We start from the raw sequence: 121,896 nt of genomic DNA on the forward strand, positions 1-121,896 counted from the left end.
TCTGGTCACGACCGTAATTCGTTCCAAAACTCTGGACGCGATCCGATTTGGCCGTGACCTGAACGTTATTTCTTTATAAGATTGTATGTAAATACAATTAATCCATTCCAGACCGTATGAACTGTAATGTAAATATATATTTTTTAAGCACAAAAATAGTTAATTATACCATAGAATGCACAGTGTAATAGTAAACTGAATGTAAAAACTTGAACAACAGAGAAAACTATCATTGTAAGAGTTTGCGCTAGACGCTTACGAACCGCTCACTGTAAACACTTTTTTTATGAGTTTTAAGCACAGGGAAAAAAAATTAAAAGCCACTTCTCTTGCGAAACTTTTCAAATCATCTTTTACTGGCTTTAAATTTCTCACCTTTGCCACTCGAAGAATGATTTTTTTTCAGCAAATCTCCATGAATCTTCCTGGCTTTCTCACACATGATCGCCTCACTTATGCTATCCCCTGCACGGTGCTTCTCATTCAGACACACTAGCAACGGTTTTTCCACCTCTTCCAGCACTTGAGGCCTCTGCTTGGTTAACACTGTAACTCCTTTTGCAACATCAGGTGCTTTGTTAAGCCCTGTATACGCAAACAAAAGAGAATGGGAAATCCTTGGCGGGTACGAACACGCGTAGGGGAACTGGCCGCCAGTGTTTTTATCCGTCACCAGAGCGTGTGGTCATGAACAGATGCAAAATTTTGGCAAACGTTTTGGTTGTGACCCGATTTGTATGTGTTCAGAAACGTTTGTGACCAGAGGTTCTACTGTATTGTGCTGCTGCCACAATTAGCTGATTAGACAATCATATGAATAAATAGATGTGTGTGTTTATATATGTATATACAGGAAGCAGAAACTCACTTAGCCGCTAATAACACAAGCGAGGCGAGCACGTCGGCAAAACGAAACCTCAGAAGACAAAGTCGCTTATCTGCTAATACAGAAGCAAAGCGAGCGCATTGGCAAAATGTTAGCCCTTTTACTTTTCCTCCTGCTGCTAATACACAAACGAGGCAAGCACGTCAGCAAAACAAAACCTCCTAGGAGAGAGATGCCCAGAGTAGCTCCATTCAATTACCTGACATCTCTACATTCCAGTTTTTTCTCTGACCATTTAAATAGCTTCTAAGACCCCGGGCTTTTTACAGCACAGGCTTACTTACACAGCTAGTGTCTATATACTGTATGTATATATAAATATACGCACACATTATACAGTTGTGCTTGAAAGTTTGTGAACCCTTTCTAGATTTCTGCATAAATATGACCTAAAACATCATCAGATTTTCACTCAAGTCCTAAAAGTAGATAAAGAGAAACCAGTTAAACAAGTGAGACACAAATATATTATACTTAGTCATTCATTTATTGAGGAAAATGATTGAATATTACATGTTTGTGAGTGGCAAAAGTATGTGAACCTCACGGATTAGCAGTTAGTTTGAAGGTGAGGTGTCAGGTGTTTTCAATCAATGGGATGCCAATCAGGTGTGAGTGGGCACCCTGTGTTATTTAAAGAACAGGATCTATCAAAGTCTGCTCTTCACAACACATGTTTGTGGAAGTGTATCATGGCACAAACAAAGGAGATTTCTGAGGACCTCACAAAAAGAGTTGTTGATGCTCATCAGGCTGGAAAAGGTTACAAGACCATCTCTAAAGAGTTTGGACTCCACCAATCCACAGTCAGACAGATTGTGTACAAATGGAGGAAATTCAAGACCATTGTGAACCTCCCCAGTAGTGGTCGGCCAACAATGATCACTCCAAGAGCAAGGCACACGTGTAATAGTCGGTGAGGTCACAAAGGACCCCAGGGTAACTTCTAAGCACCTGATGGCCTCTCTCACATTGGCTAATGTTCATGTTCATGAGTCCACCATCAGGAGAACACTGAACAACAATGGTGTGCATGGCAGGGTTGCAAGGAGAAAGCCACTGCTCTCCAAAAAAAAACATTACTGCTCGTCTGCAGTTTGCTTAAGATCACGTGGACAAACCAGAAGGCTATTGGAAGAATGTTTTGTGGATGGATGAGACCAAAATAGAACTTTTGGTTTAAATGAAAAGCGTTATGTTTGGAGAAAGGAAAACACTGCATTCCAGCATAAGAACCTTATCCCATCTGTGAAACATGGTGGTGGTGGTATCATGGTTTGGGCCTGTTGTGCTGCATCTGGGCCAGGACGACTTGCCTTCATTAATGGAACAATGAATTCTGAATCATATCAGAAATTCTAAAGGAAAATGTCAGGACATCTGTCCATGAACTGAATCTCAAGAGAAGGTGGGTCATGCAGCAAGACAACGACCCTAAGCACACAAGTCGTTCTACCAAAGAATGGTTAAAGAAGAATAAAGTGAATGTTTTGGAATAGCCAAGTCAAAGTCCCGACCTTAATCCAATCGAAATGTTGTGGAAGGACCTGAAGTGAGCAGTTCATGTGAGGAAACCCACCAACATCCCAGAGTTGAACCTGTTCTGTATGGAGGAATGGGCTCAAATTCCTCCAAGCCGGTGTGCAGGAATGATCAGAAGTTACCAGAAATGTTTAGTTGCAGTTATTGGGGGGGGTCACAGCAAATACTGAAAGCAAAGGTTCACATACTTTTGCCACTCTCAAATATGTAATATTAGATAATTTTCCTTAATAAATAAATGACCAAGTATAATATTTGTGTCATTTGTTTAACTGGTTTCTCTTTATGTACTTTTAGGACTTGAGTGAAAATCTGATGATGTTTTAGGTCATATTTATGCAGAAATATAGAAAATTCTAAAGGGTTCACAAACTTTCAAGCACAACTGTATGTATGAGTATATATAATGCATATGTGTATATATACATATTCACATAGAAACAAAGGTCTGTAATATGGTTAGCATATATGTAGCTAGAAATCCACAAAGGGAGAAGATGAGTCACTTATCTTAAAATAGTGTTTTTATTCCTATGCTTTCAAGCCCTACCAGTAGTCATCATCAGAGGAAAATGATTAGACATACAGGAATCAAAGGCAAAATATAGCAAATGATGAAGGGGTAGGGGATAATAAGGTGGGGTTTGGAGGGTGTTGGTCTATATTATATAGTTATAAATTAAATATTAGCCAGTTATACATTTATTAAGTATTGGTCAGTTATTTAATATGTGAATGATGTTCTTTTTAAGCCTGTATAGCGGGTTGGATAATGGATAGATTTATATAAGTATATGTGCTTTATTTTAATTCTTACAACTGATTGTTCAGTTCTGCAGAACCTGTCCCTGAATCCGCTAGTACAGGTGGCAGTGGTCCTGTATGGAGGAGTGAAAAATGATTGTATTCAATTAGTAGGTTTTATTTTTGAAGTCCGCAAACATCTCTAATCCCAGCATATTGTTGCAATAATAGCTTCCTGACTTTACTCCCTTACTGATGTTTAGGTAGTTTTTTCTGATTTCATATCTGCATTTCTTGTACATTTTGCATATTTATGTTTTATGGGTGGGGGCTCCAGATTGGCCTGGTAAAGCAATGATTGACTTTTTTTTTATTTCTTTCTTATTTGCAGATTCTCAGGTGGCCTCTGCATCAGAAGCCCCTGCCAAGGTGCAGAGTGTAGATGATTTTGTGCCAGATGATGGACTGGACAATAGTTTTCTGGAGGAATCCAGCACTTCTCAAAAGGCCGCTGAAATACGCCCTGCAAAGGCTGCTCATGACAGTGACAGGTGAGGACATTTTTCTGCCATAAATTGTAAACACAAGTCAGAAATTGCAGTGATAAAGTAAGTGGTAAAATGATCGTACTGTTGACAACACTTAGTCCACATTGGCTGTTAAGACGCTGCTGTAATCTGTAACATCGGAGTACAACAAATGGTTTTGTGAACAGGCAGTAGACTGAACTTTATTTGTCCCAAGTGAGAAACTTTTGATTATTACAGAAACTTGGTAAATATACACACACTATAGTCTGAACCCAACCAGAATAATTAAAAAGGAAGGAAATTAAAAAAAGAAAGTTAAGGAAACTTCTGGCTTGACATTCACATTGAAGCGCTATACAGGTATATTGCCCTGTGGTATTAAAAGAGCCCCCCATTGTGTGTGTTGACACACTTCAGCTGAATGATTCATTGGCCGAACGTTTTCAGTGCTGGTGTGTCACAGAGAGGATGTGCAGCATTGTTCATAATGGCACTCAGTTTTGCTTTCATTCTCTCCTGTGCTACAAGCTTCAGGGGGTCCAGAGTGCATTGCATAACTGAGCCTGTCCTTTTAATTAGCTTGTTGATTGGGTGGGCCTCTTTTGAAGTGATGCTAACAGCATAGCACACTACAATGTAGAATATTGCACTGGCTATCACAGAATTGTAGAAGACTAATCACAGTAAAGGAATGAGATCTCTCAAGAACCTTCTTATTTAGCTCCTCTGTGCCACAAGCCTCGTCTAACCTGTCACTGATGTGGACCCCCCACCCAAGTTATAGGATTGCACTACCTCTACATCCACTCATTGAATAGTAACCAAAAATAAAAGCTCTTTTGTCTGGTAAAAGTCAATAACCAGCCCTTCCATGTGGTAGCTCTGCATTTCTTAACACTGTTGTTTTCCAGTGTGGCTGCAGGTACAGTGCATCCGGAAAAGTATTCACAGCGCATCACTTTTTCCACATTTTCTTTTGTTACAGCCTTATTCCAAAATGGATTAAATTCATTTTTTTCCTCAGAATTCTACACACAACACCCCATAATGACAACGTGAAAAAAGTTTACTTGAGGTTTTGCAAATTTATTAAAAATAAAAAAACTGAGAAATCACATGTCCATAAGTATTCACAGCCTTTGTTCAATACTTTGTCGATGCACCTTTGGCAGGAATTACAGCCTCAAGTCTTTTTGAATATGATGCCACAAGCTTGGCACACCTATCCTTGGCCAGTTTCGCCCATTCCTCTTTGCAGCACCTCTCAAGCTCAATCAGGTTGGATGGGAAGCGTCGGTGCACAGCCATTTTAAGATCTCTCCAGAGATGTTCAATCAGATTCAAGTCTGGCTCTGCTCTGGCTGGGCCACTCAAGGACATTCACAGAGTTGTCCTGAAGCCACTCCTTTGCTATCTTGGCTTTGTGCTTAGGGTCGTTGTCCTGCTGAAAGATGAACAGTCGCCCCAGTCTGAGGTCAAGAGCTCTGGAGCAGGTTTTCATCCAGGATGTCTCTGTACATTGCTGCAGTCATCTTTCCCTTTATTCTGACTAGTCTCCCAGTTCCTGCCCCCCACAGCATGATGCTGCCACCACCATGCTTCACTGTAGGGATGGTATTGGCCTGGTGATGAGCGGTGCCTGGTTTCCTCCAAACGTGACGCCTGCCAGTCACACCAAAGAGTTCAATCTTTGTCTTATCATACCAGAGAATTTTGTTTCTCATGGTCTGAGAGTCCTTCAGGTGCCTTTTGGCAAACTCCAGGTGGGCTGCCATGTGCCTTTTACTAAGTAGTGGCCTTCGTCTGGCCACTCTACCATACAGGCCCGATTGGTGGATTGCTGTAGAGATGGTTGTCCTTCTGGAAGGTTCTCCTCTCTTCACAGAGGACCTCTGGAGCTCTGACAGAGTGACCATCGGGTTCTTGGTCACCTCCGTGACTAAGGCCCTTCTCCCCCGATCGCTCAGTTTAGATGGCCGGCCAGCTCTAGGAAGAGTCCTGGTGGTTTTGAACTTCTTCCACTTACGGATGATGGAGGCCACTTTGCTCATTTGGACCTTCAAAGCAGCAGAAATTTTTCTGTAACCTTCTCCAGATTTTTGCCTCGAGACAATCCTGTCTCGGAGGTCTACAGACAATTCCTTTGACTTCATGCTTGGTTTGTGCTCTGACATGAACTGTCAACTGTGGGACCTTCTATAGACAGGTGCGTGCCTTTCAAATCATGTCCAATCAACTGAATTGACCACAGGTGGACTCCAATGAAGCTGCAGAAACATCTCAAGGATGATCAGGGGAAACAGGATGAGCTTCATGGCAAAGGCTGTGAATACTTATGTACATGTGCTTTCTCAATTTTTTAATTTTTAATAAATTTGCAAAAATCTCAAGTAAACTTTTTTCACATTATCATAATAGGGTGTTGCGTGTAGAATTCTGAGGAAAAAAATGAATTTAATCCATTTTGGAATAAGGCAGTAACATAAAATGTGGAAAAAGTGATGCACTGTGAATTGTAACAGGCGCTATAGAGGCGCCTGACCCGACGCAGATAGACAAGGAGGCACGTATAAAAACACAAAGACTTTTATTGTTTCTTCAGCTGCGGGACACGTCTTCCCCGTGCCACACAGCCCAAACACAGTCCCAAAGCACAATAAACACTACCAACAATCCTTCTTCTCTTCCACCACTCCTCCTCAAGCTTAGTCCTCCTCCTCCCAACCCTGGCTCCTCGAGTGGTGGTGGCTGGCCCTTTTTATAACCCACCCGGAAGTGTTCCAGGTGCTTGACCACCTAATTGCACCTCCGGGTGGGGCTGAAGATTCATCCAGCCAGGCTGCTGTCCATGCAGCTCCCCCTAGCAGCCATCCGAGCCCCCAACCTGGCTGTGGAGGACTTCATCTCCCATGGAGCCCTGCGGGTGGTTGGGGAATCACCGTCAGCCATGGAGGCTGCCACCAAGCATCCCGGTGGAGGTACTGGAGTGCCCATGGTGGATCCTCCGGAACATAAGCCGCAGGGGCGTCCCTGCCGGGCATGGGACCCGGCTGTCCTTCACAGTTCCCCTCCCTCAGATGAGGCTTGTGGGGCTCATCGGCCTGCCCGGCGGGGGCCGGTTCTCTCCAGGACAGGGAGTCGGCATCCTTGGCTCCGCGGCTGTGCCCTATAAAAACATAACGAACAGGTCTGGGGGCGTTGCCCCGACGTCCCTGCCACTTGGACGTCCTCTCTGGACAACACCTCCAGAGGTGGCCAACGCGGCCACAGTTAAAGCACAACCAACCCCTTCCAGCTCGACCCTTGCGGAAGCACTGTCACACCTCTCCAACCCTCAGGTACGACTCCAGACACTGGATAAAAGTCCAAGACTTTTTTATTAATTAACAGTAATGTGCACAAAGCACCCTGCACACTACTCATAGATTAAATAAACAACACAATAATATTCTCTCTCCTCCTCGCCCAGACACTTCACCCCTCTACCTCCCAGCTCAGCTCAGTGTCAGGGCTTCCCCACAATCCTTTTATACACCCTGACCCGGAGGTGTTCCTGCCCAATCAGTCCACAGATCCTTATTCCTTCCGGGTCAGGGTAAACAGTCCTTTTCTTCAACCCGGTAGCACGTCGTTCCTTCCTGTCACGTGACCGTGACATACTCCCGGGTTATAGGGCGCATAAGAGCCCACGAGCCCCCCTATAGCGACTCCCAGTGGCCCCAAGGTATCCAGCAGGGCTGTGTATAAACACTACATAGTCCATGAGGCCCTGCTGGAACTCGGGGCATGATCCTGCTGTCGGGAGAGCTCCTCCTGGCGGCCTGGGGGTGAGGGCCGGAGCACGAAGCCGGCAGTCCTCCACAGAATACTTTCCGGATGCACTGTATTTCTTTATAGTGTCCCTATTGTCACATTTATAGAGATCAGTGAAATCCTTCTTTGCTTGGGCTAATCGGCACTCCACACATCACCACTCTCCGGTGCCTTGATTAGTGGGCTTTACTGCCTTTGGAATTTCTGTCTGAAATGTAGAGTTATATTTAAATGTATTTTCTTATCGGACTCTTTTATTCAAGGTGAGTTACAGAAGAGGTCAACATAACCGAGTAATAAACATCAGTCTGGGGACTGTTTATCAACAAGGGTTACAGAACAGATTACAAACTGATCATCACAAGTGAAGAGCTCTGAACAAAAAGCATCCTGGTTACACTTGTTGGTTACAAAACCATACCACCTGCTGTCAGTTAGGCAGATTCATCAAACAAGAGAGGCTATCAAACGCTTCTTAAACACACTGAGGGAGTCCGAATTTTGAATAGAGGTGGGCACTTCACACAAAAACAAAAGGTCTGGACTGAAATTTGGTGCCACGCAGAGATGACATCAGCAGACCATAGTGGGTGAGAAGGGGCTTACGACCTTAGGATTGTCTCAATACTTGATATCTAAGGTGTTGACCCACTGACAACTGGAGAGGATCAAGGATTTGAACTTAGTACAGGCTGCTACAGGGAACCAATGTGGTGATCTGAAGAGTGGAGTGACATTTGCCCTCCTCGGCTTGTTGAGCATCAGACGTGCTGCTGCATTTTGAATTATCTGCAGTGGCTTGGTCACACGTGCCAGTTCTCCTGCCAGCAGGGATTTACAGTAGTCGAGATGTGACAAGACCAAAGCCTAGACTATAATGCTCGGTCAGATACGGTCAGATCTTGTGGATAACGAGTAAAGTGATTTTATTCAAGATGCAAAGACCACTGCAGCTTGGTCAGGGTGGGACAGCTTATCATTGATTACCACTCCAATGCTGCATACAGACTTGGCAGGCATTTGCAATAATGAATCAAGCTCAACAGAGATGAAGTACTGAGTAGAGAAGAAGGTCCATTTTTACCAGACTCGACTGGAGATGGTGCTCCTTTATCTGTTGAAATATCGGTGAGGCATCCAAAGATTCTGGCTGACACCATGTGGCCCTCTGGGGGGAGAAACACTAACAGTTGCGTATCATCTGCATAGCACTGATACAAGAAACTATGGGGCAGCATGAAGGGGTCTTGTAATTTTCTTTTCCTATGACAGTGCCATGTTCAAAGTCACTGAGCTCTTCAGTATGACCCAGTGTTTATCAATGGAGATTATTGTACATGGCTGTGTGCTTAGCATTTATGCTTCTGTTAACAATGAAACACCGGAACTCAATAATTTGAAGGGGTGTCCACATACCTTTGGGTATAGCATGTATATATATGCATAAGTTGTTGTTAGTGCTGGGCGGTATGACCAAAATTCTATATCACTGTATTTTTCAAAATTATACCAGTTTCACAGTGAGTGGAAGTTAACCGCATTTTCCACTGCAATTAATGCAATAGACTGGCTAAGAATAACCTATTCCACTGTCATGAGAATTGTACATGGTACAAAAAAACAATTTAATGTGCACACAAGTATTAATACGTGTTTGCATGGCCCCATAAAGTGATAGTTTTCAAGGGGGTGGCACTAATGAAGATAATGAGTCACATTGCATGACAGTTTCAGTCACAATATAGAACCTTTTTATTGAACAAATTTTGCAGACAACTTAAATGATAATTTTGACAACATATTTTCAACCATCCAAAGAGCCATTTAGACTTAGTAAAATATCCAGAGGTGCTTGTCAAAAGTTGCATTCCACTGAACATAACTAGTAAATATTTTTTGGAAACCAACTACACTTTGCTAATGTTAACAATCTCCATCCACTGACATGTTAGCTATATGGATTGTAATGGCGTTGGTTATCTCGATCCACCGCTTGCTCTTTTTGTCGTAGGCAGTACCCCCAGCAAACACGTCTACAAATGATGTCAGTTTCGAGTGTCCTCTAGCTTTTTCAGTTTTACCTGAGGACGTGGAGGGTGCCAGTCTTAGTTCCATGTATTCATGGTACACCAAAGCATGTTTGCGGCTAAGGTGGTGCAGCAAATTGGTTGTTTGGTCCACATCCGACCTTTTAAAGCCAAAGTAACTCCAGACATGACACAGCTCCTTTTTCCGCAAAAGTTCTTCTATGTCATCATGTTCAACTTTATCATCTGCTACAGTTTCAGTTTCTGAATGTTCTCTTTCCATTTTCACTGCTCAATACCTCCGCCAACGCATGTACTCCGTTGCATGCGTGTGTAGCAGTGAAAAAGGTCCCCCCCTTAAACAGTTTCCCACTGCTCCACATTCCACACTTTGTTTAGGCTATTTAAACCGGTATTGCGGTATAAGAAAAATCCCTATCATAACAAAAATAAAAAACAGTTTTCAGTATGAACCCCGGTACAGTAATCCCTCCTCGATCGCGGGGGTTGCGTTCCAGACCCCCCCGCGATAGGTGAAAATCCGCGAAGTAGAAACCATATGTTTGTATGGTTATTTTTATATATTTTAAGCCCTTATAAACTCTCCAACACTGTTTATAAATATTCCCCGCAGAGTTATACAGCATAATCCCTTTGTATTCTCTTAGATATTAGGTAAGATTCATTGAAATTATGTATATAAACACACTGTTTATATACAGTAAAACCTAAATATTATTTTAAAGATATTGAGTGTCTCCGATAGCACACATGTTACAGCCATTACGATAGACAGGCCACCAGCAATAAATACGTACAATACAAGAAAAATAGTATACAGTAAATGTGTGTACAGTGACACTAAACGCACGTACATGTACTAAGTACTGTAAGTAGAAAATTAATTATGGTTACTCACCAACAATGACACGATGACTTGTCCGATAACAATGAGTTTTATTTTACTGCACAACAAAGGAGAGCGTTACAGCCCTTAAAGGAGCCACTTCAGGTGATTGTGAAGCACGGACGTTGTTCTTCTTCAATGCAAATCCCTAAAGCAGATTCCATCCGGACTACTGCCTTATTACATCCACTTACAACTCGTTTTGCACCCTGGTTAAAAGGACACTGCGGCCGTAGATCTTGTATTCCTTTCCTACTTTTTAAATAAAAAGAATCGTAGCCTTCAACAAATCCAAAACGTTTACCTTTTCGGCAATCGTTAACATCTTCCGTTTGCGCTTGGGCAGGGCCACTGAAGCAGTAGCAGATCGTTTTGGAGCCATAATGAAGGGCTTGACTATGCACAAAGATAAACACAAAAGAGCACAACTCTTTACACAGTGAAACACGTTGATGCTGAATGAGCGAGACGAGACTTCCTGGTTAACACTGCATTCAGCAGGCAGGAACTTAACTGCGTGCTCTGATTGGTTAGCTTCTCAGTCATCCGCCAATAGCGTCCCTTGTATGAAATCAATTGGGCAAACCAACTGAGGAAGCATGTACAGGAAGTAAAAAGACACATTGTCCGCAGAACCCGCGAAGCAGCGAAAAATCCAGCGTTATATATTTAGTTATGCTTTCATATAAAATCCGCGATAGAGCGAAACCGCGAAAGTCAAAGCGCGATATAGCGAGGGATTACTGTATACCTCCCAGCACTAGTTGTTGTTATAAATAAAGAGTTCACTCAAAAGATTCATGTACTGAATAGCCCTCGTAACAAAAAAATATGTTACAGGGAGGGAGGTATATAAATATCAGATTTGATAGACTTTATTAAACCAATGAGGACATTCAAATGCATATAGCAGCAGAAACAAGAGTACAGATTCACGGGACAAGTAATACAGACAATCAATCGATAAGTAAATAAATATATATTGTGTACAAATTTCAAAATGAACTTGAAGAGTACATCGGGAGGAAGCATTGAATTTACCTGATAGCAGTAGGCAGGAAAGATTCTCATGGTGGGATGAGCCTGGGGATAAAAGTGCTCTAAAAGAGCGCCTCCTGGAAGGATAGAGGGGATTTTATTATTATTTTTTTTTGTGATTCTGCCAGCAGAGAGTTGCAGTAGTCAAGATGTAACAAGACCAAAGCCTGGCTCCAGGAGTCGTACTGCATGTTCCATCAGACACGGCCTGATCTTGCAGATATTGTCATATTTTTTTTTTCCCAAGATGGAGAGAATTTTGCCACGGTGTCATGTCATTCTGGCAATGGTCTCTTCAGTTTTCAGATATTCCAGAAGCAGAATCTAAACTACCAATTAATCCTTCATTATAAATTCATAAGTCATTTTTTAATCATTTGTTACTGTTTGTTTTAGTTTATTACTGTCTATCCATCAATGCATTATCCAACCTGTCTACTAATTTGCAATTTATTGATTTACTAGCAAAATACCCGCGCTTCGCAGTGGAAAAGTAGTGTGTTAAAGAAGTTATGAAAAAGAAAAGGAAACGTTTTAAAAATAACGTAACATGATTGTCAATGTAATTGTTTTGTGACTGTTATGAGTGTTGCTGTCATCAAGGATTTGATTATCATTATTTCTTTCAATCAGGTTCGTATTTGGAGGATGTGTTGTGTTCAAGTTACATTCCGTGTTTGTGTAGTCTATCCCAGACCATCTCATCTTCGTTGTCAACCGCTGTAAAGATAACTGGTTTCATTCATCGAAGTGTTCACTACCCAAATCGGTACTCTAAGCGTCACAGGGTTGTTCCTTTCTTACTGCATCAATAAACAGCTCGTCTTTCTCTTTATCTGAGACATCACACACTCCATGCACGGGTTTACCTTTCCCAGTCCTGCAACCTTTAGCGAAGTGGTTCAATTTACCACATTTTTTACACTGTCTTCCTTTAGCTGGACATTGACTTTTTCCACCGTGTGCTTTGTTTCCGCAGTAGCTGCACTTATGAATACGCTTGTATGCGTCACTCACTTCATATTCTTTTGCTGCCGTCTCAATTGTGTAATGCGTTTTTTGTTCAGCGCTCTTTGGAGCTCTTGCTTGTTGTCTGCGTACTGCGTTCACAGTCAGTTCACGTGAGCCGCTCAGAATACATGCATCGAAGGTTCTCAGCTGTGCTTGTGCCATCTTGTACGATCTTATAATGTCCACGGCTTTATTTAATGTTAGCTCAGACCCGGCACTTAAAAGTTTCTCTCGCACTTTTGCTGAGTTTGTGCCAAACACTATTCTATCCCTGACCATCTCATCTTCGTTTACATAAGCACAGCCCTTCACCCGCGAATATTTAGCGGCAGCGTGCCTATTGGATTGCTGCTGACGGGCGGCCTTATATGGGCAGGCACTCAATTACGTGGGAGGCGGGGTGATGGGGGACACAACTCCGCCTCACACAGCGACCGAGCTGCAGGCTATGGCCGTATATATGTACCTAAGTAGGATTCAGTTATGACCGTTACGTGTAGAATTTCGAAATGAAACCTGCTTAACTTTTGTAAGTAACCTGTAAGTAATGAGCCTGCCAAATTTCAGCCTTCTACCTACACGGGAAGTTGGAGAATTAGTGATGAGTGAGTGAGTGAGTGAGTCAGTGAGGGCTTTGCCTTTTATTAGTATAGATTGTATAGTTCTCCATGTGTCTTGCCCTGTGTTTATGTGCGTGTTCCACCACGGTCCTAGGGGAATGTCATTTTGTGCCACTTCATGCAGCAATCCTGTGTGTGAATGGTATGACAATAAAGCCCTTTTTTTTATTGAATTTGTTAAAAGCATATAACATTCCATACAATCAAGTCAAACTTAATAAAACTAAAATCAAATCAACCCCCACCCATGACAAAGAGAGGAAGGCCAACAACCAGAGCAAAACTGTTAAAGAGTAGTAAAGAGAGAAAGGAGTCTTTTCCCCCCAATATAAATGCTTATTCTGAAATATTATTGATTAGGTCCTGTCAAGTTTAAAATTTTTGCATGGATCCTCTACTGACTTAACAGAGGTGGGCTGAGATTCTTCCAGTTTAGTAAGACAAGTCTACGTGCCAATAGTGAAGTAAAGGCAGTTACAGTTTGTTTGTCGTTCAGCACTTTAAGACCCTCCGTGAGCCCATCAAACACAGCTGCTAGTGGATTAGGAGGGATTGTGACACCAAGGCTGTTTGATAGGCTTTTAATAAAGCCATTTGACTTGACTTGATAAAGGGCTCAGTAATATAACCGGAAACCAAGCAGCCAAACCTCAAATATGTTCAAGTCAAACACACATTGAAAGCTGCAGGAAGGCCAGCGTCATTAATTCCAGCTAGAAAGCACAAGGGAATTTAAAAATATATATATATCAATGATCAAGACCAGTCTGGAAAAGAAAATAATCCAGGAATAAGGTAATGTTGATAAACTTCAGGAAGGGCAGAATCGAATAAAAAATCAGCTGGAACTGTCCAGTAAAGAAGTGCCATCTAACTGTGGCACTTTGTCCTTTCTTTGTAAATTGTGAAGTTCTGCTTTGTCATGCATGTCTGACAGTGCACAATTTCCTTTCTGTAGATGTCATGCAAATATTTTGTTGACCAGGGCAGATTAGCACTTCTTGTTTTTAACTCTTTTATGCATACGTACTGTGCATACTTTTTCACAATTTAGAGTCTGGGGGTGCCAAAGCCCATCCCATGAGCCAACACTGGACAAGACACAAGTCTCTTATGTTTTACTGATTTCATTTAACTGAAAGCACATGCAAGGTAGGGCAGACAGTTGCTGTTTCTTGTCTGAAACTCATTATTTATTGGCAGGGGGATACAAAAAAAATAAATGAAAGGCCTGAATATTGCTGCATAATGAGAAAAGAAGGTACTGAGGGCACCACAGTACTTAGAACTGTTCTCTCACAGTTCCAGAAACTTGAGTTCAACTGCTGAGTCTTGACCACTGTGAGTTCTTTTCACATCTCAGTGGGGTTTCCTCTGACATCCCCCAAGATATGCAAGGTCAGTTAATTTACTGCTCTTGGTTAGCAGTCATTCCACCTGCACTTCATAAGAGGTCATCCACCTGAATGAAGTAAAGCATGTTCGGGCCTGGCCTTTACTTGGAGATGGGAAACCATCTACAAAGAGCTTTGGTTGCTACTGAAAGAGGTGTTTGTGAAGCCAGCAGTGGGCACCTGCCTTGTGGTCTGAGTGTGAATCTCAGTGCCCCATTGCATTGTGCTGCAAAAATGGCACCGCCCTTCAGATGAAACATAATACTGAGGTCCTGACTCTCTCTGATCATAAAATATCCCTGGGCGTCCTTTCAGAAGAGTAAGGTGCGTCCTGATGTCCTGACTGTATTTCCCATCACTGCCTGGTGATTTTGGCCTCCTAATCATCCCCCCCATTTCTAATTGGCTATCTCTCTCACCCCTTAATTACTAATGTTTGGTGAGCATAATGGTGTAAAATGGCTGACATCGCATCAGCTGGATGAATGCTGTATGTTGGTGGTGGTTGAAATGGCTCCTTCCTCTCCATGTAAAGCCTTGAAAGCGCTATATAAATGCAATGTGGTCGTTGTCTTCCCTGAACGAGTGTAGGTATGTGTGTGATCAAGTGTCTCCTGTGATGGTTTGGGCACCTTGTCCATGACTGCTCCCTGCCTTGTGCCCAATTCAGCCAGAATAAGCACTGGGTCTCCATGACTGTGAGTTCAGTCAGTGGACCAGAGCTTTAAAGAGGTGCAGTGGAAGCTCCTCTGTCTTTATAAGGCAGTGAACTAAAATGTCTTCCTTCAGGCGACATCTGTGTTAGAATGTAGTTGAAATGAAAACCGGCAGCCACTGGGTTACCCCTTGGTGGTTAAACTGACAGCTGTGCTCTATTCAGCCTTCTCTGGGGGTTCTTGCCTTACGGAGACCACAAATGTGCACAGTAGGGTAGGGAGGTTTAACATTAAAATAGTGAAAAACGCAAGTTTTAAAATGGTCCTGCACCAGCAGTTTAGGATTTTCATTACCAGAAATAAGCATCAGTGTATACGTGAAAAAACATCTTTCTTTAATACGATTGGGACTTAATGAGGGACCACCCCCAGCCAACCCCCATTGCTTTGAAATGATCGGGATTTCACGAGGGATAAACCCAATTGCACACTTCATGCTGTCAAGGTGAAGTGTTGTGAAGTGTGCCGTGATGACGCAGTGCCCCAGGGTGGCATGTATTGTACTTGTGTGGCACTTGGTAAGATGCGGGGGATTTGGAGTTCTCCGTCATTTGTTTCAGAAACATTTTGATACTGAGGTTCAAAAGCTGGTGTGGATACGGAAGTCAAAATTTTAGTACTGATCCAACATGAGTAGACAGTGGTCCAGAGATGGGCTCAACCATGTGCCACACAGCTTAAGCAGACCATCTCTTGACTGGACCAGGAGCTGGTGGGTGTTCAGTTTGTACCTGTGCTTGGAACCAAGGCATAGCTGGCCATTTCTAGGTAAATGTGGGGAGATGACTTGTAGGATCTACAGTGGTGTGAAAAACTATTTGCCCCCTTCCTGATTTCTTATTCTTTTGCATGTTTGTCACACAAAATGTTTCTGATCATCAAACACATTTAACCATTAGTCAAATATAACACAAGTAAACACAAAATGCAGTTTTTAAATGATGGTTTTTATTATTTAGGGAGAAAAAAATCCAAACCTACATGGCCCAGTGTGAAAAAGTAATTGCCCCCTTGTTTAAAAATCACCTAACTGTGGTGCATCACACCTGAGTTCAATTTCCATAGCCACCCCCAGGCCTGATTACTGCCACACCTGTTTCAATCAAGAAATCACTTCAATAGGAGCTGCCTGACACAGAGAAGTAGACCAAAAGCTCCTCAAAAGCTAGACATCATGCCAAGATCCAAAGAAATTCAGGAACAAATGAGAACAGAAGTCATTGAGATCTATCAGTCTGGTAAAGGTTATAAAGCCATTTCTAAAGCTTTGGGACTCCAGTGAACCACAGTGAGAGCCATTATCCACAAATGGCAAAAACATGGAACAGTGGTGAACCTTCCCAGGAGTGGCCGGCCGACCAAAATTACCCCAAGAGCGCAGAGACGACTCATCCGAGAGGTCACAAAAGACCCCAGGACAATGTCTAAAGAACTGCAGGCCTCACTTGCCTCAATTAAGGTCAGTGTTCACGACTCCACCATAAGAAAGAGACTGGGCAAAACGGCCTGCATGGCAGATTTCCAAGACGCAAACCACTGTTAAGCAAAAAGAACATTAGGGCTCGTCTCAATTTTGCTAAGAAACATCTCAATGATTGCCAAGACTTTTGGGAAAATACCTTGTGGACTGATGAGACAAAAGTTGAACTTTTGGAAGGCAAATGTCCCGTTACATCTGGCGTAAAAGGAACACAGCATTTCAGAAAAAGAACATCATACCAACAGTAAAATATGGTGGTGGTAGTGTGATGGTCTGGGGTTGTTTTGCTGCTTCAGGACCTGGAAGGCTTGCTGTGATAGATGGAACCATGAATTCTACTGTCTACCAAAAATCCTGAAGGAGAATGTCCGGCCATCTGTTCGTCAACTCAAGCTGAAGCGATCTTGGGTGCTGCAACAGGACAATGACCCAAAACACACCAGCAAATCCACCTCTGAATGGCTGAAGAAAAACAAAATGAAGACTTTGGAGTGGCCTAGTCAAAGTCCTGACCTGAATCCAATTGAGATGCTATGGCATGACCTTAAAAAGGCGGTTCATGCTAGAAAACCCTCAAATAAAGCTGAATTACAACAATTCTGCAAAGATGAGAGGGCCAAAATTCCTCCAGAGCGCTGTAAAAGACTCATTGCAAGTTATCGCAAACGCTTGATTGCAGTTATTGCTGCTAAGGGTGGCCAAACCAGTTATTAGGTTCAGGGGGCAATTACTTTTTCACACAGGGCCATGTAGGTTTGGATTTTTTTTCTCCTTAAATAATAAAAACCATCATTTAAAAACTGCATTTTGTGTTTACTCGTGTTATATTTTACTAATGGTTAAATGTGTTTGATGATCAGAAACATTTTGTGTGACAAACATGCAAAAGAATAAGAAATCAGGAAGGGGGCAAATAGTTTTTCACACCACTGTATGTAGGCTCATTGGGTGAGGATCAAGCACCAGTGCCATATACCTCTCTTTGCTTTTAAAATACTTGTTGCCCCCTAATGTCTCCTAATTTGTGTCTTACAGTGAGATGGAGGGAAACCCTATGGTGGCCGGACTGCAGGATGACCTTGATCCAGATGACAAAGTCCTGCTGAAGGGTAAGGTGCAGACACCCGTTCCAAGTAAGGACATCACACTGTCCAGTGATGAGGAGGGGCCAGCAAAATCTGGAGTCGCCATATTGGAGGATGAAGATTTTGATGTTTCAGGAAGCGGCAGTTGGTGAGACTCTGCTGTTGGCTATACATATTCTAGTTGGATTACAGTTTTCGGCTTGAGAGGGTAAAAACTGAACCTGTGCAAGTTGAAAGTGGATCTTGGTCTCTGCATCTCTAATTTAACACTAGAATTACCAGTTGTTTACCATGTTGATCTTTTTTTTCTTTCAGTACATGTGCCTTCCCTGTTTATTTATATATCTAGTGACTTCTCTGCCTGTCTGTCTCTCTATTACGCAGTGCTCTGTCTGTCTATGTGCTATGGATCTTAAAAATAACAGTTAAGGACACTTGTTCATGTCAATTGTTAAAAAATATTTTAAAAGGAGCATCCCACATGAAAATATAACGATCTCATTAACTGACAGTGCATACCAATTTATAAATTTTATGTCCGTTTTTGAGGTTAAAAAGGAAAAACACTTTCTCCGCAACGGAGAATCAGACTCGGGTCTCTGAGGCGCACAACAAGCCCGCTGTGCTCTGAGTCAGCAAATCTTACCGCTAAGCCACGAAAGCTGTTGTATCGTTCTTGAACCTTTTGTGAAAGTGTTTATTTGATGTTTGGACTTCATGCTTCACATATCCTATAGTTTATGCCTACATTTTGTAACATTTATTACTAAAATATGAAAAAGTTTCTGTTTTAACAATGTGTTTACACAGATTACTGTAGAAACGGAACACACATGAAATGCGTGTGCTCCAAGTAACGATCTATTATTTCCACTCTAAAACTCCACTTCACTCCCATGACGTTCTAAGGGGGGGGATGGAATAGCCGGCTGCTTGCAGCTTGTCTTTATAGGCACATTTACACGACAAAGGACGCTGGCGGAGAGGTGCGAACGGTTTTAAGGTGGGCCGGATCTGCAAGTTTTTTCGGAGACTCTGGTAATTTTACTGTTAAACCCTGAGTACGCATTACATTTGCCATCTTTCTTTTTTTTCCAAATTGGAATTTTGCCTTGGTGTTCTTTTCTTCCTCAGATGTGTGTGTTTGACTAACCAGTAAGGATTAGAAGCGATTTAATTTTGGTGCATTTTGAACAGAAACAGGATTCATACAGTCCTGCTTAAGCATTCTGCCTCTCTTTTTCAAGTTGGTAAACAGTTTAAAAAAAAAAAAAAAAAGAACCTTTAATAACATTATTTGCATATGATAATAAGCTAAATTACTTCTGGGAAATACCTCCGGTATGAAGTCAAAAGCATACGTGTTTATTTATTAAGCAGGTTTAATTGTTTTAAACAAAAAATACTGGTGTGATATGTAAAGCCAATTTAATGTCAGTAAATGTATTAAGTAAAAGTGAATACACAATGGGATGTCTGAAAATATGAGGAGGACTTAGGAGTTGTAGTGGACTGTATGGTATCAACTTCCAGACAGCGTTCAGAAGCCAATAAGGATGGTAACAGAATGTCAGGTTATATAGCGCCTCGATGTGTGGAGTACACGTCACAGGAGGTCCTGCTCAAGTATCATAACACACTAGTGGGGGGTCACACCTGGTGTACTGTGTCCAGTTTTGGCCTCTAGGCTATAAAAAAAAGACACAGCAGCACCAGAAGAAGTCCAGAGACAAGCGACTAGCTTGATTCAGGGCTGCAGGGGTTGAGTTTATGAGCAAAGATTAAAAGAGCTGAGCCTTTACAGTTTAAGCAGAAGGAGATGAAGAGGTGAAATAGTTACAGTGTTTAAAAAAAATGTGTCCAAAGGTTCGAGACGGTGACTTTAAAGTGAGTTCAACAAGAACACAAGGGTACAGTTGGAAGCTTGTTAAGGTTAAATTTCGCACAAACATTCGGACGTTTTTCTTCACACGGACAACCAGAGACACAAGGGATAAATGACAGAGTAGTTTGGTAGACAGGAAGACTTTAGGGACCTTCAAAGCTCAACTTGTGTTTATTAACTGGATAGGACTGGTGGGCTTGGATGGACTAACGGGACCGTTTGCTTCAAAGTTTTTCAAATGTTCTTGCCTTACACCCTGTGTTTCTACGACAGTCATTGGCTCCCTGTAACCCTATACTGAGCCGATAAAACTTACCCTTTAACACGTGTATATTTAAATGTGCAGTATACAGTCATATGAAAAAGTTTGGGAGCCCCTCTTAATTCTTTGGACTTTTGTTTCTCATTGGCTGAGCTTTCAAAGTAACAACTTCCTTTTAATATATGACATGCCTTATGGAAACGGTAGTATTTCAGCAGTGACATTAAGTTTATTGGATTAACAAAAATTATGCAATATGCATCATAACAAAATTAGACAGGTGTATAAATGTGGGCACCCAACAGAGATATGACATCAATACTTAGTTGAGCCTCCTTTTGCTCCTTTGAGCCTCCAGACGCTGTCCTCCTATAGCCGTTGATGAGTGTCTGGATTCTGGATGGAGGTATTTCTGACCATTCTTCATACAAAATCTCTCCAGTTCAGTTCAATTTGATGGACAGCCTGCTTCAAATCATCCCATAGATTTTCAATGATATTCAAGTCAGGGGACTGTGACGGCCATTCCAGAACATTGTACTTCTCCCTCTGCATGAATGCCTTTGTAGATTTCCAACTGTGTTTTGGGTCATTGTCTTGTTGGAATATCCAACCCCTGCGTAACTTCAACTTTGTGACTGATGCTTGAACATTATCCTGAAGAATTTGTTGATATTGGGTTGAATTCATCCGACCCTCGACTTTAACAAGGGCCCCAGTCCCTGAACTAGCCACACAGCCCCACAGCATGATGGACCCTCCACCAAATTTGACAGGAGGTGGCAGGTGTTTTTCTTGGAATGCGGTGTTCTTCTTCCGCCATGCAAAGTGCTTTTTGTTCTGACCAAATAACTCCATTTGTGTCTCATCAGTCCAAAGCACTTTGTTCCAAAATGAATCTGGCTTGTCTAAATGAGCATTGGCATACAACAAGAGACTCTGTTTGTGGCGTGAGTGCAGAAAGGGCTTCTCTCTCATCACCCTGCCATACAGATGTTCTTTGTGCAAATTGCACTGAATTGTAGAACGATGTCCAGATACACCATCTGCAGTGAGATGTTCTTGCAGGTCTTTGAGGTGATCTGTGGTTGTCTGTCACCATTCTCACAATCCTGCTCATATGCGCTCCTGTATTTTTCTTGGCCTGCCAGACCTGCTGGTTTAACAGTAACTGTGCCTGTGGCCTTCCATTTCCTGATTCCATTCCTTACAGTTGAAACTGACAGTTTAAACCTCTGAGATGGCTTTTTGTAGCCTTCCCCTAAACCAGGAGACTCGACAATTTTTTTTTTCAGATCTTTGAGAGTTGCTTTGAGGATCCCATGCTGTCTGTCACTCTTCAGAGGAGAGTCAAAGGGAAGGAAGCACAACTTGCGATTGACCACCTTAAATACCTTTGACCACTCATGATTGGACACTCCTGTCTGTGAAGTTCAAGGCTTGACGAGCTCATCCAGCCAAGTAATCAGCATTGAGCAGTGACAGGCATTCAAATCAGCAAAGTGACAAGGGGACCCACATTTGTGCACAGCCAGTTCTTCACATTTGATTTCATTTCATACAACTAAATACTGCTTCACTAAAAATCTTTGTTCGAAAAACAACCCAGTACTGAGATGTTCCTAGGAAATGAAAGACATGCCACTGTTATCTTTTTTGTTGAAAGGAGAATCGATTATTACGCAGGCTGAGAGGGGTTCCCAAACTTTTTCATATGACTGTACATCAGTAATGTCTGTTCAGTTCCTGTCACTTGATTTCATGCTTCTCTACTAATGAACAGTGCATGTCTGGCTGAATTTTTTTTTCTTTTCTCCCCATCACTAAGGTCTTCCAAAAACTCCTCTAAACCTCAGAGTCACACTAAGTTCAAGGGTGCAGAACTGAAACCCGCCACAGTGGCACTGGTGGCGCCAATGAGACCCGAGAAAGTGGACAGCCTAAAAACTACCAACTCCTCCATCAAGACCCCTGCCCTCAACCCACTTCCAGCCAACATTCCCAATCCATCAGCAAAGGTTAAAGGAAAAGTAGAAGAGGTGGAGTCCTCGGACTCGGACCTCGAGGGGCCGGTGGCCAAACAGATGCTTTCTTTTGTTATGGATGACCCTGATTTTGACAGCGATGAGCCTGGTGAGGAGACAACAAAGGTGAGTAAAACTGGGAAGGCAACTTCATGGATTAGAGAGGAGTTTGTTTGAATTATGTGTTTTGTTTCTATAAGAACTGAACAATTTAAACTTTAAGTACATCTTGAAATTAAAGATGCAGACTTCTAATCCAGCAACGTGTGTTACGGTATGTCTGTTCTTTAATCTGTAAATGTTAAACCAAATTATATTTGAAGAGACGATGTACCACAGCACCCCCTACAGGCCCAATCCTTAAGCAATAATCATGCCTGTCCACTAGCAATACCAAACCTGGCTTTATTTAATAGGAATGGGGGGGGGTATTAAGAGGGGGACGCTCAGACTCGCAGGCAAGCCCGCCTCATCTGTCTTTCTTCTCAATGTACCTGCTTCTCTTCCACACACAGTTTTGGCCTCTCTACTCACACCTAACACACATGGTCTTCTGTTTCCCACTCTCGGTTCATCTTTCACTGTCACAGAGTAACCATTTATTAACGTAACTCTTTCTAGGCTCAAGTGTGAAATCAGGGGTTGCCACTACTTCCTAATAGACAGATCATGTTGCACGATGACTCCAAAATTTAAGTCCTAGACACCTTTGACTCCCACCATAAAACAAAACTACCTGAGATTTGTACCCAGTTGATCATGGATGCCAGGGATGTCTCTTCTTTGTCATTCTGCTAGTTTCTGCATGCATGCAGTGCCAGCTCTACGATCCCAGTCATAGCATTTAGTGGCTTGGGTGGGAGCCTTCTGGTTCCTTTAACCAGTGGAGGTCACACAGAAGTGAAGCCTCTTGGTTCAAGATGTTGGCCTAGCTAGGACTTGGAATGGGAAGCTCCTTCTTTAAGTACCTTAGTAAATGTACCTCCTTGCCTTTTTGACATAGACACAGAAATCAGGATACTTGTCCCCATGCCTTAAGTGTGGGTTGATGGCTGCTTACCTTCAAACTCGACCTCCCTCCTCAGAACAACCCCACAAGGTGACATGACTTCATGTAATATTGTGAGTCAGGGGACTGACTGGGGGGGGGGCCTGAATAGTTCCTGTGCCTTTAGCCTCGGAGCTTCATTACAGATTTATAGAGTCCTTATTTTCCTGTGTGCAGAGTACAGTGAAATTCTTCCTTGCGTGAAGTGCTAACTGATATGTTGCACTTGACCAGCACCATAATTAGTGAGCCGACTTCTTTCTTCACCATCTCTGAATGGGTTTATGGGGTTAAGAGTTCAAGCAATCTGGACTCTTTAGTGACTTTTTCATTTTACAGCAATGATGTGAACTGTGTTATAACTTTTGCTTTACTTTTTCTTGCAGGCTGCATTTCCAGTGAGGGATGAAATCCCAGACCTTTCTGATGACGAGTTTATGCCTTCAAAGATGTTGGAACCACTAAAACCCACAGTCCTGTCCTTTAAGCCCAAAAACGATTTGGATTTATTTGGCCTGGGCTTTGATGAAACGCCGCCTAAAAACAAAGACAGCAGCGATGAAGCTGAAGGCAAGTTGGATGGGCACATAGTGCCTGCAGTCACACATGCTAGGCTAGAATCCTGAAATTTATAGTTGAGCTGGTGAGCAATGTTTAGAGATGTCCTTTCACAACTTCCTCAGTTGAACGCAGAACAACAGGCTAGTTGGTGATGTTGCCTGCCTTTCTACTGGTTTAACACACAGCCTCTAGTTCACAATGAGCACAAATACAGGACTTCTACTCTTTAGCACTCCAGGTAGAAGTTTACTACAAAATTCACCCAGTAAAGCAGGTTTATGGAGTCCTTATTGTGACACACACAGAGTTCAGTGAAATTCTTACTTGGGATAGGAAAATCAACGAGCAACACCTTGGCACACTCTGACACCAAGATCAGTGAGTACAACTGCCTTATGCAGCATATAATAAATAGTTTTACAACGTATAAGAACATGCTGTTAATATGCAAATGAGGACATGTACTTAAGGTGGAAATGTACTTAATTTATCAAATACAATCTTTATATTTATTTTATTAATACTACACCATACCATACCACTTTCTAAGCCCACTTACTTGTGAGTGCAGTTACAGGGTCTGCAACATAGACTCGAGCGTTAACATTTACAACGCACCATCATTTGAATAAATTTTGTAACATGAAGTAATAAAATGCATTGCATTTGTCATTCTTAAAGATGGCGCATCACAAACATTTGTGATAATAAAAAACATTGCTCCAAATGTTTGTGATGTGCCATGTGTCAGAATAACAAATGTAAGGCATTTTACAAAAGATTTTTACGGTGTGCCATCTGTTGGAATGACAAATACAATGCATTTTATTACTACACTAGCAAAATACCCGCACTTCGCAGCGATGTCGTGTGTTAAAGAAGTTATGAAAAAGAAAAGGAAACATTTTAAAAATAACGTAACATGATTGTCGAAGTAATTGTTTTGTGTATTTGGCAGCAGCGTCACGAAGTTGTTTTCGGTAGCTGCATCAGAAAATGTGCCACGATGTCTGACACGCCTCCTTTTTACTGTTTTCTCACAGCTTGGATTGCTGCTGTCATAATGGGTTTTTATATATATATATACATACCTATCATATATACACACACATAAATTATATATGTGTGTGTGTATGTATATATATATATATATATACATATATATAATATACATACACACAGGTGTATATATATATATATATATATATATATATATATATATATATATATATATATATATATACACACATACATACACACAGGTATATATATATGTGTGTATATATATATGTATGTGTCTATGTGTGTGTATAGCTTTGGTCACTGAGTGCAAGGGAAAATTAATAAAATGTAGTCTAAGTTATTAAACAGTAAAACATTAACGTTTTAAGAAGTAAAGGTACATTGAGCAGTGCTGGAGTGGTTGCGGGTAAACTACATTTTAAAGACAGTGTAACAGAACAGGTAAGTAACAGCAGCTAAAATATACGCTCACCTTAAGGATTATTAGGACCACCATACTAATACGGTGTTTGACCCCCTTTCGCCTTCAGAACTGCCTTAATTCTACATGGCATTGATTCAATAAGGTGCTGAAAGCATTCTTTAGAAATGTTGGCCCATATTGATAGTATAGCATCTTGCAGTTGATGGAGATTTGTGGGATGCACATCCAGGGCATGAAGCTCCCGTTCCACCACATCCCAAAGATGCTCTATTGGGTTGAGATCTGGTGACTGTGGGGGCCATTTTAGTACAGTGAACTCATTGTCATGTTCAAGAAACCAATTTGAAATGATTCCAGCTTTGTGACATGGTGCATTATCCTGCTGGAAGTAGCCATCAGAGGATGGGTACATGGTGGTCATGAAGGGATGGACATGGTCAGAAACAATGCTCAGGTAGCCCGTGGCATTTAAACGATGCCCAATTGGCACTAAGGGGCCTAAAGTGTGCCAAGAAAACATCCCCCACACCATTACACCACCACCACCAGCCTGCACAGTGGTAACAAGGCATGATGGATCCATGTTCTCATTCTGTTTAAACCAAATTGTGACTACCATTTGAATGTCTCAACAGAAATCGAGACTCATCAGACCAGGCAACATTTTTCCAGTCTTCAACTGTCCAATTTTGGTGAGCTCGTGCAAATTGTAGCCTCTTTTTCCTATTTGTAGTGGAGATGAGTGGTACCGGTGGGGTCTTCTGCTGTTGTAGCCCATCCGCCTCAAGGTTGTGCGTGTTGTGGCTTCACAAATGCTTTGCTGCATACCTCGGTTGTAACGAGTGGTTATTTCAGTCAAAGTTGCTCTTCTATCAGCTTGAATCAGTCGGCCCATTCTCCTCTGACCTCTAGCATCAACAAGGCATTTTCGCCCACAGGACTGCCGCATACTGGATGTTTTTCCCTTTTCACACCATTCTTTGTAAACCCTAGAAATGGTTGTGCGTGAAAATCCCAGTAACTGAGCAGATTGTGAAATACTCAGACCGGCCCGTCTGGCACCAACAACCATGCCACGCTCAAAATTGCTTAAATCACCTTTCTTTCCCATTCTGACATTCAGTTTGGAGTTGAGGAGATTGTCTTGACCAGGACCACAGCCCTAAATGCATTGAAGCAACTGCCATGTGATTGGTTGATTAGATAATTGCATTCATGAGAAATTGAACAGGTGATCCTAATAATCCTTTAGGTGAGTGTATATGGATCATCTCTTGGTAGTAGATCCCTTTTGAAAGGAGCTACACGACGGCAGTGGTATAGAAATTACATTTTCTATGTGAACATCCTAATTTCTGCCTCTGGTAATGTGCCTTACCGGCATTACCAGCAATTAAAGAAAATTAGTTTTGTGTCCTCTGCAGTGTTAAGAGAGAAAGGCTTTGGTTTGGGATAAAAGGAAAAAAGGTGTAAAGAAAGGAAAGTTGCCTTTTACTTTTATATAGTGTAGAGAGATGTTTTCGCTGACAATATGAGCGCCTTTTGGGGACAGTCGCAGTGGGTCTTGTGTAGACTGGTGAGACGTCCCAGCTATTAATCGGCTGTGATGGCACTGTCGGTCCTCCACTCCTGTGCATGTCTTCATAATTCGAGCTGACGACCTCATATTCGTATACGTGCAAAAGAAGCTGCGAAGCACTTTAATATTATTTTGCTGCGGTGTAGAAAAGGGGTCCCGTGTTTGCACTTGTCTGGGCTATAGCTCAGGGGGAGAAAGAAAAAAATTAAAAGTGCTCACTTTGACTTAAGGCAGAAGCGCAGTCAGCGTCTCAAAGGCCGGCATAGCTATGCGTGCGCGCCGGCTGCTCGACTTTTGCAGGAGACGCCACTTTTTGCAGACACGTTCACATGATCAAAAGTCTCCGCGCTCTTTGGAGGTCATTCATTTATATATAGCAAAATATCCACGCCTCGCAGCGGAGAAGTAGTGTGTTAAAGAAGTAATGAAAAAGAAAAGGAAACATTTTAATAATAACGTAACATGATTGACATTGTCATGATATACATATACACACATATATACAGTATATATACATATACATCTACATCAGAGCGAAATAAGGTGAATGGGAGAGGGGAGATGATGACGTGACTCCCCCACCCGCCTTAACTGTCAATCCCCCCCCACAAAGACAGTCTCTCGTAATTTGCATAAGCACACCCCTTCACCAGTAATTTTAACTTACTTACAAAGTGATCAAAACTCTTGTTTATATCCTGCGTCCTCTCATTAAACTTGTATCCCGCATTAGCCATGGGCATGACAAACACCAGCGGCAGCCTGTCTATGAACTTAATTTAAACTTACGGTTTACACCGTGCTTTCTTTCTGAAGCAGCTGCACTCATGAATATGCTTGTATGTGTCACTCGCTCGCTTCTTATTGTTTCGCTGTCTTCTCAATTATATAATGCATGTTTTCTTCAGGGCTTTTTGGAGCTCTTCCTTGTTTTCTAGGGACTGCGTGGACAGTCAGTTCACGTGATTACGTGGGAGGCGTGATGATGTCACACGAGACTACGCCCGCTTCGAGCTCAACTCCATTACAGTAAATGGAGAAAAATACCTTCCAGTTATAACCATTACGCGTAGAATTTAGAAATGAAACCTGCCCAACTTTTGTAAGTAAGCTGTAAGGAATGAGCCTGCCAAATTTCAGCCTTCTACCTACACGGGAAGTTGGAGAATTAGTGATGAGTGAGTGAGTCAGTGAGGGCTTTGCCTTTTATTAGTATAGATATGTTTGGGATGTGCCTTCTATTCGAATGACTGAGACATAGTGACTGGATGGACACACAGACATTTATTTTATTACCGTGGCAGTTCATATGTGTATTTATATAAGATTATATAAACTTTATTAATCCCATGGGGAAATTCAGAAACATAAAATAAAAGTATACAGATTCACTGGACAAATAATACAGCCAGTCAATCAATCATTCAAGCAATCAATCGATAAGTTAAATAAAATATACAGTTCATGACCATAATTCATTCCAAAACTCTGGTTGTAAACCAATTTGGTCATGAACTGAAGTAATTTCCCCCATAGGATATTATGTAAATACAGTTAATCCGTTCCAGATCGTACGAACTGTATGTAAATATATTTTTTTAAAGATTTTTAAGCACAAATATAGTTAATTATACGACAGAATACACATCTTATAGTAGACTAAATGTAAAAACATTGAATAACACCGAGAAAACCTTGAACAACAGAGAAAACTGACATTGCAAGAGTTTGCGCTATAGCCTTATGACCCGATTGCTGTAAACACTTTTTTAAAAACGAGTTTTAAGCACAGGGAAAAAAATGAACATTTGAAAAATCAGTAATACAAAAACTAACCATAAACCACCAAAAATACTAACCATGCATGAGTCGAGTTCTGGCATGAAGTGAGGAGGAACTGGGTGGAGAGGAGGGTACAGTGCTTAGAAGCCATGGTTAACTGCAAAAGCACACAAAATACTGTAGAGCACAAAGAGATCACAGGTAAAGCACGCACGTCTGACTGAGAACAATGCAACATGTGCGGAGATCATCGGCACGCTCAAACCGAAAGGGAAACTGGCTTGTTCGTATACCGAGTGTGTGGTCGTGAACTGAGGCAAAAGTTTGGCAAACTTTTTGGTTGTAAATCGAGTTGTGTGTGTGTGTGTGTGTGTGTATATATATATATATATATATATATATATATATATATATATATATATATATATATATATATATATATATATATAAAATATGGATAAATAGATAGATACTTTATTAATACCAAGAGGAAATTCCCATACTCCAGCAGCAGCATACTGATAAAGAACAATATTAAATTAAAGAGTGATAACAATGCAGGCATAACAGACAGACAATACTACTGTGTGTCCCTCAATGGGAGGAACTGAAGAGTCGCATAGTGTGGGGTCTCCTCAGTCTGTCAGTGGAGCAGGATGGTGACAGCAGTCTGTTGCTGAAGCTGCTCCTCTGCCTGGAGATGATCCTGTTCAGTGGATGCAGTGGATTCTTCATGATTGACAGGAGTTTGCTTAATGCCCGTCGCTCTGCCACAGATGTTAAACTGTCCAACTTTACTTCTACAATAGAGCCTGCTTTCTTAACAAGTTTGTCCAGGCGTGAGGCGTCTTTCATCTTTATGCTGCCTCCCCAGCACACCACCGCGTAGAAGAGGGCACTCGCCACAACCGTCTGATAGAACATCTGCAGCATCTTATTGTAGATGTTGAAGGACGCCAGGCTTCTAATGAAGTATAGTCGGCTCTGACCTTTCTTACATAGAGCATCAGTATTGGCAGTCTAGTCCAGCTTGTCATCCAGCTGCACTCCCAGGTATTTATAGGTCTGCACCCTCTGCACACAGTCACCTCTGATGATCACGGGGTCCATGAGGGGCCTGGGCCTCCTAAAATCCACCACCAGCTCCTTGGTCTTGCTGGTGTTAACATGTAAGTGGTTTGAGTCGCACTATTTAACAAAGTCTTCGATTAGCTTCCTGTATGTGACACAGTTACCGAAGACGAAAAGGCATCGGCTTTGTGCTTAGATCTAGTGACTACGATGCGATACAGCGGCAGTGCGCGTATAACAACAAACGCGAGCGGTTTCTGTGAGGCAGAGTTATCGGAGACTAAATAGTGTCGGCGTTGTGCTTTCATCTAGTGACCAAAAGCTCAAACAGTGAAGTAGAAGATGACTTCCGCGAAACGAAATTATGGTAGCGTTAAATGAACTAACCACTGATTCGAATAATAGGTTTTATTTATTCAGATGACGAAATTTCACACCACACTAAATTTGGGAATCCACGTATTATTGTATTTAAACAGTTTCATTGGTTTTTGCTCACAGTAGGCTTGTCATAAAGGGTTTTGTACAGATAAATTAAATTTCAGGGACCGCGATGCAAACCACCTGAAAGTACCACAGTTTGGGAACCGCTGCATTAGGAGTTGCTCCTCTGTAGATTTTTTTTCAATCAGCCATTAAATCCTCCTATTTCTATACCCTCAACACTTTCACCAGGCATCTTGTAGTGCAAGCCAGAATTAGTTTTGTTTCAGCTATTGGTTTATACTTTAAGTATATTTTATAATAGCATCATTAACAGGGACTGGCAGTGCAGCCCAGGTTGGTTCCACCTTGTGCCCGTTACTTTCAGGACTGTGTGGGCACTTTAGAAAATCTGTAGTTGGATTTTTACAAAGCAAACACAAGTCCAGTCCTGTTACCCCGATTGAGGTTCAAGAGCAGAGGAAGGGAATTTTTGGATGCTTGTTGATTTTTTTTTTCTTCATCCTTTATATTTCATGTTTTTTTTTTTTATTCCCTCTTTTACCAGATAAAGAAAGCAAGCTTTCCTCCAAAGATAAAAAGAAAAAGAAGAAAAAGAGCAAAGAGGTACTTGTTCCGCTCAATGGCCTTTCTGGTTCAGCCACTTGCCACTCGTCAGCCACCTGTGGGCTGGTGCAGTGGAGCACAAGATGGCGGGTTAGAAAACGAGGTCGGTGCTGTGAGGACGCCTCTCTGATATCTTCACTGCTTCTCGTTCCCCGTTTAGGAAGAAGAGAAAGCAGGAAAGAAAAAACACAAGCACAAGAAAAAAGAAAAAGACGAGGTTACCACCAGCGCAGGGGAAGATAGAAAGAAAAAGAAGAGCCGCAGCCGAAAGGCGGAGCAGCTGGGGGACCTGGAGGCCTTCCTGTCGGGGTCAGGGGATGGCCTGGGGAAGGGAGGTGGCAGTGGTGGTGGAGGCGACTACGAGGAGCTGTAGACCCCCCTGATGGGACCGCGTCACTCGGCCACCATGCTGCTGCTCGCCATTGTTTCCAAGTAGGCAGACACTCCTGTCCTGAAGAGGTGGAACACTTTAGGAATGAACAGCATCTCATCACGGCCTACGAGCCTCCGAGGAAAGACGGATTACGACACTGCGGGCTCTCCTGGGCGACTCCATATTTATTTGCTTGTCTTTGTTTTGAGGGGCTTTTTGTGTATTCCAGCACTTTTTTTGTTTTTTTTTGGATGAAGCCCTTTTCAGTTGAGCAGAAAGGTGTTTTGCTATAAATTTTCAGGTGTATTCAGATGGCCTTTAATGTCTTTTATTTAAAAGGAGGGAGGAGTAAAGGCAGACACAAGATTGTAAATGTGGGTAAGCAGTTTGAAAGTTTTAATTACTGACCAATGGGTGGGTAAGAGGAAGAAGTAATTGTGAAGGAAGTGGTGGGGATGAGTAAAAGGATGAGGGGTACAAGTACTGTATTTGGACATAAATAGTACAGATGGGGAGCATCCTGCATTACGATACAGGGAGGAGTAAATGATAGCATAAGTAAAAGTAATTGGCACTCATTTGAAAAGTGGAGGAGTAAAGGGTTGGAAGTGTAAAGGTAGTCAAGTCGCTGTCTGAAAGTGTAAATGAAGAATCGTAAAGGGTAGTGCATGGGAAAGGAAGGATCGTGAGTAACTGGCCTTCACATGGGGTTGGTGCGTTTTTAGAAAAGAAAGGGACGAGTAAAGGGAGAAAAGCCTGGAGGTAGTCGAGAGTAGCAGGAGGAACGTGCAGTAGGGGTAAAGAAAGTCGGGATGGTAGTTGTAAGTGGTGGAGAAGAATGCAAATGGCTGACTTTAGAGCCTTCCAACAGGCTGGCACTGCCCCTTCTTGATAACTGCTCCTGTGGTGATGGCGCTGCCCTCTCACACCCTCCATCTCTAATGTGAGGCAATGTGCCAGTTCACACTTTGATGCTGCCCTCTGGTTCCCCATTTACGTCTTTTTGATGCCATCTTACATTATGGTTGCTCCCTTCCCCTTGCTGTGTCCCAGCAGTTCTGTTGTGCCTGCCTTTCACTTGCTCATGCCATTTCAGCTCTGTTTCACCATTTTGTCCTCGGTGCCACACTTGCTCTGTCCCGTAGTTGCCCGTTTGCTACTTCTTTATGCAATCTCACAAGCTGGTGTCTTATTTAATTCCAGATGCCAGTTTAGCTCTCTTGCTTCACTTTTTAGTGCTGCTCTGATCCTGTACTGTAGCTACCCACCTCACATCAGTGCCTGCTCTGCCTGGTGATGTTCCATTCACCATGCATCTGCCCCTTTTCTGATGCCAGTTTACCTCATTTGTTTCACTTTCCAGTCCCAGTACCTGTGTGATTCTGCCACCCACTTGACACTCCACAGTGCCTTTCCACATTCTGGCTATGCCCTTACCTGTGCCATGTCTTGGTCATGATGCCCCTCCTTTAGTTTTACTCTCTCTGTCTGGAGCCAGGTTGGATTTTTTTGTTTGACTCTAGCTCTCAGTGCCACTATGATTCTGCCACCTCGGTGCCACACACTAATATCTCATTTTAGCTGTGCCCCTTTCATGACGCCATGCCCCTACCTTCACTGTTACTTTCCTTGTCTTTGCCAGCTCTGATTGTTCCATATTTTAGTCCCAGTACCTCTTTGATTCTGCTGTCCATTTGCCACTTCCCAGTGCCATCTCACATTCTGGCCATGGAATTCCCTATGCCATGTGTTGGTCACCATGCTGCTACTTCAACTTTTACTCTGGCTGTCTGATGCCAGGTTAGCACTGTTGGTTCACCTTTCCCCAGCACTACTCTGATTATGTCCTGTTGACACCTAGATGCCAGTCTCAAATGCCATGCTGACCTGTCAGCTCTTCGTGTGGCAGTCCAAGTCACAGTGATGCTGCCATCCTTTTCAGCTGCTGTTTGATCTCTGATGCTAGCGTATTTTGGTTGTGCCCTCTGTTTGCAATGTCTACCCATCGCCTTCCCCAGTCAAATGCCACTCTCTCTCATTATTTGCTTATTTTCCTGACATGCCAGTCTGTTTATCTGCACCCTGGTGCCACTCTCTTTACAGTGTCTTGTGTTACAATGGCTCCGCCATTATACTGCTGTTCCCTCAGTCACTTATTTGGCGTAGACCAGCCATGTGCCACCCCCAATAAATCAGTCGCCCAGTAAGGAATGTGTCACTCCAACCCTTAATGAAGGTGAATGATTTCACTTGGCATTTCTCATCAGGTCCAACATGAAGGAAGACATTTAAGGTGGACCCCCAGACCCTGCACACACACCCCCTTATCCCTCCTGCATAAATTCTCCTTTTAAACCCCCTAAAGTCGCCCCTGCTCTGGTTGGTTCTAAGACTTAACAAGACCCTCAAGATGGTGCCTCCTGTGTCTGCGTTTCAGTCTCTTTATCTAAATGTAAGCTCAAACCTACAGTAACCCCAACTAACGTTTCTTTATTTTATATCTTGTGTAAAACTTAATGCCAACCTACGGTGTGCCAAAGTAAAAACTGGACATTTTATGCTGAATTCCCAGGTTGAAGGGTGGCATCACTTGTCACGGCCCCTTTTCACTATGAAATGCCACTCCCTGTATGGGATGGCACAGTGGATGGTGAGGCCGCCTCACATGTCCAGCATCGTGAGCCCAGACCTCATTTAATTCATTTTAGGGTGCCGGAGTCGTTCCTGGCAGCTTCAGCGTCAAGGCAGAAAGTGAACCTCTCCTGGGGGGCTTGACTTGCACGTTAGTCCAAGAAAGAAAGAATCCCCCAGCACCCCCTGCACTGACACCAGGAGATCAGGCAGACCTCACCCAGGATACTTGAACCCCTGAGGCAGCCACTGTGCTGCCTGAAGTTACAGACTGGGAGAAAGGCAGGAATGAACTCTGGACATCTCGGGGTCCCCTCACACTCACAGAGGGTCTGCTTAACCCAAGTCCTGCTCTCGGTCCGTGTGGAGTCCTCCTCTGTCTCCCCCTAGTGACCATTTCCTGACACTCATCTTCTTGCTATGGTTTTCCCTCGCTCATTTTTGTTGTTCCCTCATGCCCACCCTCCTGACACTTTCATCATCTCTTTCTGTGGTCTTCTATTTCTCTTCTCTGTTGACCCCTAGTGGCCATGCCCTGGCACGCTCACCTCCTGTCTCTGTCATCTTATTTTTCCATTTCTGTTGCCCCCTAGTGGTCATCTCCTGTCCCTGTGGGTTTTTATACTCCCTTCTCTGCTGCCCCCTAGTGGCCATTTCCTAGCACACTCACCTCCTGTCTCTGTGGTCCTCATTTTTTTCCATTTCTTTTGCCCTCTAGTGGTCTCGACTCATTCATCTCCTGTCTGGTCTTCTGTTTCCCATCTCAGTTCCCCCCCCCGCGGCCCCCCAGTGGCCATTTTGTGACATTGTCCGCTCGTCTCTGTGGCCCTTTTGTCCCGTTTTATTTATCTGAGCCCCCTAGTGGACATTTCCTGATACTCTCATATTCCCTCTGTGCTCTTCTCTCGCCCATCTCTGTCGCCCCCTGGTGGCCATTTCCTGACGCACCTGTGCCTTTTCTTTCCCTTGGTTATTTTGCTCTCTTTCCTTGTGTTCTGATGGTTCTCAGACTTTTGCCCCTTGTCCCCTTAACATTTGACACTGTCTTGTCTTTCTCGTCACTAGGCATGTGGCGCCCATCTTATCTTGTGCCTCATCTTGCCAGGACAGGAACCTTAAAGAGGCACTGGGAGAACATGGCAGGCAAGATCTGAACCCCGTGTCTCTGAGGCAGGCGGCATTACGGTGCCATTCCTCTGTTTTTGTCATATAGCGCCTTTTACTTTGGGTGTTTATGTAATGGAGTTTTACTGATGTTAGCCCTTATTCTATATAGCGCCTTTTTTCCCAAAAAAATTGGGACAACGCCAAGAAATAATTTACATAATGAGATTGAATTCAAAATAAGTATTTATTCTTATACATGCTGCATTTTTGCAACAGAAACGGGCAAATACATAAAAGCAGCAAAGGACACTGAAGCTGATTGCAAAGTAAACGCATGTTTATTTTATATAGTGCCTTTTTCATAAAGGACCACCACACCGTGTTTTCCAAAGTACAGGCGCTAGTGAGGACTATAAAGGTGGAATGAAGACAGCAAACCTGCCTACGTTATTGGCTCTGACGTACAGCTGAAAGACCCCACGGTGGTCCGGCACCGCATTATAATGATGCTAGGAACCTTCATTGTCTCCATCCATCAAGAATTGACCTCCGAGTGCGGGGTGCCCATCTTAATGATGGAGCTGATAAGATCCGACTTACCAAGAAGGCGTTTAGAGAAAGAGAAACGTGGCCTGAAAACACACAATATCCATACTGGCCACCAGAGGGCGCACTGAGATTCGCAGTCTCGCTCGGCTCTGCTTTTAAATAAACGCAGCGGAGCTGAGCCCGGGAGGGGGAGGGGGTTGGGGGCTGTTAACAGGGCAGGAGCCGAGTGGGCGGAGTTTTAGGGGAGGCTAAGGCACATTTCGTAATGTACGTAAAACTGATCTCAAAACCCAAGCCCCCCTCCCCGTCCTTCCAGCTTAATGCACTGTTTTGAATGTCGCTATTCTAAAGCGTGACAAGTGACTGCCCACCTCACTCCTATTGAACGGGGCACCTTGCTATAAAAATCAAACATCATTATTCTTTCATGCTAGAGTATATGGTGTCTTTTCTCATGCTGTGTTTTATAACTCCTGCTGGTTGAAAGTCCAGGTAAGGGGACCTTAACTCTCCTATGTGGTATTAAGGTGTCGGGAGTTCAGGACCCCCCACAGCCTTAATCAGGGGCTTTGATTTCCAGGTGAGAAAGTTGCTTCCCGGGTCCTCCCTGCGTGGAGTCTGCATGTTCTCCCCGTGTCTGCGTGGGTTTCCTCCCACAGTCCAAAGACATGGAGGTTAGGTGGATTGGCGATTCTAAATTGGCTCTAGTGTGTGCTTGGTGTGATTGTGTGTGTCCTGCGGTGGGTTGGCACCCTGCCCAGGATTGGTTCCTGCCTTGTGCCCTGTGTTGGCTGGGATTGGCTCCAGCAGGCCCCCGTGACCCTGTATTTGGATTCAGTGGGTTGGAAGATGGATGGATGGATGGAAAGTTGCTTCCCTGAGGACATCTGTAAATGTTGCTGGGGGTCTGGTGACTCGGGTATGGAACACAAATCCTGGTGGTCACAGCTAAACAAAACTGGCCACCTCATTATGGGGGTGGTCAGTTTAGAGTTGTGGGCTCAGCTGATGACCACAGGGATTATGTGGAGACCTGCCATTTAAGATTGGGGCTATGGTGACACCAACACGGGTGGAAGTCCACCTGACAACTGAGACTGTCCCTGTGCCTGTCATTAGCTGACTCAAAGGCTCTTCTGTCCCCTGTCTCTGTGGTCTTCTTTATTCCAAGTCACTGGGCCTGTGACTTCCATTTCTATGGCCTCGTCTTTGTGACCCCAGAGCCTAAGTCTTTTATTCATTTATTTATTTTCAAATCAGTGTTCCCATCTCTATCGGCCCCTACTGACCATTCCCTGTCTCGCTCCCCTCTCGCCTCTTCAGCCCTGTCACTGTTGTTGCTGCTGTTGTCCTTTTTCTTGTCCCCGTGATCCCATCTGTACAGTCCAGTCACTGTGCTCCTGAGATCCTCGACTCTTATGCCACTTGGCCTGCGCCTCCCATCTCTATGGTCCTGCCAGTCTGGTGTCTACTGCCCCGTGGCCTTCTTATCACCTCTGTGTGATCCCCAAGGCTCCCACACATCTGGCCCAGTGATCCCATTTCTTTAGGGTTTTAATTCTCAAGTCTTTCCCCCCCCCCCAATGTCCATTTCTTGACTCTCTCATCTTGAGCCTCTGTGCTCTTCTCTCTCTCTCTCATCTGTTGCCCCCTAGTGGTCAACTCCTGACTTTCTCATCTCTTCCTGTGGTCTCCTATCTCTGTTGCCCCCTAGTGGTTGTTTCCTGTCTCTTTGGTCCTCCTTATCCCATATCTGTCGCCCCCCGGTGGCCATTTCCCTACTGTGTCATCTGGTATCTTTGTGGTCCTGTCTCTCATCTCTGCTGCCCTGACCCCCTGTGACCATTTCCTGACACGCTCATCTGCTGTCTGTGTGCTCTTCTCTCTCCCATATCAGTCGCAACCCTATTGTAGCCATTTCCTTACATTCTCACCTCCTATCTTTATGGTCCTGTCTCTCCCATCTCTGTTGCCTCCTACTGGCCATTTCTGGACACTTGACTCCTGTCTGTGTGTTCCCGTTTTTCCCATCTCTCTTGCCCCCTAGTGGCCATTTCTTGACTGTTTTCTTCTGTCTCTGTGTTCTTCTCTTTCCCATCTCGGTTCCCTTTTCTTGGCCATTTCCCTAATCTCTCTTCTGTCATCTCTGTCCTGAGCCCCCCTGACTATTTCCAGACACTCGTCTCGTCTCTGTGTTCTTCTCTCTCCCATCTTGGTCGCCCCCTAGTGGTCATTTCTTCACTTTCTCATCTTGTTACTCTGTGCTGCCCCCCTGTGTTTGTTTCCTGATTCTTCATCTCCCTCTCTGCTCTTCACTCTCCCATCTCTGTTGCCCCCCTAGTGGTAATTTCCTGACTTACCTCCCACTTTTCTTTTTCCACTCTTCACCCCTGTGGTGTGGTGGCGCTCAGATCTGCCACCCTGTGCCAATTTCTGCCCTTCTCTTGCTTCTCAGATCACTAGGCATTTGGCATCAAATCTCTTGGTCCTGTCACCTTTCTGTCTCTTTTTGCTCTATCCTGTGGCTCAGTTTTTTTTTGCCCCCTCTCTTTGCTCCCGTGTCTCTCATGCCATCTCCATTTTCCAGCTGTGGTGGTCTCATCTCCCACCCCTTCCTCTCTGAAGTCAGACCATCATGTGCAGTTTTGGTGTTTAGGTTAATTAAAGGGGCCTGGCAGAGTTGGAGATGAGTGACCAGAGTGGTGAAGGGAGGCCTTTAACACGGTGCCACAGGTGACGTGATAGAAATGGACTGGCACAGGGAGTGGGTCTTCTGCCTCACGGCTCCATGGACCCGGGTTCAACTGCCAGCCATATCACTGACGCAGTGGAGTCTGCATGTTTCCAGTATGGCTGAGGGTGCCCTGCAATGATATTGGCGCTCCATCTGGGTGTGGTGGTGATGGGGGATTGGGGCTAGACCCTGTGTTACTAGGGTGGGCTCCCTGAATTGGATTAAACAAAGTGGCTGGCTGAGTTCACAATTATAAATGGGGTGAACTGACCCCCCCCCCTTTGGTGTTTATTTCCTGCCTTGTAGTTACTGTTCCCAAAATGGGCTTCATCCCCTCAGAGGGGTGAACTGGGCTGCTGAACTCCATTAATGGATGGATGACCAAAGTTGCCCCCCAGACCTGAGATGGTTCCCACCTTACACCCTCAGGGATTTGCACCAACACCCCATGGTCCTCGAATGGGTGGGTTGTCTATAAAAGGGGTGGATGGCTGGTAAGTGAGATGGGTCAATAAGATGTGTTCTTCAGGGTGGACAGAAGGGGGTGCCACTGCACCGAAATGCTGACATAATGAAGAATGTTTGACAAGAAGTGGAGACCTCGGCATATGATGGTCTCCTAGAAGTAACTGGAGATCAGGATTTCACCTCCCGGGTTCTCCCTGTGTGGGTTTCCTGCTATTGTCCAGAATTAGGTGAGCTGGCACCCTAATATGTGTGTGTGTGTGTGTGTGTCTCCATCCTGCGACAGACTGGCGCCCTGGCCAGGGTTTGTTCCTGCTTTTCCCCCTCCACCTGCTGGGATAAGCTCCGCCCACCCGTGACCCTGGTCTGGATTAAGTGGTTTAGAAATTGGCAGGACAGTTGTCATGGCAACATGACTGCAGCCGCAGACTTGGACTGCATGGCTTAACGACTCCCTGAATTCCAAGGATTGGCATCGTACGTTCAAAATCAGCAAGCCCCCCCCCTCGAAGGGTCTCCATAGTTGATCTCTTGCAGGGTGAATCCTCTAACCTTGCACTTGACCGGACGGTGATGAGGCCTTCTCTGCGTATTTTGATGGAGATATGAATTCATTCCTTCATCGTTTATGTGTATATAGCGCCTTTCTGGACACTCGGCGTACTTTACATAGGCGATATGGGAGCCCCTTCAACCACCACCACCGCTACGTCTAGCGTCCAACTGGGTGATGTGATAGTAGCCATTCTTGTGCCAGTGCTCTCGCCACACATTAGGTGGAGATGATTATTAGAGAGCCCTGGTGGGCAATTGAGCCAGGACAGCGGGTACACCCTGATCTTTTCAAAAAGATGCCCAGGGATCAATATGACCACAGAGGGTCAGGACTTTGATTTTATGTCCCTGTGACGACGCGAGTGCCCACAGCTGGCATCACTCCTTCGATCCCAGGACGTCGGCGATGAGGACACATAGCACTCAGTGCTGGATGGTATAAAGTGCTCCGTGCTTTTATTTTCCCAAGGTGCATTGCAGTTTTTGAAATAACTAATTAAATAATCTAGCAAGCCGTGTCTATCACCAGGATACAATGAACGAGAAATCATCCAGGAAGGAGACGTCCACTCCGTGATGGCTCTTTTGTTTTATTTCTCTGTCTCGTCAGGACCCTTGGAATTCCCTCAGGCAGAGCCCACCACACCCCGACAATCGGCCACCTCTTCTGGTGCCCCCGACCGAGTAGGTTTGGCTCTAAAGTGGATTGGTTAATAAAATGCAGTTCTTCAGGGTGAACACAAGGGGGCGCCACTGGACAGAGGCTGGGATGTAATGAAGAACTGTGTTCAGACATTGCGGGGTTAACCTGTGGAGCTGATCCGCCACCCTCTGCCGGTACCCGCAGTTTCTGGGGACATCGTGCCCATCATTGTGTGCCGCCGCATCTCCACCCTCCTAGCCCCCCTTTCACCACAGAGAGCACTTCCATCCCTGGCAGGGCTCTCTCTAGAGTTGATTATTGAGACGGATGCCCCCCAACTCATCCTCATCCTCATCTTACCACTCACAGCCCACCATCATTCTCTCCTGTTGCTTGTTTTTGTTTCCTTTCTATCCCTCCTTCCCGCTGTAGTTAAGCTCTCTTCACACTCATGTGGGCGCAGTGCCACCTACTGTAACTACTGCCCGCGGAGTGCCAATTTGGACTATATGACCAGTCAAACAATCAGCAAACACCCTGTGCCAGTGCCACTCCTCCGCTGTGCCAATGCCCGTGCCTCACTACTTTTTAATTAAAACCACCACACTCCCGTGAACCCCTCGACTCACTCCGTCACAGTCGACTGCGCCAATTGTCACTGCGGTGGGGGCCACTGGGATCCACACAGAGACCAACAGGGTAGGCGCCCCCTGCTGGCCTCACCTACACCTTTTCCGAAAGCAGCCCAAGCGTTCCCGGTTATGTGTGCTGTGAAGAGCTGGGCAGCCAACCCAAAGGATCACAAAAGTGCGGATAATTTGGGACTCGTCAGCGAATCACGTAGAGGCTTGGCGAGACTGCCATTATCCTGACACCATCACTTTAAATGAGTTATTCAGCTCGCTGGGTTCAGTCGAGGTCCACCTCATCAAATCTTCTTATATACAGAAGTGCCCTTGGAGTCCGGACCTGAGATGGACACGCAGTCCAGGTAGCTGAGGGGCGTCCGAGTACCTGACAGGGTGGGGTACCTGGAGAAGCAGTTCCTGAGAGTGCGCCTGGAGCAGCCTCACTGATGCCAAGGTCCGAGAAGATGGCAAGAAGGATCTCGTGGCTCACCGTGTCAAAGGCAGAGGAAAGACCTAGAAGGAGCAGGGCTGAGGACACATACTGTAGCTGATGGACCACAATGTCGGTTGAGTGGTTCCTTTCAAAGTCGGACTGGTTGGGTTCCTTCCAGTACTGATGCCACAAACAGCATCCCAGATCTCCAGCAGCTCCTCCACAAGAGCCCAGTAAGTCTGCTCTGGCTGTCCACTGCACTCGGTGCTTTGCTAAGTCGGACTTCTAGACCTTCTTCTCGTCTCGTCTCTGACGACGATGTGGTGCCACGCCGCTGTGGATTGCTTGCCTGCCCCGAGTGCCAATGCTCTTTTAGGGAGGTCCCAACACGCGGTGGAATTCCTATGCAACTTTGGCAGGCCTGCTGTTTTTCTGGGCTCCCCTGCTGCTGGCTCTGAAGCTGCTCATTTCCATGATGTTACGTCCTCTCATTTTCACTCCTTCCCCGGGCTGGTGCAACTTGTCCATACCGTTCTATTGGTAATTTTGCCAACTCGAGATTGATAAACGGTCCGCAAAAAATCGAATCAAATGTCAAGAAATCCAATGGAGTCGCGTTCACCCGCAGCCCAACCTGGAGCAACACAAGCACTCTGACTCGGCTGGCATGGGCTGTCAATTGATTTTGACTTCGTGGTGTTCATCTAGCAGTGCTATAGGATACGGGGAGAGCAGTTGTGACTTTGTCACCGTCATAGGTGGCACCTGTGTTCCAGAAACTGGTGGCCTGTGTCTTACTTTTATTATTAATTACTTTTCCATTTTTCTCCCTCTTGAATGTGGCCAGAGGTTCAAGCCTCTGCTATAACACGAGGGGAGCTGTGGGCCGCGTCACATGGCCAGCTTTGATCCTTTGCTCCGCCTCTTTGTGAGTAGCGAGTTGAAGGTTTGCAGATGAAAGCCCCCCCCCCTTTTTATTTCGTGTGTCTTCAGCCCCCCTTTTGTGATGTCATCAATTATCCCACCAAAGGAAACATGAAAGCCGCGCTGGAGATGAAATATTCAGCGCTTCGTGGCAGCATATGAAATTTTGATGAGCTCGCCGCTTGCCGCCTTCACTGTCTCTGATGAACACATGTCGGCGTTGCGTAACATCTTCGCCTCGGCGAATTCAAGCCAGGCTGCTGCAGAGGCGAGCAGAAGGAAAAGCTCTGCTGCTGAATTTATATAGCGCCTCACCTGAGGACAGCGCAGGGGTAACAGCTGAGCCCAAACGTCAGCACTGAAATACAAAAGAACTTAAGTGAGCCCAACAGAAAAATCAGAGTGACATGAAGAGACAGGTGGGTTATTAATATAGCGCCTTTCATAATGACCCCCAGCATGGAGATCACACGTGAGGCCATCAAAGATCAGGACCTGTGGCAGGGTTTATGTTACTGAACGTGACGCCAGAGTATTTCAAGAATCAGGAGCCACCAGACAGCCAAGTCATTGTTCTTTATAGCGCCTTTCATCAGGAACTCATTTGAAGCACATTTTATACAGTGCCTTTAATGGCAAACACCCTCTTTCACAGCTTTTTACACAACAATTGCAAGACTCCTTAATCATACTGCGCATTTCATCATGAATCCAGCCCTAAAAATTCTGTAGAAAAACATATACGTGTTTATTATTTTATATAGCGCCTTTCAAGGTGACTGCCATTGCAGAACATGATAGAGGAACATTCATTAAGGGCGGGCTTCATTGTTATTATATCAGGAGCCGTTTTGTAGCGAACATCATTCAAAGTGCTTTTTATGAGGGGTAAACCACAGATCACCCCTTCATAATCAGGGGGCTCACGTTCTTGTTCATTATGGCCACACAAAGGGGGCGCTTCATGAGAAAAAAGTAATTTAACTGGTACATTACATTTAGTGCTGCTACACAGAACGTTACTGAAATATCCATCTATCGATCCACTAGGGCCTTTAAAATGTAGTGCCTTTCACATCTATCTATTATATAGTGCCTTTCACATCTATCTATCTATCTATCTATCTATCTATCTATCATATAGCGCCATTCACATATATTTATCAATTGTAAGAAAAGCACTATATTGTATCCAACCGAACACAGATTCACATGGGAGGCACGGAAAAATAAAAGAAATATTTATTTTTCTTCATCTGTGGGCTATGCCTTCCTTGTACCCCCACACACATTTCATAATAGCACACTCTCTTCCTCCACCACTCATCCCAGGTAACCTCGTCCTCTTCCTCCCAACTCTGGCTGCTGAGTGGTGGTTGCTAGCTCTTTTTATTGGATACCCAGAAGAGCTCCAAGTGCTTGATTGCCAACATCTGGCTGCAATTCCAGGTGTGACAAAACCAACGCCCAAAAGGGGCCAGCAGCTCCTACTGCAGCACCCCCTGGCAGTGCCTCCGGAACCCAACAGGGCTGCATAGAACTCCAACCCCATGAAGCCCTGTGGGAGTCCGAGGCACCACTGCAACCCAGGGAGGCTGCCATCTAACACACAGGGTGAGATACTGGGCTCCCCACCTTTCTCGCCCTGGTATATATGCTGCAGGGGCATCCTGGCCAGGCATTAACCTATCTATCTATCTATCTATCTATCTATCTATCTATCTATCTATCTATCTATCTATCTATCTATCTATCTATCTCTCTATCTATCTATCTATCTATTATATAGTGCCTTTCACTCTATCTATATATCTATCTATCTATCTATTATATAGTGCCTTTCATATCTATCTATCTATGTATCTATCTATCTATCTATCTATCTATCTATCTATTATATAGTGCCTTTCACTCTATCTATCTATATATCTATCTATCTTTCTATTATATAGTGCCTTTCACTCTATCTATCTATCTATTATATAGTGCCTTTCATATCTATCTATCTATCTATCTATCTATCTATCTATCTATCTATCTATTATATAGTGCCTTTCATATCTATCTATCTATCTTCTATCTATTATATATCTATCTATCTATCTATCTATCTATCTCTCTATATCTGCCTTTCATATCTATCTATCTATCTATCTATCTATCTATCTATCTATCTATCTATCTATTATATAGTGTGCCTTTCTATCTATCTATCTATCTATCTATCTATCTATCTATCTATCTATCTATCTATCTATTATCTATATCTATCTATTCTATCTATCTATCTATCTATCTATCTATCTATTATATAGTGCCTTTCATATCTATCTATCTATCTCTATCTATCTATCTATCTATCTATCTATCTATCTATCATTATCTATCTATCTATCTATCTATCATATAGTGCCTTTCTATCTATCTATCTATCTATCTATAGTGCCTTTCACTCTATCTATCTATCTATCTATCTATCTATCTATCTATCTATCTATTATATAGTGCCTTTCACTCTATCTATCTATCTATCTATCTATCTATCTATCTATCTATCTATCTATTATATAGTGCCTTTCACTATCTATCTATCTATCTATCTATCTATCTATCTATCTATCTATCTATCTATTATATAGTGCCTTTCATATATCTATCTATCTATCTATCTATCTATCTATCTATCTATCTATCTATCTATCTATCTATCTATCTATGCCTTTATCCTATCTATCTATCTATCTATCTCTATCTATCTATCTCTCTCTCTCTCTGTCTCTCTATTATATAGTGCCTTTCATATCTATCTATCTATCTATCTATCTATCTATCTATCTATCTATCTATCTATCTATCTATCTACTGTATCTATTATATGGTGCCTTTCATATCTATCTATCTATCTATCTATCTATCTATCTATCATATATCTATCTATCTATCTATCTATCTATCTATCTATCTATCTATCTATCTATCTATCTATCATATAGTCTATCTATCTATCTATCTATCTATCTATCTATCTATTATATAGTTCTTTATCTATCTATCTATCTATCTATCTATCTATCTATCTATCTATCTATCTATCTATTATATAGTGCCTTTCACTCCTATCTATCTATCTATCTATCTATCTATCTATCTATCTATCTATCTATCATATAGTGCCTTTCACATCTTTTGTGAAGGGCGGCCAGCATCCTTACCCAGCTGGGACGCCCTCAGGATTGAAGTACAGGGAGTGGCAGCTTACACAGAGGGCTATCTCACCCAGGATGCTAGATGGCAGTGAGCACATTCTCAAATTTCCACATGGGTGCCCGCAGGGCATACCTGGTATTGTAGTCTCGGGGCAGAGCCCTGTTGGGTCCCGTGGGGGCCGCCATGGCGAGCTGCAGAACTGGGGCGTCCCAACGTCATATGGTTTCCGCCTCACCCAGAAGTGCTGACAGACCACGTGTGTAGAAGATCAGGAGCGCTACTGAGGAGGCTAAAATAAAAGGAGCTGCCTGCCTCACATTAGGGAGCCTGAGTTGGGAGGAGGAGGAGGAGGAGGATGACGAAGCTTGTGAGCAGAGCGGAGGAGGCAGTGAGAGACAGAGAGAAGGAAAAGACAAATAGTGCGCCGTATTGTGCTTGCTGTACTTGTGGCTGAGGTGGTGAGAAGCCCTTATAAAAGAGCAGCTTTCCCAAAATTAAATACTCTTTGCCTTTTAACCTGCGTCTGCGCCTGTCTGTGTTGGGTTTGAGGGGCTGCAGCGCCCCCTACTGTCCACACTATCTAATACATAGTACCTCTCACATCTATCTATCTATCTATCATATAGAGCCGCTCACATTTCTATATCTATCACACTCTCAAACCCACTTAATCCAAGTCAGGGCACAAGGCTGGCACCAAGCCCAGGTAAGGTGCCAGTCCATTTCAGGACTTATGCAGAGCCAATTCAAATTAGTAATTTAACCAGACATGCATGTCTTTGGAGTGCGGGAGGAGAGCTGAAGTATCTGCTACTAAACACTGGGAGAACATGCACACTCCATACAGATGATGACCAGGAGCTGCATTAGTTGGTATACTAAGTGGTCCTGCGGTGGACTGTCCTGTCCTGTCCTGTACAGGGAATGCTGGGAGCCTCCAGCCCTCCATGACCCTAAATTGGATGAAGCGAAGTCGAGAAGGTCAGTTTAATGTGGTGAATTGCGAGGTAACATCATGTCATGTCTCCTGTTCCATCCTCGCCCTTTCTTGCCTGTTTTTTGTGTTGTCGTCCTGTCACCGCTCTGAAGGCCACTCCTTGGACTGTGGACGCTTGACAAGAACGTCACGCAGAAAGTTAAATGTAGAAAGCTGAAGCTGCTGCTCTGTGTGGATGATCCACTTTACACCCCAAACTCTCCTCTCTTTTGTTCCTTCAGTTTGATTATTTTGTCCTCACTGATCTTTTTAATTTGTTTAATGCGAGCGACTCCACCACCCATGAAGCCCAACAGCACGTGAACACAAAGAGGGCGGCTGTCGCTCCGCGTTACGGCACCCAATGGCGTCGAGTAAGAGGCGCCTCTATGATGAATGGGGACTTGGGCTCGAGCCGAGGGTCTGCAGGCCTGCTGCTTCTAGGAGTCTCTGTGTGTTTGTGTGCGGGGGCCGAAGGGAAAGGTCACCCTTAATTAAACGTGATGGACGATGGGGGATTGTGGGCCGAGCAGCTCTGGAGTGCCGGAGTCTAGCGAGTCGAGAATAAGTGTGTGAGCGTCACTGGGTGATATAGCGCCTGTCACGGAAAGAAGGGGGCCATTCCTGTCTCGCTGTGCATTGCATGCCGCCTTTCAGATCGCTACTTGATCATCATAAAGGCCTTTATATGTAAATCTAATATATATAGCGCCTTTCCTATCTGTCTGTCCACCTCCTTTGGTATTCTTTATAGCACCTTACATGTCAGTCTGTTTACTAGCATAATACGGTGGCCGTCACAGTGCTTTTGATAATAATATATCTATTATAGAGTGCCTTTCCATTTATATTTATCTAATATATACTGCCTTTAAAATCTAACATATAGTTGTGTTGAGTTCAAATTTCTGTTTTTATTTTATAATGCATTTCAGATTTACTTCATAGTGCCTTTCATATTTATCTATCTATCCATTCATAATCCAACCTTCTAGATCCTAACTACAGGGTCACGGGGGTCTGCTGGAGCCAATCCCAGCCAACACAGGGCGCAAGACAGGCAACAAACCTTGGGTAGGGCACCAGCCCACCGCAGGACACACACACACACCAAGCACACACTCGGGACAATTTAGGATCGCCAATGCACCTTAACCTGCATGTCTTTGGACTGTGGGAGGAAACCGGAGCACCCTGAGGAAACCCACGCAGACACGGGGAGAACATGCAAACTCCACGCAGGGAGGACCTGGGAAGCAAATATGGGTCTCTATCTATCTATCTATCTATTATATAGCGCCTGTCATATCTATCTATCTATGTATTTATCTATCTATCTATCTATCTATCTATCTATCTATTATATAGTGCCTTTCACATCTATCTATCTATCTATCTATCTATCTATCTATCTATCTATCTATCTATCTATCTATCTATCTGTTATATAGTGCCTTTCATTTCTATCTATCTATCTATCTATCTATCTATCTATCTATCTATCTATCTATCTATCTATCTGTTATATAGTGCCTTTCCTGTCTATCTATCTATCTATCTATCTATCTATCTATCTATCTATCTATCTATCTATTATATAGTGCCTTTCATTTCTATCTATCTATCTATCTATCTATCTATCTATCTATCTATCTATCTATCTATCTATCTATCTATCTATCTATCTATTAAATAGCGCCTGTCATATCTATCTATCTATCTATCTATCTATTATAGAGTGCCTTTCCATTTATATTTATCTAATATATACTGCCTTTAAAATCTAACATATAGTTGTGTTGAGTTCAAATTTCTGTTTTTATTTTATAATGCATTTCAGATTTACTTCATAGTGCCTTTCATATTTATCTATCTATCCATTCATAATCCAACCTTCTAGATCCTAACTACAGGGTCACGGGGGTCTGCTGGAGCCAATCCCAGCCAACACAGGGCGCAAGACAGGCAACAAACCTTGGGTAGGGCACCAGCCCACCAGGACACACACACACACCAAGCACACACTGGGACAATTTAGGATCGCCAATGCACCTTAACCTGCATGTCTTTGGACTGTGGGAGGAAACCGAGCACCCTGAGGAAACCCACGAGACACGGGAGAACATGCAAACTCCACGCAGGGAGGACCTGGGAAGCAAATATGGGTCTCTATCTATCTATCTATCTATTATATAGCGCCTGTCATATCTATCTATCTATCTATCTATCTATCTATCTATCTATCTATCTATCTATCTATTATATAGTGCCTTTCCTATCTATCTATCTATCTATCTATTATATAGTGCTCTATCTATCTATCTATCTATCTATCTATCTATCTATCTATCTATCTATCTATCTATCTATTATATAGTGCCTTTCATTTCTATCTATCTATCTATCTATCTATCTATCTATCTATCTATCTATCTATCTATCTGTTATATAGTGCCTTTCCTGTCTGTCTATCTGTCTATCTATCTATCTATCTATCTATCTATCTATCTATCTATTATATAGTGCCTTTCATTTCTATCTATCTATCTATCTATCTATCTATCTATCTATCTATCTATCTATCTATCTATCTATCTATTAAATAGCGTCTTTAATGTCTATCTATCTATCTATCTATCTATCTATCTATCTATCTATCTATCTATCTATCTATCTATTATATAGTGCCTTTCATTTCTATCTATCTATCGATAAATAGAGATAGATAGTCTCTGAGTGTTTTAATCCCAGACATTTTCGAGACATTAAATCTCTCTCTATATAAAATCCAACGTCTGTCTGTCTGTCCGTTTTTCATGAGAGAACTACTTAACGGATTTAAATCGGGTTTTTTTCTATAATTTGCTTGAACATTCCAGATGATTTTGTGACTTCTCTCATCACACTATGTATCAGAGTTTGCTTGCAGTACCGATTTATTTGCGCAAATTTGAGAGACACGCAGGGCCCTCCTCACTCCCATGTCAGTCTCAGGGTATTCCTAACCGCCATTTAGCTAGCGAACAAGAGAACAACTAAATGGATTTAGATCTACGTTTTTTCCTATAATTTGGTTAAACATTCTGGTTGATTTTGCGACTTCTCTCATCGCGCTGTGAATCAGAGTTCGCTTGTGTTGTCCAAAATCTGTAGATTTGTTGTACAAATTTTCATTATATTTTGTTGAAGACAAAACAACAAATGAACTTAACACTTGCTTGGACAGTTAAGATCAAAGGCGATCTGTTTTCCTAAATCACGGTACCATCTGTTTGAACTGACCAGCGATTCAGAAGATGCCTCAGCCTATTGATTACTTTAAAACTGAGATCTGGGGCAACAAGTTGCTAAATTAGTTTACAGCCTGAAAAAGGAAGACATGCCAGTACTAATAAGCAACATCAAAGGTTTTATTGTTTGGGAAAAATGGATATACTCAAGATTACAGAAACTGAGCGAATCCATTCATCATATTGACAGCCAGCCAATTACGTGTATCTTACTGTGTAGAATTTTATAATAAATATGCCTTGCCTGAAGAAGCAGACAAAGATTCAGGAGAAGAGAACAGAGCGACGTCAACGTGCGGCCGTTTCCATCTGATCGTCAGAGAAGCACCTCATGAACAATGACGAGTGCTTGATCACAAGCCGCCTGCGACATTCATCTTTGTCATCTTTAACTATTCGTTAGCTTTTTCTAAAGACTATATATCCAGACTTTTCTATCAGTCCTATTTTCTATTATTCTTTGTTCCACTATTATTATTATTATTCTTGTAATAAATACCATGCTGCTTTTAACTTTCTATGCTTTGTCTTCTTGTCTATAGAGTGACTCAAGTAATAAGTTGGACTTCTTTGAGTACCTGGTGCGGCCGGAGGTTTGCCATACGCTCCATGCTGTGAGGTTTATTAAGGCTGAGAGTGAGAGCTCCACCCAATAGTAGGGAACAGCTAGTAAAGTAAGGCATTCTGGGTTGATAAATGGCCGAAAGTCAAGGATGCTAATCCTTTGTATGTTTGAATATTTTCTTGGAGACCAAAAGTAATATTTAGGTCTGAGAAATCTTTAAAACATTGCATGTTGTTCGTGACGATAATAAGTAAGTCTCTTGAAGTGTTGAGAGAGTGACAGGCTGTGTTATTCCTAAAGCACTTGTGTGGTTTAAAGTGCCAGAGGTTAACCAGCTGTGTGTGTCTCATTCATATGAGTGTCTGCGTACAGTATATGTACAGTATGTATGTGTGTGATAATCTTAAAGTGCGACAGTAGACCAACCCGGTAACGAACCTGATGAGTACACTTACCCCTAGGTAAACAGTAACTAGATGATATACCACGTTAACACAGCTTGCTGGAGCGATTTATTCTCGCTAATTCAAGACACAGGCTGCAGGCTGAGGGGAAGGAGAAGCGTGACGTCAGGAGTGGGAACCCTCCTCACTCACACGCCAGTCTCCATTCAAGTTGGTCTAACATCCGCGTTTCGGAGTGTACTTTGCCTCCGCGTAGCTAGCGATACCTGTTTATTTACTGATTTTTAAAGTTTGTCCTGTTTCAATAATATGCCGGCTGAGCCGCGAGGTAACAGCTAGTAGTGTATAAATCTGAGAGGGTGGAAAAAGTGGTTGTTATGTAGAGGTGCAACAGATAAAAGCTTCCCTGTCTTAAAGTGCTACTTACATTTGTTCCATATTCTGAGCGAATGAAGGACAATTGGATTTTTAGTGTAATGATGGTAATTTGTATATTTGCCGCCCAGTAATAGAAGTGAAAGTTAGGAAGTGACGTCATCCGTGGCGATGGTACTGGAAGTGACATCTTAGGTTTCCAGGGGGGTATTGGGCAAAAGTGACGTCATCTGTGGCCCTGGAACTGGAAGTGATGTTATCAATGGTACCGGTACCGGAAGTGACGTCATCAAGACTGGAAGCGACGTCTTTGGGGGTGAAAGTGACGTCATCTATGGCACTACTACCGAAAGTGACGTTGTCAAGACCAAAAATGATGTCATCTGTAGTGATGGTACTGGAAGTGGAATCTGGGTGGTGGGTTTGTGTGTGGGGTATCGGGCAGAAGTGACGTCATCCGTGGCCCCAGTACTGGAAGTGACATTATCAATGGCGCCGGTGCCAGAAGTGACGTCATCAATGACACCTGTACCGGAAGTGACGTCATCTGGACCAGAACTGGAAATGATGTCACCGTGACCAGAAGCGACACCAGCCAGAGCCCTGGTAACGGAAGTGGCATCATCCATGGCACCGGAACTGGAAGTGACATCGTCAAGACCGGAAGATGACAATATCCGTGGCGATGGTACTGGAAGTGACATCTTGAGTTTGCGGGGGGTTATTGGGCGGAAGTGACATTATCTGTGGCCCCGGTACTGGAAATGACATTATCAATGGCACCGGTACCAGAAGTGACATCTTTGGGGGTGGAAGTGACGTCATCTGTGGCACCACTACCAGAATTGACATCGTCGAGACCAGAAGTGACGTCATCCGTGGCGATGGTACTGGAAGTGGAATCTTTGGGTGGGGGGGCTTTGTGGGGTGTATCGGGCGGAAGTGACGTCATTCGTGGCCCCGGTACTGGAAGTGACATTATCAATGGCGCCGGTGCCAGAAGTGACGTCATCTGGGCCGGAACTGGAAGTGATGTCGTCAGGAACAGAAGTGACGTCATCCGTGGTGTCGGAAGTGACGTCATCAATGGCACAGGTACCTACTGGGATTTCCCGTGGATGGTCTGCAGAGGATGGAGAGAGAGAAAGTTAGTGCAGCTCGCCACCCCCTGGTCTGGCGTGGTCCTGCTCTTATTTAAGCCCTCCAGCTTCCTCCCATGAGCACGTGTGTGACACCACATAAGAAAAGTAGACCCTCGTGTCTTATTAAGTAATAAGATGTAAGATGCCCATATATTTTGATTACCCTGCAGACCACCATTATCTCTCAAAGTTAAAGTCTGGACGTGGAGGAGAGCTGAGAAGTGGTAGACCCCTTGATAAGGAGGGGAGTGTAAATCTCTTGGCTTGTAAATATCATGTTTGCGCTGGGACAGAAACGGGGAGTGCAGGTAGGGGCTGTCAGACACCCACCCGGCCGAGAGATGATGGCAGATTAATCAGGGGCAGAACTTGAGCACTGAAATGTCAGATGATTTGTGTTGATAAGAATTGTAGTAAATGTAAGGGATGCTTTTAGTTGTCTGTATGCATGCCATAAATTAAAGTGTAATTCTGCTGTCTGTTCGAGGGTCTCCGAGTGCCTTCCTTGGGGCTCAGGACACCCCTGTGGCAAATCTGCTTCAACAAAAAGCCCCTTTCATTACGAACCTAAGGGCTCCTGCAGTTTGAGCTGAGGTCCAGATGGGGAGTGAGGAGTGAAGGAGACACACAACAGTTGGGAACCCGCCCTGTGGTCTCAGAGCTCCGACCCCAATGCCCACTCCTAGTGACCTGCAGGGTTTATTTGAGGAGAGACCCTCCTTAGCATTTCCTGATATCGGTGAGTAACTGAAGCGAGAGGAGCCTCCTGCCGCTGCCACCATCTGCTGGTGACACTAAACGCCAGCTGCCTTCAATCACCGAGCTCACACCCCTGTGGCGGGACATGAGGCTGACCAGCTGGGCAGAAAATCTAAGGACACAAGGTCACTCTGACAACATAATGCAGTGTGTTAGAGAAGCGGCCGTCACCTGCCATAGCTCGTCGAGCTCGGAGCGGCCATGAGATGGCTGACCCCGCTAGTCCTCTCAGATCCTGCTTTGGCCAGTGGTCACCACATGTGTGTCATGACAATTTGTCCTCTAAGATGTCATCAGTCCACTCGAGAGTCCTGCTTATGTGACATGTCACCTGACCCCAGTATGGTCAGATGATCTATTAGGGGGTTAAATAACAGACCCCTGAATGCCTGCTATGATGGCACACAATCAGAAAGAGAAAATGTTGATGGTCTTCATCACGTGGCTCATCTCATTTACACGTAGAAGGGATGAGCACAGGGAAAACAGGCAACTATGTCATCATGGCAACGTAACCCATGACTTCTCCAGGCTAACCTGCCCGACAGCCACTAAGTGGATTAAATGCCCACTTGCCCTGCACTTCCTTCATGGGGTCATCTCATGTTCACACCTGACTTGGACTCAGGGGTTAATTAAAATAATAAGAGCAGAGACCAAACCTGCAGCTCACATCTCAGCAGACATGAAAGTCCTCACCCCACATGAACTGTCTGCCCCCTCCATCCTCCTGCAAGTCTGACCACCAGGGCCCTCTAGTGGACTGGGGGACATTAACAGACGTGACAAACCCGTCCATTCTTTACACTGTTTATGCAGCATCTTTGACGTCTGACTTATATAGCGCCTTTCATACCTCTCTAGTCTTTCAAAACTTGATTGCATCCTCTGAAAGAAAAGCTCATTGCCTCCTCTCTGCCTTCAAATCTCTCATAAATCATTCTGCTGCTGTGAAGCCGTCATCCATCTCTCCTAACGATGATTGGGCTTCTTTCTTCATGTCCAGAAGATTCCATCCGTCACAGAAGAAGGGAAACGTCGAGGGACTGGAGCTCATTTAGTGCCCAGTAAGTACGTTTAAATCCACAGCGTAGCTCTGGGACCACTGCAACCACCAGGGGGCCTCCTGCCTTGAGACCCGAAGGAATTGGCGACTCCCCCTTTTACTCGCGTCTCCTCATTGGCTCATTCACGTGGGCCCTACGGAGCCAGCAGCCATCTCCTCATGGCGTGACCTACATGCTCACTGTTACTGGGGCGTCGTAAATAACTTAAAAGTGCCCTGTCAGAGTGGTACGCCGATGAGGGGCTTCATGAGAAGCCAGGGTCCTCGAGGCGGTGTCATCAACCCACCCCGTCTTGGCGTGAAATGAGTAACAGCCACTCACACTTTTGTGGTTGCTTCATATATCATCTGGTGTTCCCCCTGCAGGATAGGAAACAGTTCTGCTCAATGGGACCCCCACCAGGAAAGGATCTGCGTGGAATCTGTGTTAGGATTTCGTATCTTTGGGAATGTTGTAGTTTTTCATCCTGAGATTTACTGATTCTTTCCTAAGGTTTTGAAAAGCATGGAATTTCATTTTCTACTTTTATTTTGGTTTGCAATTAGTCACTTTGTGCGGACGCGTGGACCTCCGGTCCTCAACTAAAGGACGTTCATCGAGAGCACGCTGAGCATTTCCATGTGTTTGTCATGTGAGAAAATACGACCCGACAGTGAGAACATCAAACTTTTAAAAGTAGTCATCCTCAACAAAACCTTGACAGATAGAGAGACAGATGGAAATTTTAGTGTAGTCGGCAGGATCACAACATTAGATAGACATGAAAGGCACTATATGATTGATCAATCAATCAATCAATCAACATTTATTTATATAGCACATATTCATACAAAAAAAACGTAGCTCAAAGTGCTTTACAAAATGATAGATAGATAGATAAATTGTGTGAAAGGCACTATATGATAGATAGATAGAAATTTTAGTGTAGTTGGCAGGATCACAACATTAGATGGACAGATAGATTTGAAAGGCACTATATAATAGATAGATAGATGGATTGATAGATAGAGTGAAAGGCAGTATATAATAGATAGATAGAGAGATAGATGGATAGATGGATTGATAGATAGAGTGAAAGGCAGTATATAATAGATAGATAGATAGATAGATATTAAAGGGACTATATAATAGATAGATAGTGTGAAAGGCACTATATGATGCATAGATAGAAATTTTAGTGTAGTCGGCAGGATCACAACATTAGATAGATAGATTTGAAAGGCACTATATAATATATTGATAGATACTTTATTGATCCTGAAGATAATTTGAGTACCAGTAGCCCAGGAGTTGTGAGTGTTCGATGATCTTCTCATTGTTGGTGTTGCCTTCTGTATCATGAAGTACGTGCAGCGTATCGATGAGCCCCAGTATTAGCCAGCTGCTCAAGGCCTCCATTTTCAGGCTTATATCTTGTCCTTCTTTCATCACTTAGGTGCCCCCTGTGTTTAGCTTGATGCTCTGGAGTCACTGCTGCTGGAGTTCTTTTCACACCATCATGGTGTGCGGCGCTGCATTTTGAGGTCCTTCATCATGATGGTGTGAGGACCGGAGTACCGGTCAGAATGTCCTCATGCATACTGATGCTCAGTGGATGGCGCTGCTCCTCTTCTTCTTCTTGATATGAACGGCCTCAGCAACACGCTTCACGCTCTGCAGATGTCATCGCTTTTCTTTTCCTTTCTGCCACATCAACCTCTTGTCATCGTCAGCATCAGGATCTTATCTGACTCTTTCTTATTGAGCTTGGCTTGACGTGTGTGTCATCACCATACTGAGATGACAAGAACTCTCTGAGGCCTTTCGGAAAGAAAGTTGTTGATGCCTTTGAGTCAGGGAAGAGATCTCAAAAGATCACCAAACAACTGGAAAATCAACCATTCCACTGTCCGGAAGATCATCTACAAGGCTGCCTAAGCAAGTTCAGTCTGAGTGCAGAACATGAGATGCTGACAGAAGTCTTCAAGAAGCTCAGAAGTTCATCATGGGACCTCCAGGTAGCTCTGGCCACTGCTGATGTCAAAGTCCATGAGTTTACCATTTTGGAAGAGGCTGCACAAATGAGATCCACATAGGAGGTGGGCTAGGAGGACACCAGAAGGAACATCAGAGCGAGACTAAATCTCATCCATGAAGACTCAGACAAAGGCCAGGACTTCTGGGACAAGCAAAACAAAGAGAGAGTCAGAGAAGCAGAAGACGTGTCTGGTGAAAACCAAAGGCGCCATTTGACCAGGTGAACCTCATAGCGACTGTAAAGCCAGGTAATGGAAATGTTTGGGGCTGCTTTGGTTCATCAGGGCCTGCTCAGCTCACCATTAACTGTGAACTCTTCATTGTACCAGGGGGTGCCCGAGGATAACGTAAGACCACCTGTGAGAAGATCAGGAGCTCAATCAAAACTGGACCTTTGACATACCAGGAAATCCACCAAGTAATGGCTGAAAGGAAAAAAGAAATAATGGAGGGTTTTGGAATGACAAAGATATGAGAGTGGGGGGGGGGTCTCTGCACACGAGACACCCCTCAAACATCACACAGAGCTGAAACGATTCTACATGGAGGAGTGGGAAGAACCTTCTGGCAGTTGATGTCAGAGACTGCTGGGCTGTGAGAGGAAAGGCCGACTTGAGGGAGCAACGGCAGCAATTAGAGCCAAGGGGCGGGTGGGGGTCCGGGGGGATTGTCTTATATTTTCCATAGACGGAAATTACTTTTTTTTTCAGTGATGTCACTTTTCTCTAAATATGTCTTGTTAAGCTAGAAAGTGTGTTTAGTGGGGTGCACTTACTTTTTCACACAATTACAGAGGACACCTAGTGGGGATGGGTGGTGGCAGGGGGGGCTGCTTTGGCTGTTTTCTCAGAACTCGCCCGCCGTCTCGCGCCTTTCCTCGATGCTCTGCTCCTCGGTGCCCCCCCCCCAGTTTCTGCCAGATGCTGAGACGGTGGCGCGTCTTCCTTTGACATTGAGACGTCCTGTTTGCATCAGACTTTCTCTGACTGATTTTAGGTTGTGATTTTATGAGGACCATTAGACGGCTCCTTAGAGGAAAATCGGCGAACCATCCAACGTTCTGTCCATTCATCCATCACTGCAACGATTTCAGCCCAGTTTAGGGTCACATTGAAAAATAAATCAGCCATTCTTTATTATATTGGTGGCACATGACTGGCATCCCACCTTTGGTAGTTCCCCGCCTTGTGCCCCAATGCTGTAGGCAGGCAGCAGCTCTCGTGACCCTGAACTGAATTGGAATATTCTGGATTATATTTATTTTTTGTTTGCTCCTTCACCAGTTGTCAAGCCCCCCTAATCCAGTTCTGGGCTGTTGTGGTCCAGTGCGCACTGCCACTAAGGGGGCACTTACCTTGTCATATGTTCATTGTGGCCATTCAGTATCTTCATTACTTATATGTGGGGTCTGGTAATGCCACTCACCCTCCGAGCAGACGACTGGCGGTGGGCGGAGCTCTGACATCACTTCCTCCATCCGAGAGGTTGACCCCACCTCTTCCTCTGGAGACAACTGCAGCACAAGAAGACGTCAGTCCATCAAACTCGCCTTGGAGAAGATGCATCCACGCCGCGCAGGCTGTTCATCTTTTAATCCCATCAGATTATGTGGGGCTCACCATTGGGGTCCCAACCTTTTGTCTTTCTTTGCATTTTATCTCATAAAATGAATTACAGTCAATTCATAAAGTCTTCAGACCCCTTCACCTTCTGCACCCTTTATGGTGTCGTAGGTTTCATGTTTAATGGAGAAATGGCCACTTTTGCCCCTCCGTCTCCACTCAATGACCCACCGTGACAAAGTGGACGTGTGTTTTCAGAAAACTTTACAAATTTATCAAAACTCAAAAATGTAATTCTCTCCTTCCTAGAAGCCCCTCTGCTGTGGACCTCCAAATTGCTTCCTGTTTGCTTTATTTCTACTGGAGATGTTTCCAGAATTTGACAGGAGCCCACCTGTGGCCAACTGAATCGACTGGACTGGTCACGTGGGCCCATGGATAGAGGGTCCCACAATTCACCCCGCAGGTCAAGGATGAAGAAACAAGCCAAGGAAGTCTCTGTAGACCTCAGCGATGAGATTGTGGTGAGGCACAGATGATCAAAACAAGGGGATCCAGCCATCTCTAAAGTTCTAGACCACTGTGGCCTCAACAGGTGTGAAGCTGAAGAAGTTTGGAATCACCCAGGGTCATCTTAACAGCATCATGGAGGGGGCAAAGTATTGCACAAGGACCCCTGGTATGATAGCACAGCAGAAACATACTAAAGGCATCAGAAAGATTGTGGGCCCTATGCTCCTGGGACCCCTGACCAGTGCCCATTGTGCCCAGATGTTAAGATGGCCCTGGTGACTCTTCCTAGAATTGGATGTCTGGCCAAACTGAGTAAACATACAGGAAGGCTGTTGGTCAGGGAGTTGACCAAGAAGCCAAAGGTCACTCTAACGGACCATCCAAAGTCCTCTGCTGAGATGGAAAGAACGATAATCTCAGCTGCTCTCCATCCATCGGGCATGGCAGAGCGGGCAGACGAAAGGTGCTCTCGTGCCAAAGGCGTAAAGGACTCTGACAGCATGAGGAGATAGCGTCTCTAGTTTGATGAGACAGAAATGTAAGTCTTCTGGAGAACTTCAAGCACTCATCAATCAGCTGCCTAATACCCCACATCCCTACAGTGAAGTACGGTGGTGGCCGTGTCACATTTTGGTTTTCAGTGATACAGAGCCTGGTCAGAATTGAGGGAAGGGTGAATGCAGCCAAATACCGAGGGGTCCCTGAAGAAAAGCCGCTGCAGATTCCACACCACATCAGACCGGGCCGACGGTTCACCTTTCAGCGGGACAACAGCCCAAAGCATAGAGGCAGAGCTGGAATGGCTTCTGGACAAGTCTCAGAGTGTCTTCGAGTGGCCCCTGACTTAAACCCCAGACGATGGCAGTTCACAGAGGCTTCCCATTCAATCTAATGGAGTGCGAGAGGATCTGCCAGGAAGACTGGCATCAACTGCCCAACTCCAGGTGTCCAAAGCTTAAAAGGATTTACAAAAGAATGACTCGACTCTCAGTCCATGATTCAAGATGGGCCGGGTGGGGAGCCGAGTACCCTGTGAGGCTCGCGTTACAAAATCAAGACTCAGCACTGCCAAAGGGGTCTTCCATAAAGTACAGAATTAAAAAAAATCTGAATACTTGAGCAGAGATTTCAGTTTTTGATTTTTTTTTTTATAAAGTGGCAAACCTTTCTGTTCCCAAGTGGTCACTTTGTCATGATGGGTCATTGAAGGTGGATCAGTAAGGCATCGTCCAACCTGCTATACCCTAACACAGGGGTCTGCTGGAGCCAGTCCCAGCCAGCACAGGGCGCAAGGCAGAAACAAACCCCGGGCAGGGTGCCAGCTCACCGCAGGGCACACACACCCACACACCAAGCACAATTTAGAATCGCCAATCCACCTAACCTGCATGTCTTTGGACTGTGGGAGGAAACCCACGCAGACACGGGGAGAACATGGAAACTCCAGGCAGGGAGGACCCGGGAAGCGAACCACCCAGGTCTCCTTGCTGCGAGGCTATCACTGTGCCACCGTGCCACCCTTGAGTGTGGGTTGATGAATCAAAATGAAAATCACAGCACTGTAAAGTATGCAGACAGTGAAGGGCTCTGAGTACCTTTGTGAATCCACTCCAGCCGTTTGGGTTTCCTTTGTTCCCCTTTTCTAACGATCTGAAGCCCTTCATTGTGACCCACACTGTGTATAAAAACATCACGGTGGGGGCCAATACTTTTTCACAGCCTGCTGGCACTGCTCTAGGAAGAAAGCCGTCTTTCCTGTTTTCAGTGTTTTGCAGCTGAGGACTTTCACAGTGCACCCTTGATATAGCGCCTTTCCTCACACAGATCAAAGGGAAGCGCCAACTAAACCTTCCGAGTGCCCCAGTCTGTCACCTCGGCGTTTTCCAGTCAACCTGCAGTGACGCCGCTGCCCTGTTTAGCTCAGCTATTTATCTGATTTATGGCTTAGCGACTGTAAAATTTTGCAGCGCTTGAAGCTATAAAGAAGCGGCGGCGGTGGCGGCGCACAGCCAGGGGAAGCTCCCAGGAGATGTTCTGCATCGTTGTGCTCCACATTTGAATGTGAAGACTTCAGAAGATATCGGGAATGGTGCTGGGGTGGGAGGGGTATGTGCGTGGGGGGGTGGCTTGGAACTTTATGGTGAAGACGCTGCTGCTGCTCAGGCATGGCAGGCCTCACTGGGGCCTTTCCAGCTGAACCCTTGCTCTGAACTGCAGGGTCATACATAATGGGGGCTCTCCATCTCAAGTGACCCTTAGGCTTTCTGACTCCACCCCCTCTTTGAGACCCCCGACTCCACCCCAACACACATTCTTCTTGCCTAGTACTGCAGTCCACCTCTGGTTTTTCTTCTTTTGAACCCGGCTCTTCCCTTTCAGGCTGCAGAACATCTGCATTGCAGCATCCGAGGAGGCACAATGCACTGAGCTCAGCGCTTCTGCTCTCCTCCTCATTAAAAAGATAAAATAAAGTTTTTAAAAAGAAAGAAAGAAAGAAAGAAAGAAAGAAAGAAAGAAAATGCCTTGCCAAGAGTGGAGTCGACCCGAACCAGAAAGCTGAGCCTCCTCCTCCTCCTCCTCCTCCACCTCCTGCCTTCTCGGTGCCATTGTTCACGCTCAATAGGCCCTGCCATCCATCGCTCCGCTCGGCTTTTTATTTTTATCTTTCTAAAGGCTCCTCTGCCATCATCTCTCTCTCAGTGCTCCGTCTGCAATGGAGGCACTGGTGGTGGCTCGTCTGCTTCGTGCAAGTCGACTCTCATTTCTTAGTGAGACCCTGCTGTGTCATAGACAAGGTGTGTGTGTGGGGGAGTGTTGTGTGGGTGGGCTGGTGTGTCTGCCACCATGAGAAGATAACAGTAAAGACTTAGAAAAAAGGAGAACTCATCGGTGGCTTTGGATTGTCTGCTGTTATAGCAGGGAGTGGCCTCCAGGGGGCACTACTGTAGTGGGACGCAGGTTTGTTCTTTATGCAGCTGACCGTTAATCCAAAACGGCTGCAAGAATTATTACAAGAACTAGAAAATACGAACACATAACTCCAGTTCTTAAATCCTTACACTGGCTCTCGGTTAAGTTCAGGGCAGATTTCAAAATCCTCCTTTAAACATATAAAGCTTTAAATGGCCGAGGTGCGGCTTACTTGTCTGAACTTATCATGACTTACAAACCTGAGCGCACATTAAAATCTCAAGATGGCAGTCTGCTTAGGACTCCAAGGATTAATAAAATAACAGTGGGAGGTCAAACTTTTAGTTCCAGGCCCCCTAAACTGTGGAGTGGTCTGCCTGCTATTATAAGAGATGCCCCTTTGGTCTCAGCTTTCAAATCCTGGCTGAAGACTCACAACTTCAGTTTAGCACACCCTGCCTAGAGCTGCTGATTAACTGTACAGACTGCTTTTCTTGGATGTGAATTATCATAATTATATGAACATTATAATTAGTTACTATCCTTTACTTCAGTTTAGCACACCCTGACTAGAGCTGCTGATTAACTGTACAGACTGCATCTCTGGTGTTAATTATCATAATTATATGAACATTATAATTAGTTACTATCCTTTACTTCAGTTTAGCACACCCTGCCTAGAGCTGCTGATTAACTGTACAGACTGCATCTCAATTGTTAGTCCTTAGCACTAAAACATAAGTAACATCCATCCATTCATCCATCTGTTATCCAACCCGCTATATCCTAACTACAGGGTCACTGGAGCCAATCCCTGCCAACACAGGGCGCAAGGCAGGAAACAAACCCCGGGCAGAGCACCAGCACATCCCAGGGCGCGCACACACACACACACGGGACAATTTAGGATCGCCAATGCACCTAACCTGCATGTCTTTGGACTGTGGGAGGAAACCCACGCAGACACAGGGAGAACATGCAAACTCCACAAAGGGAGGACCCGGGACGCGAACTGCAAACGCACATAAGTAACATGATGAATTGTGGAGTGGTCTGCCTGCTACTTTAAGAGATGCCCCTTCGGTCTCAGCTTTCAAATCCTGGCTGAAGACTCACAACTTCAGTTTAGCACACCCTGACTAGAGCTGCTGATTAACTGCACAGACTGCATCTCTCTTGTTAGTCCTTAGCACTAAAACAAAAGGAATGTGATTGTTAGAATTTGTTACTAACCCTCACCTATTCTCTTTCTCTTCTCGGTACTCAAATGGGCCACTTGGTGCCCACTGCCCACCTGCCAAGTTGTTCTGCCTGCCTAAGGTAAAGTCATCCCTGATGGAGGATCGCAGGAATCGTCGGGTAGAGGGGTCCTTTCATCAGATTGGCTGGCCCAGCGCTAATTCAGCTGTGGAATAGCCAATAGGGGGGAGGCAGCTTGTTGGCCAAGGTCTCCAGGACTCTGAACAAATCCAAATCCTCTTATGTGATATCATCTACTGTTAAATTCTGCTCCATACTTGTACAATTTTTATTTTTATACTGTATTGAGGATTTGTTCTGTTCTGTGCACTGTATTGTATTGACCCCCCTTTTGTTTGACACCTACTGCATGCCCAACCCACCTGGTAAGGGGTCTCTCTCTGAACTGCCTTTCCTGAGGTTTCTTCTATTTTTGGTCCCTTGACCAACACTCGATTTTTCTTCCACCGAGGCAGCACATCCTGTCACCGTCTGCCACAACACGCTGTCACCGTCTCCGACCACTTCAAGCCTCTCCATTTCACAGACTTCACTTTGCCAGGAAAAAAAAAATCTTTCCAGGCTTATGCATAATTCAGAAATGTATGTATGTGTGCTAAGCGTAATTAGACTCACAAATCAGAGCATCCGATAGCTATTTTGGTGGAGAGGCGTTTGAGTCGGATTTATGAGCCTCGAATTCCCAATAAAAACAGAAAGGATTGATGGCAGTTAAGGCTCAATGTAAAAATCTTTAAATGTAATGAAGAGCACAGCAATGTGGCCTTGTGAATGAGTTACTGGACTTGCTGAGGAGTGCCACGGCTTGAACGTTTCTGTGGGTATGCTGGCACTAAAAGAGGCTGCGTCACCCTCCCTGTGTTGCAAAACAGCAACTGAAACAGGGGGACCTGACTTCGAAATGAATAAAAAAATCTGCCCGGGATGTCTCAGGAACAGGCCTCACCTCACAGGTGCCCGACTCTAAACTCCAAAGACAGGCTTCAGGGCCTTCACAGGTATCCAAAATGGGGCTCAGGCTCATAAAGCTCAAAAAATACACAAAATTGTCCTTCAAGAGAGAGGATGACCGTAAACCTCTGGCTTTGAGAAGACAAAGGCACATGAAGAATTTGTATCCGTAAAAAATGTGTTTATTTAAAGAAAAAGATAACAAAGGGTAAAAATATAAAAAACAGGGTATGCCTAGAAAGGCAGTTCAAGGCAAATGACCTGCAAATATAACAAAAAAAAATAATAATAATAATAAAAAACAAAAACAGGAACCAGAAAATCAAAGTGGTACTCACAATGTCGATGCTTTCTGTGTAATTCTTACTGATGCTCTGAGGGTCTCATCTCCACAGCCTCTATTATAAGGCCGGAGGGCAGTCTCTTAGTAGTGATGTAATGGTGGCCCCGCCTCTTGGGGAGGTTCCTCCCACAAAATACAAGGAATATAGCTTAGCTGCAGTGTTACATAACAAGTAATAATATATACATGTGAGTCCAATCTCAGGGCTCGCACACCGATTGTAGTACCCTTCTGTGATGTGAGAGGGTGCTGTCATTCACATCTTGCCTTTGTAAGCCTGTATTGATTTTTGATTATTGTTACTTTTTCATTATTGTTCTCGATGAATTTAACTTCTTTGACAATGTGTCACTCGGCGTTGCGCTGTGTGTGAAAATGTGCTCTAGAAGTAAAGGTTGTTCTTGTCGCTGTTGTTCTCTTTCTTCATCTGCAGACCAGAGGATCCAGGAGTCGATCTGTGAAGCCACGCCCACGTCTGCACGAAGCTCCTCCCCTTCCCGCCCCCACTCAAGGACTCACATTTGAATCATTTTGTCTTGCCAACTTTCAAGTGCAGATGTATTCCACAATATAAGGGGGGCTACCATCCAGTGCCCCAACTCTTCATCTATGATGTCCATTATCTTTTTACAGTATTAATAAAAATGATATCAAACAGGTGGCACAGTGGTAGAGTAAGGGTTCACATTCTGGATCCTCAACGTGTGCACGTTGATGGACTGAGATGGATGGGCAGTCTGTCCAGGGTTTGTTCCTGCCTTGCTCCTTATGCTATCTGGGATGGGCTCCAAGACCCCCGAAGCAAAATCTGTTTAGGACAAAGCAGTACTGACTGACATCCATCCATCCATAATCCAACCCGCTATATCCTAACTACAGGGTCACGGGGGTCTGCTGGAGCCAATCCCAGCCAACACAGGGCACAAGGCAGGAAACAAACCCCGGGCAGGGCGCCAACCCACCGCAGGGACTGACTGACATAAAACAAAAATGCATGAAAATAACACATGGAAAGCAACAGAAATTACAATATAAAGGAAAATAAACATAAGCCAGGGAACAACCCCTTTGTTGAAATGTGACCACCTTGCTGCGTCCGCCTGGCTGGAGGCTCTATTTTTGTTTCATGTGTTTGTTGTTCACTTTTTGGGTCATTGTTTCAGGTTAATGTTACTTACATGTATGCCTGCTGTGCCTTGGTGATGATGTTCCATGTGTGTTGTGGGTGGTCCCCCCCTAAGAGGCGGTGCCACCGGCCAATCACCATCAGGAACTGCCCTCCGTCCTATAAATTCTGGAGGGTCTCCCAAAGCTCCTGGCGGCTCATGTGAATGAGTGGGTGACTTGTTGTGGATAAGTGTCTGTGTGTCGTCTGGTTGCTATATCTCGATCATTCAAAAAGATGGAGCATCACAAACATTTGTTGTAGTAAAATGCATTACATGTACTACAACTGTTTGTAATGTACCATCTGTTAGAATGACAAATGCAATGCATTTCATTACTTAACGAAAAGATATTGTAAGTGTCTGTGTGTCCGTCCTGTTGCTATGTCTCTTTCATTCTCAAAGATGGCACATCACAAACAGTTTTAGTAATAAAATGCACAGTATTTGTCAACCCAACAGATGGCGCATCGCAAACATTTACACTACTTTTACAAATCCCACACCAAATGGCATATAACAGAGACTTATGCATTGCATTTGTCATTCCAACAGATGGCACATCACAAACATTACTGGCATATAATAGAAACATTTGCATTGCATTTGTCATTCCAACAGATGGCACATCAGAAACATTACTGGCATATAAAGAAAATAATAGAAACATTTGCATTGCATTTATCATTCCAACAGATGGCACATCAGAAACATTAACAATACAGTAATTTTACAAATCCCACACCAAATGGCATATAACAGAGACTTATGCATTGCATTTGTCCTTTCAACAGATGGCACATCACAAACATTATTGGCATATAACAGAAACATTTGCATTGCATTTGTCATTCCAACAGATGGCACATCAGAAATATTAACACTACAGTAATTTTACAAATCCCTCACCAAATGGCATATAACAGAGACTTATGCATTGTATTTGTCATTCCCACAAATGGCACATCACAAACATTAACACTGTTCTTACAAATATAACAGACATATGCATTGTATGATGCTTTGTAAACATTACTGCTGAAGTTTATGTTGATTCCATACTTTAGATTTCAAGCCATCTTAGATGGGCAGCACAGCTAGTATTAATATTTTTGTGTGTAATGTTTAGGTTGATCTATTCTAGTATCTTATTAAAATGAACCCAGGTAGCCAGGGCACAAGAATATATAAAACTATAAGGGTGACGCATGGACCACCAGTATCTTGTGATCCTGCCTCAAAAAAAAAAATATCAAATAGGGGTGCAGGCCTCAAAAAAGAGCCACAGGCCAGACCAGCATTTCCCCGAGTTCTGCCTCCTCTGAGTGAAAAGGCAGCCTCACCCCAAACAGACAAAGCAGGCTTACAGCCTTCACAGGCCCAAAGATGGGGAAAACAGCTTTAAAGTCACAAATATGCAACAGGGAGAGGGAAAAATCATGAAAATCCTGTGGCTTGAGAAAACAAAATAATGTTTCTTTAATATTTATGTATTATTAAATGTAAACATGCATAAAACAAAACAGGATCTAAAAAGGAGCAAAAAGAAGTTTATCTAAAGGCAAAAACTAAAAACAAAGTTCATAAACACAAACCAAATCAGCAGCACCTTGAAATGAAGCTGGGGGGATCAAAGCCAATACATCCAATAATTAATAAGCCAAAAACAGAATTAACCACAAAATATGTCAGCTATCCAGTAGGTGAGCCAGTGCTGGGATGTGAAACAAAACTCAACTGGCAGCCAAAAAACCTGATATGACAAGAACAGAAGATCCCCGATGAATGACCTCCATTAAGTCATCGATGAAGCTTCACCTTCTTAATGTTTGATCAGCACTGCTTTCCATTAGGGGCTTCAATAATTCATTAAACGTCCTCCGTCTCTCCTGTTTCCCAACCTTCTGGTCAGAGTGAGCTGGAGCCTCTCCAAGCAGCACCGTGCACAGGGCAGGAGTCAACTCTGGACACGATGACCAGGGCTGGGGTTTATGGGGGACACATGGACATGGGGGGGCAAGCCTGTTCTATTTCAGCCAGAACTGGACTTCACATTTTTGCTTCATTTGTTCTTTGCTCGAGTTGGATTCTTTTCTTTATTTTAAAATTCTGAATTACGTTAGAGGCTGGATATTACTTACAGTACATATTGTATTAACTTGGGGTTTTGTTTGGTTTCTTTACATATAAACTGTCTTTGGTACGTACCTTGAGTTTTGTTTGTGGTCCCTCAAGAAGCAGGTCTACCTGCCAATCACTGCCTGAAACATCCCCCCATATATCCGGAGGGTCTCCCACAATTCCTGGTGGTTCATTTTGAAGGTGCTGAGGTGTCGGTGAGTTTACTTGTGCTCTGCTGTGCTTGTGCTTTCTGATGTTACTCGATATTTTTGACCATCTTGTCCAGGAGTCACAGGATTGTGCATTGGACGTTGTTCACTTTGGGTCACCCTGCTGGCAATTCCTTTTTTCCCTTCATGTGCACTTATTTTGTGTACTTACAGGGCATTTCTGTGATAATCCATCCATCCATCCATTATCCAACCCGCTATATCCTAACTACAGGGTCACGGGGGATCTGCTGGAGCCAACACAGGGCGCAAGGCAGGAAACAAACCCCGGGCACGGTGGCAGCCCACCACAGTTCTGTGATAATAAATCTTTTATTTTATAAAGATTCTACATGGCCCTTTTTGTATCTAGCTGGGGTTTTCTGATGGGAATTCCCCCTCTAGGGTGTATTAGGATTTCAATACTTTGGGATTTTCTGGTCATGACAATACCCACTCATCAAGGGCATGTGGGCACTAGAGTGGGAGGCAGGACTGTCTTAATGTATGGGCACAATGGGCACTGGCCCCAGGAGCATAGGGGCCCATGATGTTTTGTGCTATCAAAACAAGGGCCCCAACTCACTATTTTGCCCAGGGGTCTATGATGCTGTTAAGATGGTCCTGGTGTGAGGAGGTGAAGGAGTGAGAGTACTAGAGTGACAGGGCACGAGAGTCTAGAAGTATAAATGTGCAAGGGCAGAAGAGTGTAAAGATATAAGGGTGTGAGGGTACAAGGCCAAAGAACGTGAGGGCAGAAGGGCGTAAGGGCTACAGGGGTTAGAGGGTGTAAGTGTGCAAGGGCATGAGAGTTTGGAGATATAATGGTGTGAGGGTACAAGGTAAACAACTGGGAGGCTTTAAGGGACTGACGATACAACAGTATAGGAGTGAAAGGGTACAAGTGCACGAGAATGTAAAGATAAAAGGGTGTACGTGCTCAAAGGTGACAGGGCACAAGAGTGTGAGCAAACAGGCAAAGGAATATGAGGGCACAAAAGTGTAGGTGCATAGAAGTATAAGTGTGCAAGGGCAGAAGTGTTTAAAGATATAAGGGTGTGAGAGCACAAGGCAAAAGAATGTGATGGGAAGAAAGGTGTGTGGACACAAGAGTGTGAAGACTTAAGGGTCTGAGGGTACAAGGATATGAGAGCGCAAAAGTGTGGGACACACAAGTGTGACGATGTACAGACCTTAGAGTGCACAGGTGCATTCAAGGGAGCGAGGGTACAAGTCTATAACCGCACAAGGGCACAAGGGTGTGAGGGCTCAAGGGTGTGAGGGCACAAGAGTGTAACAACACAAAGGAGCGGCAGTTCAAAGAGTTCAAAGGTTGTGCTTCTCACAGCCCACAAGTCCCGACTCGCCCAGCCTCGGCGTCTGAAGGTGTGAGTTATCCGCCCTCGATACGTTTGTTCTTGCCGTCACGTGTTGATTTGTTTATTTGTGTATTCTCTGTGCCCCAGTTCTTTTCTGTGGAGTAAACACACACACTGGTGCAAAGCTGCCACCTGCTCTACCCACAACCCCCAGCGTCTGAGCTGGCAGCAGGACTCTTTAATAATTGCAGCCGTCTGCTCTTTGGGAGAAGAAAAAAGGAATAATGAAATAGTAAATTATCTAGCGAGGCGGAGTAATCACACTGGGAACTGGGGAAGAGCCTGGCATTGCGTGTTCTCTTCTCTTTATTCTTTATTTGTTTACTCCTCTGCCTTTAAAATTGGACCATTTGTCTCATTTTTTTTTTCTTTTTATTTTCTGAACACCACTTGTTGCAGGATGAGTGTTTGGTCCCCAATGACCTCAATATTTAACCAGATTATTATTGTGTTAGGGTGGCGCAGTGGCAGTGCTGCTGCCAAGGCACAAGGAGACCGGGGATTAAAGTCCCAGGCACTCCCTGTGTAGAGTTTGGCATGTTCTCCCCGTGTGCATGCGAGTTTCTTCTCAAAGACATGTAGGTTAGGTGGATTGGCAGTGCCAACTTGTCCTGTGTGTTCACCCTGCGATGGAATGGCACCCCTTACACAGAGGTTGTTAATTGGCTGTGCCAGATGCTGGCTGGCATAGGCTCCAGCTTCGTCGTGACCCCACTCTGAATAAGCAGGTAACGAGATGGATGGATGGATGGATGGATGATTATGTGGGGTGGCACAACGGTGAGGTCCGGAGTCTTGGGTGTGAACCTGCAGGTTGCCTGTGTGGAGTTTGTGTTGTGTTTCAGACAGCATGTGCTCCCTGGCTTATGTTTATTTGTATTTTATTTGTCCTTTTTTTATTTCTGATGTACTTTAGGGTCCTGATTGTCACATATACGGGGCACAGTGAAATCCTTCTTCGTATGTGCTAATCAACATGTAACACGTCACTACTTTCCAGTGCCACGATTAGTGATTGTAACAACATTACCTTGAACTGTCTGTCCTTTATATAGCACCTTCAAGGCTGAATAAGTTATGCTAAGTTGGATAAAACACAATTTAACGTGACAGTGCATTATGTGACATAACGTAACATAATAGGACATGATTTTAAATAACATGACATAACATTATATGATAAAAATGACACATGATATTATATGACATACATGACATAACTTGATATTACAAGGAATAACATACCACAGATTAACATGACATAACATTTTATGACATAAATGACATAATGTGGCATTGCATATTTTATGGTGTCACAAATGATTCCAGACGATCACAAAGGTTTGGGGCAGCCACCCGTATAATATGATCCTGGCTGCAAAAGGTGCGTAAAGAGCGAGTTGTTTACAAGACTGAGTCTAAAACAGAACTGAATATGCGGAGGTAAGATGGGCTAGCAGAGGAAATGATGTCATCTATGCCAGAACTGGAAGTGACGTCATCATATGTGCCGGGACTGGAAGTGATGTCATCAAAGGCCCCGGAACCGGAAGTGGCATCATCAGAGGCGCCGGAACCTGGCGGGATTTCCCGGGAATGGTCTGTAAGAGAGAGACAGTCAGCGCACTCCGCCACCCCCTGGTCTGATGTAGTATTGCAGTTACTCAAGCCCTTTAGCTGCCTCCTAATTGCATGTGTGTGACAATGGCATAACATAATATTGCATGACATAATATGACATAACATGACTTTACAAAACATAGCATTATATGACAAAAATGACACAACATGACTTTACATGACATAAATGACATAACATGATATTACATGACATAAAACATTGCATGACATAACATGATATTACATGACATAACATGACATTGCATGACATAACATGATATTACATGACATAATACACCATAACATGACTTTACAAAACATAGAATTATATGACAAAAATGACACAACATGACATTGTATGGGGTGGCGCGGTGGCGCAGTGGTAGCACTGCCGCCTCGCAGTAAGGAGACTCGGGTTCGCTCCCCGGGTCCTCCCTGTGTGGAGTTTCCATGTTCTCCCCGTGTCTGCGTGGGTTTCCTCCCACAGTCCAAAGACATGCAGGTTGGGTGCATTGGTGATCCTAAATTGTCCCGTGTGTGTGTGCCCTGTGGTGGGCTGGCGCCCTGCCTGGGGTTTGTTTCCTTCCTTGCGCCCTGTGCTGGCTGGCATTGGCTCCAGCAGACCCCCGTGACCCTGTAGTTAGGATATAGCTGGATGGATGACATTGTATGACATAACATAACACGACATGACATTGATATTACATGGCATAATACAACATTACATGACACATTTTATTGGCTTTACTTGACATAATGTGACACTGCATGACATAGTTCAACATAACACAACTGTGCATATGACATAAATAACTTAAAGTGGCATAACGTGACATGAAATTCTCAAACCGCTCAGTCCAGTTCACATTTGCATGTGGCCCGAGCCTATCCTGTCAGTATCAGGCACAAGAAGGAATGAGCCCTGGGTGGGATGCCACACACCCACAGTCACACTCACAACGAGACCACTTTGGAATCAGTCTTTGGATACCTGATGATATGTGGCACCTTTCATGGTGGCGACAGTCTTGTATGATGAATTTGGTAATCATACAGTCATATAAAACACCTTTCATGGCTAACTCCATTATTTAAGCTGCATAAAACATAACATTACATGATGTGACAGTACATAATATCACATAACATATAACTTGCTCAAGCCCACTCAATCCAGTTTAGGGTAAATGGTGCCAGAGCCTTTTCCAGCAGCATTAGGCACAAGCAGAAACCATCCATCCCTAGGTGGGGTGCCGTCCACCGCACAGCCCATTTTAAACACGTCCCTGCACTCACACTCACATAGGAGCCAATTTGAAATTAGCCTTTTGATATCTGATGATGTTTGATACCATCTTCTGTGATGGAAACCCTCCATGTGTTTTTCTCCCAACACTGCAAAGCTCTGCTTCTTATAGCAACGGCTTATCTCCAATCCGCGGCTCCTTTAAGAAGTAATTACGCTCGCTAGCCAGCAGGGGCAGCACCGCACCCGACAGTAGAGCACAGTGCTTCTCTCTGGTTGCTCGCCAGTCTTCCCAGTGCACGGCGCGCTCGCGGATGTAGTACACCTGCAGAGGCTTCTTGTGTCAACCCGCACGAAACAGTCATCGACCTGGCGGCCTGGCAATGGAACCCACCTGAATGCCCGGAGCTCCGACGAAACACATTTCCATCGCGATGATGATAAACGAGCAGGCGAAGATGCGAGCTGACGGGCCGACAGCTGCAACGGTAAGGGAGTTTGGAGGAGGGGAAAGCAAAGGGAAGGCAAGGAAGGGGACGGGCGCGCGCATCCCCGTCAGGGGATACGACTCCCCGCTGCGAATCGTCCAGGATACTGGGTCCACCTCTCGGACCCTTTAAAGGGAGAACATCGGCTAAGATGCACCGGGGTCCGGAGAAAGGGCGTCCTCCGCCGGAGAGGAGAGGAGAGGAGAGGAGATGCGGTGCGCAACAGCGGCGCAAGAGCCGTAGAGGGTGGGGGGGGATTGTGAACAGGAGGCAGGAGCCAGGAGAAGGGAGGCAAGTGCGGGCACGGGATGAGGATGAGCCTCGGCACGCGGCGTGAGTGTCCACGACGAGTGGCTGCATGTCTCTTGGTCCCTGGGACTGCGCACAACTGCTTGGTTTATAGCGTCTTTCGGTTCGTATCTGTAATGATGGCTGTTAAGAGGCACCAGCGGGGATTGGGATACTGCGTATCTTTAAAATTCACTTACAGTCAGAAAGAGCTACCAGTCAATATTACAACTGTAGAATATCTATGTAGGAATTATACAGACGTGTTTTCGTGTCTGCCTGTTTCTCCGATATATAGTACACTTGCTATCAATCTGTCATATAGCACCTTTCATTCCAGTCTTGCTGCCATACTTCATGTATCTGTCTGTCTGTCTGTCACTAATCGCTTGTAAGAGGCGCTCACAGGAATTGGTCTGCATGTCTATAAGACCCACTTAGCGGCAGATAAGCTGTCAGTCGATATTATAACTGTATAGTATCCAAAAAAAATGAATGTCACGTTTTTATGACTTTATCTGCTCTATAGTAAGTGCTTTACCAATCTGTCATATAACACATTTCATTTCTATCTCTCTAGTGTTTTCTTGTTCTTTCTGCCAATCTGATATATAATAGCAACACATCTCATACAGTACTTTCCCATATATCTTCTGATCTAACTCCTTTCATATCTGTGTCTATCTATTATATACCGCCTTTCACATGTATCTCTCGACCTATTAAGTAGTGCCTTTAAAATCTCTATGTATTTATAATTCTAATTCATTTCTGTGTTTATCAATGTATTGCATACTGCCTGTAAAATCTTTATGTAGTGGCTTGTGAGGGGCCCCCATGGGGATTGGCCTACGTGACAATAAGTTCCAGTTAGAGGGGGACACTGATATCAGTCAATGTTATAACACTCTATTCTCCATCCATCTGTCCCTCTTCTCAACCAACCTATCCACTAAATCTGATCTATCTAGTAATTGTATATTGTGTTTTTCATGGCTATCTGTTTGTGTGGTCTATAATAACAGTCCTATCTATCATATAGCACCTTTCATTTCTGTATAGCTATCTATCTATCTATCTATCTATCTATCTATCTATCTATCTATTGATCTATCTGTACTGTCACATTTTTCTATCAATCTATCGATATTTCTGTCTTATAGTACCTGTCTCATCTGGCTATAAATCTATCAGGTAGTTATTCTCTAACCTATATTTATGTATTATCTTATTCATTTCTGTGTTTATCTGCTGATTATAAAGTGCATTTTTATTCTATCTATCTATGTACTTTATAGTGCCTTTCTATCTGTCTGTCAGTCAATCTATGCAATGTTGTGATCCTGCCGACTATACTAAAAACAATATCTATTATATAGCACCTGCCACAGCTGTCTATCAATATATTATGTAGTGCCTTTCAAATCTGTCTTTATGTGTTGTCTGATTCCTTTCTGTTTTTATCTACCTATTAGATAGATACAGTATGAAAGGCACTATATAACAGATAGATGTGAAAGGCACTATATAATAGAGAGATAGATAGAAAGATTGATAGATGTGAAAGTAACAATCTCTCTATTATATAGTGCCTTTCACTCTGTCTGTTATATAGTGCCTTTCACATCTATCTATCTATCTATCAATCATATAGTGCCTTTCACTCTATCTATCTTCTCTCTCTCTCTCTATCTATCTATCTATCTATCTATCTATCTCTCTCTCTCTCTATCTATCTATCTATCTATCTATCTATCTATCTATCATATAGTGCCTTTCACATCTATCTATCTATCTATCTATCTATCTATCTATCTATCTATCTATCTATCTATCTATCTATCTATCTATCTATCTATCTATCTATCTTTCTATTTTTGCTCTATTTGATATTCTGCCTGCCCTGATGAGTTTGTGAGAGGTGGTCATCGGGATTTGTGTGTCCGTCGGCCCCTCTGAATTGTAGCCTGACGTGATGATGATGAGGAGGGTGTTTGAGTGTTTCTGGTGGGTGCTAACAAACTCTTTTCAAAATTGTATTGAGTCACTGGAGGGGGCAGCTGGTGAGTGTCCCATTTCGGAGGCTTTTCTTTTTGTGATTCCTGATGTCTGCTGCCGTCCCCACGTGTTGCCTGTCTGACTTGCTGTACCTCTTTGGTGTGCAGACTTGGTTTTCAGTTCTTTATCTTTTGTGCCAGCATGGTGGTGTTTTGTTCTGGCAGACACACACACACACACACACAGAGGATGAGCCGCTGGTTGTCTGTCACTCCCGACTTGATGCTTGTGTCATTTTGAGCCCAGGATGCCATCTTTGGTGAGTTGGCCACCATCCCACTTGCTGCCCCCTTTTAGTTTTCTGTGCCTTGCTTGTACGGGGTGGTTGACTGTTTGTGGTTCTTTCAAGATGAGTGGACAAGTAGAATGAGATGCATGGAGGGTCTGCTCTCACCCACTGTATAAAGGTGGTCAATGACGTCCCGCCGTCTCAGTTGGCCCACTGCCTTCGTGTCTGCTCACCTGCCTCGCTGCTCCGTGTTTTCCTAATTTTTCTGCTTGGCTTTGCTGGTAACCAGGAGACGCGAGGCACTCTGGCGGGCACAAGGAAGTAAAGTGCATATATTAAACATGGCCTCTGCCCGCTGGTGCTTATCAGAAACGGTCGGCATTCGGGCCATAAAGAGTTGATTGGGGGTGGGGGGGGAATTAGGGGTCTGTGATCAGCCCAGTGAGGCCAATGAGGTCACTCAGTCACTCGACTGCCATCACTCCTCACTTTCATGGTGTGTTCTCGTTTCATTTTTGATCTCCTAAATCACACCTGCCAGTCTCGCCTGCCAGCCTAATATAAACTTCATGTGCGTCACGAGACGCTGTCATTGCTGCCATCTTTGGACTCGGTGATGTGAAATCCATGGCAGGGCGCTGCCTGTTGTTGGTGACCAGTCTTGGATTTAAAGTGGCCCCAGATTGGAAGGGGGGGTTGTGGTGGTTGCTATTTTACTTCTAGGGGCATTGCCAGGGTTTTTACAGTTCCTTTTGTATTGTGCCAGTGCCAGCTGTTCTACATGCCAGTCTTGAGAGCAGGGGTGGTATGATGGAATGTGCGGGGGCTGGCAGGAGCCAACTCCAGGTGGGATGTAATTCCATGTTGTGTAAGACTACCTGTAAAGTTCCAAAAACCTGGGTTCAAGACCAAGGCCAGGCACTGGCACTGGCAGAGTGAAATTTTCATGTTCTCCCTCCCTGCGTCTTTCTATTATACCCATCCAGATCCTAAAAAAATGTACATTGTTGGCTAATTGGTGACTCTGAACTGGCTCTGTGTCATTGAGTAAGGTTGTGTGCCAACTGATGGACTGGCATGCCATCCAGGGCTGTCCGCACTGTTGCTCAAGTATACAGTATCCACTCACTGGGCACATTATCCGCGCCACTTGTATTAATACTAGGCAGTGGCTCTCCAAACAGCCTCTTGGCATGGATTCCACCAGACGTGAGATTCTTTCCTTTGAGGTTCTGGTCCACGGTGACTTGATGGCATCATGCAGTTTCTGATTGAACTCTTACCTCTTTGCCATCTTCTTGAGATCTGTTCACTTTGTGACGTGGAGCGCTGCACTTCTGGACGTACCCCTTTAGAAGACACGTCGATTGTGGCCATGAAGGGAAGCAAAATCTAAATAGGACAGTGGCATTCAAGCGACGACAGACTGGTAATTAAAGACCCCAAGTGTGCCAAGAAAATGTTCACCATTCCATTACACCCCCGGCAGCAGCCTGGACTATTGACACCAGGCAGGATGGGCACACGGACTGCTGCTGTTGGTGCCCACCACCTGTGTGTTTCAGCAGGAATGGAGAGTCATCAGGCCAGGCTGTGTTTGTCCAGTCTTCTATTGGCCGGTTCTGGTCAGTCTGTGCCCACTGCGGCCTCAGATTGCTGGTCTTGGCTGACAGGAGTGGAACCTGAAGGTGGTCTTCAACTGCCGTAGACCGTCCTCCTCGCGGCTCGAGGTGCTGTGCGTTCTGAGGTGCATTTCTGCTCGCCACAGTTGTATCGAGTGGTCAACTGAGCTACCGTACGTAGACAGTGTAACAATAGCGCCTTCTTGCACCCGTCCCGGCACAGACTCGCACGGAGGAACGTATATAAATCAATATTTTCCTTCACCTGTGGGGCACGTCTTCCCCGTGAACCCCACAGACAATACACCGTCCCAAACCACCTGGCACTACCACTCCTGCCTTGAAGCTTCGTCCTCTCCTCCCGACTCTGGCCACTGAGTGGTGGTGGCTGGCCCCTTTTATAGTCCACCCGGTCCCAATTGCACTTCCGGGCGGGGCTGAAGATTAGTCCAGCTGGGCTGTGAAATCCGGGCTGCACCCCCTAGTGGCCACCCTGGCTCCCAACCGGGCTGTGGACGACGCCATCTCCCATGGAGCCCTGCGGGAGGTTGGGGGATCACCGTCGGCCAGGGAGGCTGCCACCAAGCGTCCCGGGGGAGGTATTGTGTTGCCCATGGTTACTCCCCCGGAACATATGCAGTAGGGGCGTCCCGGCCGGGCCCGTCACAACAGATAGATAGGAAAGGCACTATAAGGATAGAACTTTATTGGTCCCCAAGGGGAATATTTAGCTTTTTACAGGAGCTCTTTATATAAATTGATAGAGAAATAAATATGGAGTGGTCTGGTGCCTTGAAGATTCACACCGGCGAAGAGACGGTGATGTGTTTGTATTGTTTTGGTGGAGATTCCAGGGACGAAGGTTTCCGACCCGCACGCACTCGGGAGCAGAGACAAAAAAAGCAACTGGTAATAAAACAATTAAAGAACGTATTAAACACTAATAAACAAAATATCACTACACGCTAAATAATCCCACCCCAGTCCCCTTACGCCGATGTACAAAAAACACGAAAACAAACCACAACAATACACACTCACTATAAAGTCCATGGAAAATGGGAACTGATGGAGGCAGATGGTCCAGAGATCAGCACGTTGAATGGGAATGTAAAGATAGTCAGTCAGTGATTGTCCAGCCCTCTATATCCCAACTACAGGGTCACGGGGGTCTGCTGGAGCCAATCCCAGCCAACATAGGGTGCAAGGCAGGAAAACAAACCCCAGGCAGGGCACCAGCCCACCACAGGACACACACACCAGGGACAATTCAGGATCACCAGTCCACCTAACCTGCATGTCTTTGGACTGTGGGAGGAAACCCACACAGACACGGGGAGAACATGGAAACTCCACGCAGGGAGGACCCTGTAATGATAGTCTTACTAGTATCACCTGATGAGATGAAGACGGGTGAATGGGATCAGGAGCTCTCCTTCACAGGATGACCGCAAATCCTCGGACAGTCCTCATGTGCTGGAAGACACCAGACAGACCATCGCTCAAAACAAGAGACGATCTCCAGGACAAAACAATGAGTCCGCAGGTATCAGAACAGAAGGTAGACAGACCAGAAACACACAAGACTTCTCCTCTTTTGGTATCACTGGCCTCCTTGTACCCAACAGCCCCTGCACCCTCAGAAGATGACCAACAACAGCCAAAGCAGGGGCTGCTGGGAGTTGAAGTTTCAATCTCCAATAGCGCCATTAAGGACAGGACACACAGACCGAGAGAGAGACGCACAAAGCCTCGGGCATGGAGATTGGCATGCCTTCCATCTAAACCTGGCACACCTTACTTAGTGAATGGCACTTAAAACGTTTACCCGCCTGGCCTGTTTTTGTTTTATTTGTATTTTTTTGGCTTTAAATATTTCATATCGAAACGAATTTTGTTTGTTCTTCACGCTGCTCAGAATCAAAGCGCGCCTTCCTGTCAGGCCTGATGTTGGTGACATGAACGATATGCAAATGAAGGAGAGGGTGGGCACGGTGCCAGTTTGTGTTTATCTCTTCACACTCGATTAGCACTAGTGGGCCGTGTTTTTTTTTGCTGTTATTGGATGACCCCCTCGCTGACTCATTTAGTCACCTTACCTCCAAATTGTGGCCTCTAAAGGTTGTGACGTCCCGATCCAGTGTGACCCCCCAGGTGTGCTCCTTAATGTCTGCCCCACTTCGACTCAGGACTCAGCGCAGGGAATGGCATCTGACAAAGTGAGGCGCCGGGATCTGAGGAAGGACATCCCGCAGAACACTCGAATATACAGGTGCATCTCAATAAATTAGAATATCATCGAAAAGTTCATTTATTTCAGTAATTCAATTCAAAAAGTGAAACTCATACTGTATATTACAGTGGTCCCTCCTCGATCGCAAGGGTTGTGTTCCAGAAGCCCCTGTGAGAGGTGAAAATCTGAAAAGTAAAAACCATACGTTTATATGGTTATCTCATATATATATATATATATATATATATATATATATATATATATATATGTATATGTGTGTATGTATATGTGTATATATATATATATATGTGTTTTACTCTGCTGGTTCATCCTGCTTCCACTTCCAAACCGCCCCTGCACCCTCAGAAGATGACCAACAACAGCCAAAGCAGGGGCTGCTGGGAGTTGAAGTTTCAATCTCCAATAGCACCGTTACAGCTATATACTGTGAAGAAACAAACACACGGACAAGTTCAAGAGTTTGGGGGGAAATCCCCCTGTAAGAGACGGCTGGCCGGGACGACCCTGAGATGGAAGGATGGGGTAGGGCAGGACATTGCCAAACCCCCCTAAAAAAACACTAGATGGCAGCTTCCCTGGACTGCAGTGGTGCCCCGGATTCCCGCAGGGCACTATGGGAGTTTGGCAGCACAGCCCCGCCGAGTACCGCAAGTGCCACCAGGGGACGCTGTGGGAAGATGGTGGGAGAACAAATTCACACTGAGCCCAGAAGAACTAATGGATTATGACAACAGAAGTCCCGAAATACTTCCAGGCTGATTAAAGAACTTGAATTCTCCGTCTGACCCAGAAGTGCTGGCAGGTCACATGGACAGAAAGAGCAGAAGCAATTCCGGGTCAAGAACTATGTAAAGGACTGCTGAAGAGCCAGCAAGTGAGCCAGAGCCGGAGTCTGGAGGAGTAGGACGGTGGCACAGTGGGTAGCACTGCTGCCTCGCAGTTAGGAGACCTGGATTTGCTTCCCTGATCCTCCCTGCGTGAAGTTTGCATGTTCTCCCCGTGTCTGCGTGGGTTTCCTTCCACAGTCCAAAGACGTGCTGGTTGGGTGCATTGGCGTTCCTAAATTGACCCGGGTGTGTGTGTGTGCCCTGCGGTGGGCTGGCACCCTGCCTGGGGTTTGTTTCCTGCCTTGCACCCTGTGTTGGCTGGGATTGGCTCCAGCAGACCCCCATGACCCCGTGTTAGGATATAGTGGGTTGGAAAATGACTGACTGGCTGAATTGCCTGTTTATTGTGGCGGAGGTGCTTGAGGACACTATAACAGGAAGAAGATTAAAATGTCTTCTTGTTGCTTTTAATCTGTGTCCAGGGTGTCTGTCTGTTGGGTTTAAAGGGGCAGCAGCGACCCCCTAACGTCCACACCCCATATAATGTCTTCAAATGACGAGTAATCACTAAGGACTGATACCGAGGTCAAAATGACATTTGACAAAACGAGCTTTGTATGGTGAACTGAAAGTGAGCTGGCAGGAAGTGATGTCATCAGGGAATGCATAGGAAGTGATGTCATTACGGAGGGACAGAAGGGTAGTCATCCGCACGGGGCCAGAAGTGGCGGTGGAGTCGTCACAGGGAGCCGGAAGTGGTATTTGTGCTCGAGTTTGAGGTAAGGGTGGTTTATTGTTCTTCTGGTGGTCTGTCGAAGGGGGCGAGGGTTGAGAGCGTTAGTCCTCTGTTCCTAACTGCTGTCCCTCCTTCTTTCATGCTCCTTTAGGCCCTTTGGCTGCCCCTAAGCACGCATGTGTGTGACAATGAACACACACCAGAGTGACTAAAAAGGAAGAAAACCTCTAGCTTGGTATCCCCAGTTCCCAGTGAGGCGCTATATAGACGTATTGCTGGTATTAAGGAGCCCCCCACCGCGTTTCTTGACCCACTTCTCCTGAGCGATTGATTGGCTGAAAGTCCTTGGTGTGTCACAGAGGGAGAGGATGTGCCGCGTTGTTCATCGTGGCACTCAGTTTCATCTTCATTCTGTCCTCCAGGGGGTCCAGAGGGGGTCCCAATACCTTAGCCTGCCCTTTTAACTCTTTCAGTGCTGATTTTTTTTTTTCTTTTATCCCAGGGCTGAACATTTTTCCAAAACCCTCAATTTTCGGCAAAGTATACAAAGCAATATCTTTTCACATATATCATATATCACATATGTAAAATATCTGTTGCTGTTTGCAGTGCCCGTTGGCCATCTCAGTGTCAGCAGCTGCATGGGGGTCCCGATCAGCACTCCTGATGCCCGTACCTCACTTTCATCTCCGGATCACCTGCACCAAAATAAAATAAAATACGTAACACATCATTCACTGAGTGTTTCGCTTTACTCTCTCGCCAGATGTTGATGCCATTCTAGGCTTTGTTTCTACACCTCCCAGCAACAGCGGCCCACCTATAAAGTCATGGGGAGTTTTGTCAACATTTACGGCCGATTGTCACCCTCTACCCATGGATGTCATTTTTAGTCACCACCTGCCATCAACCTGTGTTGTCGACATCCGCCCTAAAAGAGTTAATTAGCTTGTTGATCCGGTGGTCCTCTCTTGAAGCGATGTCACCGGGCCCAGCACACCATACTGGCTGTCACAGAGCTGAAGATGTGCAGGACGTCACCTCACACATTCAAGGAGCGACACAGTCTGCTCTGCCCTTTGTCCTCCAGTTCCTCCAGTAGACCAGCCCAACCTGTCACTAATGGGGACCCCCAAATACTTGTAGGAGTGGACCACCTCTCATTGCACCCCCTGATAGTGACCGGACATGGAGACTCTTTGGTCTGGTGAAAGTCCATAATCAGTGCTTTGGTTCTGCTGATGTTAAGGTGCAGGTAAATCTTCAAATACATACCCCCTGCACCCCCGACTCCTCTCCTCTGTCCCCGCCTTATCAACACCCCCCCCCCATAAGAATTTCTGCAGGTGACTGACCTGCTGTCATATTTGTAGTCAGAGGTGTGCAGGGTGAAGAGGGAAGGTGACAGGCCTGATCCTTGTGGTGCTCCAGTGTGGCTCACACAGTCCTGGGGTCTTCTCCACCTGCATATACCTGAGGTGACCCCTTAACAGGGGTGGCTGGATGGTATTGTAGGCCCAGGAAATATCAAAAAACAGAATCCTTACAGCGCAGCCAACTTTATATCTAGACAGATCATTGTTCCCCTGCCCCACCACTCCAGTCTTTGTCTGATAGGCAAACTGCAGTGGGTCCGGGTGGTCCACCACCAGAGGTCTCGTATAGTCCAGGACCAGCCTCTCAAAGGACTTCATGCTATTAGGCATAAGTGCCACTGGTCTGTAGTCATCAGGTGAAGAGGCGCCTGCCTTCTTTAGAACAGGAACAATGCAGGATGTCACCTTCTTGAGCGTTAAGGACAGACTGGACAGGTGACAAGAGCCTTTCTCAGGCCATTCTCCTCTGACCTCGCTCATCAAAAAGGCATTTCTGTCCGCACAGCTGCCCCATACTGGACGTTTTGTTTTTTCACACCATTCTGAGACTGTGGTTTGTGAAAATACACTCAAACCAGCCCATATGGCACCAAAAATCAGGCTGCAGTGTCGTCACTGACGTCCCCCATTCTGGTGTCTGATGTGAACATTAACTGAAGCTCCTGACCTGTGCCTGCAGGATTTTATTAATTGTGCTGCTCCCTCCTGATTAGATAATTGCATAGCTAAGCAGCTGCACAGGTGTCTTGCCTAGTAAAGGTTGTGGCCTCCAGGGGGCGCCAGTGAGCCCTGATCACCAGACACGACTACCACGGACGCAGCTCCAAGATCAAACGGAATCATTTAATTTGATAACAATACATTGACAGGCTTTTAGGTCCGCCCACACAGCGTATATAATCCAGTAAATCCAATACCTTTCCGTCTCCTTCCACCTCCTCAGTGAGCGTCGCTTCTTTTATGTTAGGGGGTCACAACACAGCACAGAAGCACTTCCAGGTCATGCAGAAGCTTCCCCACTGTGGTGAGAGAGGGCTGCCCTTCTGAACTCCTGGTCCCTTGGAAAACTGGCACCGTATCACAGCAGCACTGCCACCTTTCACCCCAAGGGGATAAACTTGTCCTTGATAACCAGTCTCCCCCAGTCTGCTCATTATATGATAAACCCAAGACTGGGACAGGAAGTTAGTGTCATCCAGGCTGGGTTGCACCTCTATTATGGCCTCCCGACCTGGTAAGGTATTGTTCATCATCCCAGATGAGATGTCTGTCCATCCTTTATGGCATCTATAAGGTATATAGTGCCTTTCATGCCGAACTGTTTTGCTTTAACTCTTTCAGGGCGGATGTCGACTTTTGTCTCAGTTTGGGGGTATAGGACGGTAATCCTCTGTAAATTGCAACAAAACTCGCCATTACGTTTTTTGCTAGAAGAAAAGTTAGTTTGGTGGATTTGACCTCCACAGCATGCATGTGAGTGAGTAGCAAAGAGTGGGCAACCTCTAAAATGGCATCGACAGCTGGTGAGACACCAGAGCGAAATACTCTGTGGGGGACGTTTTGTGTATTGTCGCTGAATCAGACTCGGGCTTGTCAGACTCCGATTTTGTTGCAAGTGATCTGAAGATGGAGATCGAAAATGACAGAGTGGTGCCAGCATCTGCTGATCGGTGCCCAGCTGATTCGTGTAGCTCATGCCACCTAAAGCTTTGGTGGACCACCACTTACAATGACATGAGGTACGAACCAGTTTGGGTCACACTGCAAAAACAGCCAGGCAGCAGGCCCACCATTGTATTCCTGCTGGCCATCGAGCCGCCCACGCAGCCACTGCTGCCAGAGACGCCAAACAGGTGCCAACAGCAGCAACAGACATTGCATGTGTGAAACCATTGCTTTGTGTGCTTTTTAGAAAACTGAGTTTTTTGGGGAAAAAATATATTGAGCCCTCAAAGAGTTAAGTGCCGTTGGGTTCTTTAAACCGTGGAAAGTGAAATCTGGAGATGGGGCTTTAAAATCTGTGTGAGGGTTAATGAGCTGCGCGCGGTTTGAAAAGCGAGATCTTTATGGGCCGAGTGAGAGCGGAGATGTCAGCCGCCAAGGACAGGACACACAGACAGACAGACAGAGAGAGAGAGAGACGCACAAAGCCTCGGGCATGGAGATTGGCATGCCTTCCATCTAAACCTGGCACACCTTACTTAGTGAATGGCACTTAAAACGTTTACCCGCCTGGCCTGTTTTTGTTTTATTTGTATTTTTTTGGTTTCATATCGAAACGAGAGATGGAGGGAATTTTGTTTGTTCTTCACGCTGCTCAGAATCAAAGCGCGCCTTCCTGTCAGGCCTGATGTTGGTGACATGGACGATATGCAAATGAAGGAGAGGGTGGGCACGGTGCCAGTTTGTGTTTATCTCTTCACACTCGATTAGCACTAGTGGGCCGTGTTTTTTTTTGCTGTTATTGGATGACCCCCTCGCTGACTCATTCAGTCACCTTACCTCCAAATTGTGGCCTCTAGCCTTCCTCATTAGGCAAAAGGTTGTGACGTCCCGATCCAGTGTGACCCCCCAGGTGTGCTCCTTAATGTCTGCCCCACTTCGACTCAGGACTCAGCGCAGGGAATGGCATCTGACAAAGTGAGGCGCTGGGATCTGAGGAAGGACATCCCGCAGAACACTCGAATATACAGGTGCATCTCAATAAATTAGAATATCATCGAAAAGTTCATTTATTTCAGTAATTCAATTCAAAAAGTGAAACTCATACTGTATATTACAGTGATCCCTCCTCGATCGCGAGGGTTGTGTTCCAGAAGCCCCCGTGAGAGGTGAAAATCCGCAAAGTAAAAACCATATGTTTATATAGTTATCTCATATATATATATATATATATATATATATATATATATATATATATATATATATATATAATGTTTTACTCTTCTGGTTCGTCCTGGTTCCACTTCCAAACCGGTCCCGCCCACACACAGCCGACACAGCATTTCTCGATTCCTATTCGTCCTCTTCCAAACCCTTCCCCACGCTGCCTGCTGCCTCCCATACACCTTGCTATTTTCGTTATACTGTGACGGTTGTTTCCTAAGCCTTTGTTATAAAATGAACGACAGTATCTTCTCTGTCGACAGGTTTTTGTACAACGTCGTCTGTATTCCGGGATCCGGCAACTGTCGTCCCCAGCAAAATACCTATTGAGAACTTCACAGGACCAAGTGAAGTTGAGAGAGAATCGGTGCGATATGTTCAGTGGATTTAGAGCAGCAGGTTATTATCCTGGCAGCAGAATTTTGAATAAATTGTAAGCGATGGATACGTTGTTGTGAGATGCCAGATAGAATAGCATTACAGTAATCTATACGTGAGGTGACTCGGGCATTAACCGATACTTTAGTACTGTGTTGCGTAAGAACAGGACGAAGTCTAGAAATGTTTGGAGATGGGAGAAAGCAGTCCGAGAAATGTTACTTATTAGAGAGGAATTATTTAATAATAATAATAATTATTATTATTTAATTGCCATTATTAGTGTATAAATGGATATAAATAATTGCATGTAAACGATTCGCCAAAATCTGTTGTATGTAAACGATACTGTTTAAAACGTTATTATTTTTTCATCATAAAACCCGGTTTCCACGTCTACCTGCATTAGTTTAAATGGCACTTTTGCCAGTCGCAATATGGCGGATACGCTGACTTATCGTGTCGACGGGGCAACACAGTGAATGTGGCATCTATCTATATACTGTAAGTCTATGCTCTCGACCACTGGCATTGGTTTCGCGCCTTGCTATTTTCGTTATACTGTGACGGTTGTTTCCAAAGCCTTTGTTATAAAATGAACGACAGTATCTTCTCTGTCGATGGGTTTTTGTACAACGTCATCTGTATTCTGGGATCCGGCAACTGCCTGTTCCTATCAGTGAGTTATTTCTTGACACAAACGGTTGACGAAGGCAATGCACTCTCACTACGACATAGGGCAGTGGATTTTGTTGCATCACATTGGGGCAGATTTGGAGACGTTCTTCCTGTTGTTCTTTCCAACTTAAGTCGAGTTATCACAACAAGTCACGAGTTCTATCAATACATTGCAACATCTGGAGTTTATGGAGGTGAAGCTGAAATTCAAGCTCTTTCCGAGATTCTTCATGCTACCATTGTCATTTACTTCAAACACGACCCTAACATCCCGCCTTGCATTACGTTTGCACATATTTGCATTAATCTACAACAACCAGTCTTCAGCCACGGTGGCTTTTTCTACGGTTAGATCTTTCGACTCATTATCTGTCGTCTCCAGCAAAACGCCTACTCACAACTGCGTCTTTCAGGAAGTATTTCTTTCTTCTTGATTTCTGAATTCCTTTCTCACCGTTTTCCGTTCCTATTCTTACACCGCTGTGTGCTACGGCGGGCGTCGGCTAGTTTTTGTATATTTTAAGCCCTTATAAACTCTATCAAACTCTTATAAACATGTCCAGCACAGTCATACAGCTTAAACCCTTTATATTCTCTTAGATATTAGGTAAGGTTCGTTAAAATTATGTATGTAAACACACGGGTTATATACAGTAAAACCTAAATGTTATTTTAAAGATATCGAGCGTCTCCGATATCACAGATGTTACAGCAATAAATACGTAGAATGCAAGACAAATTGTCTACAGTAAAATGTGTGTACAGTGACACTAAACGTACGTACATGTACTAAGTACGTTGAAAATGAGTTATGGGTACTCACCAACAATGACACGACGACTTGCCCGATAACGATGAGTTTAATTTTAACAGAGAAGAGCGTTACAGCTCTTCTAAAGGGGCCTCTTCAGGCGACTGTGTAGCACCGCCGTCGTCGTCTGGAGTTTCTTCTTCCACTGAAGGCGTACTACGCGGTGTTTTGCGGGTAAGGAACATCGTGATGGGCAGTTGCTGGCGCTGCCTTTTTCAGGAGCATTTCTAAATCGCAAAGAACGAATCATTTGCGGGTCCCATTCTTCAACCGATATCTGGAGATCTTTTGCCATTCGTAGAATGGTCGCGAGACGCTCGAGAGTTAGGCCGGCGTTGTCTTCCTGTGCTGTTGTTCCTTATCTTCCTCGCTCGCTGACTTGGTCAACTCGGCCAAATCTTCGTCGCTCAGCGTCTCGGAGTGGGCATCGAGCAGCTCATTGACGAAACTTGACTCTTTACACAGTGAAACACGTTGATGCTGAATGAGTGAGATGGCGAGACGAGACTTCCTGGTTAACGCAAAGCGGAATTGAATTCTGCACTCCATCGCTGAGCCAATCAGCACCCAGGAACTTAACCGCATGCTCTGGTTGGCTAGCTTCTCAGCCATCCGCCAATAGCGGCCCCTGTATGAAATCAACTGGGCGAACCAACTGAGGGAGCATGTACCAGAATTAAAAAGACCCGTTGTCCTCAGAAACCCGCAAACCAGCGAAAAATCTGCGATATATATTTAGATGTGCTTACATACGAAATCTGCGATTGAGTGAAGCCATGAAAGTCGAAGTGCGATATAGCGAGGGGTTACTGTACATCGATTCATTTTTATTTTTCATTTTCCTGATTATGGCCTACAGGTAATGAAATGTCAGAAAATTAGAAGATTACACAAGAACAATAAAAAAAACAAAAAAAAAAGATTCTTAATACAGAAATGTTGGCCTACTGAGAAGTCTGTCCATGTAGGCCCTCAGTACTCGGTCGGGGCTCCTTTGGCAGGAATGACTGCATCAATGCCATGTGGCATGGAGGTGATCACCCTGTGGCACTGCTGAAGTGTTATGGAAGCCCAGGATGCTTTGATCGCAGCCTTCATCTCGTCTGCATTGTTGGCTTTGGTGTCTCTCATCTTCCTCTTCCTCACAGACTCTCTATGGGGTTTAGGTCAGGCGAGTTTTCTGGCCAATCAAGCCCTGTGATACACACCATGGTCATTAAACCAGGTGTTGGTACTTTTAGCCTTGTGGGCAGGTGCCAAGTCCTGCTAGAAAATGAAATCTGCAGCTCCATAAAGCTCGCCAGCAGAGGGCAGCATGAAGTGGTGTACAATGTCCTGGTAGACAGCTGGCGGCACTGACTTGATAAAACACAGAGGACCAACACCAGCAGATGATGTGGCTCCCCAAATCAACACTGACTGTGGAAACTTCACACCGGACCCTCAAGCAACTTGGATTCGGTGCCTCTCCGCTCTTCCTCCAGACTTGGGGACCTTTGATTTCCAAAATGAAATGAAAAACTGACTTTCATCTGAAAAGAGGACTTTGGACCACCGAGTGACAGTCCAGTCCGTTTTCTCCTCAGTCCCAGTGAGAGGCTTCTGATGTGGTCTGTGGTTCTGGAGTGGCCTGACACAAGGAATGCTGTGACATTTGTAGCCCACGTCCCCGATACGTCTGTGTCTGGTGGCTCTTGAAGCACTGACTCCAGCCGCAGTCCACTCCTTGGGAATCCCCCTCAAATTCTTCACAATCCTCTCAAGGCTGCGCTTATTCCCTGTTGCTTGTGCCCCTTTTTCTCTGTCACATTTCTGATTGGATCAGCATCTGCTAAGGTAGAGCACAGGATACTGAAATTGAATACACTCAGACTACATAATATGACAGGAACATTCTCCATTGAGACAGGGTAGCAGTATCTGACAGGATCAGAATCTAATGAGTTAGGTCTTCAGAAAAATGAAATCTGACCATCTCAGGCTTGAGTGAGGAAAAGGTTTGAGACACAGAAAAAATCTGACTTGATCAGCACCCGATGAAGTGGAGCCGCAGGGTCAGACTATACAAATACAGAAGTGCAGGTCCGGCTGGCTCAGACTCCATTGAAACAGAACTGCAGGACAGTGATATCTGATGGGATCTTATTACAATGACGGTTGAGTTTTTAACATAATGAAATCTGACCGTGTCAGACCTGAGTGAGACAGAGGTTCAAGACACTGAAACATCTGCTAAGGTAGAGCACAGAAAACTGAAATGTAGTAGAATCAAACTACATGACAGGATCATGCTCCATTGAGACAAGGTAGAAATATCTGACAGGATCAGAATCTGAGTTAGGTCTTTTAGTAAAATGAAATCTGACCATCTCAGGCTTGAGTGAGGAAGAAGTTCAAGATGCTGAAAAGTCAACTGCTGTCTAACTGCTGGTTAATTGTATCTGACAGGATCAGAATCAAATGAGCCTGAGCCGAGGATAAGAAAACCTGACGACATCAGACTTTAATGAGGAAGAGGTTCGGGACGCTAGAAACATTTAATAGAACCAGCATCTGCTGAGACAGAACTTCACGATGATGAACTCTAATTGAATCAAGCTACATACTCTCACAGGATCAGACTCCACTGAGCCAGAGTTAGAGAGTATCAAATTCCAGTGAGGAAGAATGAAGATGGACTGTGTACGACTTGAGTGAGGAAGAGCTCTAAGACACGGAAAACTGACAAATTATACTCTGGGGGGACAAAGATGCAGGAAACGGAACTATGATGTGACTGGACTGTGGTGTTTAGGAGCTACAGGTTAGTTATATAGGAGAGGATCAAACTCCTCTGAGACAGAAGCACAAGGTGGCAACATCTGATATGATAATAATCCAATGAGACAGAGTTTTAGAAAATGAAACCTGACCATATCAGTGATTGGTGATTAAAAGATTTGAGACTCTGAAAATCAGGATTAGTGTAAGATAAGGTGAGTGGAAGGATAGCAAAATATAACAGGTGTAACAAAGGCGCTATATAGGTGCCGGCCCAACACAGACTGACACTGGAGGCACATACAGTCCTATGAAAAAGTTCTCAGCCTGCATAATAATTGACTCTCCTTTCAACAGTAAAGATCACAGTGGTGTGTCTTTCATTTCCTAGGAACATCTGAGCACTGCGGTGTTTTCAGAACAAAGATTTTTAGTGACGCAGTATTTAGTTTATGAAATGAAATCAAATGTGAAAAACTGGCTGTGCACAAATGTGGGTCCCCTTGTCACTGTGCTGACTTGAATGCCTGTCACTGCTCAATGCTGATTACTTGGCTGGATGAGCTCGTGAAGCCTTGAACTTCATAGACAGGTGTGTCCAGTCATGAGTGGTCAAAGGTATTTAAGGTGGTCAATTGCAAGTTGTGCTTCCTTCCCTTTGACTCTCCTCTGAAGAGTGACAGACAGCATGGGATCCTCAAAGCGACTCTCCAAAGATCTGAAAACAAAGATTGTTGAGTCTCCTGGTTTAGAGGGACGGCTACAAAAAGTCATCTCAGAGGTTTAAACTGTCAGTTTCAAGTGTAAGGAATGGAATCAGGAAATGGAAGGCCACAGGCACAGTTGCTGTTAAACCAGCAGGTCTGGCAGGCCAAGAAAAATACAGGAGTGGCACATGACAGGATTGTGAGAATGGATACAGACAACCACAGATCACCTCCACAGACCTGCCAGAACATCTCACTGCTGATGGTGTATCTGTACATCGTTCTACAATTCAGAACATCTGTATGGCAGGGTGATGAGAGAGAAGCCCTTTCTGCACTCACGCCACAAACAGAGTCGCTTGTTGTATGCCAATGCTCATTTAGACAAGCCAGATTCAGTTTGGAACAAAGTGCTTTGGACTGATGAGACACAAATGGAGTTATTTGGTGGCTTTGCTTGGCGGAAGAAGAACACTGCCTTCCAAGAAAAACACCTGCTACCTCCTGTCACATGTGGTGGAGGGTCCATCATGCTGTGGGGCTGTGTGGCCAGTTCAGTGACTGGGGCCCTTGTTAAAGTCGAGGGTTGGATGAATTCAACGCAATATCAACAAATTCTTCAGGATAATGTTCAAGCATCAGTCACAAAGTTGAAGTTACGCAGGGGTTGGATATTCCAACAAGTCAATGACCCAAAACACAGTTGGAAATCTACACAGGCATTCATGCAGAAGGAGCAGTACAATGTTCTGGAATGGCCGACACAGTCCCCTGACTTGAATATCATTGAAAATCTACGGGATGATTTGAAGCAGGCTGTCCATCAAATTGAACTGAACTGGAGAGATTTTGTAATGAAGAATGGTCAGAAATACCTCCATCCAGAGTCCAGACACTCATCACAGGCTATAGGAGGACAGCGTCTGGAGGCTCAAAGGAGCAAAAGGAGGTTCAACTGAGTATTGATGTCATATCTCTGTTGGGGTGCCCACATTTATGCACCTGTCTAATGTTGTTATGATGCATGTTGCATATTTTCTGTTAATCCAATAAGCGTAATGTCACTGCTGAAATCCTACTGTGTCCATAAGGCGTGTCAGATATTAAAAGGAAGTTGCTACTTTGAAAGCTCAGCCAATGAGAAACACAAATGCAAACAATTAGGAGGGGCTCCCAGACTTTTTCATACAACACTGTATAAAAAGTTTTATTTTTCTTCACCTGTGGGGCTCGTCTTCACCGTGTCCCACAGGCAGTAAACAGTCACAAAAGCACCAACCAAAGCAAAGCGCACACTACTTTTCGCGCCACCACTTCTCCCGGCAAGCGTTCACTGCTGTTATATTTGCTTGCTTTTCTGAGGGCAAATGCAATTAACCGGAGTTCTGTTGTCTTTATCACGCATGCTGTTCACCCGACACAGACAAGCGTGGGACACAAGTTCAAGTCACACACATTTTAATTTTCTTTTTTACCTCGTGGGAAACACCTTCCCCGTTTCCCACAGGCACAACACAGTCCCAACACAAGCACCGCACAAACACAATCTTCTCCTTCTCTTCCACTCCTCGGGTCAAGCTTAGTCTTCCTCCTCCCGACTCAGGCTCCTTGAATGGTGGCTGCTGGCCCCTTTTATAGCTGACCCAGAAGTGCTTTAGGTGCTTGACCTCCTGCCTCTGATTGCACCTCCAGGTGTGGCTGAACTACGACTCTGACGGGCCCAGGAACTCCTGCAGCGCCTCCTGGTGGCCACCCTGGATCCCAACAGGGCTGTGGAGAACTTCATCTCCCACAGAGCCCTGCGGGTATCTGAGGCACCACAGTCACCCAGGGGGGCTGCCACCAAGTGCTCCGGGGGAAATCCTGCGCAGCCCATGCTTGCTTCCCTGGCACATACACAGAAGGGGCATCCCAGCCGGGAATGGGCCCCAGGCGTCCATCACACAGGGTCAAAGCACAGATTTGATGTAATGTGATACCTGAAAGAGAGAGAGTGTAACAAAATAATGATATGTAAAAGGGTGCAGGCCCAATGAGGTAGAGCAGGGGTGTCAAACTCCAGTCCTGGAGGGCCGCAGTGGCTGCAGGTTTTCATTCTAACCATCTTCTTAATTAGTGACCAGTTTTTGCTGCTGATTACTTCTTTTAATTCACTTGACTCGGGCCCTTTAGTTGTTTCTTTTTCCTTAATTAGCAGCCAAACAATAATGAGACACAAAACAAGCTGCCACATCACACAATATCTGAAAATAAAGAAATGTGAAGGTTTCAGTAAGGTCGACCTCTCAACTCACCAAAACACTTTGACGATGTTCTTATGAAAAACAGAAAATCAACAGTTTTGGAAATGTCAGCTGTGGCAGAACGAGAGCAGCAACAAGCCATGGAATTAAATAATAAGAGTTTAATTAACAGCAAGAATTGGCTTCTCATTAAGAAACTGGTTGGAGTTTGAAGCCCCAGTTTAGCTGGTCATCTGTTGGCTCGTTTCACGTCTCATTTCTATTTGGCTGCATTTTAATGAGAAAACGAATCAATTCAGAGGACTGAATCCTTCTAACGGGGCTATTAAAATGTGAATTAGCCGTGAAAACAGGTCACTGATTAGGAAAAGGGTTAGAATGAAAACCTGTAGCCGCTGCGGCCCTCCAGGCCTGGAGTTCGACACCCGTGAGGTAGAGCTTTAGAATAATTAAATCTGACTGTGAGAGAGATGTTCAGACCACTGTAATCTGACAGGATCAGACTTACATGAGGTTGAGTTGAAGATTAGAGTTATGTTACAGAACCAGATACAGTGGAACCTCAGCTCACAACCATAATTCGTTCCAAACCTCAGGTCGTAAACCGATTTGGTCGTGAACCGAAGCAATTTCCCCCATAGGATTTTATGTAAATACAATTAATCTGTTCCAGACCATACGAACTGTATGTAAATATATATTTTTTTTAGTTTTTAAGCACAAATATAGTTAATTATACCATAGAATGCACAGCGTAATAGTAAACTAAATGTAAAAACATTGAATAACACTGAGAAAACCTTGAACAACAGAGAAAACTAACACTGCAATACTTTGCGCTATAGCGCTACGAACCGCTCGCTAAAAACACTTTTTTTAATGAGTTTTAAACACAGGGAAAAAAATTAACATTTGAAAAAATCCGTAATTTAATAAACAACCAAGAAAAATAAATTTGCAACAATGCTTGCTACGACCCGGCCGCTGGAAACAGAAGTGAAAACAAAATCAAGCCCAGTGCATTCTTTAACCGCCTTCCTACCTTAATGCGTTCAGCTCTCTCTCACGCTGCCTGTGTGTGTCTGCGTCTCTCTCTCTCGCTGCCTGTGTGTGTCGCGCTCTCTCTCACGCTGCCTGTGTGTGTCTGCGCTCTCTCTCACGCTGCCTGTGTGTGTCGCGCTCTCTCTCGCTCTGCCTGTGTGTGTCGCCTCTCTCTCACGCTGCCTGTGTGTGTCGCGCTCTCTCTCACGCTGCCTGTGTGTGTCTGCGTCTCTCTCTCACGCTGCCTGTGTGTGTCGCGCTCTCTCTCGCTCTGCCTGTGTGTGTCGCGCTCTCTCTCACGCTGCCTGTGTGTGTCTGCGTCTCTCTCTCGCGCTGCCTGTGTGTGTCGCGCTCTCTCCACGCTGCCTGTGTGTGTCTGCGTCTCTCTCTCGCGCTGCCTGTGTGTGTCTGCGTCTCTCTCTCACGCTGCCTGTGTGTGTCTGCGTCTCTCTCTCGTGCTGCCTGTGTGTGTGTCGCACTTTCTCTCTGTCTCTCTTGCTCGCTGCACAGGAAATGCACAGGGAGAGACTGAACATGTACAAACTGAAAGGGAAACTGGCTTGTTCGTATCCAGAGTGTGTGGTCGTGAACCGAGGCAAAAGTTTGGCGAACTTTTTGGTCGTAAACCGAGTTGTACGTGTACCGAGACGTTCGTGAACCGAGGTTCCACTGTACCTTTAATCCATAAGCACAGGATATTGAAATCTGATGTCATCAGACTTCGGGGATATAGCGCTGATACAACAACAAGAAGATTTATTTCTATAGCACATTTTCATACAAATAATGTAGCTCAAAGTGCTTTGCATGATGGAGAAAAGAGAAATAAAAGAGAAAGTAAGAATTAAAATAAGAGAACACTAATTAACATAGAACAAGAGTAAGGTCAGATGGCCGTTGGGGAACAGAAAAAACAAAAAAAATAAAATAAAATCTGCAGGGGGTCGAGGCCATGAGACCACCTGACCAGCCCCCTCTGGGCATTCTACCTAACATCAATGATCAGTCCTCATGGCATTCAGGGTTCTCATGGATGGACTTGATGATGACGGTCACGTGGACTTCTGGCTTTTAATCCATCAATGGAGGGACATCACGGTGCTTTGATCAGATGGTGATGGTGGTGCAGGTCGCCACCACAGAAAACTGGGAAAAGAAACAGAAGAGAGAGTCGGGGTTAGTACGGATTTTAGAGCCACCATGAATAGTTATTATGATGAATTGAATATACAGAGCATCAGGATTAAATTAAGGTGAGGTTATGAGAAAGCCATGTTAAAGTAACGTGTTTTTAGCAGTTTGTTAAAGTGCTCCACCGTATCAGCCTGACGACTTTCTCTCAGTAAACTCGTATTCCAGATTTTAGGTGCATAACAGCAGAAGGCCTCCTCACCACTTCTTTTAAGTTTAGCTGTTGGAATTCTAAGGAGACACTCATTTGAGGATCTGAGGTTAAGATTTGGAGTGTAAGGTGAGAGACCTTCTAAAACATAAGATGGAGCAGATTATTTGAGGCTTTATAAACCATTAATAGGATTTTAAAGTCAATTCTAAATAGCACAGGTAACCAGTGTAACGACGCTAAGACTGGTGTGATGTGCTCAGATTTTCTTTTTGATTCTAGCAGCTCCATTCTGCACTCATTGCAACCAACTGATGTCTTTTTTTGGGTGGTCCTGTGAGGAGGTCGTTACGGTGATCTAGTCGACTAAAAACAAAAGCGTGAACTCATTTTTCAGCATCTTGCAAAGTTCTAAGAGGTCTAACTTTTGTTATATTTCTTACGTGAAAAAATGCTGTCCTAGTGATCTGATTAATATGTGATTTAAAGTTCAGGTCAGAGTCAATAGTTACCCCTAACTTCTTTACCTCCGTCTTGACATTTAAGCCTAGTGCATCAAGTTTATTTCTAATAACCTCATTACAGTCAATTCCTGTTAATCAGACCACATCGGGACACGATCATTTTGGTCCTAATAACCGGCTGGTCTGATTACACGAACATGCCCTATACTTGTGCAACCAAGACAGGACGTGCTATAAGTAACATATTAAAATGTCATTATGACTTTTATTGTGCTGCACACGCGTATGGCGAACGTACAAGCAAGAACTACGTACATGTACGGTTGCTTTGTTTATTGAAAAAGAAATCTACAAATTCTTCGCAACGATCTACATGACACTCAGCATGCGAAGCACAATAAAAAAAGGTTACATTACCAAATTCCAGTCAATATTTGAAGAACTTGTCGAGTGTGATCTGACGCGTGCTGTTGACGCACTGCACTAGAACAAAATCACCACAAACATCTAACGCATCAATGGGACTGCCTTCATGTCCCTCCCACATGAAATAGCGGCACAAAGTTTCAGTTCATTTCCTGGCATTCTGTGTTGTCACTTGTACTAACTCATTAGGGTCATCATCATCACTTTCCTGATCTTGAGCTTTACGCTTACATCCGCTTTCTGCGGGCAACTTGTGGCTTCTTTTTCTTCTTCTCTGTCACGTTCGTTGGTCCGATTAAACGGAATTTTGGTCCAAATAAGCGAACAATATTGGGCTTATGTACAAACCGGATTCCAAAAAAGTTGGGACACTACACAAATCGTGAATAAAAACTGAATGCAATGATGTGGAGGTGCCAACTTCTAATATTTTATTCAGAATAGAACATAAATCACGGAACAAAAGTTTAAACTGAGAAAATGTATCATTTGAAGGGAAAAATATGTTGATTCAGAATTTCATGGTGTCAACAAATCCCAAAAAAGTTGGGACAAGGCCATTTTCACCTCTGTGTGGCATCTCCCCTTCTTCTTACAACACTCAACAGACGTCTGGGGACCGAGGAGACCAGTTTCTCAAGTTTAGAAATAGGAATGCTCTCCCATTCTTGTCTAATACAGGCCTCTAACTGTTCAATCGTCTTGGGCCTTCTTTGTCGCACCTTCCTCTTTATGATGCGCCAAATGTTCTCTATAGGTGAAAGATCTGGACTGCAGACTGGCCATTTCAGTACCCGGATCCTTCTCCTACGCAGCCATGATGTTGTGATTGATGCAGAATGTGGTCTGGCATTATCTTGTTGAAAAATGCAGGGTCTTCCCTGAAAGAGATGACGTCTGGATGGGAGCATATGTTGTTCTAGAACCTGAATATATTTTTCTGCATTGATGGTGCCTTTCCAGACATGCAAGCTGCCCATGCCACACGCACTCATGCAACCCCATACCATCAGAGATGCAGGCTTCTGAACTGAGCGTTGATAACAACTTGGGTTGTCCTTGTCCTCTTTGGTCCGGATGACATGGCGTCCCAGATTTCCAAAAGAACTTGAATCGTGACTCGTCTGACCACAGAACAGTCTTCCATTTTGCCACACTCCATTTTAAATGATCCCTGGCCCAGTGACAACGCCTGAGCTTGTGGATCTTGCTTAGAAATGGCTTCTTCTTTGCACTGTAGAGTTTCAGCTGGCAGCGGTGGATGGCACGGTGGATTGTGTTCACTGACAATGGTTTCTGGAAGTATTCCTGAGCCCATTCTGTGATTTCCTTTACAGTAGCATTCCTGTTTGTGGTGCAGTGTCGTTTAAGGGCCGGAGATCACGGGCATCCAGTATGGTTTTACGGCCTTGACCCTTACGCACAGAGATTGTTCCAGATTCTCTGAATCTTGGATGATGTTATGCACAGTTGATGATGATAGATGCAAAGTCTTTGCAATTTTTCGCTGGGTAACACCTTTCTGATATTGCTCCACTATCTTTCTGCGCAACATTGTGGGAATTGGTGATCCTCTACCCATCTTGGCTTCTGAGAGACACTGCCACTCTGAGAAGCTCTTTTTATACCCAATCATGTTGCCAATTGACCTAATTAGTGTTTAATGGTCTTCCAGCTCTTCGTTATGCTCAAATTGACTTTTTCCAGCCTCTTATTGCTACTTGTTTTGGGATTTGTTGACACCGTGAAATTTTGAATCAACATATTTTTCTTTTAAAATGATACATTTACTCGGATTAAACGTTTGATCTGTCATCTACGTTCTATTACAAATAAAATATTGACATTTGCCATCTCCACATCATTGCATTCAGTTTTTATTCACAATTTGTGTAGTGTCCCAACTTTTTTGGAATCCGGTTTGTAATATGATCTGTTTCGTTCTTTAGGATTCGGTCCGAATAAGCGGCTGGTCCAATTAACCGGAATTGACTGCATATCCATTTTTGCCAATCACTAAAATTTTTGTTTTCTCTTTATTTAGTTTGTGAAAATGACTACTCATCCATTCAGAAACACAAGTAAGAACCAAGAGAGTCGGGGTCATCAGGCGCTATTGATAAATACAGTTGTGTGTCGTCAGCATAGCTGTGGTAGCTCACCTTGAGATAATCTGACCTAATAGAAGTATGGAAATTGAAAAGAGCAGCAGACCCAGGATAGAGCCTTGTGGACCACCATATAGAATATCAGGTGTCTTTGATGTATAATTACAAAGAATTTTCTCCCTGCCAGGTAGGACTTGAACCAATTTAAGACCCTGCCAGTGAGGCCCACCCACTGACTAAGGTGATTTCTAAGAATATTGCGATCAACGGTGTCAAATGCGGCACTCACATCTAAGAGGATGAGAACAGAGAGACGGCCTCTGTCTGCATTTACCCGCAAGTCACTGACTACTTTAACGAGTGCAGTTTCTGTGCTGTGATTTATTCTGAAGAGCAGTGATATCTGACAGGATCAGGCTTCTCTGAGACAGAGCAACAGGGTAGCAAAAACTTGATGTGATTACATTCCAATGAGGCAGAACTTTGCTCTGATTAAATCTGACTCTGTGTAGGAAATTTTCAAGCAACTGATATCTGACAGGATCTGGCTCAGATGAGGTAGAGGGAGACGAGACTGAAGTAAGGAAGCACTTCAAGACACGGAAATCATACTGAATCAAACGATACCCGGGCAGAGATACAGTGGTGTGAAAAACTATTTGCCCCCTTCCTGATTTCTTATTCTTTTGCATGTTTGTCACACAAAATGTTTCTGATCATCAAACACATTTAACCATTAGTCAAATATAACACAAGTAAACACAAAATGCAGTTTTTAAAATTGTTTTTTATTATTTAGGGAGAAAAAAAAATCCAAACCTACATGGACCTGTGTGAAAAAGTAATTGCCCCCTGAACCTAATAACTGGTTGGGCCACCCTTAGCAGCAATAACTGCAATCAAGCGTTTGCGATAACTTGCAATGAGTCTTTTTCAGCACTCTGGAGGAATTTTGGCCCACTCATCTTTGCAGAATTGTTGTAATTCAGCTTTATTTGAGGGTTTTCTAGCATGAAGCGCCTTTTTAAGGTCATGCCATAGCATCTCAATTGGATTCAGGTCAGGACTTTGACTAGGCCACTCCAAAGTCTTCATTTTGTTTTTCTTCAGCCATTCAGAGGTGGATTTGCTGGTGTGTTTTGGGTCATTGTCCTGTTGCAGCACTCAAGATCGCTTCAGCTTGAGTTGACAAACAGATGGCCGGACATTCTCCTTCAGGATTTTTTGCTAGACAGTAGAATTCATGGTTCCATCTATCACAGCAAGCCTTCCAGGTCCTGAAGCAGCAAAACAAGCCCAGACCATCACACTACCACCGCAATATTTTACTGTTGGTATGATGTTCTTTTTCTGAAATGCTGTGTTCCTTTTACGCCAGATGTAACGGGACATTTGCCTTCCAAAAAGTTCAACTTTTGTCTCATCAGTCCACAAGGTATTTTCCCAAAAGTCTTGGCAATCATTGAGATGTTTCTTAGCAAAATTGAGACGAGCCCTAATGTTCTTTTTGCTTTTTGATTTCATACAAGGGACGCTATTGGCGGATGGCTGAGAAGCTACCCAATTAGAGCACGTATTACGTATTAACTAAAACTCCTCAATGATATACGATATGCCTTCCGCGCGCTGCTTAAAAGCGCTTACAGTCCGTATTGATTTTTCATTGTTTGCTTTTCTCTGTCTGTCATGGACACTGTGAGAGGGACTTTAAAGTCACAGTGCTTATGGGCAACTTCAAAACGCAGCATGAGAGAAAAGAATGGGAAGTTAAGCTCATGTTAAAATTTAATACATTACAGCATGGCTTGAACAGAGACAAGAGTTTTATAGCCAGATATGAAGACTGTTTGCATCTCTCAGACTGACGCAGACAACCTGACTACAGATCTGCATTGTTCTGAAAAACTCATCACAAACTTCAAAGGACTTTGTTGGACAATTATCTTATCTAAAGATCTTGACCATACATTGTTCTTCTATCTCCTGTTAAATTAATCTTAGCCTGAATGAACCTATTAATTTTTTACATTTAAGAGTTTTCATTTAAAAACGTATCCCTTCACTGCAGCGCTTTATCGCGGTGCTTGCATACTTGTTCACACGGGCGTTAAAATCGAGCGGTTTTTTTGCGTTCGTAGCGTCCGGTGAGCGCGGATCAAGCGCCGAGTGTTTTCTACACGTAGGAGTCAATGAGAGTGTTCACACGGGCTTTGGTGACGTGCGTTTGTCCGGCTGCGCGTTTATACGGCATCAAAAAAACGTTGCATGCAGCTTTTTCTTGCCGTTCAAAACCCAACGAACGCAAGGAAACCGCTTCTAGATCGTTTTCTGCGCGTTTATTTTACGCTTCGGCGGAGCGGGAGGGCATTTCAGTGCATAACACCGGTGTAAGCGCACACTCGACTACTGTTTCCTTACCTCAAAGTGACAAGTAGTCTCTCTTCGGGGCTAACACCAAGTCGCATATTGGTTGATCGGCGTGCAATGTGGCATTGCACCAGCTGCAGCAGACAATCAAAAGTGGAAACCGACATCCGACAGTAATTAAAAAACTTGCGCGGAAATTTTCGCATTTCTTCATAAAGCACAAAAAAACTTCCTTTAACCCGACGTTGTGCAGTCAGAGGATGAACCCAGTAGCAGCGGCGATTTTTTCTCTCCCTACGTCGCCGTATTACGAGTATTTTTAAAACAAGAAGATTAATATCTAACATAGCAAAATGGTCCATATTGAAAGGAGGCACCTCAAATAAAACGACAAGGGCTTTCATATCCAATTCCCGACACTGCCTTCACAGGTTAACACACAAACTACAATTTGGGCTGCAGGCTGGCGTTAGACAGAGACAAACGAACGCCGGTGTAGCAGTCAATCGATCGCCACCACAAAATGCAACATAAACGTCTAGGACGTTCAGAGCAAGTTCGTTTATCCAAAAACTTAACGCCCGTGTGAACAAGGCCTTAAAGCGCACCAGCCCTATTGATTTTTGATGGTTTACTTTACGCTCTCTCTGACATTCTCTGCTCCTGACGGCGCTCGTTTGAAGAGAAGATACGTTTGCATTCTTTTAATTGTGAGAAAGACCTGCAATCTCTGTCTTGTCATGGAGCACAGTTTAAACTTTTGACTAAGGGGTGTTACTTCATGTCTAGAGGGCTCTAATGATGTTAAAAAACGTATTTAGAAGGTCGTAAACAGGTTTTCAATGCTCTAACTGCGAAAATATTAGATTTATAAATAAAGAATCCATTTATCTGTCTGGAGCGGATCAACCGCTATAAACGACAGTTTACTGTATAACTGTGCGGAGAATATTTATAAACAGTGTGGGAGAGTTTCTAAGGGCTTCAAATATATAAAAATAACCATACAAACATATGGTCTCTACATCGCGGATTTTCACCTATCGCGGGGGGTTCTGGAACGTAACCCCCGCGATCGAGGAGGGATTACTGTACTGTACTGTAGTAGTAGTTGTTTGTTTATATAGCGCCCTTCACAGAGCGCTGAACAGCAAATACAGAATAAATGCAAACAAACTGGAACTATTCAGCACTGATTAAAAGCTTGCCTAAAAAGAAATGTTTTTAGTTGTTTTTTAAAAGAATCAACAGACTCAACTCCACGCAGACCACAAGGCAGCCTATTCCATAGTCTCGGTGCCACAGACTGAAAGGCACGATCCCCACGGGTTTTTAGCTGAGTGCGTGGGACAACGAGAAGACCCTGTTGCCCAGATCTTAAGAGTCCGGCAAGCTGTATGGCATTGGAGCAGGCTGGTTAGGTACTCGGTAGCTTGTCCATGCAAAGCTCTGAAAGTAAGTACCACACCTTGAAAATGAATCCTATAAAGCACTGGGAGCCAGCGCAGCGTGTACAGAATGGGAGTGATATGATCATTCCGGCTAGCGCGAGTTAGGAGCCTGGCAGCTGCATTTTGAACTAACTGAAGGCGTGAGAGAGAGGACTTGCTCAAACCTGTAGTCACCTCCTTCACATGCTGTACAACTCTGTGATGGCCAGTGTGGTGTACTGGGCTGGTAACGTCACATCGAGAGACAGAGAGGCCCACCGAATCTTCTGGAAGAATGTGCTGTGGGCAGATGAATCAAAGAGAGAGATTTTTTAGGCTTGGAGATCGCTGCCCGGATGATTGCATATGCATCTGGGGTGTAAGGTGACTGAGCCGTGCCAGCCTACAAAACATTAGGCAGGTGTTTGTATTGCTCTGGCCGATTGGCGTTTATCATCTGCTGCTCCACCTAGCGTGGTATCCTCTGCACACTTAACCAACATATTCTTTGTATTCCCCTCCAGATCTTTCCTGTACAGTCATAGCCAAAAGTGGTGAGAATGACCCAAGTGTTGGTTTTCACAGAGTTTGCTGTTTTTAGATCTTTCTGTCAGATGTTTCTCTGGTAGACTGAAGTACAATTACAAGCATTTGAGAAGTTTCCAAGGCTTTTATTGACAGTGACATGAAGTTGATGCAGAGAGTCCATATTTGCAGTGTTGGCCCGTCTTTCATTTTCAAGGCCTCTGCAATTCGCCCTGGCAGGCTGTCCATCAGCTTCTGGGCCCAATCCTGACCGATGGCAGCAGCCCATTCTTGCAGAATCAGAATCCACCCGCCTCGTGACCACAAGTTCTCAATGGGGAGTTTCCTGGCCAATTTCAATGCCACTTTCTTCTCACTTTTGCCTTCATCATGTTGGTCACCAAACTGTTCTTGAATGGTTGTTAGAAGTTGTTCTCGGTTGATGTTTTGGCCCCATTCTTTATTCATGGCTGTGTTCTTAGGCCGCATTGTGAGTGAGCCCCGCACTTCCTTGGCTGACATGAGTGGTCTCAGGATGATGTACTGTTGGCCTGTCATAGGACTGATGGCAGCGCCGCTCACCTTTTCTTTTTTCCGGATGCCCCAAACAATCGTAAAGGTGATTCATTAGAGACAATGACTTGACCCCAGCAGTCCCATCCCAGAATATCAGTCTGTCCCTGATGGCTTCTTTTCCTCCCTTCTTGACACCCACTAGGCCATCATCCAACAGTCTTTGCCTCACTCACACCTGCCATTTACTGAGCTCTGTCCTGGTGGTGCCCACAGCTGAGTCACCTTTAGGAGACGCTGCTGGCACTTGCTGGACTTTCATGGGTGCCATGACGCCTTCTTCACCTCTCTATTGTAACTCGATCAGCGTGACAGAGTGACCTCCAGCCTCGTCCTCGTCGACACTGTCACATGCGTTAATGAGAGGATCACTGAAGTGATGTCAGCAGGTCCTTCGGTGGCAGGGCTGACATGCAGTGGTTTTTTTGGGATTCAGTTCATTTTCATGGCAAAGAAGGATTTTACAATTAATTGCAATTCATCTGATCGCTCATCAGAACGTTCTGGAGTCGATGCAACTTGCCGTCATATGAAAACGGAGGCAGCACACTTTGTGAGAATTCATGTTTGTGTCATTCTCTAAACCTGTGGCCACGACTATATGTTAAAAATAGCAGCGGCCCCAGCACTGCCCCCTACTGGTCACCACTCCTACCATCAGCCAGTTCTGATGAGGTTCCTTGTGCCATCCCACTTCCTGTGTCTGAGCCCATTCTCCATCCACACACCATACCCCCAACTGCCACTTCTTTTAGTTTGATGTCCACCTTCTCTCATGCCCCACCAAATGGGGATTAATAAAGTATCTATCTATCTACCTATCTATCTACCTATCTATCTATTGTTCTGATCCTGCCGACTATACTTAAATATCTATCTGTCTGTCTATTATATAGTGCCTTTCATATCTATCTATCTATCTTTCTGTCTATTATATAATGACATTAATATCTATCTATCTATCTATCTGTCTGTCTATTATAGCCTTTCATATCTATCTATCCACCTATCTATCTATTGTTCTGATCCTGCCGACTATACTAAAATATCTGTCTGTCTATCTGTCTGTCTGTCTGTCTATTATATAGTGCCTTTCATATCTATCTATCTTTCTGTCTATTATATAATGACATTAATATCTATCTATCTATCTATCTATCTATCTATCTATCTATCAAATAGTGCCTTTCATCTATCTATCTATCTATCTATCTATCTATCTGTCTGTCTGTCTGTCTGTCTGTCTGTCATATAGTGCCTTTCATATCTTTCTATCTATCTGTCTGTCTATTGTTCTGATCCTGCCGACTATACTAAAATATCTGTCTGTCTGTCTATTATATAGTGCCTTTCATATCTATCTATCTATCTTTCTATCTATCATATAGTGCCTTTCATATCTTTCTATCTATCTGTCTGTCTATTATTCTGATCCTGCCGACTATACTAAAATATCTGTCTGTCTGTCTGTCTATTATATAGTGCCTTTCATATCTATCTGTCTGTCTATTGTATAGTGCCTTTCATATCTATCTATCTATCTATCTATCTATCTATCTATCTATCTATCTATCTATCATATAGTGCCTTTCACTCCTTTTGTTGATTCCTCACAGAATTGAAGCCTGTTGGTTAAACACGACCTCCTCGTCTGAACCCGTGCTGACTGCCCACTGGCACTCCAGTCCTTGCCTCCTTTTCCTTATTAATTCCTTCCATTAAGTTACCTGTGATGCACGTTTCGCTTCTGGCCTAAATGTGACCAAGTTGGTGACCGAAAGGAGGGGATGCAGCAGACGGAGGGTCACCATATAACGGCACATGCAGTGTGTCAGCCTGTAGGTCACAGCTGTCACTAGTAAGTCCCGACTTGCCTTCTTGTGAGTGACGGCGTGGATGTTCATTTTGTAGGGGAGGATGATGAGCAGAGCGTAACTCATCGGCTGTAATTAATCGGAGGAGTGAAGTGGTGGCGGCGGCGCTCCTAATGTGTTGTTTACGCTTGTTTATCTCTCACCGCCTCCTCTGTGGGTCCATCGCCTTCCAGGCGGGCGCCGGGCCTGCTGTCGTGTGGCTCTCGTGGAGGGAGACGGCGGCCACGTTGAGATTTGAACTTTTAACTCACAGTGGGCTGCGGAGGAGGTGATGGAGCTCTGTGGCTGAGCGGCGGTGGCTTGGTGGGTTTGAGCCCAGAGTGGAGGGTCTACAGTTGATGGACGGGTTTCACCTGGAGGTCTGGAATGAGACGCCTAGTGGTGTTGTGTTACGTTATTTGATGACCCAAATGTTTTAGTCTGCCATGATTTATATAGCGCCTTGCATAGACTGAAGGGTGGGCAGAGGAGACGGAGCAGGCAGGAGTTGGAGTTGAGCTGGGGGTCTGCTCACAGGGGGAGGGGGTGAAGGTGGGCTGCTCAGTAGCAATACTGTGTGTGATGAGTGTGTAACTCTGTGTGTTAAAAGTATTGTGTAATGCTGAGTGTGTCAGTGACTGCTTCACTCCTATAATGTCTGTGTGAGTGTGATTGTAAACGGGGGAGCCGCTCTCAGGGTGGGCTCTGCTATAAAAATATCTGTGCATGAGTGTGTAACACTCCACTGAAGTGAGCCTTTAAAAGTGTGGATTGGATGAAGTGTGCAACCTTGTGTGGTGCTATGAGTGTGTGTGTGTGTGTGTGTGTACACCTGTGTGGAGTGGACTTGCTTGACTGGAAGAGTGTGTGCTCTGTTGTGAAGTGAGTTAAGTGTATGTGTGTGTCTGTAATCAGGGTTCTAACGCACTGCGCCTGTGTACGTGTCACTCTGTGTGTATGTGTGTGTGTGTAAAGAAATGTGTTTAAAGTGTGTGTGTCTGTTTCTTGTAACATTTGATGTATTCATGTAACTCTGAGCACATGTGCTGGTGCATACAAGTGTGCGCGTAATTAAGTGCTTCATCAATGAAGGGGTGTGTGTGAAACTAAGAAAATGGCTTCTATATTACCTGAATATATATATATATATATACACAGTGAGGTCCATAAATATTTGGACAGAGACCACTGTTTTCTCATTTTGGTTCTGCACATTATCACAATGAATTTGAAATGAAACAACTCAGATGACGTTGAAGTGCAGACGTTCAGCTTTAATTCAGCGGGTTGAACAAAACGATTGCATAAGAATGTGAGGCAACTGAAGCATTTTGTTAACCCAGTCCCTTCATTTCAGGGGCTCAAAAGTAATTGGACAAATTAAATAACTGGAAATCAAATGTTCATTTCTAATACTTGGTTGAAAACCCTTTGCTGGCAATGCCAGCCTGAAGTCTTGAACTCCTGGACATCACCAGACGCTGGGTTTCCTCCTTTTTAATGCTCTGCCAGGCCTTTACTTTCAGTTGCTGTTTGTTTGTGGGCCTTTCTGTCCGAAGTTTAGTCTTCAACAAGTGAACTGCACACTCAGTTGGTGTGACGATCAGGTGACTGACTTGGCCATTCCAGAATTTTCCACTTCTTTGCTGTAATAAACTCCTGGGTTGCTTTGGCTGTATGTTTTGGGTCATTGTCCATCTGTCTCATGAATCAATTTGACGTCATTTAGCTGGATTTGAGCAGACAGTATGTCTCTGAACACCTCAGAATTCATTCGGCTGCTTCTGTCCTGTGTCACATCATCAATAAACACGAGTGTCCCAGTGCCACTGGCAGCCATGCACGCCCAAGCCATCACACTGCCTGACTCCACCGTGTTTTACAGATGATGTGCTATGCTTTGGATAATGAGCTGTTCCACACCTTCTCCATCCTTTTTTCTTGCCTTCATCATTCTGGTAGAGGTTCATCTTGGTTCATCTGTCCAAAGAATGTTTTTCCAGAACTGTGCTGGCTTTTTTAGATGTTCTTTAGCAAAGTCCAATCTAGCCTTTCTATTCTTGAGGCTTATGAGTGGCTGGCACCTTGCAGTGCACCCTCTGGATTTACTGTCATGCAGTCTTCTCTTTATGGTAGACTTGGATATCGATACGGACCCCTGGAGAGTGTTGTTCACTTGGTGGGCTGTTGTGAAGGGGTTTCTCTTCACCATAGAAATGATTCTGTGATCATCCACCACTGTTGTCTTCCGTGGATGTCCAGGTCTTTTTGCGTTGCTGAGTTCACCTGTGCTTGCTTTCTTTCTCAGGGTGTACCAAACTGTAGATTTTGCCACTCGTAATATTGTAGCCATTTCTCAGACGGGTTTTTCTACCTAACCCTAACCTGCATGGAGAGCTCCTTTGACCGCATGTTGTCTGTTCACAGCAAAATCTTCAACATGCAAGCACCACACCTCAAATCAACTCCAGGCCTTTTATCTGCTTAATTGATAAGACATCACGACGGACTTGAACACACCTGCCCATGAAATAGCCTTTGAGTCAATTGTCTGATTACTTTTGAGCCCCTGAAATGAAGGGATTGTGTTAAAATAATACTTTAGTTGCCTCACATTTTTATGCAATTCTTTTGTTCAACCTACTGAATTAAAGATGAAAGTCTGCACTTCAATGTCATCTGAGTTGTTTCATTTAAAATTCATTGTGGTAATGTACAGAACCAAAATTAGAAAACAGTGGTCTCTGTCCAAATATTTATGGACCTAACTTTATTTTTATATATATATATATATATATATATATATATATATATATATATATATATATATATATATATATATATATATATATATATATATATATTATTTATTTATATATCCATCCATGCATTATCCAACCTGCTATATCCTAACTACAGGGTCATGGGGGTCTGTTGGAGCCAATACCAGCCAACACAGGGCGCAAGGCAGGAACAAATCCTGGGCAGGGTGCCAGCCCACTGCAGGGCACACATAAAGCACACACTACAGACAATTTAGAATCACCAATGCACCTAACCTGCATGTCTTTGGACTGTGAGAGGAAATCCACGTAGACACGGGGAGAACATGCAAACTCCACACAGGGAGGACCAGGGAAGTGAACCCGAGGTAGCAGCACCACCCACTGTGCCATCGTGCTGCCCTATTTTATATATATTTATCTTTAAATATATATATATATATTATATTATATACACATATATATAGATGCTGGATTATATATATATTATATATACTGTATATATATAAACTGCTCAAAAAAATTAAAGGACCACTTTGAAAACACATCAGATCTCAATGGGAAGAAGAAATCCTCCTGGATATCTATACTGATATAGACTGGGTAATGTGTTAGGAACGAAAGGATGCCACATCGTTTGATGGAAATGAAAATGATCAACCTACAGAGCCCTGAATTCAAAGACGCCCCAAAAATCAGAGTGAAAAAATGATGTGGCAGGCTAGTCCATTTTGCCCAAATTTAATTGCAGCAACTCCAAATTGTATGCAGCACTTTGTATGGCCCCTGTGTTCTTGTATACATGCCTGACAACATCGGTGCATGCTTCTAATGAGATGACAGATGGTGTTGTGGGGATCTCCTCCCAGATCTGGACCAGGGCATCACTGAGCTCCTGGACAGTCTGAGGTGCAACCTGGTGGCATTGGATGGACCAAAACATAATGTCCCAGAGGTGTTCTATTGGATTTAGGTCAGGAAAGTGTGGTGGCCAGTCAATGGTATCAATTCCTTCATCCTCCAGGAACTGCCTGCATACTCTCACCACATGAGGCCAGGAATTGTTGTGCACCAGGAGCCACTGTACCAGCATAGGGTCTGACAATGGGTCCAAGGATTTCATCCTGATACCTAATGGCAGCCAAGGTGCCTTTGTCAAGCCTGTAGCGGTCTGTGTGACCCTCCATGGATATGCCTCCCCAGACAATCATTAACCCACCACCAAACTGCTCATGCTGAATGATGTTACAGGCAGCATAATGTTCTCCATGGCTTCTCCAGACCCTTTCACTTCTGTCACGTGCTCAGGGTGAACCTGCTCTCATCTGTAAAAGCACAGGGCACCAGTGGTGCATCTGCCAATTCTGGTATTCTATGGCGAATGCCAATCGAGCTGCATGCTGCTGGGCAGTGAGCTCAGGGCCCATTAGAGGACATGGGGCCCTTGGGTCACCCTCATGAAGTCTTTCTGGTTGTTTGGTCAGAGACATTCACACCAGTGGCCTGCTGGAGGTCATTTTGTAGGGCTCTGGCAGTGCTCATCCTGTTCCTCCTTGCCCAAAGGAGCAGATACTGGTCCTGCTGATGGGTTATGGACCTTCTATGGCCCTCTCCAGCTCTCCTAGAGTAACTGCTTGTCTCCTAGAATCTCCTCCATGCCCTTGAGACTGTGCAGGAGACACAGCAAACCTTCTGGCAATGACACGTATTGATGTGCCATCCTGGAGAAGTTGGACTACCTGTGCAACCTCTGTAGGGTCCAGGTATCACCTCATGCTACCAGTAGTGACACTGACTGTAGCCAAATGCAAAACTAGTGAAGAAACAGTCAGAAAAGATGAGGAGGGAAAAATGTCAGTGGCCTCCACCTGTTAAACCATTCCTGTTTTGGGGTCATCTCATTGTTGCCCCTCTAGTGCATCTGTTGTTAATTTCATTAACACCACAGCAGCTGAAACTGATTAACAACCCCTCTGCTACTTAACTGACCAGATTAATATCCCAGAAGTTTCATTGACTTTATGCTATACTCTGATTAAAAGTGTTCCTTTAATTCTTTTGAGCAGCATATATATATATATATATATACTGTGTATACTGTATATAAAATCCAGCATCTGTATGTCTGTCCGCTTTTCACGAGAGAACTACTGTATTTAACGGATTTAGATTTTAGTTTTTTTTCTGTAACCTTCTTGAACATTCCGGTTGATTTTGCGACTTCTCTCATCGTGTTAAGTTTCAGAGTTCGTTTGCAGGAGCGATATATTCGCGCTGTTCCGGTGTTCTGACAATTTGTCCTGCTTTGTCGAAGTATCCTACCGTAGTTTATTTAAATGGCAGATACGGTATATACACCGTATATGTTACAGCCATCCGTTTATTGTAAGTCGTAACATTAAACCATATCATCATTTAACATGTTGTATTTAGAAGTCGTCTATCAAATTTATGGAAATGCTAACATTTCTCAATTTATTCTAGATGCATCATTTAATGCCCGAAAGAGACACAGCCGTGCATGGATACAATGGCCTGTACAAGATTAAAAGTCAGACATGCAAAATATACAACTTATAAAATGATGACAGTAAATACCTATGCAGAAAAGTGTAAAACTTTTGGTCTGCGCATGCATAGTATCAGTGAGTAGATCATTTCGACGGGTAGGATGTTTCGTCAGAACACCGGGACAGAGGCTGCGGGCCGAGGGGAGGATGAGAAGGCGTGGTGACGTCAGGGGCGGGGACCTCCTCACTCACGCGCCGGTCTCTGTTCGAGTGTCTCGACCTCTCGCGACGCTTCGGAGTGGACTTTGCCTCCGCTTCACTAGCGATGCCTGTTTGTTTATTGATTTTTAAAGTTTGTCCTGTTTCTTTACTAGCAGCCGGAGCCGACGGGAACAGCTAGTAGATAATATATTTATTTATTTATCCGGCTGTCTATCTATCTATATACCTACATATGGGTGTGGGTGTGTTGAACAAGGTGTGTAACACAGAAGGTGTTGTATTTAAGAGTGTAGCAGATTCTGTGTGTGTGTGTCTGTCCTGTTTGTGCATTAGTGTGTCACTCTCTATAAATGGGATTGTGTAATTCTATAGGTGTGTGCACTATGAACACGAGTTGTGTGTAATTCTAGGTCTGTCAGGTCTGCATGTGTGTGCGCTCAGGTGTGTAAGCAGTCAAATGCTCGTGTTTGTCCAGGTGTGTGTGTGTGTTATTTATGGCTTCTCATAAGCAAAGGGGGTCTGCCTGTGTGTGTCTAATTGTGTCACTTTGACGTTTGTAATACAAGCTCAGGGTCCGCTGTTGTCTTTCTTATCTTCTGGATCAGGTGGTTGTGGGGCACCACTGGTAGGTCACGAGTTGGTATTGTTTATATTGGAAGATGGTCACGAGGTGAGTTCAGGTGGGTCACACAGTGTGCCACAGGGGCGGCTGCTCCTTGATTCACCAAAAACTTCATGTAGGCAGAACCCTTCCCACTGACGATTGCACTCGACTCTCCTTCACCTGAGGGACCCCCACCGCCCCCCTACCACTCTTACAATGAATTCACATTCGCTGACCCTCCCTGGTGTGTTGATTAGACTTCGGAGGACATCCAGATAATCACGCATGAGCCATTTCATTCACCAGGGGGAACCTAACCAAGCACATATATGATGGTGAGTCATGTGGGATTTACCCAGGGGGACGATGTCTCCCCCCTGGTTATATTGGGTGGGGGTCACAACATTAAAAAAAAGTTGCAAACCACTGGTGTGAGTCATAAAATGAGTGTGTGTGTGTGTGTGTGTGTCAGTCAGTCACTAGATGGACGGCCGCTCTGCCTGTGTGTGATCAGCTCAGTCCAGGTGTGTATCAGCCTGTAGAACAAAGTGGGCTTGCCAGAGAGATTCTGCCTTTGTGTGCCCAGTGGTGTGTTTGGTCACTTTGTAAAAACACAAAGGTGGGCTTCTTTGGTTGTGTAATGACAAGCTCGGCGTGTAACCAGGATGGTGGCTTCTCAATATGTGTGACTTGTGACTTGTGTCTGGTCCACTATTAGTAGTCATGTTAAAGTCAGCGTGTTTACCTGGCACAGGTGAGTTTGTCTGCCCAACGTTAATAAACCCCCAAAGTGGAGATGAGGCTGGGCAGTGGGCAAGGATGTACACCAGCTGGCACTGATGCAGAGGTGTGAGGAGGTGGGTGGCACATCAACACTTTGATGTTGAGACCACAAAGATGCTTCATGTTGCATTCTGATTGGCTGGTGGGCCTCCATGGACCCCCGGCTCATCTCTTTCTTCATTCTCACTTGTGCCCCCGCTGGTGTCTCCTGGTACTACAAAACATAAACCGCTCTTCCCTACTGTCTCTCCTACTCTCCCTTTTGGTGGGCACACGGGGGGTCTCTTCTGTGTGCACAAAACTGGGATGCTGACCTGAAACAAACACCGCCTCGCGTTCCACCATCCCAGAGGGAGGTGAGTGTGCCCCCCGAGTGTCTTTGTGTGTGCCGCTCGAAGCGCTGAGCTCTTAATTACAGTGTGTTACTGCTTTCGCTTTTTTCTTTTCCATTTTTCTTCTAGTTCTTTGCAGCCTATTATTAGCAGGTTTTATGGGGGGGGGTCACAATGGGGGGCTCTCATAGAGAGCCTGATTCTTTGTCTGATCTCTTAGGCTCATGAAGCGTTGCTATATGTCATGCCATCTTTATTTTTTTATAGTACCTTTTGCCACAGTCTATGACAAAGCTTGATATTCATTCAGAAAATCAAAGATGGCATCCACTGGGCTGTCCATCTGCTGCCACTTCTGCATTAAAGTGCCCATTGAATGCACAAATGACCACCTGTAAGGGGAAAAAGAGCAAAGTGAGCAAAACCCCAAAAAATAAGAACTGAAACACCCGAGGTGGACCCTCCTAAACAGAGGCCAGGTCACCCACCTAGTCTGGCGCGGCTGACCGCACTGCCCAAGCAGGTGATGGGTGGTACGAGAGGAGCATGCCTCAGATAGGGAGTGCCCAAGTTCTCCTTTGGCACAGCTAGCAAGGGGCACTACTGTGTGATCCCAAGACCTGGGCTGAAATCCCACCGCTGCCACCATAGGAAGGGCAGACAGATGAGAGGATGGGGGTCATCCTAAGAGAGAATTCTGGGTATCCACTCGTCTTTCTGACTCGGATCATAAGTGAACCGAAATTGGTGCTGCTACCTGCTGGCACCCGGACACACTGCACTTGTGATTTCTGCCCGCTCCACAGACCCACGGGCATCAGTGGAGCACGGATCATTAGCTCATAAGGGGCAACTCCGAGCCCCCCGTTTTAAGTCCAATTAGTCTTCTCCTAAAGATAATGAGGTGTGTTTGTGTCTGCTCTAATTGAAGCTTGGCACAAAGGAGACAACTCCTGAGCGTTCACGTCTCGTCTCCTAATTTATCTCATCTCCTTGAGGTAATTATCTTGTCCCGCTGGCTTAGCTTATAGACTTGTGCCGAAAATATTCATTTCCATCCTAATTTTAAATTTGCACTTTTTTAACCATTGATACTCCTGAGCATCATACACAAAATGGAGTGTGCAAGTCTTTTTTTATTTTATGTCGTGCCTTTCACAGAACGCGAGGCACTTTACAAAGCAAACAGGAATCCAATTTAAAACAAACCCAAAGAACTTGAAGCACACCACTCCAGAACTGAGCACGAATAACTGATGGGCCTGTTTAAAAATGACCAGACCGCAGCACCTGATTTTGTCCACTGGGTGGCGCCATTTCCAGTCCTCCCTTCTGCTTCTCCTGATGAGAACTGAAATGCCAGCCAGCCAGCCATTGTCCAACCCGCTGAATCCGAATAGGGTCACGGGGGTCTGCTGGAGCCAATCCCAGCCAACACAGGGCACAAGGCAGGAACCAATCCTGGGCAGGGTGCCAACCCACCACAGGACACACACAAACACACCCACACACCAGGGCCAATTTAGAATCACCAATCCACCTAACCTGCATGTCTTTGGATTGTGGGAGGAAACCCATGCAGACACGGGGAGAACATGCAAACTCCACGCAGGGAGGAACCAGGAAGCGAATCCGGGTCCCCTAACTGCGAGGCAGCAGCACTACCACTGCGCCACCATGCCGCCCACTGAAATGCCAAGTTTGACAATTATATGTTAACAGTGTGTGGTTGTCTGAAGGAGCACTCATTCTTTGTTTTATATAGTGCCTTTCAAAACACCCAGTGACTTAATAGGAACTAAACATACAAAAAAAAAAAAAAATACCCTGGCAGGCAAATCAGCAGTTCGGCAGAGCATGGAGGCTCCAGAATCCTGGGTTCAAATCCTGCGTGTGTAGAGTTTTCATGTTCTCCCTGTTTTCATGTGCTGGATGTCCATTAGGACAAGGTTAATAGGTGAGTGGGCCCTACGGTGGACTGGCACCCCCATCCGGGTCCATCCCACCTTGTACCCAGTGCTGGGAGGATAAGCACTATTTCACCAGTAACCTAAACCGGATAACTGGATTTTTGAAATGGATGCATGGAAGTCACCAGTTAGACAAATCCCACCTGGCTGACCCTCATCACTGGTGTTATATTTGCTTGCTTTACTGAGGGCAAATGCAATTAAGCGGAGTTCTGCTGTCTTTATGACGCACTACAAATGCTGAGTGTGCCATACCTTCTACAGCCAGCAGGTGTCTCTATTGTCCCACAGAGAATCTGAGATTTCTCATTGACTGACTGGCTGCATATCCATCAGGCCACTGGCCAAAGTATCCTTATATCGGGGTTGGTCGTTTTGTGCCAGTGCCACTTTGAACCCATTACTCTGCCACACCGTCTCTTGATAAGCTCATTTGAGCCCCATCTGCTCCTGATTAAGGAGTTAAAGGCACATCTTCAACTGTTCTATATAGCGCCCCTCAATGTCTGGCCTAATTAAATTAATGGGATGCCAGGCAACTAAAATTTAAAGGAGGTACAGATGAACAGCACCATGGCTGGCATACTGGTTTGTGCCACAGCCTGACCTTACTTGTATTTGGAAGTGACTGGCACCTAATGGTTTGGTCCCTTCCTCCCACCTAATGATGCCAAAATAGGCTCCACCCAGCGTGACCCTGAATTGGATTAACGAGGTTTCAGAATGTTATGCATTGGAAGTGGCTGGCATCATGTCCTACCTTGTGCCTGGTGATGCCACCGCCATGACCCTGACCAGCTTTAAGAATGTTATGTATTTGAAATGCCCGGCTTCCTGTCCACGGTTGGTTCCTGCCTTGGCACCCCTGGGTTCAGAAGAGGCTCCACACCACATAACTGTGAGTTGGGTGATGCAGGCTTGAGAATGTTCAGCATATTGAAAATGATTGACATCCATCCAGGGTTGGTTTCTGTCTTGTGCCTGGTGATGCCAGGATGGCCTCTGCCTCATGGTGATCTTAAATTGCGTTAACTAGACTTGGCAGTGTTATGTATTTGAAAGTGACTGGGCTGGTTCACTCTTGGAATGTTGGATTAAGCGGGTGTTTGGGTTGTTACATATTTTGTAAATGACTTATCTGGGTTGGCGCCTGCCTAGTGGCTGTTGATGCCAGAATAGACACCGGCCTAATCACTAAATCGGATTGAGAAGATTGGAGAGTGCAACGTGTCTCGTCCGTTCCAACCAGCGATGCCAGGATAGGCCCCATCCCTGTGACTCTGAATTTGATGAACTAGATTTGAGAATCGAATGGACTGATATCCTGTCCAGGGTTTAATTCCTGTCTTGTGCCCGGTGACGCTAAAATAGGCTCCATCCTTGGCTTAACCAAATTTAAGATTGGTGTGCATGTTGGCCCATTCAAGTTTCATTCTTCCCTTGTGCCTGGTGAGGCCAGGATATGTTTAGCCCCAGAGATCTTGAGCTGGAGAAAGTTATATATTTAAAAAATAAAATGGCTGGCATCCTCTCCAAGGTTAGTTTCCTACCTTTTTTCTGGTGATGCCAGGATAGCCTTATGAATCTAAATTGGTAAAGCAGGTTTGAGAATGCAACGGATTTGAAAGTAACTGGCATCCTGCCCTGCCTTGTGCCCAGCACTTCCAGGATGAGCTCCACTCCCCCTGTACCCATGATGGGCCTCTCATCCATACCTTGTACCTAGCGATGCCAGAGTGGGCTTAGTCTAGGAGACCTTGAGCTGGATTAATCAGACTTGAGAAAGATGAATTTTAAAAAATGGCTGCCTTCCACCGTGGTAGGACCCTGAACTCGATTAACCAGGTTTGAGAATGTCATGTGTTTCAAAGTGACTGGCATCATTTCCAGGGTTGGGTCTTGTCCTGCGCCCAATCCTTGCTGCTCTAGGCTACAGCTTCACTACAGCCCTGTTCAGGCTAAATGGAAAATGGATGGACGGATTTGAAAATGACCAGCTACCCATCCAGAGTTCGTTCTTGCCTTGGCACCACTAAAGCCAGAATATGATTCGTCCCTGAATTGGATTAAACAGGTCTGAGCATGATATGAATTTTCAAAATGACTGCTGTCTTTCCAGGGTTGGTATGCGCCTTGTGGCTGGTGATGCCAGGATGGCCTCAGCCCCTGAGATTGTAAATTGGGTTAACCAGACTTGGCAGTGTTATGGACTTAAAAGTGACTGGCTTGTTGGTCCTGCCAGGATAGGCCCCACCTCGAGTTGGATTAACCAGGCTTTAGATTTACAAGTATTTTGTCAACAACTGGCCTTTTGTCCAGGGCTGGCTCCTGCCTTGTGCCCAGGGATGTCGGAATAGGCTCCATGACTATGAAATGGATTAAGCAGATTTGAGAATGTAATGAATTTGAACATGACTGGCATCCTATCCAGGGTTTGTTCCTGCCTTCTATCTAGTGCGAACAAGAGAGATTGTGAGAGAGAGTGAGAGAGCGAGCAAGAGAGAGCGAGAGAGTGAGAGAGAGCGAGAGAGAGTGAGAGAGCGAGCAAGAGAAAGTGAGAGTGAGAGAGAGCAAGAGAGAGAGATTGTGAGAGAGAGCGAGCGAACGAGAAAGCGAATGAGAGTGAGAGAGAGAGTGAGAGTGAGCAAGAGAGAATGAGAGAGCGAGTGAGAGAACGAGACAGAGATTGCGAGCGAACGAGAGAGAACAAGAGAGAGAGTGTGAGCGAGAGAGAGTGAGAGAGCGAGCGAGAAGGCAGTTAACTCTTTGAGGGCTGAATATTTTTTCCAAAAAAGCACACAAAGCAATGGTTTCACACATAAGTCAACATAAACCGTCTGTTGCTATATGCTGTGGCTGCTGTTGGCGTATGTTCGTCATCTCTGGCAGCAGTGGCTACATGGGGGCACGTCGATGGTCAGCAGGAATGCACAGTGGACCAGCTACCTGGCTGTCTTCAAACAGCTGGTGGGTGGTAGTTGCAGTGTGACACAATCTGGTTTGTACTTCTTGACATTATAAGTGGTGTTCCTACCAGGGAAACATTTCTGTATGCACATCAGCTACACAAAAGTGTTCAGTGCCACAATCAGCTGAGGACTGATTAGATGATGCTGGTACCTCACTTCATTTTTGATATCCATCTTCAGATCACTTGCATCAAACTCGGAGTCCAACCAGTCAGAGTCCTATTCAACAAAATTACATAAAACGTCCATGGAGTATTTTGCTTTGCTCATTCACTTTGGTCTCTCGTCAGATGTCGGTGCCATTTTAGAGGTTGTTTTATCTTCTCTACTCATGCATGCATAGGAAATACAGGTTAAATCAACAAACCCATGTAACTTTCCTTCTAGCAAAGAAAGTCGTATTAAAACGTAAGGGTGATGTTTTTGCAGTTTACAGCTGATTACCGTCCTCTACTCCTGAATTATGACAAAAGTCAACATCAGCCCTGAAAGAGTTAAAGAATGCACCAGGCTTGTTGTTAAAGAGACTGCTTCGAGAATTGTTTCAATCTCGTTGTACTTAATGAAGACTTTTTTCGATTGGATTTTATCCTCCACTTCCCTTCTGTTTTTAGGGGATCAATTATTTACTGAAGGATTCTGAAAGCACTGCCCTTTATTTAATTTGGACTTTGTTTTTGATTGTTGTTTTGTTGATTTTAATAAAAACACTTGGCACATTGTAGTGCCTCGCTGTCGTGCTCATCGGTGACGGGTTTCAGGGCTCCCGGAAGCGAGACTTTACCTCAAAACTGAAATCTCCTCTCCACTCAGTTCCTCCTCACTTCCTTCATGCCAGAACTTGACTCATGCAAGGTTAGTTTTCTTGGTTGTTTATGGTTAGTTTTTGTATAAATTAAGGATTTTTCACAAGTTTGGACAGCCCTGGCCTAAGAGAAGGTTTATGGATGTGCTGAGAGGACACGCAGGTGATGGGTGTGACGAGGACAAGCAGATAAGGAAGAAGATGACCCGCTGTGGCGACCCCTAACGGGAGCAACCGAAAGAAGAAGATTTGAAAGTGACTGGCATCATGTCTAGGGCTGATTCCTACCTTGTGCCATGTGGTGCCAGGATAGGTGCCATCTCCTTGACTCTGAAATGCATTAAGTAAATTTGGGAATGGAAAGGATTTGGAAATGTCTAGTGTCCTAGCCAAGGTCTGATTCCTGCCTTGTACCCAGAGATGCCAGGTTGGGCACTACTACCCGACCTCGGATTGGTGGTGATGGGATTCTTTCTTTTTTAATCAATTGATGTTGTTGTTTTTTCTTTTTTCTTCTCTTTCTGCAGGACATACCAAGGTTAAAATGATCTGAGGGCAGCGACTCGAAGAGTCCCTTTTAAGATGACACGAACCGACCCGCCTGACATCCTCGTATCGACTGTGTATCGAGACATTACAGTGCGCCCATCCTCGACCCACGCCAAGCCCTGCTCCCCGTCCAGACCATGTGACAGCCGCAACGCCAGCACGCTGGAGGACAATCAGGAAACGTTCAACAAACGGCACTGTCGCAGCTTTGACTTCCTCGAGTCACTGGACGACCTGCGAGCCTCGGGCGCCTCCATGGAGTATCCGTACTGGAGGGCCGACCGACAGACGCTCAACCCGGAGGTGGCCTGGAATGCCCTGAGCCAGCAGGGCCACCTGCGCTTCTCCTCCCCGGATCTGTTGAACTCCAGGGTCCCCCTGCCACCGGCACCCGCCGACGCGCACCATGCCGCCGGGGAGGAGAAGAAGAGGACTCGTTCAAGGAGCGCCCCCCGGGTCAAGACCGCCTTCACCCCCGTGGCCATCGAGGTCTCCCCACCAACAGTGAGAAGGGGCAGGGAGGCCCAGCGTGTCACCCGGGAGGCCCACCGGAGAGCCGAGGCGTCCCCACATCGGGAGGCGCTGTACGCGGCAAGCCGGGCTATGATGAATGAAGTGCACCCCATCAAGCTCCAGCCGCAGCGGGGTGAGTCAAGTCGCTACTCGCCGCTCTTTGTGCCCGACTGCCTCCTCCAGAGCCACCCTGAGAAGCCCGCCACGAGCCCTCACGTCCGGTGCCGTGTAGACATCAAGCCAGACGAGGCTGTCCTGTACCACGCCGGAAAGAACAGCAGGTCCAGCAGCTTGAAAGCTGATGTGCCATGGCAGCGGTATTCGAGTGGAGGCAGCAGGGGTCTGACAGTGCCCCCTGGTCTTCAGGCGCCCAGCTCCAGGACGCCAACACCCACCGACTCCTACAGTGGAGACTACAAGCAGCTGTACCCGCTCAGCAGCGAAGGCTTCCCTCCAGCGGACGTCTTCCTGCAACAGGTGCCCTCATCTCGGGATGAAAGGGACTATGCAGGCAGAGAGCAGCGGGCATACTCCAGCTCCAGTGTGCCAACCAGCTTTTTCTACACAGAGGACACTGGGAGGCACACGACACCAGCCATCGCTGTCGGCTCCATATATAGTGAAGATCACCCAACCTATGCCAAGGTGGATCAGAGTGCACGCTGGGTACACACCCTGCCGCCACGCTCATATTACACCGACGAGCCAAATCGCTATCCTGTCCAGAGCTCTTACGCCAAGCCATATTCGGCCGGCGATCCATTCATCGTTCAGACAGCCCCCTCCAGGATGTACTATGGAGATCCGCTCCAAAGCTACCCGGTGCAGTCCGTCCCTTCCAGAATTTTCTACACCAATGAGCACATTGCAACTCCGCCAGAGCACCACGTACCCTCCAGGGCTTATTACACGGAACAGCGGGCAGCATATCACCGGCCCCAAATCCCGCAACTTCATTTCAACGACTGGTATGCCCCTGACTTGCCAGGCTATGCCACCCACCACCCTACCTCTCAGTTACGTGTTCAAAGACCCCGTCCAGATGCATCGCTGCCTACTTGGTACACGTCCAGTGGCACCGACCACCACAGGCTGGGCACCGACACCCGATACTACTCGAAATCGTGGGACAACATCCTGAATCCAACTGTCCAAAGAGAGCAGCCAGTACATCGGGGCCGCAGCTATGAGAACTTGCTGTCGCATGGCACACGCGCCCTCTCTCCAGATGAGCGGCGCCAGCCAGTGGTAGTCAACCTGTCTAGTTCACCCCGCCGCTATGCTGCCCTCTCTCTGTCGGAGAACTCGCTACTGGAAAAGGTCTGTACTGACGGATCGAGGAACGGTGGCAGCCGTCTGTGGTTTGTCACTCCCGAGATCACCATCACCGACAATGACCTCCACCCCAGCGGCTCCGGGAAAAGTCATCTGAACTCTGCCCACTGGGATCGGCCCAACAAGGGCCCCACCCAAAACGCCCCTCATCAAAACGTGCCATCCTCCGTTCCCGATTCTGCCAAAGACGGCCAGCCCGCCCGGAACTCCTCGCTTCAGCAGAGCCTGGAACAGCTGGACGAGCTGCTGGCTGACTTGGTCATCGATTACAAGCCTCCCGCCAGCCGGCGTCCCAGCGAAGACCTTCTGGGCCAGTTGAAGAAGCTGATTGACGAAGAGGAGGTGGACCCTTCACGTCAGCAAGAAGCCAAAGCCGAACAAGAGCCTGTGCCCTTGAAAGTGCAGCCCGCACCAGCCAAGCTGTGCCCACCAGAGAGCAGCTGCGATGGCCCACTGAAGACCCCGGAGGAGTGCTCGCCTGACCAGAGCACCGACGAGGATGACACCATGATGTGCTCCAACAGCAAATGCCGCCGAACCGAGTCCCTCTTCAATGCCTGCCTCTACTTCAAGTCGTGCCACAGCTGCTACACCTACTACTGCTCGCGGAACTGCCGGCGCGAGGACTGGGACACCCACAAGGAGAGCTGCGTTTACGGGCGCATCGGGAGTGTCTGCCGCCACATGCTGAAGTTCTGCCGTGAGAACGGCGAGGTCCACAAGGCCTTCTCGCGCATCGCCAAAGTGGGCTTCCTTTCCCGCGGCCGGGGTGTCCTCTTCTTGGGCTTCCCCAATCCGGGCTCAGCAGACAACTTTCTGCAGTTCGGCCTGGAGAGCCTCCTGATGTCGCCGACTTACCTCTCGCTACGGGAGCTCGACAGCTACAAGGACAACCTCGGCAACTATGGCAAGGAGCTCCAGGATGCCGGCAAAGAGTACGACCCCAACGAATGTTTCCTCCTGAATGTATCCATTGCAATCGGGGAAAAAGTGCCTGACGGGCCGTCGCCTCGAGTCCAGGCTCCCACCGTTAGGAAGTACGCCAAGGTGGCGCTGGCCTCCTCCAGCCCGGAGAAGAAGATCTTCAAAAAGGAGAGCGAGATGGAGACCCTCATCCTCACCCCACCCCCCGGCATGGCCGATATCGATCAAGACGGGGAGGAAGGCCGCAAGGCCAGGGAGATCTGCTTCATCAACATCCAACGTGAGCTGCGCACCCGGGGGGTGTTCCTACGCCACGAATACCCCGACATCTATCAGCAGCTCTGCGACTTCGTGGAGAGCAATAAGAGGTTCACGCCCACCACCATTTACCCCCTTGACAAGAGGACTGGCAAGCAGTTCATGTGCATGATCATGGCAGCCTCGGAGCCGCGGACGCTGGACTGGGTGGCTGCACCGAACCTTCTGGACGACATTATATAGCGGGACTCTCTGGAGACATCTTCTTGAATTATATCCAGAGGCGTATTTTGCTATGGAGACGACACACCCAAACAGTATTATTTGTCCTGGAAGATCAAGGCCAAGTGTTGTGGCGGTTGCAGCGTTCATCCGGTCCACCTGTCCAAACACCCCCCCGAACCCCCTCCCCACCTCGCACCCCACCCCCGATTCATTTATGGCATTTTTGTTTGGGTGTGACCAGAAACCAGGAGACCAAATTAAGAGTCTCAGGATGTATCCATGACAACGAAGACTGGGCACATGTGCCAATGGGCTCTTATTCTGCACCCATTTGTGGATTTCTATTCACGCCAAAAAAAAAGAGCTTCTTTGCCTGTGCCCTCAAAATGTCATTATGTTTTATAGTCTCGTAATTTTATAAAAAGGTGTAGATTAATATTGAAATATATTTTTAGTTCATTTAGGGTGGCATGGTGGCACAGTGAACATGGGTTCAAAATCCCGGGCTGATCACTGTGTGGTCGTTTGCATGTTCTCCCCATGCTCAGGTTTTCTTCTATGGCTGATAAATGGGGCACACTGATTGGAAGCTCCAGATTGGCCTATCATGAATCTAGAAGGTTCTGGAAACGTGCGATTGCTACCTTGTAGAGATATGGTCACGGTTCAGGCAGTGTGGAGGTTTTACGTTCTCCTCATGTCCACAGGCTTGGACCACAGTGGCTGAGCCCAAGTGGACGTTGCATGGTCTCCGCAGAAGGTGAGATCCATTGATTGGCAACACTAAATATGGGACACATTCTGACCTTCTGTGATCCTAGAATGGATCAAGAAGCTTCTGTATGGATTTGTTAATTTAGGACAACATCATGACGCGGTCAGGGTTGAAAATCCCAGCGTGATCGTCTTATCAGGTTGCATATTCTTTTGATGAGGTTGAGGCGGTGTGGATGTTATACATTCTCCTAATGTCCATGGGGTTGGATCAGTGTGGATGAACCCAAGTGGATGTTGCATGTTATCTCAATCCTCAGGTCTCTTCCAAAAACCAGATACTGTTAAACAGACAAGTAAGATTGGAAGTTTTGGGGGGATCCACCCCGTATACCCAACCTTTTCACAAGTCTGTTACTGTAAGCAAACACCAAGCGAGTAAACACAAAGGACTGATACAACAAGAGAAGAGTGGCAAACTCGTAGTGGGTAGGGAGGAAGAGGCGGGGGCTCCTGAGCTGAAAGCGGAAGTCAGGTCAGGACTTGGAGTTGTTGGGAGGTCTCTGGAGGCGGGACTGGAAGTGATGTTAGGGGGATTTCCCTTCTGGGAGTCCGCAGAACAAAGAAAAGAGGCCTTAGCGCACACTGTCAACCCCTGGTCTGGCGTAACCACCCTCTTAGTCAAGCCCATCGACTGCTTCCCCTGCGCACACCTGGGTGACAATACATTAAATGGCAACACTAAACTGGCCCAGTCTGGGGACACATTCTGGCCTCTAACCAACACCAGTACGGCATCTTTTAGGGCTACAGCCTCATTGGTGTGGGGGTCTGGGTTCAGATCCCAGTGGGGTGATTGCCCATTCTCCTCGTGTCCACAGGGTTTTCTTCTCCTCCTCTTCCTCCTCTTCCTCCTCAATAACAAGTTCTATCCAGCATGGGGCCCTCATTCTCCCCTGGGATGTGCTTCTTGATGCAGAACTGACGAGAACCAAGACCATCCCTTTTGTACTCATGGCGGAAAATGATTACATGAGAGTAATATGGTACAAAAGGAGATGTATGTATTTAATGTGCTTTAAAAGATAACATTCACTTCCGGAATAGCTTCTTATATAATACGCTAGCGTGGCTGTCTGTTTGTCTGTCCAGGATTTTAAATCACCTGTAGCTGGCAAACCGTTTGACCGATTGACCTGAAATGTGGTACACATGTACTAAGTGACCTCTACTGTCCGCTTTCGGGGTGATGATTTTTATTACTCTTTTTATTTAAATTGTGTTGTAGAATCAACTCTTGGCAG

The 121,896-nt window shown here is 45.1% G+C and overlaps 2 protein-coding genes across 5 annotated transcripts in view; both read left to right on the top strand.

Annotated features, from left to right (window-relative positions):
* LOC120536074 (rab-like protein 6) overlaps positions 1-31,185 on the top strand; it is a 126,241-nt gene extending 95,056 nt beyond the window's left edge. For all 4 annotated transcript variants that reach the window (XM_039764426.1, XM_039764425.1, XM_039764427.1 and 1 more), the window contains 6 exons: positions 3,564-3,723; positions 17,744-17,941; positions 21,769-22,090; positions 23,399-23,582; positions 30,444-30,502; positions 30,663-31,185. In XM_039764426.1, the coding sequence (XP_039620360.1) occupies positions 3,564-3,723; positions 17,744-17,941; positions 21,769-22,090; positions 23,399-23,582; positions 30,444-30,502; positions 30,663-30,875 (1,136 nt within the window). In that variant the 3' untranslated portion in view covers positions 30,876-31,185. The remainder of the gene's footprint in view (positions 1-3,563; positions 3,724-17,743; positions 17,942-21,768; positions 22,091-23,398; positions 23,583-30,443; positions 30,503-30,662) is intronic.
* A 39,624-nt stretch (positions 31,186-70,809) lies between these two features.
* On the top strand, positions 70,810-119,897 carry ajm1 (apical junction component 1 homolog). Its single transcript, XM_039764438.1, has 2 exons — positions 70,810-71,114; positions 116,602-119,897. Exon 2 carries the CDS (start codon positions 116,657-116,659, stop codon positions 119,894-119,896), a length of 3,240 nt encoding a protein of 1,079 aa, XP_039620372.1. The 5' UTR covers positions 70,810-71,114; positions 116,602-116,656; the 3' UTR covers position 119,897.
* Positions 119,898-121,896: the final 1,999 nt, after the last annotated feature.

Source organism: Polypterus senegalus, chromosome 9 (assembly GCF_016835505.1).
Source record: "Polypterus senegalus isolate Bchr_013 chromosome 9, ASM1683550v1, whole genome shotgun sequence".
Taxonomy (NCBI): Eukaryota; Metazoa; Chordata; class Cladistia; order Polypteriformes; family Polypteridae; genus Polypterus; species Polypterus senegalus.

Bases quoted from the DNA above. Each gene is read 5' to 3' on its own strand.
- ajm1 (XM_039764438.1), top strand. From the start codon at position 116,657: ATGACACGAACCGACCCGCCTGACATCCTCGTATCGACTGTGTATCGA.